The sequence below is a fragment of the Microcaecilia unicolor genome, chromosome 2 (assembly GCF_901765095.1).
Source record: "Microcaecilia unicolor chromosome 2, aMicUni1.1, whole genome shotgun sequence".
In the NCBI taxonomy this organism is placed as follows: domain Eukaryota; kingdom Metazoa; phylum Chordata; class Amphibia; order Gymnophiona; family Siphonopidae; genus Microcaecilia; species Microcaecilia unicolor.
This window is the reverse complement of record NC_044032.1, coordinates 522,389,128-522,533,306: the sequence shown is the minus strand read 5'-3', so window position 1 is coordinate 522,533,306 and position 144,179 is coordinate 522,389,128. Positions and strand designations below refer to the sequence as shown.

The following is a 144,179-nucleotide window of genomic DNA, read 5'->3' as shown; positions in this document are numbered from 1 at the left end:
AACAGACATGTTATGAGAATTAGGTGCTCAACATTCAGAGTTTCTATTTATTTACTTATTTATGACATACCCCACATTAAAAATGAACTAGGTTGAAACCTGGGAGCATTTAAAATCTTTTTTTTTTATGTGCCTAATTTCAACTTGTACAGAGAAGCAGAGATAAATTACAAACCCTTCAATTGTAACATGTAACTCTTTCAATCTCTTTAAAATTCAGGGAAGGATAGCAACACTTATAGGTAATCAACCACTCAAAATGTTGTAGGAGCAAAACAAGCACTATGTGTGTTGCTATATAGCAAAAGTATATGAAATTATACCTGGCACTAACAAATTCAGAAATGCAGACCTAAGCCTATTCCATCTTTCAGTGCAACGCCTATTGTTTGCTGAAGCTGTGACCTTGCATACAGACAAAGACTGCTGACAAAAATGCCGAGGTGCTAGAATAAAAAGGTCATTATCAGCATTGATATCATGGTCAGAACAGCCAAGGACTCTTTGAATTACTCTTGCAGATGGAGAGAGGCTGTGGCTTGCAAGTTGCACATTGTTTATGAAATCCCAGCTTTTTTTCAAGGTGACTGCTGCAGGGTGGTGCCAGTGAGACAATCAGTTGGCCCTTGAAGCCACAATATTTGGGGTAAACAAACTTGTGTGCATCACCCACCCCTCCCCCCCCCAGCCAGAATGTACATCATCAGCACAGCATGATTTCTGTATAAAAAGGCACTCTTATCTGATGGAAGGGCTACTGTGTTGACCTCCCGTAAATGAGCAGAGCTGTATTGGACCTGACTCACCATCTGAGGAACACACTGCCATCTAGAGGTCTGCATCAGGTTGGATGTTGGCCATGTACCTCTATATGTGTTGTGGGTTCAGGATGACTCTTTTACTTAGGAGTCTAGGTAGGGATTTATGTGCATTTACTCTAAGCTTTTTCTATAATAAGACTTCCAATTTCTTTATTCTTGCCTTCTTTGCACATTATCCTTGCTGCTCTTGTAAATAAATACACACTTTATTTTTACAATACTTGGTTGTGGAGTTAGTTCCTCTGTTCTTTAGGGCACAATGAGCTTGGATCTAAGGATAAGAGGGAACACATATGCTTCTGACACGTCAACCAGGGCTCCCATGCTAGCAATTCCTGCGCAGCAAAGGAGAGGAAGCCCATAGGAACTGAAGGGCCTTTCTCTCATTTCCAGCACTAAGAATTGGTAGTGCAGCTCTGTAAAAGAGCCCCTAAGGCTGATATCACCAGAGACCTATTTTTGTTAGATTTAGGCTATGTGTCAGTAGCCCAGTAACAGGGCCGCCGAGAGACTGGGCCGGGCCGGGCCGGGCCAGGCCCGGGCCCCCCCCCCCCCCGAGGTCGCCACCGCTCCCCCACCACCCGCCCCCCCTCCGCGCACCAGCGGGCCCCTGCATTGAAATCACAGTGCCTCTCACCTCCATGTGAAGGCACTGCAGGCAGCAGCAGATTGCCTCCCTCCTTCGGGCCTCCTTCCCTCCCTGTGTCCTGCCCTCATCTGACGTAACTTCCGTGAGGGCGGGACACAGAGAGGGAAGGAAGCCCGAAGGGAGGCGATCTCCTGCTGCCTGCAGCGCTTTCACACGGAGGTGAGAGGCGCTGTGATTTCAATGCAGGGGGCCCGGCCTGGTGGCAGACGGTTGACGACGGACAGTGCCAGTCTTAGCAACTGCAGGGAGCTGTGCAGACCAGTTCTCAGAGCCCACCCACCCCTTCCCAGTATACCCAAAATGACAGAAACCAAATTAGCATACAGATTCTGCATGCAGCACAATACCAGAAAAACAGAACATTGCTATACATTGCAAAATAAGACAGCAGATGTAAATTCTCAAATTGGACATATTCCAAACACTAAAATGAAAATAAAATGATTTTTTTTTCTACCTTTGTTGTCTTGTGACTGTATTTCAGATCATGTTGGTCCCAGTCTCTGATTCTGTTACTCTATCTACTCCCTTAACTCCACTTCCAGGGTTTCCTTTCCATTTATTTCTTTACTTTCTTCCTTTCTTCTTCATTTCTTGCCCTACATCCATAGGTAAAAGCTGGGTCCTCCGCGGACTTGACTGGAAGAGGTATAGAGTGGATCCAGCTTTTGCCTATTTTCTCCAGCCATGTGCAGTTTTTCTCCTCTTTCCCTTTCCCTCATCTCCGTCAGGATGCATCTCCTTCCTCTCTTTTCCCTCTCCTCCATCCATGTCCAGCATTTATCCTCTCTCTCCTCCCCTCCATCCATGTTCATCTCATGTCCTCTCTTCCCTCCCCTGCATCCATATCCAGCATTTCATCTCTCCCCTCTCCTCCATCCATATCCAGAATTTCTCCTCTCCCCTCCATACATGTGCATCTCCTTCCTGTCTTCCCTCACTTCCATGTCCAGCATTTCTCCTACCCTACCCTCCATCGCAGCTCTCCTTGCTCCCCTGCCCTCCCTACTCATCCCCAGTGATTCTCCTTTGCTCCCTGTCCTCCCTCCCTTCCCTCCCCCTCCATGTCCAGTGACTTGCCCCAACTTACCCCCCCTCCCCCCCTCCCCCAGTTCCCAGCCCCTCTGTGCCCTCAGGTTTCCAGCAAGTGTCATAAATAAGTAAATAAATAAGCAGATAAAAACTCTAAGTGTTGAGCACCTGATTCTCATAAATGATGTCTGTTTTAGTGACCCTTTACCAGGAGAAAAAAAATGTCTGCACGAATACAACACGTGCTAGGGAGTCCCTATAAACAGCCCCTCCAAATGACAAATTACTACAAAAAGTTGTTCCGTTATTATACTTCCTCTGTGTACATTCCTATGCTGCACAAGCCGGCACTTTTGAAAATATAAGTGAGAATAAATAAAAATGCTACCCACAAATGAAGAGAACGAGGGACAGCCCTTCCTTCCTTCCTTCCTTCCTTCCTTCCAGGCCAGCTGCCCTGCATTTAAAAAGTTGCAGCAGCGGCGAAAACGCAGGCTCGCCTCTTCTTTAAGCCCTTCCCCTTCTCTTTCAGCGTGCACTGATGCAATTTCCGGTTTCCACAAAGGCGGCACAGTGCACACTGAGAGAGAAGGGGAAGGGCTTAAAGAAGAGGCGAGCCTGCGTTTTCGCCGACGCTGCAACTTTTTAAATGCAGGGCGGCTGGAAAAAGAAGCTGAGTGCGTCGCAACGAGGAAGGGAGCGTCAGGAAGCGCCACAGGGCCCCAGGAGGTGCGAGGTCCTGATGACGGAGGGCGGGGTGGGACTCCGGCGCCGGGCCCCCCTGGAGGCCCGGGCCCGAGGAATTTTGTCCCCCCTGTTCCCCCCTCTCGGCGACCCTGCCAAGTAACACCCACAAAAAAATGTGTTATCTGTATGCACTCACTTAAATCTGTTCAAGATCACAAAAATCTGAATCCAATGTAGAAAAAGGCGGATACAAAGAAACACGATAAAGAAAATTTTACTAGGGTAACAAGACAGATGGGTCATTCCATGTCAATTCAACCAATGGTCTCCAACTCACCATTTCAGAAATTGATAATCTACCAGCTTAAAGACCAATATGGGAAAATTAGGTTCTTACCTTGGTAATTTTCTTTCCTTTAGTCATAGCAGATGAAGCCATTACGTATGGGTTGTGTCCATCAACCAGCATGGGGAGATAGAGAGCACTCAACTTTTCACAGTGCCTCATGGCCAGCCAGCTCCACTGCCTCTTCAGTATTTGAAGCTTCCAAAGCAGTATGGCAAACCGCAATGGGAATAACATGAACTTTCCTCACAGCGAACAATGGCCCCTTAACAAGGGCATGAACTCAAAAGGAGGGAATGAACACATCCTCCTGGAGGGAATAAACTCATCCTCCTTATTGTATAACTGGAGGGGATACATGCAACCTCCTGGAGGGAATAAACGCATCCTCCAAAACATAAACTGGAGGGAATGGACTCATCCTCCTATAAGTGAATATGAATCCTGAAGACTGTTTTCCAACTTTCTCCCAAGGAAGGAACTTCAGGAAACAAGAACAGAACCTGAAACAGATTCACAGCATACAGACAATCATACAGGGAGGGCTCATGGCTTCATCTGCTATGACTAAAGGAAAGAAATTTACCAAGGTAAGAACCTAATTTTCCCTTCCTTATCATCAAGCAGATGAAGCCATTACGTATTGTAAGGAATATGCCGAAAGGAAGATATGTAAGGAATATGCCGAAAGGAAGAGGGACCCCAGCTACCCACCGGAGAAAAGAGAGCCGGAGGGTAGGAGGGAAGACCCTAGGGATGCTCAGGTTTTGCCCAAAAGGGACATAAAGATGGGAAACTACAACTCCCAGAAGGCCACAGGAGAGCTCCGGGGGAGGAGAAGTAGGGTGCAGAACCAAGGAGCTCCAGAAGAGGGCCGCCAGGGAAAAGGAAAAGCTGATTCTCCCACCTGGTGGAGGAGGTGGTGGAACCGGTGGCAGGAGAAGGAAAAGCAGCCTAGCAGAGTTAATGAAGAAAAGTGTAATCAGCTGGAAAAGGGGTGGGGGGAGGAGAAAATGGACTGGGCTACTGAAGGAGAGGGGGAGAATGAACCAGAGGCGATGGAGCAAGAGGAGGCTGAGCTGGTCTTAGAGGAACCATGGAGCTCTTGGCTATGGCTCAGCCAGCACTGGAGGTATAGGGGAGAGGCCTGGGTCAAAGCGGGAGGAGGTCAGGAGAATAGAGACTGACCTAGAGGGAGGGACCCAAGGCTTTGAGCTCGCGCAAAGCCTAGCTCCATTGAACTGTGCTGAGAGAAGCCTGGCTGTACTTGGACTGTGTTTGAAACAGCCTAGCTCCATTGAACTGTGCTGAGAGAAGCCTGGCTGTAATTAGACTGTGTTAGAAACAGCCTGACTTTATTGAGCTGTGCTGAGAGAAGCCTGGCTGTACTGGGACTGTGTTTGAAACAGCCTAGCTCCATGGAACTGTGCTGAGAGAAGCCTGGCTGTAATTGGACTGTGTTAGAAACAGCCTAGCTCCATGGAACTGTGCTGAGAGAAGCCTGGCTGTAATTGGACTGTGTTAGAAACAGCCTGACTTTATTGAGCTGTGCTGAGAGAAGCCTGGCTGTACTTGGACTGTGTTTGAAACAGCCTAGCTCCATTGAACTGTGCTGAGAGAAGCCTGGCTGTAATTGGACTGTGTTAGAAACAGCCTGACTTTATTGAGCTGTGCTGAGAGAAGCCTGGCTGTACTGGGACTGTGTTTGAAACAGCCTAGCTCCATTGAACTGTGCTGAGAGAAGCCTGGCTGTAATTTGACTGTGTTAGAAACAGCCTGACTTCATTGAGCTGGGCTGAGAGAAGCCTGGCTGTTGTAACACTAGGGGGCGCTGTGCTTATGACAACACAAAAGCCACCAGACACAATATGCGGTATATCGCTTTTATTGGTGATACATATGTGAACACATACACCAAGATACTTACAGCACCTGCAATTCAGTCAGCATCTGGGAAGACCACCAGGGAAGCACTAGCTCTTCCTCAGAGATTACAGGGACATCACTGAACAAGGCGTCCCTTACGTTCAGGCAAGCTTCTAAAGCAAGTCCGGTGCTCTCGCCTCTTTTATAGTGTGAAACAGAGGTGCCTTTCCCAGACTTGCACAAGCTGGCATCCCTTAAACAACCAGCCTGTTTCCCATAACAGAGAATAACTCCCCCAGACTTGCACAGGTTGAAGGTGCCTTTCCCAGATGTGCTGGCATCCCTTAAACAACCACCATAACAGAGAATAACTCCCCCAGACCTGCACAGGTTGAAGGTGCCTTTCCCAGAGGTGCTGGCATCCCTTAAACAACCACCATAACAGAGAATAACTCCCCCAGACCTGCACAGGTTGAAGGTGCCTTTCCCAAAGGTGCTGGCATCCCTTAAACAACTAGCCTGTTTCCCATAACAGAGAATATCAACACATAATTACAGCCAAAACATTCCACTCATTCCATCCCCAGCTGACCTTCAATCCCATGTATTACATTCCACCCCTTGATATTCTCTGCTTATGAGGAGACAGAAGTATACATAGTATTATGGACCACCGTAGGTCGTTTCCAAATTTTACAAGTCAAAATACAATTCCAAATCACTAGCAGGATGCTAACTAATAGTACTACAAGTAAAGGATGAGTGATCCATTTTAGGAAAGCATCTGCACTAGGAGAATGTCCCAATAATGGATCCCACCAATTATGATGTAATTTACTTCGAATATTTTCCGCCACTATACGAACAGTGTGATTGTCAAATTGAGCATCTACTTGCATGACTCTTAAGGTGTGATTCACACCTTGAATATACTCATTAATAAGAGAGGATATATGCAACATGTGGGTCAACTTACTATAATTTACAGCTAAAATTGGCTCCGTAAAGAAGGTATAATTGTACTGTATGAAAGCAGAATTAAATAAATCCGGATATAATACATACTTTTGTCCTTTCCACCAAAATACTGATATACTAGTAAAACAGGAACTGACTCCTGACAGATCGGTCAGGAAGGTATTATTTGACAAAGTTGTGAAATTAGCAGTGGAAATACATAATGTCCGCGGACTAATTTCTACAAAGAACTCATAGTTGGCAGGGAAAACAGTAAATGTGCATTCCCCAAAACGTGGGGATAAGCAAGGTTCAAATTGTGGTGGCTGGAAAGGACAAATCATGCGATTTCCCTGCTCATTACACATATCCAATTTATATGTCTCATTATATACAGTTATATACTCCCCATTCAGATGCGGGGCCCAAAAGGTTACAATACCAGAAACATTCACTAATACTGGAGATATATAATACTTACATACTATATGAGTATGGACAATCTTATATGAAGATAAAACCCCTGTACAGAATCGATCAGTACAGACTGTACTCTCTGAATGTGGGAACAACCACTCATCAACCGGAATATATCCAGCGAAAAGGGTCTGCAACTGGGTATGCATCCCCAATTGTAGAGCCATCTGGACTCTGTCCCGCTGATGCAAAGCGTACAACGTCTGTAATGAACACCAAGTATAATTCAATGCTTTTGTCAAAGTAATGTCAGTATAATTTTCAAACTTAAAAGTTTGGGCTAATAAATTATTAATGTCTGCTATCGCAGGCACCATTAATTGTCCTGTTCCTGGAATGGCAGGTAACCAATTGGCTAAAATATTCAGTTCAGTATGCAAGTCCTTACCTAGATAGTGTAGTTTACTAAACAGAGTATCTGTATCTACAGTATTCAGAATTCCCAGTCCAGTTCCCGCACCCCCCAAAATAGTATCATACCATGCTCGCCGTATCCTAGTACAGCGAGGCAAGTGTGGAAATGTAACATTGTAAGTTAATACTGTCTTTCTATACTGCATAGACATATTTTTGCATGTAGTGGGAATGCGTGACAGTGGAGCAGGATTAGTCATATTACTAACAGCAAGCAACACATGCAAGAAGTCCATCCAGGGTGTAAAACGGTTTGCAATTGGTGTAGCATTAGTGAAAATCCATTCAGCAGTTCGATTCAAAGTAATATTTACTATAGAGCTGTTACAAGTTTGGAGGAACTGCATTTTGCGTGTCCGATTCCATAGTCTCCATATCTGGTCCCGGAATCCCATAGGCTGGATGCACATAACCCAGGACGTAGCATTATGGATAGTCACATTCACAAAACTGGATGAAACGACTACAAAGCGCTGTTCAGTTTTATGAAACACAGCTTGGGAAGCAGTTACGTTCAATACCGGACATGCAGTATGACATGTATAATTATCTTGCTGTAAGGTTGAGTTATTTTTGTTGCTCCACCAATAGTGGACACGCGAGGTCACTCCCAGCACCCGCTTGCCGGGAGTACGGGCATCGAGTTCCCAACCCAAACAGAGAAACAGTATGCCCTCGCTCAGTGACTCCCACAAAATCAGAAATTTGAGTAAAAGAGGAGGAATTGACAGGAATTATCAACAATAAGTGGCTTGCTCTCCGAGATGTCCACATTTTTGATGTGCCCAGCTTGCAATACCAGTCTCTTCTTCACCCCGATGAATAGTAGAATCATCTGTTCCAGTGATGACATTCGTGTGAATGGTAGCTAAGGAATCTGCTGTCTGATTAAAAATATGATCAGAGGTTATAGGGGAAACATGTGCATCAACATGATAGACATAGGCAGAAGTAGATTGCAGAAATTCACTAATTTCTTGCCATAACTGTGATCCCCAAACCAGTTTAGTATGAATATACCAATCATTCTGTTTCCATGTAGGTAACCAGGTTGTTCAACCATCCCTGTGGCAACCGTGTAAAAGTGTACTGCCTTCCCTGCCACGTAAATGCAAATTGCTCCCAAAATTCCTCTTTTAAGGCTATTGTAAAGAAGGCATTTGCTAAATTTATCACTACATACCATTTTCCTTTTCTATTTTGTATGTTCTCAATTAAAGTTACAATGTCGGGGACTGCAGCATGCAACGGGGGTGTAACCTTATTCAATTGACGGTAATCTACTGTCATCCGCCAGGATCCATCAGATTTCTTCACTGGCCATACTGGATTATTCCATTTGGTAGTAACTGGGACAATGACCCCTACCTCTTGTAATTCCTGTATTGTTCGCGTAATTTCTGCAATACCACCAGGAATCCGATATTGCTTTTGTGCAACTAATTGAGTGGCGGCTGGTATGGTGAGAGGCTCATCAACAATTTTTCCCAGTAATACTGCGTGAATATTATAAGTGGAAATATACTTCAAACGCCGGGGAACTGCGGGAGACGTTCCAAATTGCCAACTTCCCCCATCAATAGTAAGTTTTAAACCTCTCAGAATATCCATACCAATTATATATTCTGCCACTGGCGTAATCATTACAGCATACTTTTGGAGCTGTAAATCCCCAATGTGCATAGCCAATTGTGTTTCCACTGCAGGAATACTCTTCCCCCCTAGTCCTACAATATTACACTTTGGTCCTTTAAACTTAGAAGGGTTACCAGCTATAATCGTTGCTTCTGCTCCGGTATCTATCAAAGCTCGTACTTGTTGAAAATTTCCCGGACTCCATTGTATTACAACATCAATATAGGGACGCGGATCAATTTTTACATTGCATCCCCGTACTAGTCAATCCTCTCTAAACGGATTGGTTTCTGCTTTAGATGGGGGCAGAGTAGTAGTAGATGGAAGTGTCATTCTCTGCAGGAGAGTACGGACCTCATGATACAAATCTGAATAGTCCGGACCCTCCACAGGTGGGGCTGAAGGAAGTTTTTCTTTTCCCACTGTCCGGGTTTTCCGAACCGGTTTCATCCCTCTCTTATCCAATCCTAATTTTTTATATTGCTGCCATAACTCTCCAGTGGGAATTCCATCTATTTTCTCCCGAGCCACCCCCGCTTGTAGTAGAGCGGCAAACATATCCTTACGAGATACTCGCTCTACCTCTGAACCTTGCCCCTTCGGCCCTTCCCCATTTCTCTGCCCCTCATTATTTTTCCTATCTGTCAGCTTCAGACTCCAATCCCCCAAATCTCCTAATTGCTCGATTTTATCCATAATGCCCTCCAACGGGTTATCTGTTTCATTCATCAACAGAGTCAAAATAACTTGTTTATACATTGGAGGAGACCCTTTAATTACTTTGTTTCTAATTGCCGCTGACATAGGCACTTGGGTAAGTGTATCCATCTGTCCTGTGACAATACACACTTTCATTGCCTCTTCCTTTAATCGCTGGATACAATCTTTCAAAGTATACCAAGGCTTGTCATCCCCAGGCCAATCTGATTCTAAAGGGTACTTTCTACGACACCCTGTTCCCACTAACTCAATCAGAGTAGTAGCCTCTGACCCATTCCCATCAGGCATTGCTAAACTATGTTCCCGAAATGCACTTTGAATTATAGCATCTCGAGATAAAGGTATAAATTTCAAACAGTCCTCATTGTCCATCCGTATCCCCATTGCCCCAGTATCATGCAGCCTTACACACCAAGCAATAAGGGATTCATTTGGACGCTGCTGGAATTGCTGCATGATATTGAGAATTTCTTGTTGTGTATAGTCTTCTGCTAAATCCATGCGCACTGGCGCTGCCCCACCCAACTGTGCTCGTCGCCGAATTATCGGCTTCATTTCCGGAGCAGCACTTTCCTCACCCCCTGACTCACTCTCGGGTGTGGAAGACCAGATATCCCCATCCCACGTCTCAGGATCCCATCCATTAGGATTCTGTGTGGCAGTAGCCATCACCTTTGCAACCTTTACCTTACTCACACGCCCTCTCCTTTTCCGATACTTATACTGCGCTACTCGCACCGCCGCCCGCTCAGCAATTTGCTGGTACCCCGTACACTTATCCATCATCAATTTGCCCTGACACTGTGACATTACCAAGTTGCTTTTCAATGTCAGAATCTCAGCCTGTGATTCCAACAGCTTCTGTTGTAATAACAGATTCTGCTGGTGCATCAGGCGATATGCCGACAACAAAATCCACCCTCTCCGACCCACAGTTCTTAACTCTTTCCCTTTAACCACAGGGGCATTTTGTAAACATTTCAACACATCCTCACACATTCCCTCTCCTAAACATACCTCCCAATTCTCACTCAACCCCGTATCTGTCGCCCATTCTGTTGCCAATGCCTGATATGGGTATTTATCCCATCCAGGAATTGCAAACAGCTGCGGAAGCTGTGCCTGCACAGCCTCCTGATGAGATTTGCTCTTCTTCCCTTTCTTCAACATATTCACAAAACAATAAAACAATAAAACAAGTATATATTCACAAATGTAATCACCGTAACAACAATGCGATATCCTGCCGACTACGCCAAATTGTAACACTAGGGGGCGCTGTGCTTATGACAACACAAAAGCCACCAGACACAATATGCGGTATATCGCTTTTATTGGTGATACATATGTGAACACATACACCAAGATACTTACAGCACCTGCAATTCAGTCAGCATCTGGGAAGACCACCAGGGAAGCACTAGCTCTTCCTCAGAGATTACAGGGACATCACTGAACAAGGCGTCCCTTACGTTCAGGCAAGCTTCTAAAGCAAGTCCGGTGCTCTCGCCTCTTTTATAGTGTGAAACAGAGGTGCCTTTCCCAGACTTGCACAAGCTGGCATCCCTTAAACAACCAGCCTGTTTCCCATAACAGAGAATAACTCCCCCAGACTTGCACAGGTTGAAGGTGCCTTTCCCAGATGTGCTGGCATCCCTTAAACAACCACCATAACAGAGAATAACTCCCCCAGACCTGCACAGGTTGAAGGTGCCTTTCCCAGAGGTGCTGGCATCCCTTAAACAACCACCATAACAGAGAATAACTCCCCCAGACCTGCACAGGTTGAAGGTGCCTTTCCCAAAGGTGCTGGCATCCCTTAAACAACTAGCCTGTTTCCCATAACAGAGAATATCAACACATAATTACAGCCAAAACATTCCACTCATTCCATCCCCAGCTGACCTTCAATCCCATGTATTACAGCTGTACTTGGACTGTGTTTGAAACAGCCTAGCTCCATTGAACTGTGCTGAGAGAAGCCTGGCTGTAATTGGACTGTGTTAGAAACAGCCTGACTTTATTGAGCTGTGCTGAGAGAACCCTGGCTGTAATTGGACTGGGTTTAAAACAGCTGAGGAGCTGTTGAAGAAAAGGGGCTTGGGTTGCAAATCCCAAAAACAGGCCCAAGAAAGAAGAAGAAACACATAAAGAGGAAAACAGGGAGCTCGGTGCTGGTGGTGAGGAGGCTTCACGGACTTAGCCAGTAGGAGCATTGTTTACAAGTGGTGTCAGGAGTGGGATCTTGCTGCAGGACCTGTCGCTAGAGGAGGCTGTGACCCGACTGGACGAGAAGCCCCACGAGAGGGCCAACGCTGAGAAAGGCGCAGACCCATCTTGGGTTCCGGTAAGCGGGCCTGACTGGGGGAGGGGGGGGGAGGTGTTAGAGGGATCAGAGAAAGAGTCCAACTTAAGTGAGGTAATCGCACTTGGAGGTGGTTCTCTGTTGTTTTGTCCCTCCCCCAGGTGGCAGCGCCAGTGCCGTGATGGACCCCAAGGAGATCTTCGGGTGGATGACTCTCCAGTTCCAAAAACAGCAGGAGCTGACGGCCAAGATAGTCGAGGACTCGCTGATGGCGGCCCGGGATCAGCAGCAACCAGTACTCAACATGCTACAAGACTTTTTCCAGAGAGGGGCTAATGTTCCCCGTGAGGGGGAAACCGGAGCAAATGGACACGGGCCCGGAGGAAGCGGTGCGGTAGGACATGTCTCCATGAATTCACTTAACTGGGGGAAGTTGTCCGAGCAGGATAATGTGGACGATTTTTTGACAGCATTTGAGAGGGTGGCTGGGGCGGCTGGGTGGCCACAAGAGCAGTGGGCCATGAGATTGGTGCCTTCTCTATCCGGGGAGGCTTTGGCAGCCTTTAGGGATTTGTCTCCGGAAGAGGCTGCCAACTATAGAAGGTTGAAAGAAGCTATCAAGGACAGATATGGACTCAGTACACAAGCTTACAGACGTAAGTTTAGAGCCACCAAATGGGAAAAGGGGACCCCCCCTAAAGCGGTGGCAAATAAGCTAATGGATTTAGTGAAAAAATGGTTGGAGCCCGAGCGACACAACCTGCACGAGGTACTGCAAGAATTAGTAGTGGAGCAATTCCTCCAGGGTCTGCCCGACGAAATTAGGGCCGAATTAATAAAGAGGGGATGTAAGACGGTAGAAGGGGTGACATCGGGTTTGGAATGTTACCTGGAAGCCCAGCAGTGGGGGGGACCAGAGTGGGAGGGAGGCAGGACTCGGGCGTTAGAAAAAGGGGGCCCGAAAGTTTCCCTAATTAAGCCGGAGACCCCCGCAGGGAGTAAAAAGACCGAGATAGAAGCCGGCCCGAGTAGAAAGGCTATTCCTTTTGGGAGCAAGGGGTGTTTTAAGTGTGGTAAGGTAGGCCATTTCAAAAAGGATTGCCAGTGGCGGGAGGGGTGGATCTCTCAGGTAGAAAAAGGAGTTAGGCCCAGGTACCTTACTCAAGTTAAGGTGGAGGGAGTACCCATCACCGCTATGTTAGACTCTGGGGCCGACCAATCCATGATCTCCCGGAGGCTGTGGCAACAGATAAGAAAGAGGAGGGCCCCGGGCAGGGAGACCTATGATGGAGGGGTGTCTATCCAATGTATTCATGGGGCCAGGACCCGTTATGCACTCCAGCGGGTCAACTTACAGGGGCCCACCGGAGAGCTAGAGCTGGCCATGGCCGTTCTACCCAGATTGCCGCATGAGATGATTTTAGGGAGGGATTGGCCACCATTTATAGAGTGTATGGGGGAGAGAAAAGTGTTGGTCACTACCCGGGCCCAGGCTCACCGCGAGGTAGACGAAGAAACAGAGGGAATAGGGGGGGTTTTTCCTTTTCAGGGAGAGGTATTGGGCGAACCGGGCCGGGAAAAAAAAAGGAAAGCCGTGAAAAAAAAGGAGCAGAAGGGTAGAAGGGAGGCTCTTCAGCGGGCACAGAGGGAGAGTTACCTGCCGGTGGCCCCGGAAGAATTGAGGGAGCAGTTTCCCCAATTTCATAGGGAGCAGGCCACGGACCCTACCTTAGAGTATGCCTGGGAAAGGGCGCGCCAGGGAGAAGGCCAGGTAGTTCCGGGGTTCCTGATAGAAGGGAACATCCTATATAGAAGGGTGCCAAATTGGGAGCACGCGGGCGGAGGGAAACAGCTGGTGGTACCCCGAGCTTTTCATCCGCTGGTGGTAAGGCTGGCCCACGACCATCCTCTGAGCGGACATAAGGGCTCCCAGGCCACCCTGACCCAAATATTGGCGAGGTTTTATTGGCCGGGCTTATATGGGGAGGTGGAAAAATACTGCAAGTCCTGCCCCAGATGTCAGAAGGTATCAGACAGATTCCCTCCTAAAGCCCCATTAAAGCCGCTGCCACGGGTAGAACAACCGGTGAGGAGAATAGCCATGGATATTGTGGGGCCCGTAACAAGGTCACAGAGAGGGTATCTCTATGTAGTAGTAGTTATGGACATGGCCACCAGGTATCCATGGGCCCTGCCCTTAAGGAACATTTCGGCCAAGGGTATTGCCTGGGAACTCATAAAAATTTTTTGTGAGGTAGGTTTTCCCCAAGAAGTTTTGACAGACCGGGGTTCCAACTTTATGTCCCATACCTTAAGACAAGTATGGGAGGCCTTTGGGATAAAACATGTACGTACGGCAGCTTACCATCCCCAAACCAATGGGATGGTGGAACGCTTTAACAGGACCTTAAAGGGGATGCTAAAAAAAGCCTTGGGGGAGGATAGGACCGGGTGGGACCAACTTTTACCCTTTGTGCTCTATGCATACCGGGAGAAGGTGCAAGACTCCTTAGGAGTTTCACCGTATGAGTTAATGTTTGGCAGAAGACCCAGGGGTATATTAGATATCGTACAGGAACACTGGGTACCTCCGGAAACCAGCGAGCAGTCCGTGGGCGAATATTTGCAGGATCTAAGGGGCAGATTGGGTAGGATGCAGGAGTATGCCCAGGACCGTCTAGAACAGAGCCAAGAACAACAAAAGGGATATTACGATAGAGGGACTCGGGACAGGGAGTTTGCCGCCGGGTATAGGGTCCTCATCTTAATCTCGGAAGATCCCCATAGGTTCGCCTCTAGATGGAAAGGACCCTGGGTGGTGAAGAGGAGACTCGGTCCCCTCACGTATGAGGTGGCAAATGAGAGGGGTCGGGTCCAGACGTTTCACGTTAATCTTATGAAACCTTGGGTAGCGAGGGTAGGGTTTCAAACGCGGGGGGACGAAAAGGAAGGAGAGGAGTTAGGGCCTCAAATAAGAGAGATTTTCAAACCCTGCGAGCCCGGAGTTAACCCCCGGTTACCCCAGGGGCAACAAAAAGAGATAGGAAGGCTCTTAGAGCGCTTTAAAGATGTTTTGACAGCATGCCCGGGGAGTACCCACCTAGTAGAGCATGACATTGTAACTGAACGGGGTAAGATAGTAAGGCAAAGGCCCTATAGACTCTCACCAATGAAAAGGAGGGAAGTCATTAAACAAGTGCAGGAAATGTTGGACTTTGGGGTAATTGAGGAATCCCATAGTCCCTGGTCCAGCCTGGTGGTGTTAGTACCAAAACCTGAAGGGGAGTGGAGATTTTGTATTGATTTCCGTCAGCTTAATACTATCTCTCAAGCTGATGCCTATCCTATGCCTTATATTGAAGAGTTGGTAGACAGGTTGGGGTCAGCCCAGTATCTTACCACGTTAGATTTAACAAAAGGGTACTGGCAGATTCCCCTTTCCCCCGGAGCCCAAGCAAAGACCGCTTTTAGTACCCCTATAGGCTTGTACCAATTCAAAAGGCTGCCCTTTGGCCTAAATTCGGCGGCGGCGAGCTGCCAACGATTGCTGGACCAAGTCCTCAGACCACATCAGACATATGCCGCGGCCTATATGGATGATGTGGTAGTACACAGTGAGGACTGGAACAATCATTTGAAACAGGTAGGGGCAGTGCTGCAATCGTTTAGGGAGGCTGGACTTACCCTTAACCCGAAGAAATGTTACTTTGCCCAGTATAGGGTGAAGTATTTGGGGTATAATGTAGGCCGGGGGGAGGTGCGACCCTTACTGAATAAAGTTAAAAGCATCCAAGACTTTCCCCGACCCAATCGGAAAAAACAATTGCGTAGGTTCCTGGGTATGGTGGGGTATTACAGGAGATTCATCCCGCACTTTTCTGTAATGGCTACTCCCTTAACGGACATGTTGAGGGGTAAGAGCCCGGACCAGCTGAGGTGGGGGGAGGCGGAGTTGCGAGCGTTAGAGCAGATGCAGCAGGCCCTGTGCCATGAACCGGTGTTGAAGGCCGTGGATTTCGAAAAACCCTTTATCCTACAAATGGATGCGTCGGGGAGGGGGCTAGGGGCAGTGCTGTCTCAGGAACATGAAGGGGCAGAACATCCCGTGCTGTATCTAAGCCGTAAACTCCTACCTCATGAGAACCATTACTCCACCATAGAGAAGGAATGTTTAGCTATTAGGTGGGCAATACAAGAGTGTACGGTCTATCTCGAAGGGAGGCAATTTAAGCTAGTAACGGACCATGCCCCACTGAAGTGGCTAAATTTAATGAAAAATAACAATGGAAGGCTAATGCGGTGGTATTTAGCACTACAACCCTTCCAATACACAGTGGAGCATCGTCCGGGGAGATGTTTGGGAAATGTGGATGCCCTATCCCGGGTAGGCGAGGATAAGGAAGAAAAGGGGGAAGAATTGGGGAGTAAAAGCTTAAGGGAGGGGGTATGTAAGGAATATGCCGAAAGGAAGATATGTAAGGAATATGCCGAAAGGAAGAGGGACCCCAGCTACCCACCGGAGAAAAGAGAGCCAGAGGGTAGGAGGGAAGACCCTAGGGATGCTCAGGTTTTGCCCAAAAGGGACATAAAGATGGGAAACTACAACTCCCAGAAGGCCACAGGAGAGCTCCGGGGGAGGAGAAGTAGGGTGCAGAACCAAGGAGCTCCAGAAGAGGGCCGCCAGGGAAAAGGAAAAGCTGATTCTCCCACCTGGTGGAGGAGGTGGTGGAACCGGTGGCAGGAGAAGGAAAAGCAGCCTAGCAGAGTTAATGAAGAAAAGTGTAATCAGCTGGAAAAGGGGTGGGGGGAGGAGAAAATGGACTGGGCTACTGAAGGAGAGGGGGAGAATGAACCAGAGACGATGGAGCAAGAGGAGGCTGAGCTGGTCTTAGAGGAACCCATGGAGCTCTTGGCTATGGCTCAGCCAGCACTGGAGGTATAGGGGAGAGGCCTGGGTCAAAGCGGGAGGAGGTCAGGAGAATAGAGTCTGACCTAGAGGGAGGGACCCAAGGCTTTGAGCCCGCGCAAAGCCTAGCTCCATTGAACTGTGCTGAGAGAAGCCTGGCTGTACTTGGACTGTGTTTGAAACAGCCTGACTTTATTGAGCTGTGCTGAGAGAAGCCTGGCTGTACTTGGACTGTGTTTGAAACAGCCTAGCTCCATGGAACTGTGCTGAGAGAAGCCTGGCTGTAATTGGACTGTGTTAGAAACAGCCTGACTTTATTGAGCTGTGCTGAGAGAAGCCTGGCTGTACTGGGACTGTGTTTGAAACAGCCTAGCTCCATGGAACTGTGCTGAGAGAAGCCTGGCTGTAATTGGACTGTGTTTGAAACAGCCTGACTTTATTGAGCTGTGCTGAGAGAAGCCTGGCTGTACTTGGACTGTGTTTGAAACAGCCTGACTTTATTGAGCTGTGCTGAGAGAAGCCTGGCTGTACTTGGACTGTGTTTGAAACAGCCTGACTTTATTGAGCTGTGCTGAGAGAAGCCTGGCTGTAATTGGACTGTGTTAGAAACAGCCTGACTTTATTGAGCTGTGCTGAGAGAAGCCTGGCTGTACTGGGACTGTGTTTGAAACAGCCTAGCTCCATTGAACTGTGCTGAGAGAAGCCTGGCTGTAATTGGACTGTGTTAGAAACAGCCTGACTTCATTGAGCTGGGCTGAGAGAAGCCTGGCTGTAATTGGACTGTGTTAGAAACAGCCTGACTTTATTGAGCTGTGCTGAGAGAACCCTGGCTGTAATTGGACTGGGTTTAAAACAGCTGAGGAGCTGTTGAAGAAAAGGGGCTTGGGTTGCAAATCCCAAAAACAGGCCCAAGAAAGAAGAAGAAACACATAAAGAGGAAAACAGGGAGCTCGGTGCTGGTGGTGAGGAGGCTTCACGGACTTAGCCAGTAGGAGCATTGTTTACAGTATGGGATGTAACAAAGCAATCCCTATATAGGGTGGGAACAGGTCACACCACGCGCTAGCACTTGTGCTCCAAAACGCGCATCCCTCCTAGCAGCCACATCCAGCTTGTAATGTCAGGCAAAAGAGAGCTTACAAGCCCATGTTGCTGCACTGCATATCTCTTGACCAGCGAGTGCTCCAGTTTCAGCCCAAGAGGAAGAAATCACTCTGGTAGAATGCGCCTTAAAGGCTACAGGCGGAGACCGGCCGTCAAGCAGATAAGCTGAAAAGATAGTTTCTTTAAGCCAGCGGGCTATAGTGGCTTTAGACGCTGGAGACCCTCTGCGAGGACCTGATAGCAAAACAAACAGATGATCAGAGGTCCTGAAAGAGTTAGTAACTCACAGATACTGCAGCAGAGTCCTGCGCACGTCCAACAGGTGCAATTGCCCAAAAGATTCTGGAAACTCCTCCTCGACAAAGGAAGGCAAGAAAATAGGTTGGTTTAGGTGAAATGCTGAAACCACCTTAGGCATGAAGGAAGGCACGGTCCGAACCGTGACCCCAGACTCTGAAAACTGCAGAAAAGGGCTCTACAGGACAGTGCCTGGAGCGCTGACACCCATCTCGCCGAAGTAATAGCCACAAGAAAAAACGGCCTTTAGTGTCAAATCCTTCTCCGATGCTCGCCGAAGCGGCTCAAAAGGAGAAGCCTGCAGGGCCTTCAAAACTAGCCCCAGGTTCCAAGCTGGATAGGGTGCTCGCATGGAAGGCCGGAGCCGAAGCACCCCACTAAGAAACCGTGTCACATCTGGATGAGCAGCTAAAGACACACCTTCAACCTTACCATGAAGGGAGGCCAACGCTGCCACTTGCACCCGCAGGGAATTATAGGCCAAGCCTTTTTGTACACCATCCTGCAAAAAGTCTAGAATTGGCGAGACAGGTGTGATCGCTTTTGAAGCACACCAAGACTCAAACTGGCGCCAAATCCTGGCATAAGCCACGGAAGTGGAACGCTTGCGGGCCTGCAGGAGAGTGGAAATGACTGTGTTTGAATAGCCTTTCTCCCTCAATTGCGCCCTCTCAATCGCCATGCCATAAGACCAAAGCGGCAGGCGTCCTCCATGGCTACCGGGCCCTGTGACAACTGGTTCGGTACCAGAGGTAAAGGGAAGGGGAGCCTCCACTAGCATCTGTCGGAGGTCCGCATACCAAGGCCTCCTGGGCCAATCCGGGGCGATGAGGACCACTTCTCCTGGGTGCAGCCAAATCCGCAGGAGCACGCGCCCTATCAAGGGCCACGGAGGGAACACATATAGTAGGCCCGGAGGCAAGGGCTGAGTCAAGGCATCCAACCCTGCCGAGCGAGGATCTCTCCATCTGCTGAAGAAGCACGGGACTTTGGCATTTGAACTTGTCGCCATAAGATCCATCACGGGCTTGCCCCATTTGGCACATATCTGCAGGAATACTTCGTCTGCTAGTTCCCATTCTGCTGGATCAATCTGATGCCTGCTTAGATAATCGGCTTGCACGTTGCTCTGACCTGCAATGTGAGCTGCCGACAGAAACTGAAGATGCAGCTCGGCCCAGTGGCAAATCTGTTCAGCCTGCGCGGCCAGTGCTCTGCACTGAGTGCCGCCTTGTCGATTTATGTAGGCCACTGCTTTCGTGTTGTCCGACATCACTCTGACAGCCAATCCTTCCAGGGTCACTTGAAAGGCCAGAAGCGCCTGAAACATCGCTTTCAACTCCAGGCGGTTGATGGACCACTCCGACTCCTCGGGTGTCCATAGACCCTGGGCATGCTTCCCCTTGCAATGTGCACCCCAGCCCTTCAGGCTGGTATCTGTCACTACTAGACACCAATCGGGGAGCGCCAGTGGCATTCCTCGCCGCAGCATGCTGTCTGAGAGCCACCACTCCATGCTGAGTCGGGCCGCAGGGAGCCAAGAAAGTCTGCATTGATAATCCTGAGAAACTGGAGACCATCTTTGAAGTAGGGAATACTGTAGAGGTCTCAGGTGCGCTCTCGCCCAGGGAACCACTTCCAATGTGGCTGTCATCGATCCCAGCAGCTGGACAATGTCCCAAGCTCGTGGGCGGGGCATCCTCAGGAGCAGACGGACCTGATTCTGAAGCTTGCACCGCCTTAGCTCGGGTAGGTATACATAGCCTGAGTCTGTGTCTAACCTGGCCCCCAAATATTCTAGAGATTGCGAGGGGGGTCAGGTGACTTTTGGCCATATTGACGACCCAGCCTAGAGGTTGAAGTACTGAGACCACTCTGGCTATAGCTTGATAGCTCTCTGTTACAGAGTCTGCTCTGATGAGCCACTTGTCTAGGTACGGGTGAACCCTGATACCTTCTCGCCTGAGCAAAGCAGCTACTACCACCATTACCTTCGAAAAGGTTCGGGGAGCTGTGGCAAGGCCAAAAGGCAAGGCCCGGAACTGGAAATGTTTTCCCTACACTGCAAACCTCAGAAACGTCTGGTGCGGGGGCCAAATTGGTATGTGCAAGTAAGCTTCTTTCAGGTCTAGAGACGTGAGAAACTCTCCTGGCTGTACCGCAGCAATGACGGAGCGCAGGGTTTCCATGTGGAAATGCCGCACTCTCAGGGACTTGTTTAATTCTTTTAAGTCCAGAATAGGGCAAAAAGACCCACCTTTTCGCGGCACCACAAAGTAGATGGAGTATCGGCTGTAGCCGTGTTCGGCGGGAGGTACTGGGGACACAGCCCCTAACTGAATCAGACCTTGCAAAGTCTCCTCTACCGCCGCCCGTTTGGCGGCAGAACCGCATCGGGACTCCACAAACACGTCTCTTACTGGGGCGTTGAATTCTATTCTGTAGCCATCTCTGATCAGGTCCAGAACCCATTGATCTGAGGAAATATTGGCCCACTCCTCGGCAAAGAGGGAAAGACATCCTCCGATGACAGGAAGCGAGGAGGAGGCCGGCGCACCATCACTGAGAGGGTCACCCCTGAACTCCAGGCCTAGAGCCGGTGGCTGCGGAACGCTTGACCGAGCGAAAGGAGTTCCTCTGCTGAAAAGCGGGCATGAGAAGTGAACCCAGCAGAACGCCCCGGGCGGTACCTTCTAGCTTCACGGAAGCGAGGTCTATAAGAGGAGTGGACCGCCTGGCCCTTGGAGGAAGGCCTCCACCTATCTTCGGGCAAGCGCTGGGGTTTAGGGTCTCCCAGGCCTTTAACAATTTTTTTTCCAACTCCTCACCAAATAGAAGGCCTTGAAAGGGCAACTTCACCAACCTTTGCTTAGAGGCCATGTCCGCTGCCCAATGTCGTAGCCAAATAAGATGGCAAGCCGCCACTGCTACTGCCATTTGTTTAGCCAAAGCTCCGACAATATCATAAAGGGCATCAGCCAAAAAGGACAAGGCCGACTCCAGCCGCGGAGCCACATCCGAGAAGGGCTCCGCTCCATCTCCAGGCTGTTCCACTGCCTGTTGCAACCACGCCAGGCAGGCTCTAGCAGCATAACAACTGCATGCAGACGCCCGAACAGTAAGACCTGCAATTTCAAAGGACCGTTTAAGTGCTGCTTCCAGCCTACGGTCTTGTATATCCTTCAGGGCAACTCCTCCTTCCACAGGGAGGGTAGTTCTCTTTGTCGCCGCAGTGACTAGGGCATCTACTTTAGGCATTGCAAAGTGAGCCAAATGCTCCTCACGCAGAGGGTATAATTGCCCCATAGCCCTGGAAACTTTCAAAGGTCCCTCGGGGTCAGCCCACTGAGCAGAAATAAGCTCTTGGGTGGAGTCATGCAAAGGAAAGGCTCGAGCAGGCTTTTTGGTACTAGCCATCCTAGGATTCACAGAGGAGGCCGTGCCACTGTCAGGCTCTTCAATAGAAAGGACCTGTAGGGCATCTGAAATAAGCGCTGGCAGCTCATCACGGTGGAAAATCCTCACCGCGGAGGGATCATCCAGATCCTGTGGTAATTCTGCACCTGATTCTGGCTCCTCAGACCACGAAGGCCTGCCAGAACTCTCCGAATCCTCACAGCCCGACCACGGGGGGGGGGGGGAGGGAGAAAGGAGGTGCACCACAATCTGAAGGGGAATTAGCCCTTCTACACTTTTCTTTATGCCAATTATCAGGGAAAATAGCCTCAGCGGGCAGTCCCAGGCCAGAATCCACCAGGGGGGACAATAGAAGGGGCCTCAGACGACCCTTGAGGGAGAGCTCTTTTCAGCATGTATGCTTTATGCAGTAACTAGTAAAAATGGCCTATTTCTGGCGCTGATGAAATGGGCGCTAGTGGGCACGGGACTCCCTTCCCCTCCCCTTACGGTACCTGTTCCGTCGGCCCAGGAAAGAAAGAGCCCCCTCTTTCCTTCCGTAGTGGTGGCATCCTTGCTGCATCGTGTGGGAGTCTGGCTCTCGGCGTTTCAAAATGGCCGCCGAGAGTTGAAGTCTCGCGAGGCAGCTTGAACTCTCGGTGGCCATTTTCAAACGCCAAGAGCCGGACTCCCACACGATGCAGCAAGGAAGCCACCGCTACGGGAGGAAAGAGGGGGCTCTTTCTTTCCTGGGCCGACGGAACAGGTACCTCTAGACCACCAGGGAGACGCGCGTAAGGGGAGGGGAGGTGACGGGGGGGGGGGGGGGGGAGGGAGGTTGGTGAGGTTAAGCGTGTGCTACCGTGGGCGGGGCGGTAAGTTGTAAGGGGCGGGGCTATGTGGCGAAAGGGGCCGGGTTCATGTGCACGTCGGCAGCAGCTGGGATTTGTTGGAAGGAGAGGAGTAGGGAAACTACTGCTCCCCGTGTGTTAATTTGTTTTCGTGTTCCGCCCTCGACGTCATCACGTGTGACGCGAGGGCAGGGCATGAAGATGTTGTGGCTTCACCACCATGAAACCACGAACCGGTGTGTGAGTGACTTCAGTGACATCAGTGTCCTCAGAATGTTGAGGCTGCGTTTTATTATAGTAGATAACACAAAATCAGGGGATAAAAACTCGCCCTGGGCACCCAGATCCCTTCCGGGGCTAGCCGCTCCCTGAATAGCCTCAATTCGAGGTCCCCCCCCCCCCCCCGGGCTCAGGGCTCTCCGTCTCTACGGAGGCTGTGCCATGCGGAGAATTCAAAATGGTGTCTGCTGCCAGCTCTGAGCGGGAATAATCATCGCTCGCCATGCTCGGGCCGGCTCTTACACCTGTACAGCATGATTTACAGAGCCCCGCTGCTGATTTGCGCTTGCCACACCGGGAACAGCGCTTTACATTCTCTGCAGCCATTGCCGAAAACGGCGGGAAAATTCAAAATGGTGGTTTCGTGCCAAAAACGCCCCGATCGCGGGCCCACCCCGGAGGAGTTAGAAAACACTCTTACCTCACCGGACCAAGTATCACAGCTCCGGTCCCATAGAAGAATCAAAGGAAAACCTCTGTTCCAACTTTTTTTTTTTTTTTTTTTTAAAACGCTGTGAGGAAAGCAGAGGTAATAAGAACTCCGGAGGCTCAGATGAGTGGGAAAGGCAGGGAAAGGTGAACCAATGTGCCTGCATCCACTGAGTGGGAAAGGACAGGGAAAAGCAAGCTAATATGTCCACATCCACGGGGGCATGGGTAAGGCAGGGAAAGAGATAACCTATGTGCCTTCAAAGTGAAGCTGCTATAGCCTCTAACACCCCGGCTAACAACTGGCAAGCCAGGAGCCACCCACAGGCAGATTTTTGATGGAGCTCGAAGAAGCTGCAGCCACCCTGCTTGGGGAGATAGAGAATACTGAAGAGGCAGTGGAGCTGGCTGGCCATGAGGCACTGTGAAAAGGTGAGTGCTCTCTATCTCCCCCTGCTGGTTGATGGACACAACCCATACGTAATGGCTTCATCTGCTTGATGACAAGGAAATAAGATTTCAAACTGCTAAATTTCAGACTTCTGTCTTCAATGATTTTCAAGATATCAGCTTTTTATCCAACAGGGGGGTCAACATAGTTCACAGCCGACTGAAAGTTTAGGTATCTTTTAGGTCTTAATAACTCTGCCATCAAGTGTCCTAAAGCTGTGAAATTTGCACCACTTATTTAGACTTTTGTGAAAATTCATAAATTGTAACCCATTTTGAGCTGGGACACATGGTTTCTGATATTGTCAAAAATGGGACTGTATTCAGTCTCACGTAACAAAATGCCACCTTCAGCAAACCACTGTACCAAAGATATTAATGGAAAACGTTCATATTTTATCTGTTAGTAGCACTGGTTAAAATGAGCAATATTTGTTAATTTCATGCAGTTGTAAGCTATAGTTTTCCTGATATGCCTCAGTGAAAATAGTCATACTCAAGTCCACTTTGGAGGCAATTTTAATCATGTGGGACAGATAAAACAAAAACAAGCTTTACATCATATTAAAGCGCAAGAAAAATCCTTTCATTTGATGAGAGATTCATTTTGCTTCATTCAGGTCTTACATGCTAATCTTATATGCCAAAAGTCATCTCGTACAAATATACAAGACTCATAAAAGGTTGCAAGCAGCATGACCACATCACACCATTTTTGCAAAAACTTCACTGGCTATCAGTACAATACAGGGCTAAATTTAAAACTATCTGATCTTCAAGGCCCTTAAAGGAAATGGCCCCGAGTACCTGAAGAACTGGATGATCCTCTACACACCTCCAAAGACACTAAGGTCCTCTCAAGGACTATCACTAACCACACCCTCTCCAAAAGACATTACATGATGTGATACCTGCAAGCGAGCCTTCTCCAGAGTAGCCCCCACATTCTGGAATGCATTCCCTGAAAGGCTCTGCTTAACACAAGACTATCTCTACTTCAGGAAGCAAATGAAAGCTTGGCTCTTCAACTAGGCCTTTAATGGAAGAATTAACTGTTATAATAGCTCCCAGATAACCTGAGAACCTATACAAAAATAGGATTCATAAAATCTGATTGATGAACCAAAGCTTAATTAAGCGATTTATTATTCAAAAATCAAAAGTCATCCTTGCAAGAATGGATGTGTGTTCCGGCAGCTCTAAACTTGGAGCTTGCATATACACACACACGATTTCTATAAGATTCCACATATTTTACAGTTTCATTTAAGTGCCCTTAAGTTTTTCTCATTGGCCGATGGTCACCTGCCTGTCTGCTAGGGTTCTGTTAACAGAAGCTGAGACTTCTCACTCTCTTCCCCCCTCCCTAACTTCCTCTCTGTAGTATCTTTGTTCATAGTTTCCTGCTATCTCACAGATGTCCAGTTCCCACCTCCTGACCTTGCCTCATTAAAGTTTATTTCAGCTCTGGGGCCTGACTAAAGTTTCCCCTTCCTCCCCCTTCTCCTGTTCCTGGACGTCTTACAGAAAACATTTTGTTACAAAGGAGCTAGTTAGAGCCCGAGTTATACATTTACACTGTTATATGGAAACACAACACCTTCATTTATTTCCAACATTAACTAACTTGTTAGTCTCACTCGCACACACAAGGTGTGACACAGGCTGCACATACTGGTGCAGGAAATGTTTATCCACTCCTGCCGTAGATGAGATAATATTTAATCATCTACAACCTCATGTGCACCTTTCTTTAGTTACCTTATTTTCTAACTCTTCTTACTCTCTTACCTATCTATATGTTCCAGCTTTGTTTATACCCTAAACTGCCAATTAAAATGTTCTATTACATATTGTGTTGACATTGTAAGTAGTATACTATGCCATACTTTGTATTGTTATTTTAATGTTTTTACTGCTGTAATTGTCTATTGCTCATGTTTGACTTATTCTTATTATACACTGCCTGGAGTGCATTCCTTCAAAAAGAAAGTAAATAAATCCAAATAAATATGTGCATCATGAGTAACTGTAAAAATTCTAGTATTGGTTACTTAAATTAAATGAACTTGTTTTTATACAATCTAGAGGCAATGTTATGATATTTAGTCAAAATTTAACTCTTTTAAAACATAAATCAGACAAGCTTTCTGCTATAAAGCTCTCTCCCAGACACTCAAAATGTCCAAACTTTTGTTGTTTTAGTTGTACAGAGTTACAGGTCTATCTACAGACTTTCAATAACTTTTAAATAATTGCCAGGCTAGCTATTTAAAGTTTCTTTAAAGGTAAACCAATGTTCTAAACACAGAGTACATGGGTAAATATATTATTACTAGTATCTTTGCATTTGTTCTGGAAAATAGGTCAAGCCAACAAAGTTTCTAGGCAATGAGAGCTTGACAAATATGAAACTCTGACCACTGAGAATAACTGAAAACAGGTCATGTGACTACATTTTAGATTCCATACCGACTCTGTTCAATAGTGATTCCTTGTATATTTTAGAAATCAGTGCACTAAAGTTGCTTGACTGATCTCTGGACAATTTCTTAACAAATTTAGGGCTCCTTTTACAAAGTGCCGCTACCAATTAGTGCGCGGTGAATGGGCTTCTTCACATTCAGCACATTCTAATCAGTGCCGCTTTGTAAAGAGCACTTAATGTGATTTTGGGTCTTGTTCTGTTGGAATTCATTGTGAGGACGGTTTGTCACCAGAAAACTTACTGCAGGAAGGATGGTCTGTTGAATCTGTCATCTTTAACTGAGAATGAGAAGAATTTACATTTGCAAGAACCAGTGAACTAGAAGGCAAAGTTTAATCTTCAGATGCTACATTATGCTACTATCAAAAAAAGTTTACATGGACAAGTACGAATTCAGGCACAAGTTATGTGCTGATTCAGTTTCAGTTCATGCTACTGCAGTAAAGGGTGCTCTGAAAACTGTATCCATGGATCTTGCTAGGAAAATTTCTTGCAGCAGTAGATATTAACAAGAAATTAAACCTGGCCAGAAACTTTGTCCCCAGTGTTTAACATCAGCTTCTGCAGAAAGTTGTTCAATTGCCAGTGATACTGTATCAAAATATGAAGAAACCTTCAGTAAATTTGAATTCATGATATTAACACGAATCTAACTGCTCTTGGGTGCAGTCTGATGAAATCTGTAAAAGTAAGCAGACGAGATGGGGTTGGCCATGGCAAAAGAAAACTTGAGCGAACAAAAGCAATTTTGAACACAAAATTTGCTCACGCACTGAAGTTGAAACAGAGGATCTACAACCAGAGTCAGTATGAAACTGCACACAATGTTCTGATTTTGATGATAAAATTAAAAACATTTAGGATACAGTTGTTTAGTGCTCTACAAATAGGAAGATTCAGATAGTGACAATGGTACCTTCAAGCTGGACAATAGAGCAAACTGCTGAAGAATTTGGTGTTTTGAAACATATAGTTAAGACAGCTTGAAAGTTATGGAAAACTACTTGTTTCATGGCTGAGCCCAAATGCAGTAAAAGAACTGTCATCTGAACTGTTGCCTGAAGTGGCTGAATTTTATGAAGATGAATTTTTTCTAAATCTGTCCTAGAAAGACACTGTACAAGAATTGGTGCATTACTGTTGGTGCTAAAGAAGCTCATTCAGTGTGTTTGCCAGATTCACCAAAATGTCAAACTACTGTTGTCAACCATCAGTGAAGCAAAGTTAGACTACAAATTGCTGATGTCTTTAGTCGTATGTGATACAGAATCACAAAATTAAGATTCATTGATGCCAGAACTGGCAAGGCAAAGCCATTTTCCACAGTTACCGACTTCAAGTTGCACAGTGCTTCAACTTGGAAGAAGGTGATGAAATCTCATTCAACTAGTGGGGCCACACAGATCACACAACAATATTCACAAGAATCTGTTGAGAACGTGACATTTTCTGCAACCAAGTTGATGATCTCACTGTGCATCACTACATGGCTGCAGCTCAAGCTGCCTTTATCAAGAGCAGTAAAGAAAATTTGAAAGCAGACACAGCCTTAATTATGCTAGAGTTCTCTCAGAACTACTCATTTGCTGTCCAGGATTCTATTCAGGGGTTTTACTGGGAAAATGGGCAAAGCAACACTGCATCCTGTTGCTGTTTACCACATGTTGAATGAGGTCCTGGAATAGATTTCCATGTCTGTCATCAGTGATTGCATGCAGCACAATAGTGTATGTGTGTATGCATTCCAGAAGGCATTAATTCAACATCTGAAAGAGGTGCTGCCTAATATTACACACATTAAATACTTCAGTGATGGTGTTGCAGCTCAATACAAGAATTATAAGAACTTTATTAATCAAAGAGCAAGATAATATAAACCATTATAGCCAACAGGCTCATATCTATAGAAAACTCCACGAGTTATAAGAAGCCCATAGATTCAACCACCCCTTTTACCCCTTGGCTCCCCCTTGCAGCCCTCAGCCAGCTAAACGTGGATTGACAGTAAACAGGAAAAAGTAAACTGAGGATATAACCCATGATCAAAATGATACATCTCAATCAACATTAACCAATAGGTAAACAAGAGTCCAAGTATTGCTGAAGAGGTGAGCCCCACTCCAAGTACTTGTACTTGTGGATAACTTGCTTCCTATATGCTGTGAGCTTCTCCATCAGGAGTACAAATCTCTGTTGCAAGTCCAAGACTCAATGGATGGCGAGGTAGTGGATTTCCAGTCCTTCACAATAATACATTTCACTGCTAAGAGGCACATAAAAACAAATTTTTGTTGGTGCACCAGATAATCCCCCAACCCCCCCCCCCTCAAAAAAAAAAGCAGGGTAGCATTTTTTAAATGCACGTTAATAGTAAGCATGCGCTAAACATACTAGTGTGCCTTTGTAAAAGACCCCCTAAGTATTTGTGACTATCTCTGGGAACAGGTGACTAAAGCCACCAGAAACAAAAAAAAGAAATGAGGTTTTAATGAAGTCTGTTGCAGCAAACTATTTGTAATGCAACACGTCAAACCCCAACTTTTTACATGAAAAAATAAAATTACAGAAGTTCAAGCATGTAGCTTTTGTATACTGTTTATGGACCCATGACATGAAAAAAATAATCAACATTATCAACATTTTGGATCCGCTACTTTAGTTACCTTTTCCCTGAGAGTGTCACGTTTGATTCTGGTTGGAAAAAATGTTGAGGACTACTTAAATCAGTATTCTAAATAGTTTTTATATTACTATGTTTATAGTCCAGCAGCCTCAAGTTCTCATTTCTGTACTTCCAGTTAATGGCCCTCTATCATTCTAGGCCAGTGATTCTCAAATGTAGTAGTCCTCAAGATACATCCAATCAACTGAGTTTTCAGGATGTCCACAATGAATATGCATGAGTGTAAAAGTAGTGCGTGCAAGACTCACTCTTGCATACTCGTTGTGGCTATCCTGAAAACCCAGTTGGCTGGAAGTGTCCTGGCGACCAGTGATCTAAGCTAAAGCTCCATGAACCTTCAGAATAGCATACTGAATATTTCTCCCTTTATCTTACATTTAACCAGTCTGCATCTGGTGGGCCCAATATTTTAACTGAATGAGAGCAAAGCCTTAGTGAATCCAATTTGTAAGTCTAGCAAAAAAAAAAAACAAAAAAAAACCAGCACAAAAAGCAGAAAAACAATTGTTCATTCTTTTTAGACAAAAATATTTATTAAGTATATAATGTCTCATACCATTAAATAAAATGAAAATGACTTTAGCAAAACATACTTTGTGGAAACATTACAAAGAAGACTTATTTTAACCTGATGTCATACTTGAGGTACAACAGAGAATACATTACATTTAAGGCTTTTTATATTTAATTGATTCAATGATTGTATCAATCTAGAACATTTGCATCAGCTGCCCAGAAACTCAATAAAACAGTGGCATATAAATATTTTACCAATACTTCTGTTTATAATTACAAAATAAAGCCGTGCTTGAATTCTGAAAACACTGCTGGAAATCACTATGCAAGCAGCAACTAAGTTTTGATAAATTTATGCAGGTCATTACCATTTTGGGCAAGATTAATCAAGGATCAGAGATGGCTCAGAAAACTGAAATCACACAAAAAGAAATCGAAATATCAAGCAGTTTTGGACTTGTTAGGCCCATCTCATTAACAATATATGATATCACACTTCATACCTTAAAAAAGCAACAAAAATTAATATTGCAAGGGATCAAATGACAACCCTTGGTAATAAATGCAGTTTAGCATTATACATTAACCGAGGGATGAGAATTTAACAGTTTAAGTACAATGCATGCACATTGTTTTCATAGATATTAAATTAGAGACCAAGAAAACCTCAAAGTTTGGATTTGTATTGAAAAAGCCAATATTTACTGTACATTAAAAATTACTTCTCCCTTATTTGATCCCTGTAGTAAATGATGGATTTACATTTTTAGGCCTATAAAGAATAAATCGGGAATAACTCAGCCTAAAAAACCTGTTTGGTATTGTAACCCTGGGGGTTAAAATAATCTTGACTGGGCTCCTCCAGGAAAAAAAAATACAGGTTCTAAAGTGACATCACACTGGGACAGCAGCTGAGCAACTGGTTGCCTTGGCAACAGCTTGCTGGGCAGTTGGGAGGTAAGGCAACAGCTGAGCAGACATATGCTAGTTGTCTGTCTACAGCTCTAGAGAAAATCTGTTTAAAAAAACAGATTTGGGAGTGTTGTAAGGGCAATTGATGAGTGTGATGTGAGAGCCTAAGTTTAATTCTTTAAATTAAAAAAAGCCTGACGCGTTTTAAGGGCTTTTAGAGAGAGACTGAGCTGTTTGAGAGTTTGGTGAAACAAAAATGGATTGACCATAAATCCTACCAGGAAGTACATGTGGAGAGGAGCTGGTAACCAGGATTGGTTAATAAAGTGTCATTTTCATATATTCAGCACTAGTGCTGGCTGTAATAGTACACTAACATTCTATCAAATCTGATTGATTTGAGAAGAGGATTTAAAGGTGAAAAGCCTCATTGGAATTGTGGAAAACAATTCTTTAAAGGAGAATTGTTTGTAGCCTGTATTAAGGTGACAGTGTGCATACAAAGGGGTTGGAAGTGATATTGATATTAAGGAATTTTATGCTTCCAGCTGATTAAGGTAGAACCTCACACTCATTTTATTTTTAATTAACTGTGGGAGGGAAAGTATAGGGAAACCTGATCATTAATTTCTTTATATAGGTTAGCTAGCTAGGGACAAGCAATTATCCCTGATAGCTGTGAGTGGTGACATTTGCTAGGGCCATCAACTAGGTAGGGAGCAGGGTTTTGCCTTTTTGTGTTAATTAAGTCTAGTATAGTAGGTATCTGGAGTTCCTGATCCCTGACAGTTCCTTCTTTGGGAAGCATCACATGAATGCATGGTACCCACCAAAAGAAAGGAGAAGATAAAGCAAGAAAACAGGAAAAAAGGTATCCTTTACACCACAGAATGTGATTTGACTAAGGATTCTGCAGAGACTAAATTAGGAGAGAAAATAAACACATTATCTGACATTAGTTGCATCCTTTAGCTGGTAGAGTGATCCTGTGAAGAAGCAAAGATACGAATGTTATTAGTTACAGTGTTTATTTTTTTAAAAGGTTCACGGTTAATAGAAAAAGTTTGCACTGGGAAAAGAGAACATAGGAGCTTAAGTGACCAAGTGTTTTAAGTTTTATGCCTAAAGAGTAACTGATGAATGGGAAGGGGTAATACTAGCAGTTGGTGTGCAGGGTATAAATTATTGAGTTGTGGGTTGAAATCAATTGTGTTTAACAAAGTTAATGGTTTGAATTAAAAAAAAAAAAACCCCTTAAATCAATTCCATCTTGATAGTTTTATTTGTACCTCTTCTCTACTTCTGGGCGATACCCCCCGGTCCAGACTACATTTGCAACCTAACCCAGAAGTGGGGGAGGGGATTACAGTATATTGTGTCAGATTTCAGTAGTACTGAGAAAGAAAAAAAAACTTTCCTGCAGAATCAGTTCATATCTTAACACTCTTATTTCAGTGCATTATCCAACCTAATACCATCCATATAGCTTATCCAGCTCAAACCAGGGCAACTATGTAGTACTTTGGCCTTTGGAACACAAATTTAATTCTAACTAAACCTAAAACATATGTGTACAAATAAGCAAATGGAACATTTCATGAAATGTATCTTAATGCAGGGTTCAACAAGTCTCAGGTACCCAGAATTTCACGTCCCCGATCGTAATTTGTGTTTTGCATTTCCTGGAACCACAGCAGTTTGGCTCAGTGCATTTAAGCCATACAGTGCAGGAACTCACAGCTGGTCTCTTGTCCAGATGGAAGTTCCTGCACTATGGGTATCTTTTACTAAGGCATGCTCATGTTTTTAGTGCGCGCTAAAATTGTGGGCGCGCTAAATGTTAGAGACGCCCATAGGAATGCACAGGCGTCTCTAACGTTTAGCGCGCCCACAATTTTAGCACACGCCAAAACCATGAGCGGGCCTTAGTAAAAGACCCTCTATGTGACTCAAATGTACTACTGCAAACTGAGCAAAAACTATAGCCTCTTCAGCAGTGATAGAAGCAGCAGCAGCAGCTTACATCAAGGTGAAGAGAAACAGATGACAAGGTGTAGTCTGGGAGATACACTACATCCACTAGCTGCCTGGGGAAGAGGTATAGTTAGTTACCTTGATGGGAAATACATAAGGGGAGGGAGATGGGGTACCATAAGAGTGAGTGAGATGGGGTAGGACTATAATAATGCAAAAGAAGTAAAGGGGTGCTAACATACTGCTGAGAGCATATTTGGAGAAGGGAAGCTACTAGCTTCTACCAGTTATGTACAGTGGTACAGGAACCAGCCTTTGTCAATCAATCAGTTTCTAAAAGAGCTGCTGTATACCTCAGAGAGGATTCCCTGCACTGACTCATACTCAAACTTCAGTAGTGACAACATTTGGGTGGGGAAAGGCCTGGGGAAAAGAGAAACTTCAGCTGCTGGTTTGTAAGTTTTTGGGCTGGCTCCTAAACTGAAAGACAACTTCTTGAGGCTTGCCTTAATGTTAAATTGTTTCATTTGTAATTTAAGCAACATTTTATCTATGATATTTTGGTCTTCAAATAAGATCTAAAATAAAATCCAAACCTTTAACACAGCACTTCTGTGAAGTTTTAAACACATGAAAAACTCTACCCTAACCTTTGTCTAATATGCTATGCTATGAAAACCATTATATTCCTATCAGAGAACGTATCTAGCGAATAGGCTACTCTGAAAAGGAAAATGACATTCTTCCTTCATTAAACATATGAAAAGAGGCAAGTCCATTTTCACAAGTATATCCTACACTATAAAAATGGAACATTTATTCTATATTCAGAATTATTCCAGCAAATGTAAACTGTAAATTGTCCATTTAAGTAGTATTAATCCACATATAATTTATTTTATAAAAATACATTCTATACATTGCAATCTTCTTTGACATAAAATTAAACAATTTTTGGACTTTGACAAGTGTGTTGTAAACTTTAATTACATTCAAAATACAGCATTTTAAAAGATGAAAACTATATAAAGTTTTGGCAGCTGAGAGTTATTTCTGCCCATAGCAGGTTCTTATTATTGCAAAGGCTTTAGAGAGTTGCAGTTTTTTCCTACCAGGAGGAAAAAAAAGGTTTCCTACAATGAAATGTCTGTGTAAATGCATTACTGAGATGAACTATTCGACCTTGGCTTCCACTACAGCTTCTTTCCACAACTACACGAGGCATCTGAGCTAATTGAATTGGACTTTTTTCATCCTTCAAAGCCTGAGTAAGATTTAGCATCTGCAATGAAATAAAATTCAGAGATGAATCAAACTACTATGCCTTTGTGTAAAAAATCAAGCACAGAGGTGAGTCAGTGATAGTAATTTTATAATTAAGAACATAAATGTTGCCAAAGGTCCATCAAGCCCAGTATCCTGTTTCCAACAGTGGCTAATCCAGGTCACAAGTACCTGGCAAGGTCTCAGAATAGCATTTTACATGCTCAAAATAGGTTTTTTATATTTAATTTCTTTATTAATTTTCTTATAACATTCAAACATGAATTAGTTATCAGAAATAACTGAATTTTAACATATAGAAAAAAAATATAGCAAGTCACCAGGAAATTCTATAAAAACTTTTTGACCACAACATATGGATCCAAGATGAAAGTAAAATAAAATTCAGCAATTACATTCTATTATTAGAGCAGAGAGCATACCAACAATACAATCAGGCAGCAGCATTATTCTGGTTAGCTTCTACCGGGGGGTTTCTCATCCTTTCTTTACTTATTACAAATTTTTGAAGTTTCTTGGGGTCAGTGAATAGGAAATTATTATTTTCATAACTTATCAAACATTTACTAGGAAATTTAACAAAGAAGGTTGCCCCTAGGGCTACCACTCTTGGTTTAAACACCAAGAGCTCCTTCCTTCTCATTTGAGTTTCTTTAGACAAATCTGGAAATATATTTATCGTAGCACCCATGAAAACTTCTTTCATATGTTGAAAATATAATTTCAAAACGTTGATTTTGTCTAATTCAAAAACAAAAGAAACAAGCAGAGTTGCTCTTTCAGATTCCACTGATGTCTCTAGGATTTCGGTAATATTTAAATCCTCTCTAAGCATTTGAACATTTGTTCTCACATTTCTTTTTATATAATATGCTTTCGCAAGCGGTGGAAAATTGTCTTTTGTAAATCCCAGAATATCGTGAAAATATTTCTTTAAGAGTTCCATCGGGGTAATAAAAGTTGAACAAAATAGGTTTTTATAAAATTGCTCAAAGATATAGTCATAGTGAAAACAGCATGCCAACTTTTATACAATAATGTGTAGGCTTCCCCAATAAGCAGAGAATCAGGCATATATTTTATGCAATATCCACATATGTACAGATTTCTACCAGATATATATATATATATATATATATATATATATATATATATATATATATATACATATATACATACATACATACATACATACATACACATACATCAGAAGGGCCATACTGATGGTCCATCTTGCCCAGTATCCACTATAAAATTATTTGCTTGATACTTAGGATCTACTCTACAGGTATTCCATCTTATTTGTCAGACCTGACGACCTCTTATATGCCTGTACGCTCTTTATGGTCTGCTTCTCAGATTCAGTTGGTGGTTCTGTCTTTCCAAATAGTCTTGAAACAATACGAGCTAAGATGGCTAGTATAGCTGGTCCAGTTTTTTGGAATGCCATGCCTTTTTATCTGTGACTGGAGGGTTCTCTAGTAATGTTTAAGAAATTACTAGAAACTTCAAGATGCCTTTGGTGTGTAGCTTTGCTGGCTATAATTGCTTTTCTCCTGTGCTATTCGCTGATTTCTCGGTATGGACCAGGCTGCCTGTATTTGATGTGGCCTGTGAAATGAGAGATTTGAGGTGTGTATTAGTGTAATGAGTTATGTTAGGTTATAATTGGCTCTTTATATGTTATCTTTTTTTATTCTTTCCTGGATCTGGTAGACCTGTCTGATATATCTCAGAAATTGAGCAAACTGAAAAATGCACACTTATAGTGTGAGAGTGGTGCATTTCTCCTTCCTTCATTTGCAACTCGGACATTTCCGTGGGGCACACATTGGGAAGAGAGATGTGTGTTTTGGTAGGGTAGCAGGGGCTGTATTGGGGAGGGGGGGAGAGGAAGGGAAGACGTTGTGGAGAATGTAGGTGTACATTTGTGGGAATGCCTGGAGGATGGGTGACAGTGGTGGGGTGTATCAGGCAATATGTATGTCTTTTCTTTTTGCTGTTAACCCATTCTCTGCACCCCAGCTTCCTGTGCCCTTTATTTAAACATTGGGTTGGATCCTCCACTCTGACATGGCTTTTGGCTCCTGCCAGCAGACAGCACAAATCTTCGCTGCAGCTATGCCTTTATTTATTTTTTTCTGCCAGTGACAGGCCTCACAGATCTTCGCAGAGGCTGCAGCTTTTCCTGTTTTGCTTGCGATGGGACTAACTTCCTATCACCCCATTGAAATGTCACCCATTCTGAGCAGCAGTTTTGGCCCAGGCACTCACAAAAAGAGTGACGTTCATCAGCCTCTAATGTCCCTAGTCTCCTATCCAATTCAACCTGACCTTGCTCCCTTCTCGACTCCCATATTAAAAAAGATTTTCTGGTGTCGATTGGCCCTCCCACTCCCCAACATGACTGCCCACCCCTCCTTACCTAATCTGAACTTAAAAAAAAAAAAGTCACTAGTGTCTAGTGGGGACTTCCAGGCCCCTACTTAAACGAGGAAGGAGTGATGCCCTCTTGTTCCAGTCCCCGGCATCATCACCAAAATGATAGCACCTTGCCCTGTGTAGTGCATCTTGGCACGCACTGTGTGGGGTAGGCCTGCCATTTAAGGGATTGCCTTATATGAGAGACTGGTCCCGCCTGGTGCATCCCAGGATTCATCGTGTGAGGCAGGGCACTGTCATTTTGGAGATGATGGCCAGGGGGCAGGAGCGAGTGGGCATTGTTCTTGCCTTGTTTAAAGTAGGGGTATTGTAATTTTTTTTCTTTATGGAAAACACTAGACACCAGGGCAATGTTTTTAGGTCGGGAGAGAGGGAGGAAAGGAGGGGGTTGGTCATGTTGAGGGGAGAGGGTGGCTAGTGCCAGTCAAGTTGGTGAGTGGGAGGGCCACTAGACACCAAGGAAAATCTTCTTTTTTTTTTTTTAATATTGGTGGGAGAGGGGGAAGGAACAAGGTCAGGTTGAATCGGGCAGGAGGGGGCTGATCCTGTTGGGGGGAGGATGCTGGAGGGACATTATTTTAAACTTTGGTGGGGCAGACTGGAGATAGATGAGCCCCTGTGGTCAGCATTAGCCCCTGTACAGCACTGCGTGTGCCTTGTAGTGCTATAGAAATGATAAATAGTAGTAGTACACCACCTCAAACCTGACGGTAGATTTCTATTATTGAGCCTCCATGGTAGGCATCAGCACCCAGCCCTGCATTGCTGCAGGGTAGCTAATAGGCTCTTTAGTATGCATTTTAATATGCTGTGCACCGATGTCTACCGTGGGAGTAAACCTCAACGCAGAAATCCTTTAAACATTCAACGGCCATCAACAAGCAGGTAAACTGCTCGTTAACCACATGGTGCAGACTGCGGTAGTTTTCTGCATCATCCTCAATGAGGAGGTATGCTCCAAAAAAAAAAAAAAAAAATGGAGGAATGCATGTGTCTTGGATCTAAAACAACCATGGGGGTCAGATATTTGGCACAACCTAATATGGAGTAACCTTTACAGGTGACCCAGATTAAGTTATCCAGACATCTGTAAGCAGATTTGTAGCCAGTTTGTCTGTTTTAAGTTGAACCACTGAATATGTAGTTCTGAACTTAACTGATAAATTTCAAGTTTAATTAAAATTGCATTATCCATTTAATGTTAGGCCACATAATTTGGGCATGCAATTTAATTGCTTAGCGAGCCAATCAGTTCAGATAACTGGGTGCTAACAACTGTTGGCACTAATTGAAATTTATGCATTCATTTTTAGAGTCACTATTCTATAACAGTGGTTCTTAAACCAGTGTGTCCCCAAGAGGTGGGAGGTGTGTCACAAAAAAATTTGGTGTAGATGGCAAGCCTGTGTTTCCTTTGCATCCACCACTGCCTGGAAGCTGGGAAGACCAGCAATCGGGCACAGGCCCACCCACTTTGAATTCAGGCTCATCCAGCAGTGGTATAGCCAGTGCATTTTTTCTAGCAAAGAAGGTGCCGGTACTCAAATGTTAGGCCACCCTTTAGGGGTGGGGTGCTCACCCACCCCACAATAGCCAGGACCCTGCAACCTGTCAAAGAATCTATGACAAGGGTCTGAGCTCTTTCATTAAAAGTTGGGGTCCATGGGTCAATTTTAGCAGACAATGGAAAAGGTGCCGGTACTCAGTACCCCCAAGTACCCCCTCAGAAAAAGCCCTGGGTATAGCTGTGATGTGGCTGGTGGGGATTCCCAAGCCTCACCAACTGAAGCCTCTCAATATCTCCCCCTCCCTCCCCCCAGGTGATCAGGGGTCTCTTAACTACACACACACCCTGGTACCTTTTTAGTTCTTCACCAGCATCTAGTTGCTTTGTAGTATATGGCAGGGGAGGGACTTGATGTTGCTGTTACTGAGGTGACAGTAGAATTTTAATATATATTTTTGTTATATGACAAGTGAGAAATCTTGGACTGATCTGTTGCATATAGCTTTTTGATAAAGGGGTGGAACGACTTCCCTACGAGGAAAGTCTAAAGCAGCTAGGGCTCTTCAGCTTGGAGGAAAGACGACTGAAGGGAGATTTATCTTGTTGGGCAGACTGGATGGACCGTGCAGGTCTTTTTCTGCCGTCATCTACTATGTTACTATGTATCTGATTTTGGTGTTCCTTTTTTAAAAATGTATTTGTTTTATAATGTACACTACTCAGGTCATTCCTATGGGCGGTATATCAAATTTTTAATAAACTTGAAACTTCCAACAGAAGCCAATTCAGGTCACAACCTGGCAGAATCCCAAACAGTAGCAAAATTCCATGCAACCAATCCCAGGGATAGCAGTGGCTTTCCTCATTGCTATCTCAATAACCGGCTATGGACTTTTCCTCCAGGAATTGTAACAAGTTCCAAAGCTAGTAACGAGTTCCAAAATGCCTCCTGCCTTGGAGCAGCTTTTAGACAGGCTTTGTTATGAAAGCAAACAGGTGCAAAACTTAGATTAGGTAAATAAATGAAAAAGGAAAATAAAATTACTATGGTTTTCCAAAGAGATGGCTGACAAAATAAAGGCTAGCATTCACAAAGTACAAAGGATCACAATAGGAGAAACATAGAAAAGAATATCAGGTAAAGTTCAAAGAAACAAACAGAAATCAGAAAGATGAAATGAGGAAGGAAGCTAGCCAGAAATATAAAAGGAGGTGATAGGACTTTCTTTAGGTGTGTCAAGGAAAGGAGGAAATCCATAAGTAGGAATTCTCAAACTGAAAGATGATGAAGACTGACACAAGGGGAATGATGAGTAAAAAGCAGAAAAGCTAAACAAACACCTCATATTCACAAAAGAAAAACCATGAGCGAGGGGCCTAAATTTGTATTCAATTGGGAAAGATGCTTTTCCCCAAAGTAGCTAAAATGAAGCTGGGTCGTATTACAGGGTCCAACAGAACTCCAACATGAGGATGTGGTTCAGCAATTGAACAATTTAATGAAAGGCATCATACAGTACTTTGATCTTATGCCAGGTGAGACATCCTGGCCTATGATATGGGATAGGCTTAAAGTGACAATTAGAGGGGAGCTAATTATGTGCACCATGAACATTCCATGAAGCTGCCTGGGGGCCTGTGCCTCCATTTTGATTGGCTGTGCCTGGGACTGAAGCCTTGGATGACGTCATCCAGAGAGCCCAAGCAACAGCAGTGCGGGCCCGGCCCCAGGCAGCTTCATCGAACGTTCATCTAATATAATAATTTGCACTCCCAACGTTCCAATGTCTCTGGCTGCGTTCGTAACATTGGAACGCTGGGAGGAGCAGTTTCAGCCCTTCGCCACGCCCCCCCCCCCCCCCGAGATCGCCGCCCCTCCACCCCCCCAAGGTCGCCGCAGCCACTGCTCCACCCTCCACCCCCCGAGGTCGCCGCCGCTCCCCCCCTCCGTCCGACGTCAGCTGCCATTTCTGGCCACTGCTGCTTCTCCTGTTGAGCAGCAGCGGCCGGTACAAAAACAGCAACTTACCTGAAAAAATGCTTTAAAAAAGGAAGCGGGTCACCGCAGGCAGCCATCAGGCATTGGCTGACAGCTCTGCAGCCGCTCCTCCTCTCACGTCGCTGTACTCCTTCGGGGTTCTACTCCAGGGGCAGTGATGTGAGAGGTGAGAGGAAGAGTGGATTCAGAGCTGACAGCCGATGGCTGCCTGCGGTGCCCCGCTTCCTTTTTAACAGCATTTTTGCAGGTTTAATTTGGTTCTTTTGTTTTTGTACCGGCCGCTGCTGCTCAACAGGAGAAGCAGCAGTGGCCGGAAATGGCAGCTGAGCTGACTTCGGATGGAGGGAGGGAGTGGCGGCGACCTTAGGGGGGGGGGGGAGGGTGGAGGGGAGGAACGGTGGCACCCTGGGGTGGGGGTGGAGGGGTGAGCGGCTGCAACCTCGGGGGGGGGGGGGCATGGTGGCGAGGGCGGCATGGGAGGGGCCTGAGACCACGGAGGGGGTCCTGAGACCGGAGAGGGGGGGAGAGGGGAGGAGGGGGTCCTGAGACCAGAGGGGGGGGTCCAAAAACCTGAGAGGAGGGGAGAGGGGGACCAGAAAGGGAGGGGGAGGGGGTCCTGACACCACAGAGAGGGGGGGGAGGTATCTCTGTCACACACACACACTCTCTCTCACAGTCAGTGTCTCTCTCACTCTCATACACTGTTTACCACACACTCTATGTCTCACACTGTATCACATTCACTCTCTCTGTGTCACACAGTCACTCTCAAACACTCTCTCGATCTCATACACTCTCGCTCTCACAGAGAGTCTGTGTATCACACACATACTCTCTCACACTCTGTATGAAACACACTCTCTCACTCACTGTGGCTCAGATACACACTCTCATTCTCAGAGACACACTCTCTGTCACACACACATACTCACACATTCACTCCCTCTCTCTCACACAGTCACTCTCACACACACTCTCTCAAACATACACACTCCGAGGAAAACCTTGCTAGCGCCCGTTTCATTTGTGTCAGAAACGGGCCTTTTTTACTAGTACTAAAGAAAATGAAAAAGTTCTTATTGGTTTGGGACTGTTAGCTTCACTCTATTTTCCCTGAGAACGCATTTGGTGGTGAATACTTTGGAGAAATACTGAGGTTTTCTTGGGCTGGCTGGAGATTATATTTCCTTCTTTTTTCCTCTTTTTTAAAGGGGGTTTGAGGGTTAAAAGTTTGGTTGGCTAATGTTACCGTTAACAAATATTGAGAATATGTTCGGGGGAGGGGGAGAAAATTATAAAACAAAATTATGTCTTTTATGCTATATTATTAATCCATATATTGTATATATTAATACAAGCTAAACTGGATTGTTGACTGTACAGTTGTTGAATAAAAAAGGAATTAAAGATAAAGATTACAACATGGCAATCTGGAATAATTCTAATAGCCTAATAAACAAAAAAATACAATTGGCCCATCTGGCAAAAATCCAATATTTGGTTTCTTAGTTAACTTTAAAAATCCTTTACACAATTACAACATGTAAAAAACTTGCCTCACTATTTTTTCCTGATATCAACTATAACATACTCTGAAATGTTCAAAAGTAAATATATATTTGCAGTAATTAGTTATTAGAATCTTTTCTCAAAAAAAATGTTCTCTTCACATGTTGCTTCTCTTTTATATAAATCTTTTCAATTCAAGGAACTACAGTTTAGGTACCCAAAAAGTTTTCTCCTTCATTATGTAACTCAAAATTTTTCAATAAAAATAAATTTTAAAAAACTAAAGTGCTTCTTCCATAGGTTGATTTTATGTTAATTGTTTAGCATTACTGTGTGCACTGTAAGGAAGCCAAATACTACATGCTAAGCACACACACTAACACTTGAGCTCCAACAGACTTTTTTTTCTTGCATCTTTTATATAACAAATAATATATGAGAAGTAACCTTACCTGTCCTCTCATGACTGACATTTGATTTTCAAATGTGGCCTTATCAAATCCTTTATCAGTCTTCATTTACATAAAAAATTAAAGAATTTCAGTATTTAGAATACAAAATTAAAATACAAGTAAATTTCTAAGACAATCATATCAAAATTAGACACTTTCTAATTGTGAACTCCTGTTCTGCATATTCTGTCCATATTTTAAAATCCACCCCAATGTGCAACAAAGCCTCCTCCAAATAAACAAATCTATCTCCAAATCACTACATGAAGAAATCCCACAACTGATTCCTCAACCAGTTTACAAACATGCTTATGTCTCCATAGCCTTTAACAAGTAAGCTGAGTGTAGGAGAGAGTAAGTCAAATTAGCTGTTGGTTAAATAGAGGGGCATTTTCGAAAGAAACGTCCAAGTTGTGATTTGGACGTCTTTGCAAAACATCGAAATCTAGGGGTGAGGAAAACTGTATTTTCGAAACAAGATGGACGTCCATCTTTCGTTTCGAAAATACCATCAGAGACGTCCAAATTCCAAGGAGATCCTTAAATTTCAACGTCCCTAGACATGGAAATTTTTGACTTTCGCCGATTTTCGAAACCAAAGACGCCCATGTCAAAAACGTCCAAATGCAAGCCATTTGGACGTGGGAGGAGCCAGCATTTGTAGGGCAGTGGTTCCCCTGACATGCCAGGACACCAACTGGGCATCCTAGGGAGCACTGCAGTGGACTTCATAAAACGCTCCCAGGAACATAGCTCCCTTACCTTGTGTGCTGAGTCCCCCCAAAACTCCCCCACAACCCACTAACCACAACTGTACACCACTACCATAGCCCTTACGGGTGAAGGGGGGCACCTAGATGTGGGTACAGTGGGTTTGTGGTGGGTTTTGGAGGGCTCACTGTTTCCTCCACAAATTTAACAGGTAGCTGGGGGTATGGGCCTGGGTCCGCCTGTTTGAAGTGCACTGCAGTACCCACTAAAACTGCTCCTGAGACCTGCATGCATTGTCATGGACCTGAGTATGATATCTGAGGCTGGCATACAGGCTGGCACGAAATATTTTAGAAGTTTTTTTCTTAGGGTGGGAGGGGGTTAGTGACCACTGGGGGAGTAAGGGGAGGTCATCCCCGATTCCGTCTGGTGGTCATCTGGTCATTTCAGGCACCTTTTAATGCCTTATTCATTAAAAAAAAAAACACAGCCTGGTGAAAACATCCAAGTGTTCGTCAGGGACGTCCTTGCTTTTTTCGATTATGGGTCAAAGACATCCAAAGTGTTAGGCACGCCCAAGTCCCGCCATTGCTACGCCTCCGACATGCCCCCTTGAAATTTGGAAGTCTTTGAGATGGACTGCAGTTGGAGACGTCCAAAATCGGGTTTCGATTATATCAATTTGGACGTCTCTGGGAGATGGACGTCCATCTTCCGATTTATGTTGAAATATGGACGTTCTTCTCTTTCGAAAATGAGCCTGATTGTAACATAACAACAGTAAATGAAGACCAAATGGACAACTCAGTCTGCAAAGTAAATTAAGTGTTGGTAGATGCAACTGCCACTCTGTGAGGTTTTCTCCATACAATTGATCCATTTTGATATACTGTTTTTCTGTTTGTGTCTGCTTTATATGCTTATGTTTTCATCAGTTTTATTATTTTTTTCTACACCACCTCAAATTTTACTGAAGACGAGGCAACTAAAAATATCTTAAATAAAATAACCCCAGTCCGCACTACCTCCACAAAAACCAGCTGCACTATGAAAAGGTTTTAAAAAGTGATTTAAGAAATACTTTTTTTTAAACTCAAACTCTGAAAGCCAGATTTTCTTAAAGTATTTTTTTCATCTCCTTTTAAAACCTTTTCACAGTGCAACTGGTTTTGTGATATGTGTGTGGAGGGAGGTTTGCCAGCAGATGTGTATTTGACTAGTGTACAGGTATATATTGACTGAATAGGAATAGATATCTAGCATTAGTTAAACACTGGGTACACTGCAAGTCTTGGTTAATGCTTCTGGCAGCAATGACACTCATCACTAAGGAAAATATATGTAATTACATTATGCAAGCATCTTTATATAAATACCTATTATGTTCTGTTTGTTTGTTTGTACTTACTACATAAGAGGGTTCCCCCACAATATGCGCATGTATATGTGTGTTATGATTCTTTTTAAGTATTGTGTGTTATGATGTAATTTTTGGATTTTTAATTTGGATTTTTATAATTTATGCGCTATATTTGCAGTAATACCCCCTGAAGCAGCCCATTAGGGGGAGAAAGGAAGACCATGTGTCGGGTATTCTGTTCTACAATGGCAAAAAAAAACAAGTGTCTATCTTTATTGAATCACTTGCTTCTTTTTGCCATTGCAGAACAGTTATTTTCATCAATAAAGGACTTTTTAACTGCATATTGGGATCTGCTCTCTCTTCATCACCCATTATTTGTCAGGCAAACAAACTGTGTGTGGTCTTGGCATTCTCAAGAGGGCAACAATCTTGTACTCCCACCAACTTTTAACTACAGGGCTGGGTCAGATAGCATTAAGTGACTCTCTTCCATCTATGTTTGATCAAGTGGGTGAAATTATTTTGAAGGCTTTTTGTGGGTGTTTAGATTTTAGGGTTTAACACAATTTAGAAGCTGTTTGCTGGATGAACTAAATTAAAAACACAGTAATGACAGTACTATCAGATGCTAGTCAGATAGCCCTTCCAAATATTTTTATGCATATTAACAGAGTTACCAAATGACCCACTACAAGAATGCTTTGGATTTTATATTTATATCTCCATGCATTTTGATATTTGTAGTCTTTTTCTATAATATGACATGTACTGTAATATATTAGTATGATGGTGTCAGACATGTAGGACCAGTGCTTTTTTTGTGCCAGTATGCAACGGTACGGCGTACCGGCACCTTTTTTTTGCCCTGCACTTCCTCTCAGTCCCCCAGGGGCGTGGTGTGCTGGAGCCGCAGGGCCGGTCCGACATGATAAGCAAGGTAAGCATGGCAGGGGGGTGCCAACCTCTGGAGGGCGCCACCGCGCCATGCTTACCGCCACTTATCTGCCCGCCCTGGTGCCCTCTTCTCCCCCCAAGGATCCTTTTTATTTTAAATTTACCTAACCTCCGTCCGAGTCCAACCGCGTGGGCAGCAGCGTCACTGGAAGCGCTCCCCTCCCGAGTCCCGACGTCTCTAGCAGAAGCTTCCTTATTCGTTCATTCTCAGTGTCCGACACTGAGAATGAACAAATCAGGAAACTTCTGCTAGAGACGTCGGGACTCGGGAGGGAAGCACTTTCAGTGATGCTGCTGCCCATGCGGTCGGACTTGGAGGTCAGGTAAATTTAAAATAAAAGAAAAAGGATCCTTGTGGGGAGAAGATGGCGCCAGGGTAGGCAGGCAGGCAGTTGGACATGGGAGCGGGAGGGCAAAGGAGAAAGGACCATCTGGACATGGATGGCAGGGCTCAGGGAGAGAGGAGAATTGCTGGATAGGGATGAATGGAGGGGGCAGGGGACAGAGGAGCATGGATGGGAGGGCTCAGGGAGAGAGGGAAATTGCTAGATAGGAATGAATGGAGGGGGCAGGGGACAGAGGAGCATGGGAGGGCAGGGCTCAGGGAGAGAGGGGAATTGCTGGATGGGGATGAATGGAGGGGGCAGGGGACAGAAGAGCATGGGAGGGCAGGGCTCAGGGAGAGAGGGGAATTGCTGGATAGGGATGAATGGAGGGGGCAGGGGACAGATGGGTATGGATGGATATGGATGGGAGGACAGGGCTCAGGGAGAGAGGAGAAATTGCTGGACATAGAGGGGAGGGAAGAGAGATGAAGGAGATGAAATGAGGGAAAAGGAAGAGAGGAGAAAAACTGCACATGGATGGAGAAAATAGGCAGAAGCTGGATCCACTGGACAGTCAAGTCTGCGGAGGACCCAGCTTTTACTTATGGATATAGGGCAAGAAATGAAGAAGAAAGGCGGAAAGTAAAGAAATAAATGGAAAGGAAGCCCTGGAAACAGAGTTAAGAGGACAGATAGCAGCAGCAGAATCAGATACTCGGCCAGCATGATCAGAAAAACAAAGTCACCAGATAACAAAGGTAGAAAAAATCATTTTATTTTCATTTTAGTGGAAGGAAAGAGATGGGGGAAAGGAGTTGTTGATAAATTGTTGTTAATAGACCATGTTGATTAAAATGTTAACTATTAGTAACATAAAAAAGGAGGGTGGGGATAAAGTTAAAAGATTAATGAAGATGAGTATTATCGCACAATTATCGTACTTAGTGTATGTTGGTTGATTGTACTGATACTTACATTATGTAAACACCATTTTTGTGCTTCATTAATAAAAACTGTTGAAACCTTATTTTCATTTAGTGTTTGAAATATGTCCAATTTGAGAACTTACATCTGCTGTCTTATTTTGCACTGGGTATACTGGAGCTGTAACAGCTTACAGAAATTATTTATAATGAAAAAAATCATGTTATTTTGTTCTCCTATACTAGTATAATATTTTCAATGATGTCTGTTTATATGCGCCATAGCTGGTATAAGGGGTGTGGCTATCATACGGGTGGCGCCATATGTGGTGACCACGCCCATAATGAGTACCAGCACCTTTTTTTCTACAAAAAAAGCACTGTGTAGGACTGGTGTAAAACTTCCCTTCTTGAACTGGATTCACTAACTTGTCATTTCAGCATTAACAGCCTGCAGTTTATTTATTCCTAATCCTAAACTACTCACCTTAAATAGTTCATAAAGATCCTCACAAAGATCCTGCACAAAATTCATATCTGAGATACGAGGGAGAATCAAATCTCTGGTTTCCTGGGTAAAAGGAACTTTAGCTTGAGGAAGCCATGCCCAATGGAATGGATCTAGAAACAGAAATGTATAAATTCAAATGTTAGGTCTGTCAGGATCTTGAGTAACATCAATATTAAGCTTAATTCTTTAATCTTGGGCATAAAATTGTGTGCATAGCTATTGGATTACTGGCAGTTACATGTGTAAGTTAACTTGCAACCTACGGCCCAATCAACAATAACAACCAATAATAGGTAATAACTTGAATTAGAATAAAAACATAAGAATAGCCATACTGGGTCAGACCAATTGGCCATATAGCCTAGTATACTGCTTCCAACAATGGCCAAGTCAGGTCACAAGTACTAGACAGAATCCCAGATAGTAGCAAGATTCATGCTACAGATCCCAGGGACAAGTAGTGGCTTTCCTCATGTTTTATCTCAATAGCAGACTATGGACTTTTCCTCCAGGAAACTGTCTGAACCTTTTTTAAACCCAGATACACCAACTGCTGATACCACATCCTCTGGCAACGAATTTCAGAACTTAACTAATCACTGAGTGAAAAAAAATTATTTTATTTTTGTTACATTTGTACCCCGTGCTTTCCCATTCATGGCAATATTTCCTCCTGTTCGTTTTAAAAGTAGTACCACGTAACTTCCTTTAGTCTTTATACTTTTTGAAAGAGTGAAAAAAATAGCTTTACGTTTACCCATTCTATACCTCAGTATTCAGTACAGCTCTATTATATCCCCTTCAGCCATCTCTTTTCCAAGCTGAAGAGTCCTAACCTCTTAAGCCTTTCCTCATAAGAGAGAAGTTCCATTCCCTTTATTATTTTGGTCACCCTTTTTTTGAACCTTTTACAATTCTGCTATATCTTTTTAAAGATACGGCAACCAGAATTGCACACAATACTCAAAGGTGTGGTCACACCATGGAGCAATACAAAGACATTATAATATTCTTTGTCTTATTTTCTATTCCAAATATTATCTAGAATTCTGTTTGCCTTTTTGGCCACCACCACACACTGGACAGAACGTTTCAGCGTACTGTCCACGATGACACTTAGTTTTTTTTTCTTGGTTGCTGACTCCTAATATGAAACCTAGAATCAAATAACTATGATTTGGATTATTCTTCCCAATGTGCATCACTTTGCACTTTTCCACATTACATCTCATCTACCATTGGGATGCCCAGTCTTCCAGCAATTTTTCACAATCCACATGCATTTTAACAACTTTGAATAGTTTTGTGTCCTCTGCAAATGTAATCACCTCACTCATTCCCATTTCCAGATCATTAATAAACATTAAATAGCACAGGTCCCAGTACAGATCCCTGGGGCACGCCACTATTCACCCTTCTCCAATGAGAGAACTGGCCATTTAACCCTACCTTCTGTTTTCTATCCATCAACTAATTCCTAATCCACAACAGAACATTGGCTCTTATACCATGGGTTTTTAATTTTCTCAGGAGTTTCTCATAAGGGACTCTGTCAAACGCTTTCTGAAAATGTAGATACATTATATCAACCGGCTCACCTTTAGCCACATGTTTACGAATTCAAAGAAATAAAGCAAATTGGTGAGGCAAGACTTTCCTTGGATGAATCCATGTTGACTGTCCCATTAAGCCATGATTTTTTTTCTTTATAATAGCTTCCTCTATTTTGACCAGCACTGATGTCAGGCTTACCAGTCTGTGATTTCCTGGATCAACCCCTAGATCCCTTTTAAAAAATAGGCGTTACATTGGCCACCCTCGTACCTTCAGGTACTATGGATGATTTAAAAAAAAGTTTACAGAACACTACTACTACTATTTAGCATTTCTATAGCGCTACAAGGCGTACGCAGCGCTGTACAAACATAGAAGAAAGACAGTCCCTGCTCAAAGAGCTTACAATCTAATAGACAAAAAATAAATTAAGCAACTCAAATCAATTAATGTGAACGAGAAGGAAGAGAGGAGGGTAGGTGGAGGCGAGTGGTTACGAGTCAAAAGCAATGTTAAAGAGGTGGGCTTTCAGTCTAGATTTAAAGGTGGCCAAGGATGGGGCAAGACATAGGGGCTCAGGAAGTTTATTCCAGGCGTAGGGTGCAGCGAGACAGAAGGCGCGAAGTCTGGAGTTGGCAGTAGTGGAGAAGGGAACAGATAAGAAGGATTTATCCATGGAGCGGAGTGCACCGGAAGCGGTGTAGGGAAGGACGAGTGTGGAGAGATACTGGGGAGCAACAGAGTGAGTACATTTATAGGTTAGTAGAAGAAGTTTGAACAGGATGTGAAAACGGATAGGGAGCCAGTGAAGGGTCTTGAGGAGAGGGGTAGTATGAGTAAAGCGACCCTGGCGGAAGATGAGACGGGCAGCAGAGTTTTGAACCGACTGGAGATGGGAGAGGTGACTAAGTGGGAGGCAAGCAAGAAGCAGATTGCAGTAGTCTAAACGAGAGGTGATAAGGGTGTGGATGAGGGTTTTGGTAGAGTGCTCGGAAAGAAAGGGGCGGATTTTACGGATGTTGTAAAGAAAGAAACGACAGGTCTTGGCAACCTGCTGGATATGAGCAGAGAAGGAGAGAGAAGAGTCAAAAATGACCCCAAGGTTTTGAGCTGAGGAGACAGGGAGAATGAGAGAGCCATCAACAGAAATAGAAAACGGGGGGAGCGGGGAGGTGGGTTTGGGGGGGAAAATGAGAAGCTCAGTTTTGGTCATATTTAATTTCAGGTGGCGTTGAGACATCCAGACAGCAATGTCAGACAAGCACGCTGAAACTTTGGTTTGGATGCAAGGTGAGATATCAGGGGTAGAAAGGTAGATTTGGGAGTCATCAGCATAGAGATGGTAGGAAAAGCCATGGGATGAGATTAATGAACCAAGGGAAGAAGTGTAGATAGAAAAGAGGAGGGGACCAAGAACAGAACCCTGAGGTACGCCGACACTAACAGCAGATCTGTAATTTCATATCTGAGTTCCTTCAGTACCCTGTATACCATTCAGTCTAGGTAATTTATCATTCTTTAATTTGCCAGATTTGGCTCACTATATCTTCCAGGTTCACCGAGATTCCTTTTAGTTCTTCTGCATTATCACCCTTGAAAACCATCTCTGAATGAACATCATCTTCTGTAAAAACTGAGACAAATAACTTATTCAGCCTCTCTGCCATGGCCCTGTCCTCCCTGAGTACCCCTTTTACTCCTTGGTGATCTAACAGTCCCATGGATTCAATCACAGGCTTTCTGCTTCCAATATACCTGAAACCATTATTACTACGAATTTCTGCCTCCAAGGCAGGTTTTCTTTTGGCCTTCTTTATCAGTGCTCTGAATCTATCTTGCCAGTGTTTATGTTGCTTTTTGTTGACCTCATTCTGAAAGAAGTTCTTTTAACTTTAATAGCCTCTTTCATTTCTCCCTTTAACCATGCTGGCTGTCATTTGTTCCTCTTTCTATCTTTACTAATATGTGGTACACATCTGATCTGGGCTTCCAAAATGATATTTTTTAAACAACGTCAATGCCCGATTTAAAGTCCTAACCTTTGCAGCTGAGCTGTTTTCATTTTTATAACCATTTTCTTCATTTTATCAAAGAGCTACCCTTTTGAAAATTAAATGCTTAGTGACTGCACTCTAGTTTTTAAGTAAAATTTGCATGAAATTGCTGCTAATTGGCACTAATTTACAATTACACACTTAACTGCACTTAGCTATTATACTAGACACCTACAGCCCGATGATCAGAAGTCCCACGCTGTTCAAACAGAGCTCTAAAATTAGAGCCATAACAACATGAGGCAATAACACCCCTATGATCAAAGCTAATAGCATGCAAATTTAGGCATGCTATTACTTCTGCGGGAGGACTGTGCCTGGGCATGCACCCAAGGCACAATCCTCCTGCAGAAGTTGTTTGACAGGCCCGGGCTGTCAAAAAAAAGCCCAGACCTGCCAAACACCAATGCGATCTGGACGTCTGGTGGACCTCCAGCCCGCTCAACCACCACCCCCCAAGATAGAGGCCCTGGTAGTCTAGTGTCTCCCCGAAACCCTGCAAGAAACCTGACCCCCTCCCTGCAAGAGACCTGACCCCTAACCCTCCCCACCCCTTGACAGAAGAAACTCCCTTATATGGTAATGAAGCCCCACCCAGCACATCCCACGATGCACTGGACAGGACAGGGTGCTGCCATTTTGGAGGCGGCGCTGGAAGGAGCAGGGAGTGCTACTCCCTCCTCCATCATCTAAAGGTACCAGGGAGTGGGGTCTCTAGAGCAGTGTTTCCCAAGTCGGTCCTGGAGTACCCCCTTGCCAGTCAGGTTTTCAGGATATCCACAATAGATATGTATGAGATTGATTTGCATACACTGCTGTCATTGTATGCAAATCTCTCATGAATATTCATTTTGGATATCATGAAAACCTATCTGGCAAGGGGTACTCCAGGACTGGACTTGGGCAACACTGTTCTAAATCACTGTTGCCCAAGTCCAGTCCTGGAGTACCCCTTGCCAGATAGGTTTTCAGGATATCCACAATGAATATGCACGAACTTGATCTGCATGCATTGCCTCCATTATATGCAAATCTTTCATGCATATTCATTGTGGATATCCTGAAAACCTGACTGGCAAGGGGGTACTCCAGGACCGGACATGGGAAACACTGCTCTAGACCACCTGGGGGCACGCTAGACCACCAGATGGGGGCTGGAGGTCCACCGGACCTCCAACGCTCTCCTGTCAGGGGTTTGGAGATCGGGTCCCTTGTGGGGAGAGGGCTGTGGCTCTTCTGTTGGGGGGATGGGGGGCCTACTAGTATGCAGATTCATGTTGAACAGGGTTCCTCATTCCTCCCCAATGCTCTGTAAACCGTAAAGCCAGCTCTGAGCATGCATAGGATTTATGAACTAGTTTGGTACCCTGCCCGCTAAGCAATGGGGAGGAATACTAATGTTGAAAACTAGGGAAAAAAAACTGCAGTACTGGCTAGAGTAAATACGTAAACTAATACAAGGAAATAAGGCTTTAAACCTGACACCAAGTGTGACAGGTTTCTGAGGGCTTATTCTCTGTCATTTGAGCTATTGTGAATATCTTCTGAGCTAGAGGAATACTAATGTCCCTGTTTAGCATGCAGAGCTGGCAATCCTGGGATGTAATCAAACGTGGGAGGCTAGTTCAGCGCTAATGGCCTCTAGCGCCTGCATTTGCTTTGATCATCTGGGCACTAGTACATAAAAACTATAACCCATATCTACAAGGGGGTTATCCAAGTGGGAAGGGCACAAGGAGGGTATGCATAGAACTTGCGTGCTAATATTCTTGAATACTATCATTTACATGAACAGCAACATTTAATCACAGACATTTACACCAGCCATTGACAGTGTAATCGGCCACCCCTAAATGCTGACATGTAAGGCGAAGTTACTCACCTGCGATATGTATTTTGATGAGATTTTAATTATGTGAGAAGAATTTAATGTGTGTGTTGGAGAACAGCACAAACCTGCACTGTACACCTATATGCAATGCATGTACTACAGAGAGTTTATCTCCCCTACAAACCTGTTGTAACCTATCATTATCTTGTTTTTGTTACTTGCTCTGAAATCAAATGGTAAAAGCAAAATACAAGTGTCTGGAATTAAATTAATTTTGAACTGCAAATACCCGACAGAGTTTCTTGGCTTGGGAAGCCTACCATACATCACAGAGAAATAGTTACTTACCAACAAAGTATAAAAAAAATCAAAATTTTTGAAAGCAATGAAAAAACTAGCACACGAGAGACAAATTAAGGAATGTGTTTCCTTGTGGGGGTGGGGGGCGGATGCTCATTCTGTAAAGAAAAAAAAAAAAGGAACAACTGAAGATTTAAGTGACAAAATGTGTTCACTGCTCTCTGTGGAAAGCAACTCATTTCATGGTGTGCAGTTGTAGGGACCCTAGTCACATTTTCTCAGTGGGGACATTCAAGTTTTTCCTGGAAAACAGGTTCCTTATTGATACCATTAAATGTCATCATCCACCAGTGTGATTAGGCGATTTGCTTCATCAGAGAATCAGTTTCCCTTACTAGCACTCTGGTAATGTCTTTATGTCCCTAAAATGTTCACAAGACAGAAACTGTGTAGATTTTGTATCAAGTAAACATGAAAAGGAAGAAGTCACACTGAAACACACAAAAAAACCTCAACAAGTACTTACCCAACTTCTTAAGGAAAGGCTGTACTGATTAATGATTAATTTAACAACTCCTCCAAATAAAAGATAAATCATCCCAAAAATAGTTCTCTACCTCTAAAACTATTAAACAGTGGGCTTGGAAATACTTACAGGCCCTCCACTCATCAGGATGTTTAAATGGGAATGCCAGACCATTGTCAATAGCAGCAATTTTAATTATAGGCTCTTTACTACCAGTCCAGTCAGTACCCTGGAGGGTTAAAAAAAAAAAGTTCATTTTAGCAGGCAATCTATGAAATTTACACCGTTTATATGACAAAAACCATTTACCCTAACCCACTCCTAATAGCTACCAAAATCTCTAACTGAACCAAAAAAGGGATAAAGGCAGAAATGATATCCAAGTTAACTGGATCCATACATAAAACTTTCTATATGGCAAGCAGGAATATGTCACACAGGTAAACTGGCAATGTACCAAGGGCTGTCTGAGCAGTATGGACAAACTGAAAATACGAGGCACAAAAATTACTTCTCTCATTGGCAGCAGCAGCCGTGGAGGCGAAGTGGACAAGTCACAGAGCATACAACTATTTATTTATTTAGATTTTGCTCACACCTTTTTCAGTAGTAGCTCAAGGTGAGTTACATTCAGGTACACTGGAGATTTCTCTGTCCCAGGAGGGGTCACAATCTAAGTTTGTACCTGAGGCAATGGAGGGTTAAGTGACCTGCCCAAGATCACAATAGCTTGGTATGGTCCTAGCAATAACTAGTTAAGGGCTGTTTTCAAATACATACAGTACAAGATAAAACACCTAGTACAAAGAAAAGATAATCCTAGAAACAAGCCGCAAAGGGCTCTTTGGAAGGAAGGAATTTGGCTGTATATGGCAAACATATTAAAAGGGCAGATAAAAACCAAAGAATGACAATGGGATGCCAAATTAAGGTAACAGTGACTGATAAAGACATAATTCAATATTAGTCTGCAACCCTCCATTAAGGAGATAGATTGCAATTAAACAATAGGATGTCAGCACCCTGAAAATATAAACGTTGACATTTCCCTTCTAAGTTCAAACCTGGCAGGGTTTTTTGTAATATTATATTTACTGGACAACAAAATTAACAGCTTCAAATAGACAACCAAACATTGCAAACCACAATTTTGTTTTCCAGATATTGCCCCCCCCCACACACACTGAATCTGCAGTATTCGATTTCTATTATGTATTAAAAACAATGCTGTTAAAAATGGGGAAATACCTTGTTTGTTCTCCTGGCTGCGGTGTACCTCAGGTTTCCTCTTTATCCATAATTTTGTTCATTTTTTTTAAACACTTCACCGGGTAAATTACTCAAATTATTTTTCCTTTAACAACTCTGCATGATTTATTTGATCACAATTTTTGTTTCTCTAAAATCTCTAGCTGGTTGGCTAGGCATTTACTCAAATTAAATGCTGAAAAAACTATGCTTTGAGTGAAAGGAAAATCTTCCATTTTTCCTTCTCAAAATCCAATATTAGATGGTAAATCTAAAACGTCAACCAATAGTACGTAGTTTGGGGATCTGGCTTGACACCAATTCAACCAGTGATGTGATTGTCATATCAAACATCTGACTACATCTGCATCAAATTCAGTCCTATTTTTCTCTGAATGATATGCAAAAAGTTGTTCATGCTCTTGTTCTCTCCAAAATTGATCACTCTAGAAGGAGTAGCCTAATGGTTAGTGCAGCAGCCTGGGAACTGGGTTAAATTCCTACTGCAGCTCCTTGTGACTCTGGGCAAGTCACAACAAAATGAGTACCTGTATATAATATATAAACTGCTTTGATTGTAACCACAGAAACGATGTATATCAATTCCCATCCCCTTTCCCGTTCTACACAGTACTTTCCAAAAATTCCTTAATAAGGATTGGCTATTGCAGCAAGAGTACTTCTACTTAAATCGTAATATGACAGAATTACACTGCTCTTAAAATCTCTCCATTGGTTATCTCTGATTGCTAAAATGGAGTTTAAAATCCTATTTTTGGCTTTTAAAATACTGCACGGACTCGAGTCAGTTTATCAAGCTCCCATCTCTGGCTGTATTCAAATCTAGGCTAAAAGTCCACCTTTTTGAGGCTGCTTTTAACTCTTCTGTTCAGTACCCATGTCTGTAAGTAATAACCTTATCCCTTATTTGTCCTGTTTGTCTGTTTTGATTAGATTGTAAGCTCTGTCGAGCAGGGACTGTCTCTTACATATTTAGTGTACAGCACTGCATTGGTCTAGTAGCACTATAGAAACAATAAATAGTAGTAGTAGTAGTAGTATTAGTAATATATGTCATCATTGATTTCTCTGCAAACAAGTCATCGTCATATTTTGCTTCACATCAATAAGCTTGCCATACCCCGACCATCCACTCAGGCTTTCCTCCCCATTAAACTTTTTAATGTTGTAGCAGTTTCATTATATAATTCAAAGCCATCTGAACTAAAATGCAAATACAATTACTTGAGATTTCACAAATTACTGAAGTGCTGTTTATACAGAAAATATCTTTCCTCCTAGTATCAATTACCCATTCAGACATTTTTCTTGTTCACTCGCTATTGCTTTGAACTGCTATTTTTAATGTAACACCATGATCTTGTATAACATGCTTAGGCTTCATACTTCTTTCAGACTGAGCCATTCAGTGTACTTTTTTTATTATTTTAGATTATGTTTGCTGCTGGTTTTGGATTAATTACCCATTGCAAACTGTTCTGAGCTATTGGTGACATATAATATATAAGAAGGAAAAATTATGCCTTACCTACTGATAATTTTCTTTCCTTTAGTAGCAGCAGATGAATCCAAGAACTGGTGGGTTGTGTCCATCTACCAGCAGGTGGAGATCGAGGTTACAAAGCTGAAAGCAGTGATACCAGACAGCCAGCTCCTCCTTCACCTCAGTGCATGTCTCATCACCAAGCAGAATCAGACAAGAAACCAGGAAGCCTTCCTCACTAACCATACAAAACAGAAACTCGTCAGTCTGACTTAAGAGAAACCACAACTGCGATGGAGTCCTCTTCAGTGGTTTCTGTTCTCCTTCCTCTTCTTTTTTTTTTTTTTTTTTTGGAAACTAAAGACCAGGACAAGAACAGATAGGCAAAACAAGTGCAGCTGACAAATGGTGGGATCCTGGATTCATCTGCTGCTACTAAAGGAAAGAAAATTATCAGCAGGTAAGGCATAATTTTACCTTCCTTAGCGTATGCAGCAGATGAATCCCACCAAGAACTGGTGGGATGTACCAAAGCAATCTCTAAGTAGGGTGGGAAGTCGCCGCTCCCTGAAACATAACAGCCGCTGCAAAGGCAGCATCTGAATAATGAAAGCGCACCTGTTCTGCCCAAGAAGTAGATAGCAAACTCATGAAACAAGCCTGGAATGCCACTGGCGGGATGCAACCTTTCCAAAAAATTCACAAAGCATCTGCAATCCAATGAGAAAAAAATCAGATCAGACCAGAGGCTGCCGTCCCACAGCAAGAACCAGCGACAAAGACAGGAGCTGAATGCTGAAAAACATGCAACATCTGTGAATACCGGAGAGCCCTCTGAACATCCAGAAGACGAAGTGCCGTGCACTCCGCGTGAAAATCCCCCTCCCAAAAGGAGGTAAGAAAGAGGCTGAAAAAGAAAAGCCAAACCACAGCCGGAAAAGAAAGAAGGAACCGAAAGCAAGGACACTCCAGACCAAGAACACTGCTTGTAAGTTCCTAAGCAAAGCATTCTGCAAAGGAACAAAAGGAGTCCAAAGCAATGCTCGGTAGACAAGGAGCCCTAAGCTAGACTCTGAGAATACGAAAGAGGTTTCATGGAGAAGGTTGCAGAAGCGGAGGAGTAAAGCACTCTGCAAGAAATGCACCACCTCTGAGTGCAAGGCCAGGCCCTTCTGCAACCCATCCTGCAGAAAGAACTCAATTGTTGAGGAACAGACGCCTGCAATGAAGACCAAGCGTGGGCAGCAACCAGCCTCAAAAAATCCTCAACACCCGAGAATATGCGGTTGCAGTGGACCGTGGACCACATATAAGATCGCAACAGAACAGTAACCATAGCATCCAAAGAAATCTGTTCTTCAGAATCAGTCTCTGTGTGTGAGAGAGAGAGTGAATGTGCGAGTGTGTGTGTGTGTGTGTGTGTGTGACAGAGTGCGTGACTGGTTGCGAGTGTTTCTGTGAGACAGTATGTGTGCGAGAATGAGAGTGTGTGCGACTGCGTATCTGAGAGACAGTGAGTGTGAGAGAGAGAGAAAGTGTGTTTCACACAGATACAATGTGTGTGTGAGAGAGAGTGTGGGTGTGAGAGAGTATGTGTGCGATACACAGACTCTCTGTGAGCAGACACCCATGTCCAGTGATCCTCCTCTCTCCCCTGCCCCCCCCTCCAGCCACCCATGTCCAGCAACTCTTCTCTCTCCCCTGCCCCCCCTCCAGCCACCCATGTCCAGCGACCCTCCTCTCTGCCCTGGCCCCCCTCCAGCCACCCTCCTCTCTCCCCTGCCCCCCCTCCAGCCACCCATGTCCAGCGACTCTCCTCTCTCCCCTGCCCCCCCATCCAGTCCCCCATGTCCAGCGACCCTCCTCTCCCCTGCCCCCCCTCCAGCCACTCATGTCCAGTGACTCTCCTCTCTCCCCTGCCCCCCTCCAGCCACCCATGTCCAGTGACTCTCCTCTCTCCCCTGCCCCCCCTCCAGCCACCCATGTCCAGCGACTCTCCTCTCTCCCCTGCCTCCCCCTCCTGCCACCCAGGTTGTCCAGCGAATGCTTCGGGGTAGGCAGGAAAGATCCCCAGTCTTGCCTGCCTGCTGCCGGCGCTGACCCTCCCCCGTTGCCTGATCGCTCTTCAAAATAGCCGCCGAGACTTGAAGTAGAGGGGGGGAGCAGTGGCTGCGGTGACCTCGGGGGGGGGGAGAGGTGGAATGGTGGCGACCCTGGTGGGGTGAAGGGGGGAGTGTTGGCGACCTCGGGGTGGGGGGTGGAAGGGGGAGCGATGGTGACCTTGGGGAGGGGATGGAGGGGTGAGCGGTGGTGATTATATCAATTGGGCCGGGATACCAGTACAATTAAAATGGTTATGTGAGCTTTTTAAAAACTTGGATATGGCCTGTTCGAGTTCAGTGTACTCTTAGAGGGCATACAGGAGCACTACCTTTCCTTTCACATTCAAATCACATCCAGAGGTCCAAGTACTTCTAGAGGCATTCCAAATGATCTGTGAGGAACTGTCTTCATTAACCTAACACATTTAAAGTCACTAGACTGCTTCTAAAACATCTAGGAGTGCTAAATTAATTGAACATGACATCAAAGATTTGGTTCACTCATCAGATTTGTGCTTCAGGCACAGAGATGCAAGAAAAACTGTCTCTACCGGCCAAAGGATCATGCCTATATATGTCCTCTGACAAGGAATGTTTTAAGACATAGGGTGAAAGAGGCAGAAAACTGACTCAGCACGAAGAAGGAATAACTAGGATAGGTATAAACAGCACAAGAAGCAGCAGTAGTCTAGCACACTTTCACCAACGAAGAACATGGTGGAAATACATATGTGAAGCCATAAGCACATGCTCAAATTCTTGTGGAAGCATCAATACAGATCACCTGATCTATAAGATATGTTTCTATTTCCTGTCAGAAAAGAGTTGCAGATTATTCTTTTTGGCAGCTAAACAATGCATAGAAGGAAAAAAAGGAACCCCAAGCACATTAAAAAAAAAAAAATCCAGTATCTTTTTACCTTATCTGAATCTTCAGTGTCGTCATCCTGGTTTTCATATCTGATTAGCCAGTTATCATTGCCTCTGTCTGCCAAAAAATAATTTGCATATTTTTAAAAACATCTTAGGATTTTACATTTTATGCCAAAACACTCTAGTCCACTTGATTACTAGTCTTCAAATACTATTATTACTGCTGTTTATTTCTACAGCACTATTAGACAAAAGCAATGCCATACACAAACACATAAGAGACCATCCCTGCTCAACAGAGTTTACAATAGATAATCAGGACAAATAAGATACTAGGGAGTGTCATTTATTATGGGAATGATTACAATAACATGGGCATTAACAGGCAAATAATGTGTTAAGGGTCGTTTACTAAGCAGCATTATAGGCGCATTAATCATGTGCGTGCCTACAATATCCTTATAGGTGTCTAAGTGATTAGCACGCATGCTAAGTGTAGGCGCACTAAAAACAATAACACATCTTAGTAAACAGGGCCCTAAGATTTTAAAGCAGCCTCAAAAAACTGGGCTTTAAGCCTGGATTTGAATAGGGCCAGAGATGAAGCAAGTCAGGCTGGAATTTGTTCTGCTGATTGAGCATATCTGAACACAAAGACTACTCACTCAGTTAAAAAAAAAAAGTTTTAAAAAGTACAAATATCCTGAAAGTCAATTTACTTCCATAAATCTAAAGCACCACTTATCTTTTGTCCAAACATTTCCTCAATGATACAAAGGGAATATATATATACACATATATACCTGGAATCCACCACGTTCTTCATTGGTGAAAGTGTGCTAGACTACTGCTGCTTCTTGTGGTGTTTATACCTATCCTAGTTATTCCTTCTTTGTACTGAGTCAGTTTTCTGCCTCTTTCACCCTATGTCTTAAAACATTCCTTGTCACACTACAACAAAGCTGTAACATCAAAACAACAACATGTAGAAATGAGAAGATTTATGTATCAGAGCATAACAGTTGTTTCATCATTTTATGTTAGTGTAACTTATGAGCTGATATCCCTGTACTATCATTCACTGGCTAACAATTTCCCATTGTCAATTAGACTGGAATATATCTGCTGAGGCAGGCGCTTGCTGTGCCAAAACGCAGGACTGAATCATCTATTCAGTCTCGTTGATACTTTGGACTTTTGTTTGCCCTAGTTAGAATTACATTGCCTTTCCAACGGATCCTCTCTGCCTCCTACCAGCAATATGGTATCTAGTGCTACAGAATCTCTGCGCCCAGGACATCACTCCCGAGTATCTAACTGTGAGTAATCTATCTATCTCCAAATTGACACCAAAATGAATACAGTCAAAATACTCCTAGCAATCTACTCCCTTTCACAGACTCACCTATCACTATCCATCCCACTTACAGAAAATAATATCATACCCATCCTACAAAATCACCAAAGACTGATCAGACACTCCACACCTCATCAAACTGACAACCACCAACTTAAATTAAAGGATGATTATCTAAATACGGTCAATACCAACAAAACTGAAAGAAAGATCACAACACACACCATCCAAGGAACGGCAATTAACAAAAATCCACACATCATCAAACTTAACAGCCCCATACCAAAATATCCAAGTGGGCTACATTAATGCTAGGTCGGCAGTTAACAAAACAACAACATCAGATTGGATCAGATCAGAAAACCTCGATCTTATCTTCATTAATGAAACATGGATCCACGATCAAAAGGACCACATTATCCTTGAACTATGACCTCAAGGATACAAAATCACTCACTGGACCAGAATGGAAAAGAGAGGCGGAGGCATTCACTAATCTACCGAGCCCAATTCACCACCGAAACCATTGCTGAATCCATAACACCCCAACTTGAAATTGCCTCAATCAGAATCCATAATAAATCCCTGATCTATCATCTAAACTGCGTCCTGTTTTACGGACCGCCCAGTAACTGGAACGAAAGCCAGCCTATCTTCACGGACTTCATATCAAGTACTTGTGTAAACAACTCCAATTTACTAATACTAGGTGACATAAACCTTCACTTAGAAGACCCCAACTCCACCGATGCACGTGAATGCAAAGACTTCCTGCATGGATCTTAAACGGCCTTACATGCAACCTACCCACATCAAAGGACACACACTGGACCTCTTATCTCACAAACTGTCCACAGATCATAACCTATTAATAACAGAAATCATATGGACAGAAACACCTTGGACCGATCACTACAAAATGAACTTATCCCTAAACTGGCGTAAGAAGGGATTAAATTGTACACTAGAACATACAACTTACACTACGAGAGGGCAAATAGACCCAAAAGTATTCTGGCAACAGATATATGACAACGGATGGACAGCACGAACGGATTCCATACATTATCTCACTCACTGGGATGACAGATGCAGAAGTGTACTGAATGAAATAGCGCCCTTAAAGACAAGAATATCAAGAAGACATAACTCAATACCATGGTTCAATGACGAATTTAAAAAACTCAAAACACAATCCAGAAAACCTGAACGAGCATGGAAAAAAAACAAAAGATGAATGTACACTCAATGCATGGAAACAAATACATAGAAAATACAAATATGCAATAAGACAGACCAAAAGGTCCTACTACAAAACTAAAATAGGACCGGATTATAAAGATCAGAAGAAACTATTTCAACTCGTAAATAAGCTACTAGACACCACCCCTATCACCACAACCAACACAGACATTCCATCCGCAGACAAACTTGCCAGTTATTTTAACAAAAAAATAATAAAATTATGCAACTCACTTCCTCAGCACAACACCGTCATTGAAAACGTCAACAACGAACTGGATATAACCCGACGGATACCCAGCTGACCGTACCTAGTCTACATTTACTCTCCTCACCACTGAATCAGTTACACAAGCGACTCATAGGTTTAACAACACCCACTGCAAATTGGATATCTGTCCCAGCCATCTACTTAAATCCACCCACGACCACTTCATAGCAGACCTCACATCCCACCTAAACTTCATGTTACAACAAGGTCTCTTCCCAGAGGACTATGGCAACATCCTACTCACCCCAATGCCAAAAGAACATAAGAATATAAGCACCGCCATACTGGGAAAAGACCAAGGGTCCATCAAGCCCAGCATCCTGCCTCCGACAGTGGCCAATCCAGGCCTAAAGAACCCGGCAAAAACCCAAAAACAAAAATTTAAAATTAATAATGTTCAATGGACTTTTCCTTCAGGAATCTGTCCAAACCCCCTTTAAACTCAGCAATGCCAACTGCTGTCACTACATTTTCTGGCAACGAATTCCAGATCTAACTATGCGCTGAGTAAAGAAAAACTTTCTCCTATTTGTTTTAAATCTACCACATTCTAGCTTCATCTTATGTTCCCTGGTTCCAGCTTGTTCCAGTACTGCTACTGTGCTCTCCACTGCACTCACCTGCTCCTGCCACTCAACCTGCCTACTAGCCAATCACCTGACTGACTGACTACCACCCACCAGTCTTCATCCCAGCCCATCTTCCTACCAACTCATCACTCCCTGCCCAACTGCTCACCCTCACCTGCCTGTCTCCCAGCCCACCCACCTGCCCTGTGAACACCTCAGTCACTACTCATGGCCCCCATTCACATCCTATTCCTTGCCCTGTCCCTCCCTAATCTTTTCCCCCTCCCACCGCTGTATACCACACGATCTCACTACCCATCCCTGTCCTCTTCCGTCCTGCTCACTACTGCAATACCCTACCTACCCCTGTACTCCACCACCTCACCATCCCTACTGTCGTCCTCCTCCTTCCTAGCTCTCAACCTTCAACACCTCCTTCCTGCCATGAACCCTTCCCCTTTCCTCCTAAGCGCATCCCGTCTTCGTCGCCCTTCCTCACCCACCCTTCTCCGCACTCTCTTGCTCCTTCTCCTGCTATCCGCGGGTGACATCAATCCCAACCCAGGTCCCCCACACCTGTCCTCATCCTCATCTCATCTATGCAAACCTCCCCACGATTTCTCCAATCTCATCTCTATTCCCCTCCTCCCCCCCCTTCTCGTGCGCCCTGTGGAACGCCCACTCGATCTGCAACAAACTTCCCTTCACCCACGATCTCTTCATCTCCCATTCCCTTCAACTGCTCGCCCTAACTGAAACTTGGCTCACCTCTGACGACTCTGCCTCAATCGCAGCCCTATGCCACGGTGGTTATCTTTTCTCCCATTCGCCCCACCCAACTGGCCGCGGTGGCGGCGTCTGGCTACTACTTTCGCCCTCCTGCAGTTTTTAACCTCTCCACCTACCTCAGTCTCACTGCTTCTCATCCTTTGAAGTTCACTCCATCCATCTATTCCACCCACTGCCACTCAGAGTTGCAGTCATCTACCGCCCCCCTGATAAATCCCTCCCTTCCTTCCTTACTGACTTCGATGCCTGGCTCTCCGTTTTTCTTGAGCCCTCATCCCCATCCCTCATTCTTGGTGACTTTAACATTCACACTGATAACCCATCCGACTCTTATGTTTCTCAGTTCCTCACTCTTACCTCCTCCTTCAACCTCCAACTGAGCCCCACAACCCCTACTCACAAATCTGGCCACTGTCTTGATCTCGTCCTCTCTTCTACTTGCTCACCGTCCAATTTCTGCGTTTCAGCTCTTCCTATCTCTGACCACTACCTAATCACATTCACACTTCAGCACCCTCCCCCTCAATCTCGCCCAACACTAACTACTACATCCAGAAATCTCCAGGCTGTCGACCCCCCCCAACCTTATCCTCTAGTATCTCTGATCTCCTCCCTTCCATCATGTCCTCCAAATCTGTTGACATAGCTGTCTCCTCTTACAATGCCACTCTCTCCTCTGCTCTAGACACCCTTGCACCGTCCATCTCCCGTCCCACAAGGTGTACCAATCTCCAGTCCTGGCTGACCCCTTGCACCCGTTACTTTCGCTCCTGCGCCCATTTGGCTGAACGCCTCTAGAGGAAATCTCGCGCCCATACTGACTTCATTCACTTCAAATTCATGCTATCCTCCTTCCAATCATCCCTATTCCTCGCTAAACAGGACTATTACACCCAACTAACTAACTCCCTCAGCTCTAACCCACATCGTCCCTTCGCCACCCTCAATTCCCTCCTCAAAGTGCCCTCCGCTCCCACCCCCCCCCCCTCACTCTCTCCTCAATCTCTGGCCGACTACTTCCGTGACAAGGTCCAGAAGATCAACCTTGAATTCACCACCAAACCTTCTCCTCCTCTTCAGCCTATAACCCTCTCTCTCAACCAACCTCCTTCTCCTCTTTTCCTGCTATCACCGAAGAGGAAACCACCCATCTCCTCTCCATCTCGAAATCCACCACCTGTTCCTCAGACCCCATCCCCACCAACTTACTTATCACCATCACTCCTACTATCACCCCCACCATCTGTCATATCCTCAACCTCTCTCTCTCCACTGCAACTGTCCCGGACACCTTCAAGCATGCTATGGTCACACCACTCCTCAAAAAACCATCACTTGACACTACCTGTCCCTCCAACTACCGCCCCATTTCCCTCCTACCCTTCCTCTCCAAGATACTTGAACGCGCCATTCACAGCCGCTGCATTGATTTTCTCTCCACTCATGCCATCCTCGATCCGCTCCAATCCGGCTTTCGCCCCCTACACTCGACAGAAACGGCACTAAGGTCTGCAATGACCTGTTCCTCGCCAAATCCAAAGGTCACTACTCCATCCTCATCCTCCTCGACCTATCCGCCGCTTTCGACACTGTCAATCACAACCTACTTCTTGACACACTGTCCTCCTTTGGGTTCCAGGGCTCTGTCCTCTCCTGGTTCTCCTCCTATCTCTCCCATCGTACCTTCAGAGTACACTCTCATGGTTCGCCCTCCTCCCCTATCCCGCTCTCTGTTGGAGTTCCTCAAGGCTCTGTCCTTGGGCCCCTTCTTTTCTCAATCTACACCTCTTCCTTAGGCTCCCTGATCTCTTCTCATGGTTTCCACTATCATCTTTATGCTGACGACACCCAGCTTTATCTCTCCACACCAGAAATCACTGCGGAAACCCAGGCCAAGGTATCGGCCTGCTTATCCGACATTGCTGCCTGGATGTCCAACCGCCACCTGAAACTGAACATGGCCAAGACTGAACTTATTGTTTTCCCACCCAAACCCACTTCTCCTCTCCCTTCACTCTCTATCTCAGTTGATAACACCCTCATCGTCCTCGTCTCATCTGCCCGCAACCTCGGTGTCATCTTCGACTCCTCCCTCTCCTTCTCTGCGCATATCCAGCAGATAGCCAAGACCTGTCGCTTCTTCCTCTATAACATTAGCAAAATTCGCCCCTTCCTCTCCGAGCACACCACCCGAACTCTCATCCACTCTCTCATTACCTCTCGCCTTGACTACTGCAACCTACTCCTCACCGGCCTCCTACTTAGCCATCTATCCCCCCTTCAGTCCATTCAGAACTCTGCCGCACGTCTTATCTTCCGCCTTAACCGATATACTCATATCACCCCTCTCCTCAAGTCACTTCACTGGCTTCCGATCAGATACCGAATACAGTTCAAGCTTCTCCTACTCACCTACAAATGCACTCGATCTGCAGCCCCTCCTTACCTCTCTACCCTCATCTCCCCTTACGTCCCTACCCGTAACCTCCGCTCTCAAGACAAATCCCTCCTTTCAGTACCCTTCTCCACCACCGCCAACTCTAGGCTTCGCCCTTTCTGCCTCGCCTCACCCCATGCTTGGAACAAACTCCCTGAGCCCATACGCTGGGCCCCCTCCCTACCCATCTTCAAATCATTGCTCAAAGCCCACCTCTTCAATGTCGCCTTCGGCACCTAATCACGTCATCTCTTCTCAGGAAATCTCATCTACCCCAACTTGACATTTCGTCTTTTAGAGTGTAAGCTCTTCTGAGCAGGGACCGTCCTTATTCGTTAATTTGTACAGCGCTGCGTAACCCTTGTAGCGCTCTAGAAATGTTAAGTAGTAGTAGTAGTTCTATTATTGTTAGAAAGTGTAAACAAATGCTTCACATCTGTCCGCTCCATTCCACTCATTATTTTGTAGACTTCTATCATATCACCCCTCAGCCGCCTCTTCTCGAAGCTGAAGAGCCCTAACCGTCTTAGCCTTTCCTCATAAAGAAGTCCTCCTATCTCTTTTACCATTTTCGTCGCCCTTCTCTGCACCTTCTCCAATTCCTTTATATCTTTGTTGAGGTGCGGTGACCAGAGCTGAACACAATACTCAAGGTGCGGTCTCACCATGGAGCGATACAACGGCATTATAACATCCTTGTGTTTGTTTTCCATCCCTTTCCTAAAACTCAACATTCTGTGCGCCTTCTTAGCCGCCGCAGCACACTGAGCAGACGTTTTCAACGTCTTATCCACGAGGACTCCCAGATCCCTTTCTAGGTCTGTAACTCCTAACGCAGAACCTTGCATGACATAGCTGTAATTCGGGTTCCTCTTTCCCACATGCATCACTTTGCACTTGTCAACACTGAACTTCATCTGCCGTTTGGACGGCCAATCTCCTAGTCTCGCGAGGTCCTCCTGTAATCTTTCACACTCCTCCTGTGACTTGACGACCCTGAATAACTTTGTGTCATCTGCGAATTTAATTACCTCACTAGTTACTCCCATCTCTAGGTCATTTATAAATATATTAAAAAGCAGCGGTCCCAGCACAGACCCCTGCGGGACCCCACTAACTACCCTTCTCCATTGGGAATACTGACCATTCAACCCTACTCTCTGCTTCCTATCTTTCAACCAGCTCGTAATCCAGAATAATACCCTACCTCCGATCCCATGACTCTCCAGTTTCCTCTGGAGTCTTTCATGAGGCACTTTGTCAAACGCCTTCTGAAAATCCAGATACACAATATCCACCGGCTCCCCATTGTCCACGTTTGTTCACCCCCTCAAAAAAATGCAGTAGATTGGTGAGGCAAGACCTCCCTTCACTAAATCCGTGCTGACTTTGTCTCATGAGCCCATGTTTTTGTATGTGCTCTGTAATTTTATTCTTAATAATAGCCTCTACCATTTTGCCCAGCACCAACGTCAGACTCACCAGTCTACAATTTCCGGGATCTACTACTACTATTTAGCATTTCTATAGCGCTACAAGGCGTACGCAGCGCTGCACAAACATAGAAGAAAGACAGTCCCTGCTCAAAGAGCTTACAATCTAATAGACAAAAATAAATAAAGTAAGCAAATCAAATCAATTAATGTGAACGGGAAGGAAGAGAGGAGGGTAGGTGGAGGCGAGTGGTTACCTTTTTTAAATATCGGCGTTACATTGGCCACCCTCCAGTCTTCCGGTACCTCACCTTATTTTAGGGATAGATTGCATATTACTAGCAGTAACTCTACAAGTTCATTTTTCAGTTCTATTAATACTCTTGGATGAATACCATCCGGTCCTGGTGATTTAGTACTCTTCAGTTTGCAGAACTGACCCTCCAAGTTTACAGAGAATTTGTTTAGTTTCTCTGACTCGCCCGCTTCAAATACCCTTTCCGGCACCAATGTCCCTCCCAAATCCTCCTCGTTGAAGACAGAAGCAAAGAATTCATTTAACTTCTCTGCTACGGCTTTGTCTTCCCTGATCGCCCCTTTAACACCACTGTCGGCCAGTGGCCCAACCGATTCTTTAGCCGGCTTCCTGCTTTTGATGTATGTAAAAAAAAGTTTTACTATGTGTTTTCGCTTCTAATGCTAATTTTTTTTCAAAGTCCTTTTTCGCCCTCCTTATCTCCGCTTTGCATTTGGCTCGGCATTCCTTATGTTTTATCTTATTATTTTCAGTTGGCTCCCTTCTCCATTTTCTGAAGGATTGTTTTTTTGGCTCTAATGGCTTCCTTTACCTTATGTTTGGTCTTTTTTCCTCTTTTTCAAATGCACGGAATATATTTGTCCTGTACCACTAGGATGGTGTTTTTGAACAGTTTCCATGCGATTCAAGTTTTTTTACCCTGTGAGCTGCTCCTTTCAGTCTTTTTTTCAACGTTCTTCTCATTTTGTCGTAATCACCTTTTCTAAAGTTAAACGCTAGTGTATTTGATTTCTTAAGATCACTTACTTCAAAGCCAATATCAAAATTGATCATATTATGATCACTGTTATCAAGCGGGTCTCGCACCCTTACCCCTCACACCAGATCATGAGCTCCACTAATGACAAGTCTAGTATTTTCCTTCTCTCGTCGGCTCCTGAACCAGCTATTCCATGAAACTGTCCTTGATTTCATCAAGAAATTTTATCTCCCTAGCGTGTACCGATGTTACATTAACCCAGTCTATATCCGGACATCAAGAAAAACATAAATGATCTCACCAATTACCGCCCAGTGGCATCTATCCCACTAGTAACCAAACTGATGGAGGGCTTGGTGACCAAACAGCTTACTGACTACATGGACAAGTTCTCAATACTACACGACTCACAATCAGGATTCCGCCCCCACCACAGCATCGAAACTGTACTAGTCACTCCCCAGTCTAAATTCAAGCAGGAAATAGCTACCGGTAAAAGCATACTTCTCCTCAAATTTGACATGTCGAGTGCATTCAACATGGTAAACCACAATATATTACTAAGACTCCTTGGCCACTTCGGGATTCTTTTTTTGGAAAATAAGCTCTCAATACTGCCATCTTATTTTCCTTTGAAGAAAAAGTAATCAACAAGGTGGTGAAGAAATAAGGGTAGAAGAGACTGAAATTGTTACTGGTTCAGGAACAGGTAAACAATAGAGGAAAAGTATTCCTCTGACCACCAAAGGACAACTGGAGATCCACTGCCACCATAGTTTGACGGCAACAGAGTCTCACTCAATCCAGTTTGGGGGGAGGGGGGTGGAGTTGTACCACTCGATGACAATGAGGCCAGAGAAGAAGAGACATTACTCACAGTTTTAGGAGAGGGAATTTAACATGTTGCAGATGCAAATCCATTGGACCTCACGCCATACCAACTGCTCCTGATGATCCTCGCAGTCGACCTCCTTTACACTTCCTCATGTTTAAGGGCAAAGTTCCCTGTTCAAGTGTCTCTGAAGGGGTGTTCCCCTTTGATCACACTCTTTCGGGCACGCACCCATGGCTATGCACCCACATCCCACAGAAAAGCACAGAGTTTTATAGTGCAAAACACCCCCGGTGATGTTAGAGATCACTGCCTCCTGGAATGCCTGCTCACCGCTCAGCACTCTTCCCAACACTGTCGGTTCCAGCTTCCCGCAGAGGGGCGCACAGTTTTGTAGCACAAAAGGTCCCAGGTGATGTCAGGGATCACTGCCTCCCGGAATGCCTGCTCACTGCTCAGCACTCACTCTTCCCAACTCTGCCAGTTCCACTCAACCTCCTCTTACTGACTTACAAGTGCCTTCACTCTGCAATTCCTCATTACCTCTCCACTCTTCTCTCTCTCTACACTCGTCCCCAGGAACTCCAGAAACTGTTTCTTTTATCTTGCTGCACCTTACGTCTGCAATAGATTTCCTGAATCAATACATCAAGCTCCAGCTCTGGAAGTCTTCAAATCTAGGCTAAAAGCCCACCTTTTTGAGGCTGCTTTTAACTCCTAACTCCTATTCACTTGTTCAGTACCCATGTCTGCTTTATAATTCCCACCTTAAGTAATTCCCTTATCCCTTATTTGTCCTGTTTGTCTGTCTTGATTAGATTGTAAGTTCTGTTGAACAGGGACTGTCTCTTACAGGTTCAGTATACAGCGCTGCATACGTCTAGTGGCGCTATAGAAATTAGTAGTAGTGTAGGAGTAGACATCAGGAATGACACAAAGATCCCATGACACCAACAGAGGGACAAAGGGCACTAACAGCAGCAAGAAGACCTAAGTCATCATGAAATGAGTAAAGCAGCAAAAATGATGTATTAAAGGCCCCAAGAGAATGGGAGAGAGGAAAAGAAGCACCAACACTGGCAGAAGACTCCAAAGCACTAGAGGAGGGGAAAAGCACCACCAATACTGGCAGGTCTTATTTTATTTTCTATTAAGCTTCTCACTACGGATTCTGTCTGTGCAGCACCATAGAGCCTGACTTCCCCATGACAAAAAAACTCAAATCACTGCCTAGTCCCTCTGTACCTGACCCCCTCATATATTCTTTGCTTTCTCTCAATCTAAGCCTGGTAATTTTACTCCTTTTCCCTCTGTAGTTTATACTTCCTTTAAATCGAGCTTCTCTTCCACTGAAATAGAGAAATAAGGAAATGTGCTGGTCTCAGATTCATAACAGAACAGCCATGGGTTTTGGAACTGAGATTTGGAATGGGCTGTCTGGCTATTTGCCAAGCATTTTCAGCATAGTAGGTCAAGTGACTCCTGTTTCTTCTTGTCCCTTCCCAAAGTGACTCCACTTTATCTGTTAAGAACACATGGGATTGAACTCGTGACCCTCAAAAACAGAGGCTAGGGAATTACAGCTGAAGCCACAGGAGCTGTGCAGGCAAAGTAAATGCCAGTAAAAAGTTATTCTCTGGGCAAGAAAAAAAAGCACGACATGCCCCTAAAAGGGACCACTGGCCCAGCATGGGGTGTCCCTTTGACAAGGGAACAAATGATGGTCTAATAGGTTCCTCCAAGGGCTTGTCACTCTGCTGCCCAAAGGATAATTATTCACTGGCTTCTACCTTGACTATTCAGTGCCTTTGGCTTCAGCTACAAGTCTAACCTCTCCTCCCAAGGATGATGGGTATAATCTCCATTTAGCCCTCACACTAGCTAAGCAAACAAAGTGCTCTTTTCAAGGCCTCATAGACTATAATGGCTGCCAGACGAATAGATTTTTGGTTCAGTCTGTTTGCTGCATTTTACCATTTGGCAGAAAAATGAATACATAACCCTAGCAAATAGGTGTGAAAAGTCCTATCATATGTAAACTAGGGACAACAAATTATGGTTCAGCACGTGAAATACCTGTGTTTCGAATGACATAATCCAAGATAACCAATCTCTCGAACTGAGACTGAAGTTGTTTTCTGGTATTTTCAGGCAAAGGATCAGTTTCAAATTTCCTGAGCCAATAATCAGCTTCCTTGTATCCTTCAACAAACAGTTGGAAGGAGCCAACCTATAAAAAATACAATAACTGGTAAATAATATTTTTTTGATAGACAGACAACTAACAAAGCAAATCAAGTTTACCCAAGACCTGATGCTGATGCGTCTCACTTTTCTAAAGAATTTCAAAAGCAAGCAATATAAACATAGCATATACAAATATGTATGGAGGCCATGGAAATGGTTCTAGTAACCAGGAGTTGAGAAGTATAAATATGGATCTTTACCATAACAAAATAAATAAGGCAGCAAGTACTATCAAGACAACAATGAGGAGATGAGTTTAAATTTACAGATGCAAGTGACAACAAAATACTTACACACAAGACTGAGTATGAGGTTAAGAACACAAGCTTACTACTACTACTTATCATTTCTATAGCGCTACTAGACGTACGCAGCGCTGTACACTTGAACATGAAGAGACAGTCCCTGCTCGACAGAGCTTACAATCTAATTAGGACAGACAAACTGGACAAACAAGAGATAAGGGAATATTAAAATGAGGATGGTAAAATAAGGGTTCTGAACAAGTGAACAAGGGTTAGGAGTTAAAAGCAGCATCAAAAAGGTGGGCTTTTAGCTTAGATTTGAAGATGGTCAGAGATGGAGCTTGACGTACCGGCTCAGGAAGTCTATTCCAGGCATATGGTGCAGCAAGATAAAAGGAACGGAGTCTGGAGTTAGCAGTGGAGGAGAAGGGTGCAGATAAGAGAGATTTACCCAGTGTACGGAGTTCCCAGAGAGGAATGTAGGGAGAGATGAGAGTGGAGAGGTACTGAGGAGCTGCAGAGTGAATGCACTTATAGGTCAACAAGAGGAGTTTGAAATGTATGCGGAAACGAATAGGAAGCCAGTGAAGTGACTTGAGGAGAGGGCTAATATGAGCATAACGACCTTGGCGGAATATTAGTCGTGCAGCAGAATTTTGAACAGATTGAAGAGGAGAGATGGCTAAGTGGGAGACCTGTGAGAAGCAAGTTGCAATAGTCTAAGCGAGAGGTGATAAGAGCGTGGATGAGGGTTCTGGTAGTGTGCTCAGAAAGGAAAGGGCGAATTTTGCTGATATTATAGAGAAAGAAACGACAGGTTTTAGCAGTCTGTTGAATATGTGCAGAGAAGGAGAGGGAGGAGTCCAAGATGACCCCAAGGTTACGAGCTGATGAGACAGGAAGGATGAGAGTGTTATCCACAGAAATAGAGAATGGGGAGGAGGAGAGGTTGAACCTACACCAAAACGGCTGCCTGAAGCCGTGGTACCAAAATTATTCCACTCTTCATGCCATATCATTGCAATTTCTATCATCCAAATGTGCAACTCGAGTTGCACTAATAGCTAGTGGCAAGCAGAAAAAAATAGATTCAGCATTTGCAATGATAGGAAGAGGGAGACAAAGTCAAACCTTCCAATTCCAATCAAGATGGCGACAGCAGGAAATTTTAGATATCTCCTAGACTCAACCACGTCAGTCTGCTGCACTTAAGAATATGATGCATGAAAATACAAACATAAGAGAATTATAGGTGGAAGAGGACAACATCAAAGTGCCTCCCAGGAGCAACCTGTGCAATTACGTGTTGTAGTCCTGGAGGACGACATGGCCCAAATTCGTCTTCTTAGTGAGGCCACAGAGGTTTTGAAGCAAGAATTAGAGGAAGCAAGCAATCACAGTACAAATAACATTCGAATACTGGGGTTACCTGAGGGAGACGAGGGCCTCCATCTAATTGCTTTTATTGAAGGATTGATACTGCAATTATTATATGAAACTTTTACAAACCTCTCTGAGTTAGCACATAAGTATTGCCATACTTGGACAGACCAAAGGTCCATCAAGCCCAGCACACTGTTTCTAACAGTGGTCAATCCAGGTCACAAGTACCTGGCAAGACATTTTATGCTGCTTATCCCAGAAACAAGTGGATTTTTCCCAAATCCATTTTAATAATGGTCTATGGACTTTTCCTTTAGGAAAACATCAAAACGTTTTTAAAATCTAGCTAAGATAATCGCTTTTACTACATTCTCTGGCAATGAATTCCAGAGTTTAATTATACCTGGAGTTAAAAAAAAAATTCTCAGATTCATTTTAAATTTACTACTTTGTAGATTCATTGCGTGCCCCCTAGTCCTAGTATTTTTGGAAAGAGTAAACAAGTGATTCATTTCTATCTGTTCCACTCCACTCATTATTTTATAGACCTCTATCATATCTCCCCTCAGTTGTCTTTTCTTCAAGCTGAAGAGCCGCTTCAGCCTTTCCTCATAGGGAAGTCGTCCCATCCACTCTATCATTTTTGTCACCCTTCTCTGCACCTTTTCTAATTCCACAATATCTTTGAGATGAAGTGACCAAAACTGAACACAATATCCAAGGTGCGGTCGCACCATGGAGAAATACAAAGGCATTATAACATACTCATTTTTGTTTTCCATTCCTTTCCTAATAATACCTAACATTCTATTTGCTTTCTTAGCCACCGCAGAAAACTGAACAAGAGGTTTTCAATCAACGATGACATCTAGATCCCTTTTCCGTTCGGTGACTCCTAATGTGGAACCTTTCATTACGTAGCTATAATTTGGGTTCCTCTTTCCCACATGCATCACTTTTCACATTAAACATCATCAGCCATTTAGATGCCCAGTCTCCCAGTCTTATAAGGTCCCCTTGTAATTTTTCACAAACCTCTTGCAATTTAACAACTTTGAATAACTTTGTGTCATCAGCAAATTTAATTACCTCACTAGTTACTCCCATCTCTAGATCATTTATAAATATGTTAAAAAGCAGCGGTCAAAGCACAGACCCCCCGGGGAACCCCCACTATCTACCTTTCTCCATTGAGGATACTATTTAACCCTATGCACTGCTTTCTATCTTTTAACCAGTTTTTAAGCCACAATAGAACACTACCTCCTATCCCATGACTCTCCAATTTCCTCTGGAGTCTTTCATGAGGTACTTTGTCAAACGCCTTCTGAAAATCCAGACCAGCTCACCTTTATCCACATGTTTGTTCACCCCTTCAAAGAAATGTAATAGATTGGTGAGGCAAGATTTCCCTTTCCTAAATCCATGATGGCTTTGTCTCATTAATCCATGCTTTTGAATAGGCTCTGTAATTTTGTTCTTTATATTAGTCTCTACCATTTTGCACAGCACCAACGTCAGGCTCACCAGTCTATAATTTCCCGGATGTCCTCTGTAACCTTTCTTAAAAATCGGAATTACATTGGCCACCCTCCAGTCTTCAGGTACCATGCTTGATTTTAAAGATAAAATTACATATTACTAACAATAGTTCTGCAAGTTCATTTTTCAATTCTATCAGTACTCTGGGATGAATACCATCCACTCCAAGAGATTTGCTATTCTTCAATTTGTCGAATTGCGCCATTAAATCCTCCAGGTTTATAGAGATTTCATTTAGTTTCTTTGACTCGTCAGATATGCATACCATTTCTGGCACCGATATCTCTCCCAAATCTTCCTCTGTGAAGACCAATGCAAAGAATTCATATAATCTCTCCGCTATGGCTTTGTCTTCCCTAATTGCTACTTTTACCCCTCGGTCATCTAGCGGTCCAACCAATTCTTTTGCTGGATTTTTGCTTTTAATATACCTAAAAAAGTTTTTACTATATGTCTTTACCTCCAATGCAATCTTTTTTCAAAGTCCCTCTTTGCCTTCCTTAACAGCGCTTTGCATTTGACTTGCCATTCCTTATGCTGTTTCTTATTATTTTCAGTCGGTTCCTTCTTCCATTTTCTGAAGGATTTTCTTTTTGATCTAATAGCGTCCTTCACCTCACTTTTTAACCATGCCAACTGTCGTTTGGTCTTCCTTCCTCCTTTTTTAATACATGGAATATATTTGGCCTGGGCTTCCAGGATGGTATTTTTGAACAGCATCCAAGCCTGATGTAAATTTTTGGCCTTCGCAGCTTCTCTAAGATTTTTTTCACTGTTCTTCTCATTTTATCATAGTCTCCTTTTTGAAAGTTAAATGCTAATGTATTGGATTTCCTGTGTGTACTTACTCCAAAGCCAATATCAAATATGATCTTATTATAATCACTGTTATCAAGTGGCCCCAGCACCACTGCCTCATGCACCAGATCATGCGCTCCACTAAGGACTAGATCTAGAATGTTTCCTTCTCTTTTTGGCTCCTGTACCAACTGCTCCATAAAGCAGTCCTTGAATTTATCAAGGAATTTTGACTCCCTAGCATGCCCTGATGTTACATTTAGCCAGTCACTATTTGGGGTTATTGAAATCACCATTATTGTGTTGCCCAGTTTGTTAACCTCCATAATTTCTGATAACATTTCTACGTCCGTCTGTTCATCCTTTTCCCCTTTACATATGGAATTTCAATCCATAGGGATTCCAAGATGTATTTTGCATCCTGCAGAATGTTTAGTCTTATTTGACTGAAGGCCCTCCTTAACATACAATGCTACCTCTCCACCAATCTGATCCATCCTATCACTATGATATAATTGTACCCTGGTATGACAGTGTCCCACTGGTTATCCTCCTTCCACCAGGTCTCAGAAATGCCTGTTATACCTAATTTTTCATTTACTGCAATATAGTCCTTTCCCATCTTATTTCTTAGGCTTCTGGCATTTGCAAATAGACATTTCAAACTATGCTTGTTGTTACAGTGTTAATTTGCAATCTTTTGTCTGATTTTTATTGATCTACTATGGTCTCTTTTGCAACCTCAATATCGGGACACCACATCTTCCCTGTTTTGCTGATATCTTTGAAAGATAGCTTGTTCCAAACCATGCATTTTTCAATGACTGTCGGCCTTCCCCCAGGTTCTAGTTTAAAAGCTGCTCTCAGGTTCTACTTTAAAAGCTGCGCTATCTCCTTTTTAAATTCCGATGCCAGCAGCCTGGTCCCACCATGGTTAAGGTGGAGACAATCATTCCGGAATGAGCTCCTCCTTCCCCAGAATGTTGCTCAGTTCCTTATAAATCTAAAACCCTCCTCCCTGCACCATCGCTTCCATCTATGCATTGAGACTCCAGAGCTCTGCCTGTCTCTTGGGCCCTGAGCATGGAATGGGTAGCACTTTGGAAAATGCTACCCTAGAGGTTCTGGATATGAGCTTTCTACCTAAGAGCCTAAATTTGGCTTCCAAAACCTCACTCCCACATTTTCCTGTCATTGATACCCACATGTACCGTTGGAGCAAACTTGAGTTGGCCCTATGAACTTGGCCTCTTAGTTCTGGGTGGCTCCTCGGCGTACGGTGCTTGCAAAGACCACTTGCCCCACTACTCGTTATACTCTTCAGGTTTGGGATTGTATAGGACAAAATCGAGACTTTCAGTTATCAAAGTTTCCTCCTATTGTGGATAACCCTCTTCTTCTACCTGGTCAAAGCCCTGGCGTCTGATGCAGTTAGTTATCTGGGGGCAACTTTTTGATGACGCTGACTTAATACCTTTTGAAGAACTGGCTCATGACTATGAATTGCCGTCGAGTGATCAAATTATTTGCAGCTCATTTCTTAAATTTGAAATCTATTACATCTGTTGTCATGTGGGAGAACACTTTCCTGGAAGATTTAGGTGAAGGTTTTCATAATACTCATAAATTAACTTCAGTACTGTATCATTACCTTAAGGACAGACTGCCCCTTGATGTGTCCCAGAGCTAAATGGGAAACTGAGCTAGGTACTCAATATGAGTATCGTGAGGAAGACAATGGAAGAGGCATTGCCATGCTTGTCCTGAGATGTTAACTTTATTTATTTGTTGCATTTGTATCCCACATTTCCCACCTCTTTGCAGGCTCAATGTGGCTTACAATACATCATGAATAGTGAGAATACATGAGAAAGTATACATTTAGTAATAACAGAAGGATTTTGGGTAACATGATAATGATAAAACATAATAGTAATTTAGCAAGCAATCATAGTAAGAAATATTTGAGAATTATATAAGAATCTATATAAATAATTCTCACCTCCAATTCTGAAGCTCACAGTGTGGCAGGGAAACACTGAAGCCCTGTACTGTTGTAGCCTGTCAACACCACTCACTCTCACTCATACACCCGCCCTCAGCCATGCCCCCAGACACGCCCCATCCGGACATAATTCGCAACCCCAACATTCGAATGAAGCCCCCAAGTTCCACCCACTTCCATAAAGGGTTCGTAAGTTCATGTTGGTGAAGCCTCTCTACTCACCATGTCTTTTGGACACGCCCTTGCGTCAAGCGTGATGACGTCACGACCAAACTGCGTATATGTAACAGCTTCGTCGGCGAATCAGCAGCAGAGACCCTAACAATCTGTTGTGCGCATGCGTCGCCCCCCCTCCCAGGCGCCGACAAACACAACCGTTCACAGGCCTGGAACCTCCGACGGAACGAGAGGTACGGAAGTAACAGGTCAGGAGGAGGTGGAGCCAGGATGCAAGTGGCCAATCCGGGGCATTGGAGGCATGGCAACAGTTCCCAGGCCCCGCACCCGCAAGAGAAGCGCTATCCTTGCAGCGCCGCTACTCCAAACTGCACCACTGGCAACAGCGACGCACCGGCGCCGCCAAGATGGCCGGCGTTACAATCACGGCGATGACTGTGGTGTCGGAGCATCGGCCCAGCCAGCATGGCTGATGCTCCCCTTCACGGAGGTGGCGCCAAGCAGTGGGCAGGACGCGGCCAAGACGCGCACCAGGTGAGGACCACGACAGGTGCTCAATTAAAAAGAAGTTGGGTTATTCACATCTTCAGCTGCCTCAGAAGTGCACGCGCACCGTAAAAACTGTTCAACAGGCCCTCATAGCAGTCAGGGAAGCTGGGATTGAAGGCCTGGCAGTGCCTCTCTCCAGAGAACCTGTGAGACCCCACAGGTTCCACACTAAATGACTGAAACTGACCACAGGAAAGAGAATGAGGAGGCAAATCAGGTAGCAGTGATGATTCAGAAGCACACAGACCATCTCACACCTCAGACACCCAGGATTTGAAGGCACCCAAGGACAGCAGTGGAAGACCAATGTAGCAGTCACACACACAATGGAATGAATGGGGGCAGATGAACAGGGAATATTGATGGTAGAATGGAAAGGCAAGGAGTGTGTATGGAAGACTGAATGGAATGCTGCAAGCGTTTGGGGGAGGAATCACTGTTGGGGCTATGGTTCAGGAGACTGGGTTAGGTAACAGATCCTCTGGAGAAAAAACTGCCAATGTTTGGGTTCAATATGGGAGGGGAGGGGCAGGAGAAGTAGAGGAGATGGGGATACAGGGGAGAAGAACAAGACTATTGGCAGGACATGGAGGGAGGGAGGGGATGGACCCTGAAACTGGGAGGGAGGGGACGGGACGCCCCTGACACTGGGAGGAAGGGGTAAAAAAAAAAACCCTGGAACGGGGGGGGGGGGGGGGGGGGGGGGGGGGGGGCGACAACCCTGGAACAGGGGGGAGGGGCCCTGGCATACACTCTCAGACTCACACACACACACAGTCTCTCTCACAGACACACTCGCACCCAGTCTCTCTCTCTCTCACACACACACACACACACATTCACTCTCTCTGTCTCTCGCACAGTCACTCTCACACACACTCTCTCTGAAACATACACACTCCGAGGAAAACCTTGCTAGCGCCCGTTTCGTTCCTGTCAGAAACGGGCCTTTTTTACTAGTTATATAGAAAATGTGCATTTAGTAATGGCGAAAAAAATATGATAGTGGTTTGGCAGCAAATATTGTAAGTGCGGTTCTGGATATGTGTACAGGAGTTCATATTTGTTGATCCTTGTTGTATGCCTTGTTGAAGAGAAATGGGGTTAAATGAATATATCATTGGCACCTTACTACTGCCAGACTCCATGACATTTTTCCTGCTGTTTTGGCACTTTATTGGAGAAAATTTAGTGAGAGGAACTATGCAACATTTGGTGGATCTGTCTCAAGCATGCTTATTGGAAGACAGTGCAGTATAAGCTGCAATCTTAGTTGGGTCTTGAGATACCATACGACATGGGGATCTACTTGCTTAATAGACCAATTCTGGGAGCACGCTGGAAATCGGAGACTCTTCTACTTATCGATAAACGGACTATAAAACTTTAGTTTATAGATGACATGGAAAAGATCACAATACAACATAACTAGACCCTGGCTAAATGGGAGTGCATACGAGAACCCTTTCTTAGCTCATTGCTCATAGAATTTGCTTATGGACATTTACTGTTCATTTCTTTTATTGTATAGTCCAGTGGAGGAGAGAGGGTATTTGGAGAAAGGGAATTGAGGAACAAGTGGGAGGTATATATCTATATATCTCTCTCTATCTATATATAAAAATTAGGAGGTTTCTGTTTGGGCCTCTATGTTTGAGAAGCGATTTATTTAATATAGTGTATATTTTGCTTCTAATGTTCAATATATATTGCCTTTTCTTTGTAACACTGACTTCAGCTTCTAATAAAAACATCTCTAAATTTTTTTTAAAAATAAATATAACAATGTAAAAACTTCTATTTAGGACCTTTTTTTTACTAAACTGCACTAGCAATTCCCAGTGCAGCATTGCTGACAACGCCCATTCACATTGAATGGGCTTCATCAGCACTGCCGCGTGGGACTAACTAATGCGGTTTGGTAAAAGAGGTCCTTTTATGGAAAAATCATCTTTATGAAGAGGTCCAATAACCGATGAAAAATACAAATTTATGCAAACAGTAACAAAGTAACACCTCAGATTTTTAACTTCCCCCACCCATCATGACCCCTTCCAAAAACCAAATATGCCTTCCTCTCTCCTGAACATTTACAAAGCAGAATTCAAAATGCACAAAATCACAGCCACACAACAGATTCAAACACCAAGAACATACAAAAAGATTTTGTCAAATGCACTGCACGACCTTTTCGGCATGCTTAGGGGTCAAACTTGCAGAGCAAAACATCCTGCTTCTATTTACTATGTTAAAGAACCAAATCATCTCATATATTCTACTTTAATAACCTCTCAAAATTTAAAAATCCTGAGGATCTTACTGATCTAATTCATTTACGTCATTATATCCATTACCTTACTGGAATCCTCCACACCAGCAATATAAACATTGTCAGTCATTAGTGTTTCTGCTCTTAAAATGGTACTGCTGAGACCAGCTCTATAACTTTATCCATCATCTTATTTATACAATCCACTGAGACCTTTGATCATGATAGCATCAACCATAGAAATTTGTTTAAACCTATAGATATAAAATTATTTTGTTCCAAACTGACATCTCTGCAACTAACTTTTCAACATTTTACAACTTCAGAACGATAACTGTACAGTAGCTACTAAACTTGTTAAATTCAAGATGAAGAACTGTCTTCTATTACCTATTCTCATTTCCTAATGTTAATAGTCTTGAGAATCATAATATCCAAAAGGTATTGTATATTCATTCACTCACCACTGTATTGAAAGGAAGCTCACCTCAGAGATGCACACATCACCACAGTACTTTTAGTATTACTGATATCATTATTAGTCATTTAGTATAAAACAGAGACCACCACCAGAACTCCACTGTACCACATAGGAGAAGAAAAGGCAGAGACAGTCAAAAGGAGATAAGGATATCACAAGAGCCACACTATTGGGAACGAGCTTACTGATATGACATGACACCCACGTTTCTGGCATATGCCTGTATCAGAGATCCTTAATTCACTATGCCCAGAACTCTATCACACGTATAATCTATCAGCACATTAATGACTGTTCAGAGAGATGTGTAGGTCCCAAGAATGGCTATTTATTCCAACCTACCTTGACGGAATAAGCAGCTTCACTAAGACAAAGAATCACAACTGGCAATAATCTGTCAAGCTTCCTGAAGCTCTTATAAACGTTTGACAAATTATTGCCTGTTATGATTTTCTGTCTTATATGAAATGTATTATTCCACCATGGTAGGTGGAATGGATGATCAGTTATGAATGAGAAAAGCAGCAGAGCAGAAGTACTACTACTACTATTTAGAGTAAGGTTTGCATTTCGGCAAAACTGGCAACAAGTTTGATAAACATGTCTCTTGTTTAATTTTTTTTTTTTTGACGAGCTGGAGAAGGTAGTAGGAAACATCCTACTATATATTGACAAACACCACATTTACTACTAAACTTTCAAACAGCCTGATGATAAACAACCAGATGACAAAATTTAAATCCAACCTCAAAAATTCTACCCCCCTTTTTTTTTTCTTAAACAGGTTAGGTACTTCTGATGACATGAATCAAGTGGCTCAAAAAGGAGCCTCATCAGCTGGGTTAGTGGATGATGTTGAGGTCCCATGAAATAGTGGCAGGTTTGATGGGGAGTGTATTGTCAGAAGCAACCCTCATATAAAATGAACTAGAACAAACAGAGAGAGGCTTACCCTGTACACGGTGATTGTAAGTGCTAATTGCACCGAGGTGAACCTTTACAGAATTGTTTCTTATATCTGACTAAGACTTGCATCCTCATTTCTTGCTGCATGTTACCAAAAGCCAAGATACTTACCTGTAGCAGGTATTCTCCGAGGACAGCAGGCTGCACATTCTCACAAGTGGGTCGACGATCCAAGTCATCCGGGAACTGGTAGATAGCCAGCAAAGTCAAAACTTTCCAGAGCCTTCTGAGGCACGCGATGCGCCTCACTGCACATGCACGGAGTGCATTCCCACCAGCAGTGTCTCCGCCTCTCATCAGTTTAAAACAATTGCATAAAAATTAAACTACGAAGAAACAACTCCCAAGGAGAGGTGGGCGGGATTGTGAGAATGTGAAGCCTGCAGTCCTCAGAGAATATCTGCTACAGGTAAGTATCTTCGCTTTCTCCGAGGATAAGCAGGTTTACCATTCTCACAAGTAGAGAATCCCTAGCATCCAGGCTCACCCAAAACAACAACACTGGTCAATTGGGCCTCACAACGGCGAGGACATAACACAGACTAACCTAAAATACAACTAAATGAGGGCAGAGCCTGGAACAGAATAAAATGAGCCTAGGAGGGTAAAGTTGGATTCTAGACCTCAAACAGATTCTGCAACAGTGACTGCTCAAACCAACTGTCACATCAGGTATTTTAAGTGGGCTACTGACGCAGCCATGACTGTGACATGACCCTTTAAAGTCAGTCCAGCTTGGGCATAAGTGAAGAAAATGCAATCTGCTAGCCAACTGGAAATGGTGCGCTTACGAACGGCGACTCCCCTCCTGTTGGGATCAAAGGAAACAAACAACTGGGCGGACTGTCTGAAGGGCTTCGTCCACTCAGTGTAAAAGGCCAACGCTCTCTTGCAAGGCAAGCTGATTTCACCAGGGTGGGCATGGGGTCGGGGAAAAAATGTTGGCAAGACAATCGACTGGTTCAGATGGAACTCAGACACCACCTTCGAAGGGAACTTAGGGTGCGTGCGGAGAACTACTCTGTTGTGATGAAACTTAGTATAAGGTGCATCCACTACTAAGGCCTGAAGCTCACTGACCCTACGAGCTGAAGTTAACAGCCACCAAGAAAACGACCTTCCATGTCAAGTACTTCAGATGGCAGAAATTCAATGGCTCAAAAGGAGCTTTCATCAGCTGAGTGAGAAGGACATTGAGACCCCATGACATTGGTGGAAGTTTGACAGGGGGCTTTGACAAAATCAAACCTCTCATGAAGCAAACTAAATGTGGTATATAGGATAATACATTATCTAATTCAATTTGGTCATATAAAATATAGCGGTTCTGGAACCAACTGCTCACTAATTTGGAGAAATTATTACACAAATCAATTATACCTTCTGTTCTGGTCTCTTAAAATGTAATATCCTCTTAAAGCAGACACGTGCTAAAAGAACCAGAGAGTATAACCTTGGCATGTCAGCAAACATCACAGGTCTTATCTTTTTCTGAAGTTTACTTTTTTTGAATAAATGTAGCTAATTTACTCGTAGTTCATAGATTCTCAGAACTTACTGCCCCAAGGCAAAAGACTTTGTAGTTCTGAAAACTGTATTGGTGGGTGGAGGTGGAAATTTGTAGAGAAAGAAGCTTTATGGCAGAGGTAATGGAGTTGTCAGAGCTGGGATGCTGACTCGTGCAATATTTAGAGAGACAGAGAGAGATAAAAAGACATGTTCACTGCAGGAGAGGTCAAGAAGAACACCCACAAGACCAGCAGGGATGAGATAAAGGGACCAATAGGGAAAGAACAGGTTGCAGGGGTGGTCCATAGAGGGCAGTTCTTGATTGGAGAGAAAGGTCATACCCTGTTGACCCATCAGAATGAAGATAGTAGGAATAATCAGAAAATGACAGCAGGTAGACAAATGAATCAAGTTCGGCCGAGACAGAGAGGAGGTCTCTGCAGGATAACAGACCACTAAGCTTACACAAACACACAAGGGTGGCTATAGTATACATGAGATTACATTACACACAATGCATTGCTCACATATCATTGCATGAAGTGATTGCAGCACTAAAAAATCCTAAGTGAGAATAACATTAAAGAATCAGACACATTTTAGAGCTACTCTATAAAGACTAGTATAAGGCTGCCGGGGGCAGAACACCCTCTTCATCAGGTATTTTACTTGGGAAAGTGGACCTTTGTAGTCTCCTTTCTAGTGGTAGGTGTTCTCTCTTATCTCAAGTGTGTATAGTCGGCAAAAACTATATCTTGCAACACTGGACTCAGGATCATCCACCTACATTTAGGCAGTGGAGGAGTTCAGTTCATACATTAATGATGATTGAAGCTCATGATGCATGTCTGCTGATAAATGCTCTATGTATAAAACAAGTGCTACATTTGATGGCCAAAAAATGATTAACAAAATTTAAAAATCAATCCAGACTGCCTTTCTAATTAAAAAAAAATAGATGAGATGCTATTATTCTGTTTACATTTTTTTAGTTTTCAGTGTATTTTTTTAGCTTGTTGAAATAAGTGCAACTTACCTTAGGAGGTAGTCCTATACGATGAAATTTTCTTCCAAATGTTGGTACTTTTTCTAATGCATATTTTTTACCTCTTGATTTGGCACGGTCAATTGCACTGTAGTTGAATGTTTCACTGACAAGCCAGACAACCTTTAAAATACAAAGTCATAAGTTGAATGGCTTAATATGAGGTTTACTTCCCTGCAATTGTCTTTCTCTGATAGCAACAGATCAATAAGACACATTTATAAGTTACAGGACTGCATATACCAAAGGTGGCTTACTAGATAAGCCTTCAATATGCTGCAAGTATAGATGTCAGTTTTCCTCCAATTCCTTGTCAGAGGAGGAAGTGCAATAGATTGCTATGGTCATTTTTCATATACAAAAATGAACAATGATAGGTCTGTTTTCAAACCACTCAGTTCCATCAAAGGATAACTCTTTACATGAAGTTTTAGGTGACCCACATGTCCTCCCTTTGCATGAAAACAACAGGTTCAAAAGGTAAAATTATGTATCATACCTGATAATTTTCTTTCCATTAATCATAGCTGATCAATCCATAGACTGGTGGGTTGTGTCCATCTACCAGCAGGTGGAGATAGAGAGCAATCCTTTTGCCTCCCTATATGTGGTCATGTGCTGCCGGAAACTCCTCAGTATGTCGATATCCAAGCTCCATCCGCAGGACTCAGCACTTAGAGAATTACACCCACAAAGGGACACTCTGCCCAGCTCACCACCGCCGAAACGGGGGAGGGGAATTAACCCAGCTCATCCCCACACAAGTGGGGGAGGGGAATCCGTCCAGCTCATCCCCGCGGAGCGGGGGAGGGACACCACACCCGCCGATGCGGGGGGATTTGGCTTATTCTGCAACCGCGGGAGGAGCTGACTGACCCTAACACCGCCGAAGCGGGAGGGGTACAAAGCTGCCCTACAGCCGCACGAAGCGGGAGGGAGCGCCGGCAGAATTTAAGTCTCAATCCAGCCCCGTAAAACGGAGGGGAGAGGAATGCAGCATCTCACTGTAACACAAACTCGTCTCAACTCTTGAAGAATCCAATTGAAAAAACTTGAACACGAAGTCCTCCTGAACAGGAACTGAAGACTAAACCTGAACCTGAAATGCAACCAGAATATAAACAGTACAGATATCTGGGAGGGGCTATGGATTGATCAGCTATGATTAACGGAAAGAAAATTATCAGGTATGATACATCATTTTACCTTCCATATCATCATGCTGATCAATCCATAGACTGGTGGGATGTACCGAAGCAGTACTCACCCAGGGCGGGACATTGAAATCCCTGACCGCAACACTGAAGCTCCAAACCGGGCCTCCGCCCGAGCAGCCACAGTCAAGCGGTAATGTCTGGAGAAGGTATGGGCCGATGCCCAAGTTGCCGCCTTGCAAATCTCTTCCAAGGAGACGGACCCGGCCTCTGCCATCGAGGCCGCCTGAGCTCTAGTGGAGTGAGCCTTCAGCTGGATAGGCGGCACCTTCCCCGCAGCCACATAAGCCGCTGCAATGGCTTCCTTGACCCATCTTGCCACTGTAGGCTTAGCAGCCTGCAGACCCTTACGAGGACCTGCAAACAGGACAAACAGATGATCCGACTTCCGGAAATCATTGGTCACTTCCAAGTATCTGATGATGACTCGTCTCACATCCAGATATTTGAGAGCAGAGTATTCCTCTGGGTAGTCCTCCCTACGAAAGGAAGGGAGACAGAGCTGCTGATTCACATGGAAGCGAGAAACAATCTTGGGCAGGAAGGAAGGCACTGTGCGAATAGACACTCCTGCCTCAGTGAACTGCAGAAAGGGATCTCGACATGAAAGTGCCTGGAGCTCGCAAACTCTTCTGGCTGAAGTGATAGCCACCAAAAACACTGCTTTCAACGTCAGGTCTTTCAGAGATGCCCTCGACAAGGGTTCAAAAGGCGGCTTCTGCAAGGCTCTTAGCACCAGGTTGAGATTCCACGCAGGCACCACTGAGCGCAGAGGAGGGCGCAGGTGATTAACTCCCTTGAGAAAACGCACCACATCTGGCTGCGAAGCCAGGGAAGCACCCTTCAGGCGGCCCCTGAAGCAAGCCAGAGCCGCTACCTGGACTTTAAGAGAACTGAGCGACAGGCCTTTCTCCAGACCTTCTTGCAGGAACGCCAACACTGAAGAAATTGGAGCAGTGAAGGGAGAAAGTGAGCCTGCTTCACACCACACTGCAAAGGTACGCCAAACCCTGGCGTAAGCAGTAGAAGTAGAGTGCTTCCTCTCTCTCAGCATAGTGGCGATGACCTTGTCTGAGAAGCCCTTCTTCCTCAGACGCTGCCGCTCAATAGCCAGGCCGTAAGACCAAAGGGGGAGGGATCCTCCATCACCACGGGACCCTGATGCAACAGGCCCTGCTCCACTGGCAGCCGCAGAGGATCGTCCACTGAGAGCCTGATCAAGTCCGCATACCAGGGACGTCTGGGCCAGTCCGGACCCACCAGGATTATCCGGCCCGGATGCTTTGCCACCCGGTCTAGCACCCTGCCCAACATGGGCCAGGGCGGGAACACATAGAGAAGCTCCTGTGTCGGCCACTGTTGGAGAAGAGCATCTACTCCCAGGGATCGAGGGTCCCGTCCTCTGCTGAAAAAGTGCGGCACTTGGCAATTGGCCGATGACGCCATCAGATCTAGGCTTGGCTGGCCCCAGCGCTTCGTGATGTCCAAGAATGCCTGAACCGATAACTGCCACTCTCCGGGATCCAAGGTATGGCGACTGAGAAAGTCCGCCTTGACATTCATGACTCTGGCAATGTGGGCCGCCGACAGCTGTTCCAGGTTCGCTTCCGCCCACTGGCATAGATTCATGGCCTCCTTGGCTAGAGGGGCGCTCTTGGTACCTCCCTGGCGGTTGACATAGGCCACAGCCGTGGCATTGTCCGACAGGACCCGTACTGGCTTCAACGCCAGTACCGGGAGGAACTCCAAAAGCGCCAACCAAATGGCTCTTAGTTCCAGGAGGTTGACAGACCACTTTGCCTCTGCAGGAGACCAGAGCCCCTGCGCTGTCCTTCCCAAGCAGTGGGCTCCCCAGCCCGTCAAAGAGGCGTCCGTCCTGATGACAATCCACTCCGGGGTCACAAGAGACATTCCTGCAGACAACTTGTCTGTCTTCAGCCACCAGCTCAGCGCCTTGCGCACTGCTGGGTCCAAGGGAAGGTGCACAGCATAATCCTCCGACACCGGAGTCCAGCGCTGCAGCAGAGAGTGTTGTAGTGGTCTCATATGAGCCCTGGCCCAGGGCACTACTTCCATCGTGGCCGTCATAGAGCCCAACAGCTGCACATAGTCCCAAGCCCGAAGAGGAGAGGCTACTAGGAACTGGTCCACCTGAGCCTGAAGTTTGACAATCCGATTGTCCGGCAGGAACACTCTGCCCACTTGGGTGTCGAATCGAACTCCCAGATACTCCAGGGACTGAGTCGGGCGCAGCTGGCTTTTCTCCCAGTTGATGATCCACCCCAGGGAGCTCAAAAGAGCAATCACCCGGTCCACAGCTTTGCCGCACTCTGCATAAGAGGGGGCTCGGATCAACCAGTCGTCCAGATAAGGATGGACTTGTACTCCTTCCTTTCGCAGGAACGCCGCGATGACCACCATTACTTTGGAGAAGGTCCGCGGAGCAGTAGCCAACCCGAACGGGAGGGCTCTGAACTGGAAGTGTCGGCCCAGGACTGCAAAACGCAGAAAGCGTTGATGAGGAGGCCAGACGGGAATATGCAAGTACGCTTCCTTGATGTCCAAGGATGCCAGGAACTCCCCTGCCTTCACTGCCGCTATAACAGAGCGGAGAGTCTCCATGCAAAAGTGCCGAACTTTCAAGGCCCGATTGACCCCTTTGAGGACGAGGATAGGCCGTACAGAACCTCCTTTCTTTGGTACCACAAAGTAAATGGAGTAACGTCCCTTGCCAAGCTGATTTTCTGGCACCAGAACGACCGCACCCAGGCGGATCAGATTGTCCAAGGTCTGCTGCACTGCCACAGCTTTGACCGGAGACTTGCAGGGAGAGAGTACAAACCCTTCTCTTAAGGGTCGGCAGAACTCTAGCTTGTAGCAGTCTCTGATGACTTCCAGCACCCAAGCGTCTGAAGTTACCCTGGTCCACTCGCCCAGAAACGAGGACAGGCGTCCTCCAATCTGCACTGGGCCATGGACCAGGGCCCCGTCATTGGGTACGAGACCCTGGGGGAGGACCGGAGGGCGCACCTCCGGGACGGCGGTCTCTGTGAAAGGAATGCTGCTTGGGCGAGAAGTTCCTCTTGAAGGAAGAAGGGGCAGAGGAGCCCGACTTGCCCGGGCGGTACCGACGGGCTTCCTGAAACCGTCCTCTGGAGTTACCGGGGTGAGCACTGGCCCGAGCCCTGACCTCTGGTAACCTCTTGCCCTTAGACGTGCCGAGATCGGTCACAATTTTGTACAGCTCGACCCCAAAGAGCAGCTTGCCTTTAAAAGGCAACTTAGCCAGGCGGGACTTAGATGCGTGGTCAGCAGACCAATGCTTCAGCCAAAGCCACCGCCGCACAGAGACTGTCTGAGCCATACCTTTAGCCGAGGCTCGCAAGACATCATACAGTAAGTCTGCCAAATAAGCCAGGCCCGATTCCAGGGCCAGCCAATCAGCCCTCAAGGAAGGATCCGAGGGGGAAGCCCGCTGCACAATCGTCAGGCACGCCCTGGCCACATAGGAGCCGCAAACTGAGGCCTGCAAACTTAAAGCAGCCGCCTCGAAGGACGACCTTAAGGCCGCCTCCAATCTTCTGTCTTGGGCGTCCTTTAGGGCTGTGCCACCTTCCACCGGCAACGCCGTTTTCTTAGTCACCGCAGTGATTAAAGAATCCACGGTAGGCCAAAGAAAGGCCTCCCGTTCACTTTCAGGCAAAGGATAGACGTGGGACATAGTCCTAGCCACTTTGAGGCTCGCTTCCGGGACATCCCATTGAGCCGAAATCAATGTGTGCATGGCATCATGCACGTGGAAGGTTCTAGGCGGGCGCTTCGTCCCCAGCATAATGGCGGAGCCAACAGGGGCTGAGGGAGAGACGTCCTCCGGAGAGGAAATCTTCAAAATGCTCATGGCCTGCATTAACAGGTTGGGCAAGTCCTCTGAGCGAAAGATCCGCGCTGCAGAGGGGTCATCCGCTCCATCCGAGCGGGAATCCGTCTTCTCCAAGGAATCCCCAAAGGACCGTTGGGAGAACTCAGATACGCTGCCCTCATCTACATCAGAGGAGACAGAGTCCTCTAAGGCCTGGAAATCCACCCAAGGGCGTTTACTTCCGGGGGCCTCAACCCCTTTATCGGACAAGGGAGCAGGGGCAGCGTTTTGCATAAGGAAGGCCTGATGCAGCAGCAAAATAAACTCGGGGGAGAAACCCCCCAGACTGTGCACTTCAGCAGCCTGGGCCACAGCCCTAGACGCACCCTCAACCGGCGCTCGCAAGAGCGGGGGAGAAACATGCTGCGCATCCAAGATGGTGTCCGGCGCGACACTCCGCAAAGGAGCCGCGCGGGAAGAACGGTGCTTAACTTTAGCCGCTTTTTTGCCGTCGCCCAAATCAAGGGCGGCCATGGCATTAACGTCTCCCACCTCAAGGGCAGCCCAAGAAGAAGCCGTCCGAGCAGAGTGGCCGGCCAAGATGGCGGAGGCGAGCAGCGGGGGATGGGCGTTTATGGCGGGAAAAACCGGGACACTGACCGGCCTCCAAACTGACACCCGACAAGGGCAAATCAGACTTTAAGACCCCCGCATCCCCGCTAGAAACGCACACGCAGTCCGGGGAGCGATTCTTTGCGCCCTCGCCCTCCGACGCCATAGGCCACGTGGAGATCGATCGGGGAACCCCCTGCCCGCTACAAAAAGGTAAAAATTACCTGCTTCTCGCTCCGAGCTGTAATGAACCGGTGTCCCAGTGAGTAGCTGCAATAAACGTTTAAATAAACGTTGAAATAAACGCCCTTAAGGACATCCAACATTTTTTTTTTTTTTTTAACGGAGCCAGCGGGAGGGGGGAGAAAAGGAGGGACCTGGGACCACCAGGTTTGCACTTGCTCAAGAAGAGCCCTCAACCCCAGGTACTAAACAAAACCTAAAAATTAGGCTTGGAGACCTAGCCAGAGCTGCTGCTGTGTGTGACCACCACCTTCTGAGATAGAGAACATACTGAGGAGTTTCCGGCAGCACATGACCACATATAGGGAGGCAAAAGGATTGCTCTCTATCTCCACCTGCTGGTAGATGGACACAACCCACCAGTCTATGGATTGATCAGCATGATGATATGGAAAGTATTTTTTACTTGTGATTTAAAACGTTCAATTAAGACTATGCTTGAAAGTTTAATGCAAGTATTGCTTTCGCATATTAAAAAAAAATTCAGTGAACTAAAAAAAAAGTATGAATAATATAAAAACAGAAGCAAAGCAAAGTGGAGGAGTGGCCTAGTGGTTAGGGTGGTGGACTTTGGTCCTGGGGAACTGAGGAACTGAGTTCAATTCCCACTTCAGGCACAGGCAGCTCCTTGTGACTCTGGGCAAGTCACTTAACCCTCCATTGCCCCATGTAAGCCGCATTGAGCCTGCCATGAGTGGGAAAGCGCGGGGTACAAATGTAACAAAAACAAAACAAAGCGAAGGTCACTGTGGGCAAAAGCCTTGCGATCTGCTTGACCATGAATTAAATCAACAGAGATGATAGCATTTACAAGCTACCTATAACCTTGTATAAACTAATAATATAGTTATTGTGATGAAGTCCATAAACCAACACAATGGTTTCCACTTGTTCTTTTCTTCTTCTCCCTTAAAAACTACTAAGACTCCTCCCTGTCTACTGACTAAATCACTGGGACCTACATTTTGTAAATGTTAGGATGGCAAAAGAAGATAAAGTGGATAATCAACTATAAAATGATAAGAACTTATGAATGCTCAATGAAGCTGTCAATGTTAGAAATTGTAATAACATTGTTTGAAAGTGACTAACAATTGTCTCAAAAGCCATTAACAGAATTGGTTTTCAGAATATCCACCATGAAAACCTGTAAAGTACATTTGCACATGACAATTAATTTAAAATAAAAATTATGAATTTAGTCACACCTGTTAATTTCCTTTCCTTTAGTCCTGCAGCAGCACGATCCTGACATTTGGGTGTCTCTCTTTCCTACCAGCAGATGGAGGTAGAGAAACTGACTTCCCCGGTGACATCACTGGTATAAAGGGGCTCATGCTCCATGAAAAACTCCAGTATACCTCTGCCAAAGCAGCAGAAAGTCCCATAAACCACACCCAGGCACCATCAACCACTGCAGCTACAATAAACTCTACAACCAGGAACCTGATTCAAGTAACTTGATTTTTTTTTTTTTAAATAAACCACCACTAATCTCTACTGTAGCCTGCACAGCTACTTTATGTTAGAGATACAGAAATTACTGGAGTTTTCCCACAAAGCACCAACCATTATACTGGTGACGTCACTGGGGAAAGCAAAGATACTTACCTGTAGCAGGTATTCTCCGAGGACAACAGGCCTTATATTCTCACAAGTGGGCGACGCCGACCCGCATCGCCTGGTCCGACATATGACTAGCATAAGAAGAGCTTTATGAAGCACGAGACACGCTCCACCAAACATGCACAAGTGCCTTCCTGACTGCCACAAGAGCGCGGTCTCATTAGTTATACAGTACAGCAAAAAAAAGTAAAAATAAGAAAGGAGAGGTGGGAGGGACTGTGAAAATATAAGGTTTGCTGTCCACTGAGAATACCTGCTACAGTAAGTATCTTTGCTTTCTCTGAGGACAAGCAGGCCTATTTATTCTCACAAGTGGAAAATCCCTAGTATATCCAGGCTCACCGAAACCAACAAACACTGGTGAATTGGGCCTCGCAACGGCAAAGTCATAACTCAGATTAACCTGAAACTATATACAAACTGAGTGAGAGTGCAGCCTGGAACAGAATAAAATAGGCCTAGGGGGGGTGGAGCTGCCCAAACTGACTGTCGCGTCAGGTATCCTGCTCCAAGAAGTAATGAGATGTGAAATGAGTGGACTAAAGACTAGGGTTACCATATTTTGTCCTCTCAAAAAGAGGATACATGCCCCGTCCTGCCCACCCCTTTCGCATCCTTGCCCCTCCCGTCACCTCCCTTTACTATCTACTGCCCTGGTGGTCTAGTGACCTCTTCGGGGCAGGAAAGAGCCCCCTCTTTCCTGTCCGGAGCTCTGTCCTTGCCCTGCATCCTGTTGCTGTGACGGTCTTGGGATTCAAAATGGCCACCAAGAGTTGAAGTCTCACGAGGCTGCTTCAACTCTCGGTGGCCATTTTGAATCCCGAGACCGTCACAGCAACAAGATGCAGGGCAAGGGCAGTGCTCCGGGCAGGAAAGATGGGGCTCTTTCCTGCCCCGAAGAGGTCACTAGACCACCAGGGCAGAAGATAGTAAGTAAGGGAAGGGGAGGCTAGGATAGGCCCGCCGCCCGCCCGTTTGTCCAGAAATTCGGACAAATGGGCGGACTGGCAAAACCCGTCCGAACGCCTGGACATGGTAACCCTACTAAAGACCACATCACAGCCTTGCAAATTTCTTCAATACAGGCTGCCCTGAGAAGTTCCGAGAGAAGGACATTTCTCTGGTAAGTGAACACTATTTTGCTTTGTGAACTTAAAGATTGGGGTTTAAAGGAGGAATTGTAGGTTAGTGATAGGCAAAAAGCAAATTTTATCAACTAATCTCCATAGTCTTTTCCACTTAGTTTTAAAAACTTTGTACTACAGCATTAACAGATAGAATCTAGCAGGCACTTCCTTCCCTCACACAGTGTCCCGCCCTCGCGGAAACAGGAAATGCATCATCGCAGAAGGTGGGACACTGTGTGAGGGAAGGGAGAAGCTGGAGGCGAGCCCGCTGTGTTGTCCTCTTCACTGCTGTCACTGTGCCTGAAAGTAAAATAGTTAAACACGCGCAAGGGGGGGGAGGAATGGAGAGGAGGGCTGTCGATCGGGGACCTTAGGGCGGGAAGTAGCGGAGGGACCGTCCGAGAGCTGCCTGGCTGCAGCGCTGCTGCGCCAGGCAGCCCTGCGTTTGGGGGGCGCAGCAGCCAGGGGAAGGTCACAGTTGGGCTGGGGAGGCTTAGCCTCCCCAAGCTTCTTATATGGGGCGCCTATGAAAGTCTGTTCTCCCATCCCATCCATGTCCATCAATTCTCCTCTGCCCTGCCCTCCCTTTCCTCCCTCCTTCCCCTCTATGTCCTGCGATTCTCTCCTCCTGACATCATCTCGCCTCCAGTGTTCCCTTCCGCCTCATTGTTCCGCCCTCTGACATTACATTTTGACGCAAGGGCGGGGCAATGAGTGGGAATGGGTGTTACGAACCCAGGCATCCAGACGTAGAATGTTGGAGGTGCAAATTATTATATAGGATAAACTCCCAATACAGTATAATATGTAGCGAATAAAAACAGAGTTTTCCCTGGGAGCTGTCAATATGTCCACCTCCTAGTGTAGGCACATTGAGGCTCGCCATCCTCAGTTCTGTTTCCTGTTAAATACTTTTTTCTTCCTTTCGTCATTATCTTAATTATAATTACCCTTCCTACCTAATGAATATGCATCTTTCCAGAATATTCTGTTTCCTGTATGAATCAAATTCTATCATTTATTCCTTTACTAGTAAAAAAGGCCCATTTTGAAACGCTATGAAACGGGCGCTAGCAAGGTAAATTCCCACCCATCCTCCCTTCCTTCCCAAGTTCCATACCCCTCCCTCCCGTGTTCCATATCCCTCTCCCTCCCTTCCTTCCTTGCTGAGTTGCAGAACTCCCTCCCTCCCGAGTTGCAGACCCCCCTTCCTCCCAGTTCAAGGGCCCCACCCGAAGCACATCCACACACCCACCCACACATATGTCCCTCCCTCCCAGTTCAAGGGCCGTCAAGCCCCTCCCACCGCGTTGCAGACTACCCCCTTCCTCACATTCAAAACCCCCCCTCCGCTTTAATGTCCCCTGCACCCCCCTACCACGACCCTTTGTACACCACCCTTTCCTCCGAAATACCTCCCCTGAAGCCGTCGCGTACCTCTGCTGAGCTGACGGATCAAAGTTCTGTTCTCTCTCGACTGCGGGGCATGGCTTCATGATTGAGCATCTGTTGAAGTCTATGTGCGTGCGTCTGACCTTTTTTGAGATAAGGTTACCACAACTGAACGCAATACTCAAGGTGAAGTCACACCTTGGAGCAATAGAGAGGCATTATAGTATTTTTGGTCTTATTCCTAATAATTCTTAGCATCCTGTTTGCTTTTTCGGCCACCATCACACACTAAGCAGAAGATTTCAGCCTAGTATCTACGACGACACCTAGATCTTTTTCTAAGGTGCTGACCCCCAAGGTGGACCCTAGCATCAGGTAACTATGATTCAGATTATTCTTTCCAATGTGCATCACCTTTGCATTTGTCCACATTAAATTTCATCTGCCATTTGGATGCCCAGTCTTCCAATTTCCTAAGATCTTCCTGCAATATTTCACAGTCCGCATGTGTTTAAGTATATAAGTATTGCCACACTGGGACAGACCAAAGGTCCATCAAGCTCAGCATCCTATTGACTGGCAAGATCCCAAAAAAGCTCAATACATTTTATGATGCTTATCCTAGAAATAAGCAGTGGATTTTCCCAAGTCAATTTAATAATGGTCTATGGACTTTTCCTTTAGAAAGTTGGCCAGACCCTTTCTAAACCCCACTAAGCTAAATCACCTTTACCACATTCTCTGACAATGAATTCCAGAGTTTAATTACACGTTGAGGGACATCCTTAGTCTTCTGTGAGTGGAGTGACCCACTCTAGCCTCTACCTGCGGTGCAGATCCTCAAGAGACTTTTCCCTTTGTTTTGTTCTGCTCCACTCTGGTTTTGAGGGAGCTTGCCGTGGTTGTTCAGCAGCTCATCTGAGTGTACTGACAGAATGAACCCTTTTCTTAACCACTACCACTGTCAGCCAAGTATTGTCTGTCTTTGTCCTGCTAGGGCGGGCCCTTTGCCTATTCTATTGTGTTCTACTGTATGCCATATGTTTGCATTGCTTTGCTAATATTGAGATGCGCAGCTAGGCTGCTTACGTTTGATTTCCCTACACAGCTAGGCTGTTCTACTTTACCTTAATCTATGTTTTATATTTGCCTTGCTTCAGCTAGGTTAGACTGTATAGCTAGGCTGCTTGTTTTCCTTTCTGTGCCTTTTGGCTACCCTTTTAGCTTTGTGTTTTTTGCTACTAATAAAGCTGCCTCAGGTCATCTCCACTTGTGGTCCATAGTAACATAGTAGATGACGGCAGAAAAAGACCTGCACGGTCCATCCAGTCTGCCCAACAAGATAACTCATATTTGCTGCTTTTTGTGTATACCCTACTTTGATTTGTACCTGTGCTCTTCAGGGCACAGACCGTATAAGTCTGTCCAGCACTATCCTCACCTCCCAACCACCAGCCCTGCCTCCCAACCACCGGCTCTGGCACAGACTGTACAAGTCTGTCCAGCACTATCCCCGTCTCCCAACCACCAGTCCCGCTGCCCACCACCGGCTCTGGCACAGACAGTACAAGTCTGTCCAGCACTATCCCAGCCTCCCAACCACCAGCCCCGCCTCCCGATCTTGACTAAGCTCCTGAGGATCCATTCCTTCGGCACAGGATTCCTTTATGCTTATCCCACGCATGTTTGAATTCCGTTACCGTTTTCATTTCCACCACCTCCAGTTCTTGGAAGTACTCTTAGGTCTGAGGGTACTCGGTCTACCCAGAGGTGATTGAGCGATTCTCACATGGCCACCTCTGGGCCAAGGACTCACAAACGTCGCAGTCTGTTGGCTAGACTGTTTTTGCCCACCAGATAAGTGGCTCGTAGGTATATGCCTTGATGGCGAGCTCAATGCCACATCCGAACGGCCACCTGACACACAGGGTGTGATCCGGTGCCCCCCTGCTTATTGGTGTAATACATTGCAACCTGGTTGTCTGTTTGAATGAGATCAAATTTGTTGAAACAGCAGATCAGTAAAAGTCTTTAGAGCGTTCCAGATCACCCGCAGCTCCAGGAGATTGATCTGAAGATTTGTTTCCTGGGAGGACCAAACACCTTGAATGTGGAGCCCATCCACATGAGAACTGAGTCCCGTAAGTAAACGCTCATGAAGAGCTGGTAAGACCAGACACATGACACGAGCATAGAGGCCTGGAACATCTTCCTCCCAAAAGAATCCAAGGTCCTAGCTTCTCTGCCTGGGGGCACAAAGGCATAGTCTCTGGAACTCCTGGCTGTTTTGAGAGCGGATTCCACCACAATGGAATTGTGACGCAACTGAGGCTTATCAAAACCAGGTGTGCTGTGGATCTGGTACACGGTATTGATCTTCTTGGGCATGAAAGGGAGGAAAGAAGGTATTCCCAATTCCGAACGAGGACTTCCTGGAGTACCTCATGGAGAGGAAAAGCCACAGCCTACCTAGGAGAAGACGTGTAGTCCAGGACCTCGAGCATCTTGGCCTTGGGTTCGTCCTCCGCCTCCAAAGGAAATGGAATGGCCGTAGCCATTTCTTTGGCAAAAGAAGGGAATGAAGGGCTCTTCAGAGGATACTTTCTCCTTTCAGGTGGAGGGGAGGGTTCAGAGGAAATTCCGTAGGATTCTTCTGAGGAAAACTACCTTGGATCCTCCTTTGAATCCCATGAGTGCTCCTCCTTGGTGTCAGACAATATCTCCTGGTGGAAATGTTGAGACGGAGCCTGCCTCGAAGTGGAGGAGTCACGTCCTCAAGGATGGCATCAAGAAGCCGGCTCCTGCAGTGAAGCTTCCGCCACCGACATTGGAGTGCCGGCTTGGGTGGCAGTTGACAGCTGAGCCATATGCGGCATCGGTGTTGGAGGCTGCACGCAAGCACCCCGATGCCGATGCACACCGTTGCAAAAGGCCATCCATCAGCTCAGGGAGCAAGGCCCAGACGCGCTCATTGAGGGCCAACAACAGGAAAAGCTGGAGTGCCAGTTCAGGCGCAAATTGCAGAGCTGCCGGGGTCGATGCAGGAGCTGGGTCTTGGCTGCTGGGAGACTGATGCATCGGTACCTTCTGTATGGAGGGGGAGGGGGAGTGGTCAAGAGCAATCAATGCTAATGCTTCCTGGTCTTCACCCGAAGCTTGTCATCAAGGCTCCTCGGTGCTGAGGGCAAAACTAAATCCACACGTCAGCTCAGGGTCGGGTCTAACAATGGACGGTCCCAGGGGCCCTGCAGAGCAGGAGGCCTCAAGGCAGGTGTTGACCCACTCGATGCTTCATTGCTCCTAGTGTCAGAGGGTCTAAGCAGCAAAAACAAAAAACAATCTAAGAAATAAAGGAGGAGGAGTGGCCTAGTGGTTAGGGTGGTGGACTTTGGTCCTGGGGAACTGAGATCGATTCCCAGCACAGGCAGCTCCTTGCGACTCTGGGCAAGTCACTTAACCCTCCATTGCCTGCAGCATTGAGCCTGCCATGAGTGGGAAAAAGTGTGGGGTACAAATGTAACAAAAAAAAAAAATAAAAAAAGAGGAAAAAAAAGGGGGTTCCACAAGCGGGAATACAAAAGAAGACAAGAAAATTGTCGAAAGGCACAGACAAAGCTCTTTGGACCAAGTGAAGTGAAGACACGGTTAAAAAAAAAAAAAACCCACCCTCTTCTGCTCACCACAGTAGAAAAACAAAATTGAGGAGACCGTGCTCTCTTGGCAGGCGGGAAAGCACTCACGCGTGTGCAGTGGAACGTGTCTCGAGCTCCACAAAGCTCTACTTATGCAAGTCTTAAGTCCCTGACCAGGTGATGCGGGTCAGCATCACCCACTTGTGAGAATAAATAGGCTTGCTTGTACTCGGAGAAAGTTAGTTTCTCTACCTTCATCTGCTGGTAGAAAGGGGATACAGCGCAATCATTAGGATGGTTCAACTGGACACTAAGGAAGTAGTAGTTTGTAGGGAGTTTTTTGTTTTGGGTATTTTTTTTAACACCTTAGAATGAGATAATCCTGATTTGCTGACCTTCCAAGTTAACTTTGCATTTATACAAGGTAAAAGTCAGCAGACAAGTCAGGAGCGTACTAAGAGGCAACTTGATTAACTATGCCTCCGAGTTGATAATTGAGTGACCTTGCCATATGAACATATACAACTGACAGCTCAAATGTTTTACTAGATTAAGGTGGGGGGGGGGAGTTATCAATGTGTTTTACTGTTAAGATGGGTTACTTTATTGCAGTGGCGTAGCAAGGGCGGGGCGGTGGTCCGCCCCGGGTGTAAGAGCGAGGGGGGGTGTTCCACTCCCGCTGTGCCTGACCGAAAGGCTGCTGGCACTGAAGTCAGCTCCTTCAACAGCCCCCCCCCCTCCCCCCCCCCCCCGCTGCAGTTTAAAAATCTCTGAATCAGCGACGCAGCTCTAGCGTGCAGTGAACGCACCTCTGCCTGTAAAAGAAGCGGATCGCCTCGTCGGGCCTTCTCTCACTGTAAGGCCCGATGAGGCAATCCGCTTCTTTAACAGAGGCGTGTTCACTGCATGCTAGAGCTGCGCCGCTGATTCAGCGATTTTTAAACTGCAGCGCAGCCGGTCGGGTGGCAGAGAGAATGGGGCTGTTGAGGGAGCTGATGGTAGGCAGGTGGGGACTGGGTCGGGGGATGGGCTCAGATGGGAAAAGGGGACTGGGTCGGGGGGGGGGGGGAGTTTAGATGGGAGATGGGGGCTGGAGCTTGGGTGTGAGAAGGGGGCAGGAGGGAGACTGGGGCCATGCCTGGGACAGGGGCAGGTGGGATAATGGGTCTGGGGCTGAAAAGGAGGGCAGGTGAGAGAATGGGGCTGGAGCTGAAAAGGGGGGCCCCTAATGTAAGGCAGGTGGATTAAGGGGACTGGAACTGGGGGCTGAAAAGGAGGGTAGATGGGATAAGGGGGCTAGTACTGGAACTGGGGGCTGAAAATGGGACAGGGAGAAGTGGCTGGGGCTGAAGCTGGGGACTGGTGGGATAATGGGGCTAAAACTGGGGGCAGAGAGAGAGAGGGGACAGACCCTGGATGGATGGGAGAGGGAGGGCAGACGGTGGATCAAAGGGGCAGAGGGAGAGAGAGGGCAGACGGTGGTTGGAAGGGGCACAGCGCAGACAGATACTGGATGGTTGGGAGAGAGCGAAGACAGATACTGGATGGTAGGGAGAGAGCAAAGACAGATACTGGGTGGAAGGGAGACAGTGAAACGAAGATGAGGAAAGCAGAAACAAGAGACAACAAACTGTAAATAGTATTGTAGCTGTGTTAATAAATGTTTATAAACAGAACGTGGCAATAAGGTAATCTTTTTATTGGACTAATTTTAATACATTTTGACTAACTTTCGGAGAACAAAACCCCCTTCCTCAGGTCAGGATAGGATACTTTAACAGCAGTATACTGTATTGACCTGAGGAAGGAGGTTTTGGCCTCTGAAAGCTAAATGTATTAGTCCAATAAAAAGGTATTTTATTTTCTATATTTGCTTTATTTCTATTTGTTAATTTGTAAAGTAGTTATTGGTATTTGTTAGTTTTTTCAAATTTACATTTGCTATCTTTATATTTTGCACAGTACTAGGGGACATTTTCTGTTTCTGTATGTTGCATTGTATGCAGAATCTGTCATCTTGGGGGTTCAGTTTAATTTTTGTTTAAATAGAAAGTTTATGATTACTTATTCTATAGTGGATTAGGGTGTGTCTGTGAAAAAGACAGGGCTTTTGTTGGCATTGATTGTGCAGGATTGATGATCTGTACTATTCTATCTGGTTTCATTTTACAATAGGTGAATTGATGTTCTAGTGCTCACAGTTGTGTTTAAAGTGCTTTCCTTTTCCTTGTGTGACTCATAGAAATTACTGCCTATGGTATGGAAGAATTGCTCCATAGGTCCCAAGTGTTTTGTATTCTCGGTATGCCTAGTACAGGATTTTGGAGGGGGTGTTAAAAAATAACTGGCCCTGGGTGTCAGATACCCTAGCTACGCCACTGCTTTACTGTTAATACAAGTTATTAGTAAACAGATCTCATTACATAAAATAGCACTAGTTAGTGGTAAAATAACTCATTTTAATAGTAGCTCACATTGATAAATGTCCCTCTAATTTTAGTTGTCTTGGGAAAATTGCAATGGCAGAGATTAGGCAATCTGCTCTCTCAGATCATACCTCTCTAAGCGGAATTTGAACCTACCTTATACAGGACAGTCACTTTCAGAAATATTTGGGAATTAGAGGTTTTATTTTGTTACTAATGCTATACAAAAAGATGATCCCATTTTATTTAGGTACACAGCAAAAGCTTTATTAAGATGCGATATCAGGGGGGAGCTTGTCCACCAAGCCCGCCAACTGCCGCACATTGTTCCGCATGTGTATGCTCGTGTAGAGCTGGTAAGACTGGATTTTGGCCACGAGCATAGAAGAATGGTAGGCCTGCCTCCCAAAGGAGTCTAAGGTTCTAGAGTCCTTGCCCGGGGGCGCCGAAGCATGCTCCCTAGAACTCTTAGCCTTCTTTAGGGCCAAATCCACAACTTCAGAGTCGTGAGGCAACTGAGTGCACATCAGCTCGGGTCCCCATGGATCCGGTACTGGGACTCGATCTTCTTGGGAATGTGGGGATTACTTAGTGGCTTGGTCCAGTTCGCAAGCAATGTCTTTTTTAGGACATGATGCATGGGTACTGTGGACGCTTCCTTAGGTGGAGAAGGATAGTCCAGGAGCTCAAACATTTCAGCCCTGGACTCGTCCTCCACAACCACCGGGAAGGTGATGGCCGTAGACATCTCCCGGACAAAGGCCGCAAAAGACAGACTCTCGGGAGGAGAAAGCTGCCTTTCAGGGGAGGGAGTGGGATCAGAAGGAAGGCCATCAGACTCCTCGTCAGAGAAATATCTGATGTCCTCCTCCTCCTCCCACGAGGCCTCACCATCGGCATCAGACACAAGTTCACGGACCTGTGTCTGAAGCCGTGCCCGGCTCGACTCCGTGGAACCACGGCCACGGTGTGAGCGTCGAGAGGTAGACTCCCTCGCCCGCACCGGCAAAGCTCCCTCCGCCGACGTCGTTGGGGAGCCTTCCTGGGAGGCGACCGCAGTCGGTCGAAGACCTCACCCCGGGCAAGGGGCCAGCCGGCGCCTCACTCGACGGTACCGGTGGCGCAAGCACCCCCGGTACCGGAGGGGAAGGGCGCAACAGCTCTCCCAAGATCTCTGGGAGAACGGCCCGGAGACTCTCGTGCAGAGCGGCTGTGGAGAAAGACATGGAAGCCAATGCAGGTGTCGATGTCAGAGTCTGTTCTGGGCGTGGAGGCCGTTCCGGGCTGTCCAAGGTGGAGCGCATCGACACCTCCTGAACAGAGGATGAGCGGTCCTCCCGGTGCCGATGCCTACTGGGTGCCGACTCCCTCGGCGACCCAGAGCTCTCGGTACCGACACAGGAAGGGGACCGGTGTCGATGCTTCTTTGACTTTTTCAAACGAAGCATGTCACCGGAGCTTCCCGGTACCGACGAGGAGGACGTAGAATCCAGCCGTCGCTTCCTCGGGGCCGAGGCCGAAGAAGGTCGGTCTCGGGGGGGCTGTACCGCAGGAGCCCTCAGGGTAGGGGGAGACCCACCCGAAGGCTCACCGCCACCAGCAGGGGAATGGACAGCCCTCACCTGCACTCCAGTCGAAGCACCACCGTCCGACGACATCAGCACTAGTGGAGGACCCGGTACCGCCGACGCAGCCTTCCGATGTCTCGGCCCCGACGCAGAGGGTCGATGCCTCGATGCACTCGCGGCCGAGGACGGAGGTCTTGACACCGTCGACGCACTCGATACTCCCGGTGCCGATGCCGACGAAGAGCCCGAGAACAAAACGTTCCACTGGGCCAATCTCGCTACTTGAGTCCTTTTCTGTAAAAGGGTGCAAAGACTACAGGCCTGTGGGCGGTGCCCAGCCCCTAGACACTGAAGACACGACGCGTGCCTGTCAGTGAGCGAGATTACCCGGGCGCACTGGGTGCACTTCTTGAAGCCGCTGGGAGACTTCGATGACATGGGCGGAAAAATCACGCCGGCAAAATCAAAACTCGTAATTGCGGTAAGGCACCAAAAAGAGGGGGAGAAAAAAATTCGACCCGAGGCCTCAAAAGGGCCTACCCCGAAAACGAAAGAAAACTTAACGGGGCAAAAACTGGAAATAGAGGAAGGGGAAAAAGACCGAACAGGCCTTCTTCCGAAATCCTTTTTTTTTTTTTTTTTTTTTTAGTGAAAAGTCAAAAAAGACGCGCGAGGTCAACTTAAGGGGCGCGAACGGCGTAAACGCGACCGTACCGAGCGCGGACAAAAGAAGACTAATGAACACGAGCCGGTTCGGGCGGGAAGACGGCCGCGCATGCGCGGTGCGCATCGGCGCGCAAGGACTAGCAAAGGCCTTTGCTAGTAAAGTGTTCCGATTGGAGGGGCTGCCGTGGACGTCACCCATCAGTGAGAACAAGCAGCCTGCTTGTCCTCGGAGAAACTAAAATTAAACTGACACCCAGGAGGCCAGATTCCGCATACAATACAACACCGCAGAAACAGTGATGAATGTCCCCTAGTACTGTCAAAATACAAAGATAGATGTAAATTTGAAAAACTGACAAATACCAATCACCACTTTACAAATTAACAAATAGAAATTAAAAAAAACCCCAGAAAATAAGATAATACCATTTTATTGGACTAATACATTTTTCAATTATCTTTCAGAGGCCAAAACCCCCTTCCGAAGGTCAGTACAATATACTGCTGTTGTGGTCCTGTCCTGACCTAAGGATGGAGGTTTTGGTCTCTGAAAGTTAGTTGAAAATGCATTAAAATTAGTCCAACAAAAAGATCACCTTATTTTCATTTTCTATTTCTCACCACAGCTACAATACTACTTTATTCTAAAGCAAATAAATAAATCAAATCTTTTTTTCTACCTTTGTCAACTCTGATTTCTGCTTTCCTCGTCTTCTCTTCACTCTCTCCCTTCCATCCAGCGTCTGCTCTCTCTCTCCCTTTCATCCAGTGTCTGTCTGCTTTCTCTGCCCTTTCCATCCAGTCTGCCCTCTCCCCCTTTCCATATGGTGCCTACCAACTTTCTCTGCCACTTCCATCCACCGCCTGCCTTTTCCTTCCCTTCTATACAGCATGTGCCTCCTCTCTCGTTTTTACATGAGGCATTCCAGCATCTCCCCCTCTCTCCATCTTTATTTCTCCACTCTGTTCCCCATCCATACCCATCTTCTGCCTATCTCCTATCTGACTTTTTACTCTCCATATCCACTGTCATTCCCTCTCTCCTATTCCATAATCTCCCATCTGTGTCTCTGTCCCTATTCCCCCACGTTCAGCATTTGCTCTCTGTGTCTCCATCCCTTCCCATGTTCCTCACCCTTCTTTCTCCCTCTCTCCTGCACTCCAAACCCAGGGCCAGTATCTCTCTCCCCTTCTTCATAGTACTGCATCTTGTTCTCCCTCTCCCCTGATCCAGCTTTTTCCCAGTCTCCTCTCCCTCATACATCCCACCTTTCTTCCCCTCCCCCTCTTGCTTCCCTTTGATCTGGTATCACTCTCACTCTTTTCTCCACCCCCTTTTCCCATTCCCGTCATTGCTTTCCTTCCTCTCTCCACCGCCCTTTCCCCTTAGGTCTGGCATCGCTCTCTCCACCCCCTCTTCCCCTTAGATGTGGCATCACATCACATCCTCCTCTATCCCCCTTTCCCTATGGTCTGGCTGGCATCGCTCTCCCTCCTTCCTCCTCCGCCCCCCCCCCCCCGATTAGTGCTGTATCGCTCTCCCCCTCCTCACTCCACGCTCGTCTGCTCCTGCATGCCTCCAAGCTTCCAGGCCTGCCAGCAGCATCTCAGCTATGAAAGTGCTGCCTTCAGCCTGCCCTGGAAGCCTCCTCTATACAGAAAATGCTTCCGGGGCTGGCTGAAGGCAGCGCTTACATTGCTGATGCTGCCGGAAGCCTCGAAGTTTAAAGACCTGCAGAGTGGGGCAGGAGTGAAGTGAGGAGAGGGAGAGTGATACTGCACTAGTCGGGGGGGACGGGACACCCATGCAGCACCGCACCAGTCGGGGGTGGGGGTGAAGATGGCAGCACCGCACCCATCGGGGGGGGGGGGGGGGGAGGAAGGCGTCCATGGCAGCACCTCCTCACGACCTGCACCCGGGGCAGGCCGCCCCCACCGTTCCCGCCCTCAGTATGCCACTACCTGGAGGCTTTAAATGCCCTCATCAGGAGAGAAGATTTAGTCATTCGTTCTCTCTCTTTGTGCAAAGCCTCAAGTCCACACTACAAAACCCTCATAGTGAAGTGTTATAGCATTATTTTGTAAAGGCCACTGAAAGCACTGCTGGAGGAAGCCAATCAAGCCTTGATTGCCCTTATCCCGAAACCTGGGAAAGATGCTTTTGGTCTCACTGAGCCATTTCTTTATTAAATGTTGACATAAAAATTATGGCCAGCGTGTTGGCCCTTTGGTTGGCTAACATTTTATCTTCTTTAATCAGGGATGACCAAGTGGGGTTTGTGAGAAACAGACAAGTCTTGTATTATATAATGTCAGAAAGACATTAGCTGCCTGGGAAGCACTACATGAATTAATCACATAGAGGCCCTTATAGTCTGTGATGCAGAAAAGGTGTTTGACCAAGTGTCGTGGCCCTTCCTGTTTCACATGTTGGGATTTTGGGAGTTTTGTAGCATTTTTTGAAGCTGCTTTGCAAGCCTTGTATAGTGCTTCATGGTACATTTATTAGTTAATGGTGGTCTCCAAAAGCTTTTCTATTCATAAGGATACACGACAGGGTTGCCCTCTATCCCCCCCCCCCCCCCCTACACACACACATACACATTTCTTAAACAATTTCTTCAATGAATTAGACAAACACCAACAAGAAAAGGGGTCTGACTTGGGTCTATAGAGGTCAAAATCCTAGCTTTTGCAGACAATATTTAACCGCTTCTCATGAATTCCAAGGCATCACTGACAGCAGTTTTTGTCTGAATTTTCAAATTTTGGTGGATATGCGGGTTTGAAACGGAATTATTCAAAAAGTGGCCCTTCCGATAAATTTAGATCTTGGAATGAAGGCCCCAGCAAAATGAACATCCACCTTCAATTACACATTAAAGAAACTTTTTCTGTGAACTGATGATCATGGAGCATTACAGGGCAGGGTGGACTAACCCGATTAGATGGCACAAATATAGTAAAGTGTGGGAAACACTTTGGCTGCCTCACAGAGCTCAAAGCTGGTTGTTGAACAATTAACAATGCAAGTTCCTAACTATTCTGTGGAACCTGGGGGTTGGGGGGGGGGGGGGGGTTAACCATGGTTTTCAGGACTTGGCGTAAGGACTCCCACCAAGTTTAGAACAGGTTGTTTCTTATGGACCTTGGACTGGGTTGAGTGGTTAGGATTTATTTGTATTAGTGAAAATTATCATGTTTTTGGAATTGTTTGGAATTGTCTTGCCACTAATAAAAAAATACTCAAAAAAAACCACAAACACTTCCCCATTAATTCTTCTAGTATTCATGAGAACAGCTTAATACTAGCTACTACTACTACTTACTACCCAAAAGATAATACAAAGCAAGGATTTTTCTAAGGAAACAAGTTTCAGAACTGGGGCTGGGAGGGTAGTGACAGGTGTTCCAGAAGTGATAGACTCTAGGAGTCAACACATGGAAATATTTAGTTTAATTTTAAGGACATAAGTACATAAGTGTTGCCATACTGGGACAGATCAAAGGTCCATCAAGCTCAGCATCCTGTTTCCAACAGTGGCCAACCCAGGTTGCAAATACCTGCCAAGATCCCAAAACAGTACATTTTATGCTGCTTATCCTAGAAATAAACAATGGATTTTCCCCAAGTCCATTTTAATAATGGTCTATGGACTTTTCCTTTAGGAAGCCATCCAAACTGTTTTTAAAGCCCGCTAAGCTAACTGCTTTTACCACATTCTCTGGCAACGAATTCCAGAGTTTAATTACACGTTGAGTGAAGAAATTTAGATTTTCAACAAAAGGGTGGTGGATACAGGAAACAGCCTCCAAGTGGAGATGGCAAAAAAGTAACAATTGAAGAATGCATGTGAAAAATAGAGGTTCCTTAATTAGATGGATGTAAAGATAATGCCTGTGCTAAATGCAAAGACCACATGTGCCTAGCCGTCTTTACCTAAAGGACATTATCGACTTTTCTATGTTCAACAATGTAAATGTGAAGGTTTTCTCTCACCTTAGTTTTAGGCACTATTTCTAGGCCCAGCTTGCTGTCTACAAGAGATGCACCAGCCTCAGAAAGATACCCTTGATTGGGAACTAAACAGCCACGGCCAAAGCAGCATGGACAACAGATCTTGTGGAAATATTTAGTCCATTTTGGGTTTAAATGACCATAAGGCTCTTCAGATTTTGGCTTAAACACTCCAATTACTTTCTGAACAAAGAAATAAAAGTTAAAATTAAAATAATGTTTATATTCTTAAGCTTAAAATAATATTTTTACTTATATATAAATTACAATTCAAATAGAGTATGGATAAAATGTTAACTATTAAGCAATTGTTTTTAAAGTTCACATATATGGGTCACATTAATTCACTATGTGCTATCTCAGAGGAGCAGCACCTCTCTCTCTTTCTCTATAACAGCTGTTCTCAACCAATGTATGTCACCAAGAGGTGGGAAAGTGTCACCTTTGTTTTCCTTAACAACCACCTGTGCCTGCAGGCTGAGGAAAGTAAGGATCTATTACTGCTTCCTCATTAACTCCAATGATAACTGCTTCCACCAGCCAGAAATGGAAATGTTGCAGTGTTCTATGTTTCTGAGTAGCATGTTTGCATGGCTTTGGGTTATTTTACTCAGGGGCCAATGCAGAAAGTCTAGCCGCATGGCTATCTCAAGCTGTACACAAACATTAATGGCCAATCAATGCACAGAGGGATTGAGTGAAAATGTTAACTCACATGGAAGACTTGGTCACACATTGCATTAAAATGTATGGTAATAAGGCCATTAAATATTCTGGGCACAAAAAGAAATAGTGGCTTTAGCTGTGTGGACAACATAATAAATTCTTTTGTCAGGTCTGGGGTAATGTAGAAAGATTAGCAGAGAAGATTTAGCTGCCAGTTTTGTCTTCTCCTGAAACCTGAAGAAGTGTCTGCAAGTTTAAAAGACTGATGGCAGGTAACAGAGCTTTGGCACATATCAGAACAAAAACAACTGTCAGCACACATCAGCACCTGTTCTTCTGTTCATAAATATTGTATGTGCAAGAAATTTTGCAAGGCTGATACTTATGTGCAGAAGAACAGGCGTCGTGTCCCGACACACTTGTTCCAACATGCACACAAGAAGCTGTACTCACCACAAAACCTTTGTGCACATGCTTAGGGCAGACTCCCCCAATTTGCACACAAGTTCTGCACACATAAACATTTGTATATACTTAGTTTGCTGCTCATGGTAGAAGCAGACATCCGCGCTCTATTCATGGCTTTCTGCAATGGCCTCTGTATCTGACAGTGTCTGTTTTGTATGACAAGCTGTAGGGAGAAACAGCTTAGCTACATGCTCTGCATAGACTCCAGAGTGGGTAAAGGTTTCTTGATACTGACAATAAGTTCAGGGTGACTTTACCTACCATTCAATCCTGTATCAAAAAACCATATGCAAAGCATTAGTCCCAGTTATCACACAGCCTAAAGCCAAAAATTTAACAATTCTTAAAACAAAAGTAAATTCTGTTTATGTTTAAATCATTTTTATTAAAGATAAACAAAGGTTTGATTGTTGTATACATTCTTCTATCAACATTGTCATCCAGTTTTCAACGTCCATTGTGTATTGTGTTTCAATTGGTCACCAGTAAAAGAACAATCCAAATACAATTTACAAGTCATGCAACTTTTTTTTTCACCCAATACAGACCCCACCCCCCCACCCTTCCCCGATGAATAGTGGCAAGCTTGCTCCCAAGGATAACATGAAGGATTAACCATTAGAATCTCAACATAGCAGATACACTAGAAAGAAGAGGAAGACCTGCACTCTGATAGCCCTCCCCAATTAACCCCAATGCTCCACCACGCTGTCTGTTCTACATTCTATTCTCTGCCTTTCCCGTTTTATGGAACACAGATCAAAAATGCCACATTCTTCCTGACTATGCAAAAGCGTAGCATAAACTTTGTACACTGAAACATAAGGAATCAGAAACATCCTCAAACATTTACATCACTGTTCCCCCCCCCCCCCCCGCCCAATCCTGATTCTTACACTGTAACATTGTAATTAAACAGACAAAAAATAATAATAATAATAAAAATTCTCTCCATGCTTCAAAGACGATTTAAGCTAAAACTACGTGCCCTGGGTGCTAGTACCTGGATATATAGTTCCCATATCTCCAGAAAAGCTTTCCTCCTTTTTGGGGAGGATCCCACCGCCCTCCGCTCTAATAGTAACAGGTCATGCAGCTTGTTCTTCCAGTGCCAATATTCAGGAGGATCTTCGGATACCCACGCATTCATAATAAGCTTCTTCCCCATGATACTAGCTTTCCTAATAAACTGTCGTGCCCCCCTGGTATGCATAGCGAACACTTCATATTTATCCAATAAGATACCCAAGGGGGAAAGTAGAATTCTCCCCTGTAATACAGTCTCCAAAAAGTTGATCACCCGACCCCCAAAACTTTTTATCATGTGGTACTCCCATAGATAGTGAAATAGCGTGCCCTCCTTCTGCCCACACTTAGTACACAAAGTCCAGCTGTAAGTTAGGGCGTTGAAGATCTTGGGCCCAATGCTGAAGGATATGCCCGGTTGCTTTGCCTTCGTAGTGCTCCCCCAACACCCTATGCAGCCCTGACACCGACAGACGTTCCCCAGGCACAGCTCAGAAGAATTCTCGAATATGACTACCTTGGCCACTCCCCAGCTTTCCAGGCTCCAGAGAGCGGCCATAATGCGCTAGCTGGTAATAGGCAAATTGGTAACATGCGTTAATACCCACCCCCAGGGCTCCCAAGCCCAGCAACTGTCCCCTTACCCCTAGGACATGTTCTAATCTAGTGATCCTCAACTCCGCCCATCTACGAAACACTTTGTTCTCTGACCCCGTTTAAATAAGGGGTTCTCTTGTAGCGGCATTAGATCTGATACATCCGCTGCTAGGCCCCATAACCTATTCAGTTCACCCCACATCTCTCTTAGAGGTCTCAATAATATACTATCCTTAACCCATGTTGGTAATATTTTCTTCGGGCTTTGTAGTAAAAAGTATAGGTGATATGGCCGGAAAAATTCCTCCTCTAGCCTACGTGGAGTAAAGTCCTGTCTATCTAAGAGCCAGTTCCCCCAAGTGACGCAGTAAGCTTGCTTGATTATAACAGCGGAGGTCAGGTACCCCCATTCCTCCCTCTCGCCAGGGCCCCATTAGCAGTTTTAAGGGGAGCCTAGGCTTCAAGTCCCTCCAAATGAACTTCTGAATGTGTTTATAGATCTTGTTTAAATCGCTGCTTTTTAATCTCAGCAGGAGCACCTGGAACAAGTATAGCTACCTAGGGAATTCTACCATCCTGTAGAGATGGATTCGCCCATGTAAGTGGTAACATCTCCCACTTATCCAATCGTCCCTTCAGGGCCTCTATCATTCTGTCTATATTTGAATGATAAAGATCGGCTGTCCTCAGAGTAATCTGCACTCCCAAGTATTTGAGTGACCCTGACACCCACTGGAGTGGAAATACACCGCCCCACTGCCGCCTCACTTCTAAGTTCGTTGCCATCGCCAAAGACTTAAAGTAATTTATTTTAAGACGAGCAAAATCACCATATTCCTGAAACAGCTCTAGCAATGCCTCTAGTGATCTTTTGGGCTGAGTGATATGCACCAATATGTCATCTGTGAAAGCAGATACCTTAAACTCTGAAGAACCCCATGTGACTCCATCTATCTCCGGGTGTTCCTGAATCTCCCTAATTAGTCCAATGTGGTGACAAATAACAAAGGCGACAGGGGGCAGCCCTGTCTTGTACCTCTCCTGATCGGGAATAATGATGAGCGTTCCCCATTGATCCACAAATATGCCTGTGGATTGGTATAGAGCGCTCCCACTGCATCTCTAAAGGTTCCCTCTATCCCCATCTGCTTTAACATGAACCCCCAAACCACTCTGTCAAAGGCCTTCTCTGCGTCAAAACTAACAACCAGAGAAGGCCTTCACTGCACCTCTACAGACTCCAGGGAGGCCAACAGAGCCCTAATATTACTGGCCACTGTTCTACCTTTAACGAATCCAACCTGGGGAAGCACTATCAATTCTGGCAGTAACCTTGCCAAACGGTTCGCCAAAATCTTTGCATAAAGTTTTATGTCGCAGTTCAGTAAAGAAATTGGTCTGTAGGATCCTACGGCTTCCTTCTCCTTTCCAGGCTTCAACAGCACTATTATCTTGGCTACATTTAGGGAGCCTGGCATTTCTCCAGTAGTTGCCATGTCATTATATAATTTAAGCAACAGGGGTACCACCTGTTCCCTCAACAATTTATAATAGGCCATGCTAAATCCATCTGGACCTGGCGCTTTATGTATGTTACTCTGTTGGAGTGCTACCAATAGTTCGCCCTCCACTATGGGACCATTCAGCGCTTCCCTTTGTGCCTCTGATATTCTTGGCAATTTTTGATTGATCAAATACATCTCGCTATCCTCCACTATATCTGTAGGTTTCTCATATAGCGCCTGGTAATATTCCCTAAATCTCTCAACAATACTGCCTATCTCCCGGAGAAGCTGACCCTTACCGTCCCTCACCTGCAATATCCCTTCTGCGCCAACCTACCCAACATCGCCCCTGCTTTATTCCCATATAAAAACAGTTGGTGCTTATAATACACATGTGAATTTTGTGCCTGTTGATGCAGGAGTTCATTTAACTCCCTCTGTGCGGTCAAGAGAATTTTTGAGTCTCTGTTGTCACCTTCCCTAACCTCTGCCGCTGAGTGCGCACTTCATTTTCTAAACAAAGAATTTGTCTCTTATTTTCTGGGCTCGTGCCCTATAGGCAATTACTTCCCCCCTCATGACAGCCTTGGCTGTTTCCCAGTAAAGGCCCACTTGCTGCCTATACTCCCGGTTGTGAGTTTCAAAGGCTTGCCATTTTTTGCAAATATAGGGCTTAAAGTGGGGGTCCCTACAGAGTTCAAAGGGGAATCTCCACCCTCCTTTCCTATTCCCAGTCCCCAGGGTTTGCAACTGCACCCATATCATTGCGTGATCTGATATTTCACATGGGCCTATCTCTGCCGCGGGTACATTAGAAAAAAGGTTCCGTGGTATAAATAAATAGTCGATGTGTGACTGCATTAGGTGGGCTTGGGAGGTATGAGTGTAGTCCCCCTCTGCGCGGGGTGTAGCACCCTCCACACATCAATCAAATTTAACGCTGAGCAGAGGAAAGGCACGCCCCTCGCTGCACTCCCCGGGAGCCACATTTATCAATCCTAGGGTCAGACACCATGTTAAAATCCCCCCCTAATACAATCTTGCACCCTTGGTAAGGGCTTAACAAATCTATTAACTTTTGATAGAATTTCTGGTCATAAACGTTAGGCGCGTATATATTACAAAAGATATAAGTTACGGCACCCCACTCTGCTTCTACCAGCACTATCCTCCCTTCTGCACCCCTCCTAACTGCCTTTATGTGCATATGCAGGCCTTTATGAAATAACATCAGGACCCCTCTTTTTTTCCCCACTGCTGGCACTCCTATTGCCCTTTCCACCCAGCCTGTCTGGAATTTCCCATGCTCCAACTCCGTCAAATGGGTCTCCTGGAGGAACGCGATGTCTGCTTTATGCCTGCAAGACCTTTGTTCTCTTAATGGGCAATGAGACCCCCCCCCCCCACCACGTTCCATGAAATAATTTAAGTGTACCCTATCCCTACAATGAGATATGAAGTAAAGAATGATTGTTACCTGAATGTAAGGGAGTATCCCCCAGCCCCTGGACACCCCCCCTTTTCCTCTTTTTCCTTCCTTTCTTAGCCACCCAATGCATCTTCCGAGCATCCACATGTTGCAAGAGAGAAAGAAAAAACAAAAAACCCCGTCCCCGTCCTCCCCACCTCCCCTTCTCCAGAATTTACTCCCATATCGCCCAAATTGTTCTCGCTAGAGAACTGGTCACGTCTTCACTCCGCTCTGGCCCTCCCCTGCACCCTTATCAATAGCCTTAAGCATTTGCCTCGCCCCAGACATTAATTCTCCCCTATATTAACTAATACTACAACCACATATTAACCAGAAGTCCAACCTCCACCACCACTTGGGTAACCTTGGGTTTTTACCCAGTTTTACCTTCCTTTCTTAAATGTTCTTGTTAACAAGACCTCAGTCCCTTTCTTTCACTGCTGAAGGAAAAGCACCACCAGAGCTTCTCTTGTATCCCTGCTGATCCATCTGTGCTGGTCCCTTTCCTCAAGCTGGTCTAGCAGGATAAGGAATTTATTTTTAAAAAATATGCTATACCGAAACTAAAAGGGAAAAATACTTTACCGGTTTTATACAACATTGATATGATTGATTAATCTGGAACCAAATCCTCATATTATTACATGAAGGCTGACTTACATCTGTGTCTACAGTACCTTTGGTGCACAACTAAGTTATAAATATAACTCAAGATTTTTTTTTGTTACATTTGTATCCCACATTTCCCACATATTTGCAGGCTCAATGTGGCTTACATAGTACCGTAAAGGCGATCGCCAATACCGGTATGAACAAATACAGTGATGTTGTGGTAGGATAAAGGTTCATGTGTAATAGACAGTTAGGGAATCGTAGCGAGGAAGAGTTATTTTATGTCCATTACGATCTTTAGTTTCGTTGTGATGCAGGGTTCAGGCATTTAAGTTGGGTCGGTAGGGTATGCCTTTTTGAACAGGCTAGTTTTTAGTGATTTCCGGTAATGCGTTCCACAGTTGTGTGCTAATGTAGGAAAAACTGGACGCATATGTTGATTTGTATTTGAGTCCTTTACATCTTGGGAAGTGAAGATTTAGGTATGTTCTTGCTGATTCGGATGTGTTTCTTGTTGGTAGGTTGATCAGGTCAATCATATATCCATATAAGGCTTCTTAGATGAGCCTGCTCATGCATTCAGCTCTCGGATGATATGCCAGTTGACCTTGAGCTCAACAGCCCATCGCAGCACAGCTTGGGCAGTGAAATGGCTTCCATTCTCCATACATTGTAATTAGGTTAGTTAGCGCTTCCAGTGTTCTTCTGGTCAAAGGTGACTGAAGAAAATATTGCAACTAGATCTGAAGAGTATCCACAACTGCTAGAGCATTGCTTCTTTTTGTTGTCTGTTAGTGGAGACCTAATATAGTCAAGTAGCCTAGTGGTTAGCGTGCTGGGCTTGACATCTAGGGGAAATGGGTTCCAATCCAACTGCTGCTCTTTGTGATCTTCGGCAAATCACATAACCTTCCATTGCTTCAGGTACAAAGTTAGGCTGTAATTCCTCCATGGACAGGGAAATACCCATTGTCCCTGAATGTAACTCATCTTGAGCTACTACTGAAAAGGTGCGAGCAAACTCCAGATAAATAATATTCTTTCCCAGATTTCATTTGGTTGAGTGCCAAGCTTTATGTTTTAAACTGAATGCATCTAAGACCCAAGTTTTGTCCAGATAAATAATATTCTTTCCCAGATTTCATTTGGTTGAGTGCCAAGCTTTATGTTTTAAACTGAATGCATCTAAGACCCAAGTTTTGTCCAGTGAAGCTAAGAGGCATATTTTCAAAGCACTTAGCCTTCCAATGTTCCATAGAAACCTATGGAACTTTGGAAGGATAAGTGCTTTGAAAATATGCCTCTTTAAGTCACTAAAAGTTCCACGTTCTATGGCTTTTGATAATATTGATGTTGAGATTGAGTGGAGGAGTGGAGGAGTGGCCTAGTGGTTAGAGTGGTGGACTTTGGTCCTGGGGAACTAAGGAACTGAGTTTGATTCCCACTTCAGGCACAGGCAGCTCCTTGTGACTCTGGGCAAGTCACTTAACCCTCCATTGCCCCAGGTACAAATAAGTACCTGTATACAATATGCAAGCCGCATTGAGCCTGCCATGAGTGGGGAAAGCGCAGGGTACAAATGTAACAAAAAAAAATTTTTTTTGACTATTAGGTCTCATATCAAAAGCGTAGTTTGAAATGAGGTTTTTTTAATTGAAACTTTTAAGACATCTTAAATGCTTATTATCAGATTTTAATTACCAGACAGTACTGCAAGCTATGTTTTTTTGTATTTTGGATTACTATAACTGTATTTAAGCATCTCAAAATTAGACGTGTCTTTTGCAAACTGCACAGAACGCTGCAGCACGACTGTTACATGGAATGTCAAAGAATGATCATATTTCACCCGTATTGGTGGACTGTTTTAAGCACTGTTAATTTTTAAAGCTTTGTACAGTGACGCTCCCCTTGCACTGGCTTCCTCAATGAGGATCTCTCAACCTGAACATTCCTTGAGAACCACTGATAAGATGTTTTTAGATGTTCCGACCTTCAGACAGATGAGACTTGATAATGTATCCATCTTCCATTGTGTATGTTGGAGCCAGACTATGGGATATACCATCAAATTTACAGGGTCCACAGCCTCTCCTACAGTTTATGAAACATTTGAAAAATTGTTTGAGCAAGCCTTTAATTTTCACAGTCATAATGTGTTTAGGATTGCAGTTTTTGTTTACAGGTATTTTATGTTTTTTGGTGTGAGGATGTTATAATGCCGTTATATCGCTCCATGGTGCGAACGCACCTTGAGTATTGTGTTCAATTCTGGTCGCCGCATCTCAAGAAAGATATAGTGGAACTGGAAAATGTGCAGCGAAGGGCGACTAAAATGATAGCGGGGATGAGACGACTTCCCTGTGAAGAAAGACTAAGGAGGCTAGGGCTTTTCAGCTTGGAGAAGAGACGGCTGAGGGGAGACATGATAGAGGTATATAAAATAATGAGTGTTGTGGAACAGTGGATGTGAAGCGTCTGTTCACGCTTTCCAAAAATACTAGGACTAGGGGGCATGCGATGAAACTACAGTGTAGTAAATTTAAAACAAATTGGAGAAAAATTTTCTTCACCCAACGCGTAATTAAACTCTGGAATTCGTTGCCGGAGAACGTGGTGAAGGCGGTTAGCTTGGCAGAGTTTAAAAAGGGGTTAGACGGTTTCCTAAAGGACAAGTCCATAAACCACTACTAAATGGACTTGGGAAAAATCCACAATTCCAGGAATAACATGTATAGAATGTTTGTACGTTTGGGAAGCTTGCCAGGTGCCCTTGGCCTGGATTGGCCGCTGTCGTGGATAGAATGCTGGGCTTGATGGACCCTTGGTCTTTTCCCAGTGTGGCATTACTTATGTACTTATGGTCTTTGTTGTGTCATTTTGATGTTCTGTATGTTTTTATATTGTACCCCGCTTAGATTGGTAGGATAAGCAGGTAATACATTTTTTAAATAAGCTGCATACTATTAAATGAGAGATAGAGCAGTTTTTTATTTTAACTAATAAGCCATTAGCACAGTGGCCTACTAGTTAGAAAATTTGGTTTGTATTTAGTGAAAGAAATTCAATAAAAAATAGCCATTTTCTTCCTATTAATAGATATTTGAAGTTTTCAAAAAATTAAAAGCACTCACCCCCTTAGTATCTTTGACAAAGTAACTTCCACTTGAACCCTGTGAGATTCTCTCTGGGAAAACACCACATTCAAGAGCCTGTTCTGCTCTCTGTATAATTTCAGCAAACTCTGGGTCATCCAAAATGAAGTTAATCTCCCCAGTGCCACCAACACTTCCTGAAACAAAAAGAGCAAGCATCAGTCTAAGAGCATCTGGTACAGAAGCTTAACATATCCAAAATGTGTATACATCTAGCTAAAAGAAAGAACGGGAACTTTGATTTCTCTACAGACTAGTACAGAAGTAGTTTCACATGATTCTCTCTTTTGTTTCACTGTTGTGATCTCTTCCCTAGGTGCTAATTTTCTACACTGTCTTGTAAAAGAATTCAAACCTTTGTATCTTTTCACATTCTGCTGCCCAAAAGATTTTTTATTTTTTATTTATTGCATTTGTATCCCACATTTTCCCACCTATTTGCAGTCTCAATGTGGCTTACAGAGTTTGTTATGACCAAAATTTGTTATTACCAAAATTAAGATCAAATTCAAAAACATATTGAGGTAACAGCAGTTGGAAAGTGTAGAGTATGTTGGATAGATAAGTGAACCAAAGAACAATTACAATACTACTGAAAAAATAAGAATAAGAAACCTAAACGTTCTGATTGCATAAGCAATCATACCCCTTGACTCACGTCGGTGGTAGGAAAAATAACGGAGTCGCTGCTGAAAGACAGGATAGTTAACTTTCTAGAAGCCAATGGGTTACAGGACCCAAGGTAACATGGCTTTACCAAAGGAAAATCCTGCCAAATGAATATAATTGATGGGTGACCAAAGAATTGGATGAAGGGCATGTGCTAGAAGTAATCTACTTGGACTTCAGCAAAGCCTTTCATATGGTGCCCCACAGAAGACTCTTGAATAAGCTGAAAGGGCTGAACTGGATAGGAAACTGGTTAACTGACAGGTGGCAGAGGGTGGTGGTAAACAGAATCCGCTCGGAGGAAAGGAAGGTGAGCAGTGAAGTTCCTCAGGGGTCAGTGCTGGGGCTTATTCTGTTTAATATATTTGTGAGAGATATTGCTGAAGGGTTGGAAGGAAAGGTTTACCTTTTTGCGGATGACATGAAGATAGCCAATAGAGTGGATATCCTTGAGGGAGTAGAAACAATGAGAAGAGATCTCCAAAAGTTAGAAGAATGGTCGAGTGTCTGGCATTTCAAATTTAAATGCCAGACGTGGAACATGGAGTAAAACAACTTGAGATGGCTATCCATTTTTCAGCTGCTCTGAACAACGCTCTACCGCGTTAATAGAAAATCACGTGTTGAAGACAAAGAGGGCAACCTGGTTCATTTTGATGAATAATAAAAGGTTTTAAGTTGTTGAGGAGTGCAAGTTCGATGTTCTGCAGCCAACCAAGAAGGAATATAGAGATTTTCAGGAAAGAGAATCTTTGGTTTTAAACATTTGTTGAAATATATGTGAGGATATGACAGCTTAAAAAATTCAAAAATCTGAAAGGCGTTGACAGGATTTGAGAATTGAAGAGCATGGAAACGTAACAAACTGATGGATTTATTGGAATGAAGGAACTTTCTGAAGCTATGCCCACTTGATAACTTAGGGCAGTAATTAGTTGGGTGGGGTAATAGAACTTGAACCTCACCATCTGGTAATGTATTTAACCTGTTTGGTTAGGATAAGATTATTGTTAATAATGTAAAATGAACGTGATGCGATAAGAGGAGTCCTCAATGTGTATAAGTGAGTTAATTAATTCATGCTGACAGGATTGTGCTTATTCAGTAAGCAGGAAGGAAATGTTAGTTAACTGAGGTTTTCAATAAACTGATTGATAACTGAAAAAGATTTCTGGAGCACAATTTAATAAATGAGATTTAAAATTTAATGCCAAGAAGTGCAGAGTGATGCATTTGGGGTGAAGAAATCCAAAAGAGAGATACCGAATAGGAGGGGAGAGATTAGTAAGCTTGACTCAGGAGAGAGACCTTGGGGTGTTGGTGTCGGAGAATATGAAGGTGAAGAAACAATGTGACAAGGAGACAGCCATAGCCAGAAGGATGTTAGGATGCATAGAGAGGGGTATAACCAGCAGAAGGAGATGCTGATGCCCCTTTTCTACAAGTCACTGGTGAGGCCCAACCTGGAGTATTGTGTTCAGTTTTGGAGGCCGTATCTTGCTAAAGATATAAAAAGACTGGAAGTGGTGCAAAGAAAAGATACAAAAATGGTATGGGATCTGCACTGCAAACCATACGAGAAAAGGAGAAACAGGGGTGACATGATACAGACATTCAAATATTTGAAAGGTATTAATCTGCAAATGAACTTTTTCAGGAGACGGGAAGGTGGTAGAATTAGAGGAAATAAATTGAGGTTGAAGGGGGGCAGACTCAGGACTAATGTCAGGAAGTATTTTTTCACGGAGAGGGTGGTAGATAGTGGAATTCAAACATGCGTGGGATAAACACAAAGGAATCCTATTTAGAAGGAATGGATCTACGGAATCTTAGCAGAGATTGGGTGGCAACGCCGGTAATTACTACTACTACTTTTTAGCATTTCTATAGCGCTACAAGGCGTACGCAGCGCTGCACAAACATAGAAGAAAGACAGTCCCTGCTCAAAGAGCTTACAATCTAATAGACAAAAAATAAATAAATAAAGTAAGCAAATCAAATCAATTAATGTGAACGGGAAGGAAGAGAGGAGGGTAGGTGGAGGCGAGTGGTTACAAGTGGTTACGAGTCAGAAGCAATGTTAAAGAGGTGGGCTTTCAGTCTACATTTAAAGGTGGCCAAGGATGGGGCAAGACATAGGGGCTCAGGAAGTTTATTCCAGGCGTAGGGTGCAGCGAGACAGAAGGCGCGAAGTCTGGAGTTGGCAGTAGTGGAGAAGGGAACAGATAAGAAGGATTTATCCATGGAGCGGAGTGCACGGGAAGGGGTGTAGGGAAGGACGAGTGTGGAGAGATACTGGGGAGCAGCAGAGTGAGTACATTTACAGGTTAGTAGAAGAAGTTTGAACAGGATGCGAAAACGGATAGGGAGCCAGTGAAGGGTCTTGAGGAGAGGGGTAGTATGAGTAAAGCGACCCTGGCGGAAGACGAGACGACAGCAGAGTTTTGAACCGACTGGAGAGGGGAGAGGTGACTAAGTGGGAGGCCAGCAAGAAGCAGATTGCAGTAGTCTAAACGAGAGGTGACAAGGGTGTGGATGAGGGTTTTGGGAAGCAAAACTGGTGCTGGGCAGACTTCTACGGTCTAAACCCTGATCGTAACCGGATAGGAATTGGCTGGAGTGTAAATTTTAAGAGGCTTTGACGTTAGCTTCACAACTTTTAGTACAAGAACAATGCTGGGAAGATTTTTACGGTCTGTGCCCTGAGAAAGGCAAGGAGAAATCTAACTCAGGTATACATATAAAGTATCACATGCCATCTAAAATGAGTTTATCGTGTTAGGCAGACTGGATGGACCATTCAGGTCTTTATCTGCCATCATTTACTAAGTTACTATGTTACTATGACTCAATACATTATGGAAACTCCTTTAGTACGAACAGCAGCTATGATTCATTTAGTACAATTATCTCAATAGGATGGAGTAGTTTTTGCCTATTCTTGGCACAATAGCTCAAGCACTTTAAATTTGGTGTGGAATTGTCTGTAGACTGCAGTCTTCAGATCTTGCAGCAAACTTTATATTGGATTCAGGTGGGCCTTTGACTGGACTATTCAAAAGGTACTCAATCTCTTTTTGCTGATCCACTTCATTGTTGCTTTTTTATTAGCGATTACTGCATTGCAGAAAGATAAGTACATAAGTACCGCCATACTGGGAAAAGACCAAAGGTCCATCAAGCCCAGCATCCTGTCTCTGACAGTAGCCAATCCAGGCTTCAAGAACCCGGCAACCCCCCCCCCAAAAAAAAAAAAAACCAAAAAAAAAAAACCTTAATTCTTAATAATGTTCAATGGACTTTTCCCTCAGGAATCTGTCCAAACCCCCTTTAAATTCCGTAAGGCCAGCTGCTGTCACTACATTTTCCAGCAACAAGTTCCAGAGTCTAACTACAAGCTGAGTAAAGAAAAACTTTCTCCTATTTGTTTAAAATCTACCATATTCTAACTTCATCTTGTGTCCCCTGGTTTTGTTGTTGTTTGAAAGTGTAAACAAATGCTTCACATCTGTCCGCTCTATTCTGCTCATTATCTTGTAGACTTCTATCATATCACTCCTCAGCCGCCTTTTCTCCAAGCTGAAGAGCCCTAACCTTCTCAGCCTTTCCTCATAGGGAAGTTGTTCCATTCCCTTTATCATTTTCGTCGCCCTTCTCTGCACCTTCTCTAATTCCTTTATATCTTTTTTGAGATGCAGTGACCAGAATTGGACACAATATTCTAGGTGTGGTCGCACCATGGAGCGATACAACAGCATTATAATGTCCTCGTGTTTGTTTTCCATCCCTTTCCTAATAATACTCAACATTCTGTGCGCTCTCTTAGCCGCCGCAGCACACTGAGCAGAAGTTTTTAACGTCTTATCAATGATGACTCCCAGACCCCTTTCTAGGTCTGTGACTCCTAACGCGGAACCAATCTCCCCACACCAATCACCCCAGGTCTACAGCGGACTGTTTCCTTTGCACCATCCATCTTTTCCCTCAGTTTTCAAAAGCCTCCCTGTCCCTGCTGCTGCAAAGCATTCTTGCAAGGACTACCACCACCATGTTTTTCTGTAGGGATGGTGATAGCAGGATGATATGCTTAGCATAGAACAAACACAGCACATCACTTAACAGAAACTAAAATCCTCTCCCATATGCATGCAGTGTCCTTTTATTGTTTCTTGAAAACCATATATAGCATATCACATAGCTTTTATTTTGAGGGAGATTTCCTCTTACCACCCTCCTGTTCAGGCATCACAGTATTTTATTTATTTGGATTTATTTACCGCCTTTTTACAGTAAGAAAAGATCCAACATGAGCAGTAGGCAATTAGAGCAGTAAAAATATTCGAACAACAATACAAAGTATGGCATGGTATACTGCTTGCAATGACAACACAATATGTACCAGAACATTATAATTGGTAGTGAGGGGTAAGGCAAAGTTATAACCTATAGATGAGTAAGAAAGTAGGAAGAATTAGAAAGTAATGTGATTGATTTGAAGAAAGTTGCACGTAAGGTCAGAGAGATGGTTAAATATTATCTCAGCTAGGGTAGGAGTAAATAAACATGTCCCGCTGCAGTATGTGCAGCCCGAGTCAATCCTTGTGTGTGTGAGTGAGACTAACAAGTTAGTTACTTCTTCCGTTAGTCTTGGTTGAAGAGCCAAGCTTTCACCTGCTTCCTGAAGTAGAGGTAGTCTTGTGCTAAGCAGAGCCTTTCAGGCAATGCATTCCAGAGTGTGGGGGCTACTCCAGAGAAGGCTCACTTGGAGAGGGTGTGGTTAGAGGAAGTCCTTGGGAGGACCTTAGTGTCCTTGGCGGTGTGTGGAGGATCATCCTATTCTTCAGATACTCGGGGCCATTTCCTTTCAGGGCCTTGAAGATCAGTTTTAAATTTAGCCCTGTATTATACTGGTAGCCAATTAAGTTTTTGCAAAAATGGTGTAATGTGGTCACGTCGCTTGCTGCTGCGTTCTGAATCAACTGGAGCTGCTGCAGGCCCTTTGTAGTCAGACCATTGTATAGTGCATTGCAGTAATCCAGTCTTGATGTTACCATGGCATGCACAACTAGGATAAGATTTACCTTCCCAATGTAAGGAGAGAGCAGCTGTCGCAAATAATAGAAGCAGCTCTTGAAGGTTGCTTGGATTTGGGGAATCAGAGTAAGTGTTGAATCTAACTGTATTCCAAGGTTCCTGACTTGTGATTTGACGGGGAGTTCATACTTCCCAAAAGGGATTTTGATGTCAGGTATGTATCCACTTATGTTAGGGAGCCAGAGAAGCTCGGTTTTACTTGGGTTCAGGCAAAGTTTGTTGTTTAGCCCATTCTTGAATTGATGTTAGACAAGTGATCAGTTTATTCAAGGCTGTAGGTAAGTCAGGTTCAGTGAGTATGAGTAGCTGCACATCATCCGCATAGATGTAGAACTGAGTGTCCATTGACTGAATCAGCTCAGCTAGTGGTTTGAGGTAGATATTGAACAGAAAAGGTGACAATATCAATCCTTGTGGTACCCCGCAGGTCAGTGTCCATGGTGGTGAGTTGCTGCCAATTATTATGGATTGTTGCCTGTCTGATAGATAGGATCTGAACCAGGCAAGTACTGTTCCATTGATAACTGTTTCTATCAGTCATGCTAGCAAGATATCATGATCCACAGTGTCAAAAGCTGCTGAGAAATCTAGCAGTACTAACATCAAGGCAAATCCCTTGTCTCGGTTTCTGGGAAGATCATCTAGCAGGGATACGAGCAGGGCCGGTCTTAGGCCGAGGCGACCGATGCGACCACACAGGGCCTCGCGCTCAAAGGGGCCCTGTGGCCCGCCTCAACTCCGCCTCCTTCCATCCTGCTCCAGAGCGTATAGGAGGCTTGGGGAGGCTAAGCCTCCCCAGCCCAACCATGACCTTCCCCTGGCTGCGTTGCCCAGGCAGCTCTCCGACTGTCTCTCCTTCCTTCCCACCCTCAGCTGCCCAACCGGCAGCCCTCCTCCTCTCCGTCCCTTCCTCCTCCCCCCTCCCTTGTGAGTGTGTTTAACCCTTTTACTTTCTGTGGCAGTGACATCAGTGACGAAGAAGGCACTGCGGGCTCGCCTCTAGGCTCCAGCTTCTCTCTTCCCTCTTCACACAGTCCCGCCTTCTGCGATGATGCATTTCCTGTTTCTGTGAGGGCGGGACACTGTGTGAAGAGGAAAGGGAGAAGCTGGAGGCGAGCCTGCAGTTCCTTCTTCGCCATTGACGTTGCTGCCACGGAGAGTAAAAGGGTTAAATGCGCAGGGTGGGGGCAGGAAGGAACAGAGAGGAGGGCTGTCGGGGAGCTGAGGGAGGGCAGGGAGAATCGCTGGACATCGATGGGAGGGGAGGGCAGGGGTACAGAACAGATCGCTGGACATGGAGCGGAGAGGAGGGGAGGGCAAGGGGAGAAAAGAGATCGCTGGACAGGAGAGGAGGGGAGGGCAGGGAAGAGAGGAGAATTGCTGGACATGAATGGAGGGGGCAGGGGAGAGAGGAAATTTGCTGGAGATGGATAGAGGAGAGGGCAGGGGAGAATGGAGAGTTGCTGTACATGGATGGATGGATGGAGGGGAGGGCAAGGGGAGAGAGGAGAATTGCGGGACATGGATGGATGGAGGGGGCAGGGAAGAGAGGAAATTTACTGGAGATGGATGAGGAAAGGGCAGGGGAGAATGGAGAGTTGCTGGACATGGATGGATGGATGGGAGGGCAGTGAAGAGAGGAGAATTGCTGGACAAGGATGGAAGGGGCAGGGGAGAGAGAAGATTTGCTGGAGATGGATGGAGGAGAGGGCAGAGGAGAATGGAGAGTTCCTGGACATGGATGGAGAGGAGGGCAGGGGAGAGAGGAAATTTGCTGGATATGGATGGATGGAGGAGAGGGCAAGGGAGAATGGAGAGTTGTTGGACACGGATGGATGGTGGGGAAGTCAGGAAGGAGATGCACATGGACAGAGGGTAGGGAAGAGAGGAGAAATGCTGGACATGGATGGAGTGGAGGGCAGGGAAGAGAGGAGAAATGTTGGACAAGGATGAAGGGAAGGAAAGACAAAGGAAGAAGATGCACACGGATGGAGTGGAATGGAGAGAGGACAAATGCTGGACACGGATGGAGGGAAGGGAAGACAGGGGAAGTAGATGCACATGGATGGAGGGGAGGGGAAGGGACTGAGGAGAAATGCTGGATATGGATGGAGGGAAAATTGCTGAATTTAAGGGCTGGATCGGAACACTTTGAGGGCAGATGTTGAAACTGAAGAAAGGATAGGGACAGGGCTACAGATGGTAGACAGTATGCATAAGGACACAGGAGGATGGTGGACATGGTGAGTGAAAAAATATCAAATGGAAAGCAGACACTGCATAAAACAGAAGACACTGTGACCAAAGCTAATAGAAAAACTAAATGCTCAGACAGCAAAGGTAAAAAAAGTATTGTATTCAGAATTTATGAATTGGAATATGTCAGCTTTTGGAAATGTGCATCTGTGATATTTTGCACGTAAGTTTCAATTTTTCTAGTATTGCTGCATGCTGAGTCTGACTTCTTGAGGTAACTTTCCAGTTCAGTGTTTTGTTTTCATATCTGTTGTGTCATGTGTTTTTCATATGTTATCAAGGTTTAGTATTCTGAGTGTGTAGTATTTGCAGCCCTTTTTGTTTTTTTTTTTCATTAGGTAGTGTATTGGTGTTTTAGAGCCCGGTGTAATTATAGTGCTGCCTTTCCACGCATAAGGTTGTAGCTCGTCCTGTCCTTGGAATTATTTATTTATTTAATACATTTGTATCCTGCGCTTTCCCACACAGGGCAGGTTCAATGCGGCTTACAAAGTAAATATAATTATAAACACTGTTTCGTCACATTGAGATCCTCAGATACTATCACTGCAAGATCCCTCTCCCTGTCTGTGCATATCACCCTCTCACTGCCAGCACATATGTCTCCCTTGGATTTCTACTCCTTAAGTGCATCACTTTGCACTTCTTTGCATTGAATTTTAATTGCCAAACATTAGACATTTTTCTAACTTCTGCAGATCCTTTTTCATGTTTTCCACTCCCTCTGGAGTGTCCATTCTGTTACAAATCTTGGTTTTATCCACAAAAAGGCAGACCTTACCTTCTAAACCTTTGGCAATGTCACTCACATATATATTGAACAGAATCAGCCCCAGCACCGATCCTTGAGGCACTGCACTACTCACCTTTCCTTCCTCCGAGTGAATTCCATTAACCAACATCCTCTGGCATCTGTCCGTCAACCAGTCCCTAATCCAGTTCACCACTTTGGGTCCTAACTTCAGCCTCTCAAGTTTATTCAAGCGTATCCTATGAGGAACCGTGTCAAAGGCTTTGACAAAATCTAAGTGGATTACATCTAGCGCACATACTTGATCCAATTCTCTGGTCACCCAGTCAAAGAATTCAATCAGATTCGTTTGGCACAATTTACCTTTGGTAAAACCATGTTGTCTTGGATCTTGTAATCTATTGGCTTCCAGGACGTTCATTATCCTTTCCTTCAGCATCACTTCCATTACTTTTCCAATAACCGAAGTGGGGCTTACCGGTCTGTAGTTTCCAGCTTCTTCTCTGTCATCACTTTTGTGAAGAGGGACCATATCCGCTCTTCTCCAATCCCAAGGAACCTCCCCCGTCTCCAAGGATTTAGTAAACAAATCTTTAAAAGGACCCACCAGAACCTCTCAGTATCCTGGTGGATCCCGTTCGGTCCTATGGCTTTGTCCACCTTCAATTTTTCAAGTTATTCATAAATACTTTCTTCCGTGAACGGTGCTATAGTCACTCCATTCCCATATGTACCTTTGCCAGTCAATCATGGTCCTTCTCCAGGATTTTCTTCCGTGAACACAGAACAGAAGTATTTGTTTAGCACGTTTGCTTTTTCCTCATCATTCTCCACACAGTAGTTCACAGCATCTTTCAGTCTCACAATTCCATTTTTAGTCTTCCTCTTTTCACTATTATACCTGAAAAAATTCTTGTCACCCCTCCTTACATTTCTAGCCATTTGTTCTTCCGTTTGCGCTTTCGCCAGGCATATCTCTCTCTTGGCTTCTTTCAGTTTCATCCGGTATTCCTCTCTGTGTTGTTCTTGAGTTTTTCTGTATTTCATGAACAGCAACTCCAGTGGTAGGAGGCGGGGCTAGTGTTGGGCAGACTTCTATGGTCTGTGCCCTGAAAATGGCAGATACAAATCAAGGTCAGGTATACACATAAAGTAGCACATATGAGTTTATCTTGTTGGATGGACTGTACAGGTCCTCCTCTGCCGTCATCCACTACGTTACTATCAGGCTTATTTTCGAAAGTGATCGCCGGCCATTTCCCGACATAAATTGGGAGATGGCCGGTGATCTCTCAAAAGCAGCGAAATCGGTATAATCGAAAGCGGCTTTTTTGACAGCATCGCCGCTTTTCCGTCGCCTCACCGGCGAAAGTTCAAGGGGGCGTGTCGGCGGCGTAGCGAAGGCGGGACATGGGCAGGCATGGGAATGGCTACCAGATGGCCGGCTTTCGCGGATAATGGAAAAAAAAAGTGGAGTTAAGGAGTATTTCGCCGGGTTTACTTGGTCCTTTTATTTTCACGACCAGCCTCAAAAAGGTGCCCCAACTGACCAGATGACCACCGGAGGGAATGGGGGATGACCTCCCCATAGTCCCCCAGTGGTCACCAACCCCCTCCCACATAAAAAAATAAAAATAAAAACCTTTTTTTACCAGCCTGTATGCCAGCCTCAAATGTCATGTCATACCCAGCTCCCTGACAGCAGTATGCAAGTCCCTGGAGCAGTTTTTAATGGGTGCAGTGCATTCAGGCAGGCAGACCCAGGTCCAGCCCCCCCCCCCTACCTGTTACACTTGTGGTGGTAAATGTTAAGCCCTCCACCCCCCCCCCAAAACCTACTGTACCCACATGTAGGTGTCCCCCTTCACCCATAAGGGCTATGGTAATGGTGTAGAGTTGTGGGGAGTGGGTTTGGGGGGGGGATTTGGGGGGCTCAGCACCCAAGGTAAGGGAGCTATGCACCTGGGAGCTTTCTTTGTATTTTTTTTTTTTAATTTTTAGAAGTGCCCCCTAGGGTGCCCGGTTGGTGTCCTGGCATGTCAGGGGGACCAGTGCACTACAAATGCTAGCTCCTCCCATGACCAAATGCCTTGGATTTCACCGGGCCCGAGAATTTAATTAGAAAATGATCTGACCATGATAGGGGTGTTATTTCAATACTGTTATCCCAGAATTCTGGGATATCCACCCCTTTGTAGAATACCAGGTCTAGTATGTGACCCTTTTCGTGGGTTGGAGAATTGATCACCTGTGTAAATCCTAGTACTGTCATCGTGTCAAAGACAGCTGTGGTGGTATCTGGGGTTTTGATGTGTAGATTGAAGTCTCCCATGATCACCAGCCAAGGGTAATTCAGGGTCACTCGAGTAATCAGATCTAGGAGTTCTTGTACAGATAATGTGTTGTTACAAGGTGCTCTGTAAATCATGAGCAGCTAGATTGGCTCCTCCTCTTCAAGTTGGATTAAAAGAGATTCTGATCCATGTAGCTAGGGGATGGATATTCTGCGCAGTTTGATTGTGTCCCAAATCAATACTGCTACCCCTCCACCCTGTCTTCCTGGTCTTGGTTGATGTAACCTTTCTCAGCAGTTTCTTTAAGCCATGGTTATTGACTTTGGAGGGATGACCTGACGTGGCATTTTGGTGTTACAAAACTGTTCCCACTTTACAGTGGCCAACACTGCACCTAAAGACATTCAAAACACACTGAAATGTTCTTATAGCCTTTCCATAATCTAAGTAACAACTATCCTAGAGTCCTCTGCTTCAATGGCAAACTATTTCATACAAGAGAAATAGCTTGGTTCTTCATCCAGGAATACTGAAATCAGTCTAACTACAGTACAGTCTCAATTATCCGATTGAAACAGGACTGACATGTTGTCGGATAAGTGAAAAGTCAGATAAGGAAAACATTGCATAAACCCCTCAAACAATGCATAATCAAAGGCAGAGATTTCCTGATTTTCAAAAATTGTTCTAAAACAAAGATTTTTTAATAGAAATAAATGCGATGTCACCAGGAGGGGGGGGAGGAGGGGGGTGTTTGTCCTATATGCCGAATGGTTGGATTAGCAAAGATCTGATAATCGAGACTATACTGTATTGTGCTTGGCTAGATACAAGTGAATTCTGTTTAACTTGCATCTCGTACAGACAATTTTGAATAGGAGCTAATTTAGAGTTTCCTATGAGAAAGAGTGTAATGGTCTTATCTAATTTTCTTTCCTTGCAATCTACCGGACCAGTCCAGATGTGCGAATTATGCCTCTCTACCATAGGAAGCACTCTGTCCTATGAAAAGGCACTGTGTAGCCTGTCCCTCTTCAAATATTTTCTGTAACAAATCTAATAAATTACCACCAAAAATAGAAACATGACAGCAGAAAAAGTCCAAATGGCCCATACAGTCTGCCCATTCACAGTAACCATTAACTCCTCCATTTCCTAAGGGATTCCACATGCATGTCCCATGCTTTCTTAAATTCTGACAAAGTCCTCATCTCCACGACCTCCACCGGGAGGCTATTCCACGTATCCACCACCCTTTCCGTGAAAGAGTATTTTCTTATATTTCTCCTATGCCTATTTCCTTTTAACTTCATCCTATGCCCTCTCATTTCCGAGTTTTCCTTCATTTGAAAAAGGCTCACCACCTGTACATTAGTGACACTGAGGTATTTAAATGTCTCTATCGTATTCCCCTCTCTCCCAGTATATACATGTTGAGGTTCATAAGCCTGTCTCTATATGTTTTATGACAGAGAACGCTTACTAGTTTTGTAGCCATCCTCTGGACTGACTCTATCCTGTTTATATCTTTTTGTAGGTACAGTTTCCAGAATTGCACATAGTACTCTAAATGAGGCCTCACCAGAGACATATACAAGGGCACTATCACCTCTTTTTTCCTGCTGGTCATCCCTCTCCTTATGCACCCAAGCATCCTTCTGGCTTTGACCATCAATTTACTACCTGTTTGACCACCTTAAGGTGATCAGACACAATCACCCCCCAAGTCCCGCTCTTCTTTTGTACACAGAAGCACTTCACCCCCTATATTGTACCGTTCCCTTGGATTCTTGTAACCCAAGTGCATGACTCTGCATTTCTTAGCATTAAATCTTAGCTGCCAATTATTGGACCATTCGTCAAGCTTTGCAGGATCCTTCCTCATGCCATCTGAACCCTCCAGGGTGTCCACCATATTACAGAGTTTAGTATCATCCGCAAACAGACAAACCTTACCAGACAGTCTTTCCAAAATATCAGTCACAAAGATATTAAAAAGAGCCGGCCAGAGGACTGATCCCTGCGGTACACCGATAACATCCCTTTCCTCAGAGCAAGCTCCATTTACCACTACCCTCTGTCTCCTCCCATTTAATCAGTTTTTAACTCGGGCAGTCACTTTAGGTCCCATACCGAGGGCATTCAGTTTATCAGTTGCCTGTGCAGAACTGTTTCAAAGGCTTTGCAAAAAATCCAAGTACACCACATCTAGCTCCTCTCCCATGAGCAACTGTTTGGTCACCCAGTCAATCAATCAGGTATGTCCTACATGACCTGCCTCTAGTGAAGCCCATGCTGCCTCGGGTCCTGCAGTCCATTCGTTTTGAAAAACCTCACAATCCTCCGCTTTAGAAGCGTTTCCATTAGTTTACTCACTGAGGTCAGACTGTCTGCAATTCTCAACCTCCTTCTTACTTCTGCTCCTGTCTAGTCATCCGGGACCTCTCCACTCTATGGAAACACTAAAGAGGTCAGACAGTGGAGCAGCCAGAACTTCTCCGAGTTTCTTGAGTACCCTTGGATGTATCCTATCAGTCCCCATCGTTTTGTTTACTTTTAGGTTATCTAGCTCTGCATATACACAGTCTTCTGAGAATCGGTCCTGGTCTACCATACATCTATCTTCATTAGCATTTTTTTCTGCAGTCCTACCCCCTGCATTTCATCCGTAAACACAGAACAGGAATAATTGTTTAGCAGTTCAGCTTTACTCTTATCAGCTTCTACATATTCCTCCACCTCAGCCTTGAGCCTCAAAATGCTATTTTGGCACTTCCTCCTGTCACTTACATATGAAAAATGTCTTGTCCCCCAATTTTACCATATTGGCTAAGTACATAAGTATTGACATACTGGGACAGACCAAAGGTCCATCAAGCTCAGCATCCTGTTTCTAACAATGGCCAATCCAGGTCACAAATACCTGGCAAGATCCCCAAAAAAGCTCAATACATTTTATGCTGCTTATCCCAGAAATAAGCAGTGGATTTTCCCCAAGTCCATTTTAACAATAGTCTATGGTCTTTTCCTTTAGGAAGCCATCCAAACTTTTTTTAAACTCCACTAAGCTAACCGCCTGTACCACATTCTCACAATGCGCACACAAGTCCAAGTACAAAATATAGTTATCAGCACCCAGAGTGGCATGTATATAAATCTGTGTATGTGTAGGAATACTATTCTGCACATAAATATTTTTATCACAAAAATTTTATGCATAGGATATCACTCAGCATATGTGCAGCTGTGTATACACATGCAACTCCGGGTGCCGATTTGTGCATAAGACACAGCTGTTGCTAGTGCAGAACTATGGGGCAATGCTCAAAACTCCGGCACTGTACTAAATAGCCCTGAGAAATACCACTGAATCAGCACAAAACTCCTCCCTAATGCTCCATTTTAATGAGATGCAAATATAGGCATGCTCATAGCATTCAGCATTCGGGAGTTCAGCAGAAGGCCAGTGTCTGGTGCATGCACTGAAGAGCTATTTATTAAGCACAGCTCTTAAGCACATGCCCAGAACACCAGAGGGGGAGGCGGGAAGGAGGCGGCATCAGAAAGTTAAGTAGTTCCAAGTGCCACGTCTGCCAGATTTCAGCTGCCCCAGAATCAGTTTACTGACACCGAAAATCTAGATAAGAGAGCAACTATTGCAGAATGGACAATAAAAAGAGCCCTTCTGGCCTTGGCATCTCTCTTGCCTCCTCATGCGATGCAACAGAAGTTGGAAAGCAGCTTTAGGTGCATATGCATCTAGAACACTCTTCAATTTGGGGGTCGATGCAGAAAGTCACGCAGTGCAAGGCTTCTAATGCAAACTTTTTGCAAAATATTATCATGGAGATGCAATAGTCAATGAGAAGTGTTATAAAGTGTGTGCTGTCAGAAAAAATAACGCACACTGCAACAGTAACCCAAAGTTCATTGTTATTTGCTTCCGTGAGCAGTAATTGCTTCACAAACTGACAGGGAGACACTTTCAAAAAAATCTGCTATCATGCCATTGGTCACCTCCACAACCCCCCTTCCCCACGATGACCACCGATCCTCCAAACTTTGATCCCCCCCAAAATTGCCCCAAGGTCTAGCGATATCCTTAAACCTTGCAAAAAACTGATCCCACCCTCCCAAGACGCTTAATCCCTCACCTTCTCTGACACCCAAAAGAACCTCTCCCTTCCCAGATTTCCCAGTATACCTTCAAGAAAAGACAGGAGCAATACCTGCTCACTCTTTTGAAAATAGCAGTGCCTGTGCTCACACAGTGCATCCTGGAATGCACCACACAGGACCAATCTGCCAAATAAGCAAATCTTTCCCTTATTTGGTAATTTCCTCCCAGACTACCAGACTGATCAAGTATGGTGTGTCCCTGGATGCATCATATGGGGTCAGGAATTACCATTTTCCAATATTTATTTGGATTTACCGCTTTTTTAAGGAATTCACTCAAGGTGGTGTACAGTAAGAATAAATCAAACATTAACAATAGACAATTACAGCAGTAAAAATATTAACAAAACAATACAAAGTATTGCATTGTATAACATTGTGGTATGGAAGTAGGAGAAAGGGGTATCCAGGGGAGGGTGTCTTAGGTACCACTAGATACCAGGGTTTTTGGTGGGGGGGTGTCAAGGGATCAGGAGGTCATCTTGGGAGACTGAGGGAATCAGAGGTCATAGGGAGCCCAGGGAGAGTTGCTGGGTTTAGGGATGCCACTAGACGCTAGGGCAGTGATGGCGAACCTTTCAGAGACAGAGTGCCCAAACAGCAACCCAAAATCTAATTATTTATGCAAAGTGCCAACAGGGCAATTTAACCTGAATAACGGGTGCTCGTACTCATTATGGGAGGGGTCACCACATATGACTCCACCCCTATGATAGACACCCCTTACACCAGCCATGGCACATATAAACAGACATCATTGAAAATATTATACTAGTATAGGAGAAAAAATAACATGATTTTTTTTCATTATAAATCATTTCTGTAAGCTGTTACAGCTCCAGTATACCCAGGGCAAAATAAGACAGCAGATGTAAATTCTCAAATTGGACATAATACAAACACTAAAATGAAAATAAAATGATTTTTCTACCTTTGGTGTCTGGCGATTTTGTTTTTCTATCCATATTGGTCCTAGTCTCTGATTCTGCTGCTCTCTATCTGTTCGCTTAACTCCGTTTCCAGGGCTTCCTTTCCATTTATTTCTTTACTTTCCTCCTTTCTTCTTCATTTCTTGCCCTCCACCCATGTCCAGCCACCCTCCTCTCCCCTCCAGCCACCCATGTCCAGCCACCCTCCTCTCCCCCCTGCCCTCCAGCCACCCTCCTCTCGCCCTGCCCTCCCCTCCAGCCACCCATGTCCAGTCACCCTCCTCTCCCCCCTGCCCTCCCAGCACCAGGCAGGCCTCCCTCCCACCAAGCACCAGGCCTCCCTCCCAGGCCTCCCACCCAGCACCAAGCCGGCCTCCCACTCAGCATCCAGCATTAGGCCTCCCACCCACCATCCCTTCTCCCTCCCACCCACCCAGCATCAGATATCCCTCCCTCCCTCCCAGCATCAGGCCGGCCTCCCTCCCACCCAGCACCAGGCTGCCCGCCCGCCCTCCCTCCAAGCACCAGGGCCCCCCTCCTCCGAAATTTAAAAGGCATACCTGGTCGGGGTTAAGGCGGCGTCGGCAGCAAAAAGTGTGTTGTTTGCTCGGCGCGCCTTCGGCCTTCCCTTCTGTCTCTCAAGCTCTGGTCCCGCCCTTGTGGAAACAGGAAATGAGGGCGGGACCAGAGCTTGAGAGACAGAAGGGAAGACCAAAGGCGTGCCGATCAAACAACACACTTTTCGCTGCTGCTGCTGCTGACGACGCCTTAACCCCTACCAGGTATGCTTTTTAAATTTCGGAGGAGGGAGAGCCCTGATGCTCGGAGGGCCGGCGGGCGGGCAGCCTGGTGCTAGGTGGGAGGGACGGCGGACGGACCAGCGACAGCGTGCATGCCAACGCGTGCCATAGGTTCGCCATCACTGCGCTAGGGTAATTTGTTTGGAGGGGATTAGGGGGATCCACTAGACACCATGACCATATGTTCAGTTTTTTAGGGTGGTTGGGAGGAATGGGGTGGGGAGAGTCAGTGGATCAGGAATAGGGCTATTAACTTTTTTTTACCCCAAAGCAACTGCTGCAGAAGGATGAGTTTTCTACACCTCCTCAAACCTGGCGGTAAATTTCTCACCTTGTATACAGAGGGGCCTATGCAGAAAGCATTACCACTGGTTTTACCATGGATGTTACTGTCTGAGGAATACCAAAATGATTTTAGTGCGAGTGTGTTAACTCACGTAGAAACCATTACTGCACATCACATTAAACTGTATGGTAATATGGTCACTAATTCCACAGCTATACATAAAAAAAAAAAAAAAAAAAGAAGTGTTTCTGGCGTGCACTGGCAACTTTTTGCCAGGTCCAGGGTACTGTAGAAACATTGGTTGAGAGGACTGGGTGTCTAGCAGCACCCCTCCTCTCAGTTCAACCCACACAACCTGCCTCAGATTGCTTTCTGAAACGGTCCCAGCAGTTCCCCCTCCTGACCGAAAAGTGACATTTAGCAATGAGCTGTGAATTATTGCTTAAATTTTAATGCAGCAGTGATTTGCATGCTCATCGATTACAGCATGCCACGGTATTTTTGTAGTGCCAATTTCATGACAGAGTGCAAACTCTACTGCTACACTTTCTGCATAGCCCCCCAGAAAATTTTGATATGTTCTCTGCATGGGGGGGGGGGGGGGGGTAGCTAATAACCTCAGTACTATTCATTTTAATATGTTCTACACTAATGTCTACCACACAAGTCAAGCTCCAGTGCTGAACCCTTTTCTGAATTGTGTGCAAGTGCACGCAAACCTGTGGCTAACTGCATGCTTCTGCCCACAGCAGCTTTCTGCATCGGCTTCTTACTTATTTTTGGGGTCCAGGACTAGGCTTATCTGCATACTATTTGGTTCCTCTACTGGGGAGCAAAACTTTGGCCTTACTCTTGCAATAGAATTCCTGCGCTTTCAGGCCCCCTAGGAGGCGTGAAGAGAGAGCTTACCTATAGAGGTAGAAGTCTCCCTGTCAGAGGAGGAACTGAGTCTGGCTCGCCGGCTCCTGCCGCCTCTCAGAAGGGGAGAGGATTCCCCTTCCCGGGACAGCAGTGGCTCGTCTTCTTCTGACTTCTCGTCCCTGCACAACCTCACCGCTCCGCCAGGGACCGTCCGACCGCCCTGAGGCACTGCAGAACCGAAGAGCTTCTCCTCCGCTAACGCCACGTCCTCCTCCTGCCGCCGTTCTTCAAGTCCCTCCCCGCAGGGCGGCTGCGGCCCAAGTGCTTCCACGACCCCGCCACCGACAACCTGCAACTCCTCCATAGACTCCGGAAGACAGACAGGGTGGGAAGGAAGGAAAGACTGGACACCAAAAGTCAGCAGCAGCAAAAACCGGCGGGTCGTACAGCAGCAACCGCTGTCCCTTCGAGTTTCATGGCTTCCGAGTCCTTTCCCCCGATTGTAACGGTCGGTGGCAGAACGCTACTGCTCACGAGCCTGGACGCTCTTCACACTTCCGCGCCCACGGACCAGCCAGCGTCCCACTTCATGCGAGCAGAGCCCCGCTGCAACCGGTTCTCGCCCTGCTGAACATGCGCAGAGGGACGCGCAAACCCACTGCCGAAGGGGCGGGTTCAGGCTTACCTGGATGGTTGTCATTAGCTCACACCCTCAAACTCCATCTGTAAAGTGAGAGGCACAAAGTCCGTCTTTTTCTGGTTACTGTACGCGCGTATCCCAAAAGCGACCAGGCTGCACTGTTTAAAGTTTCAGGAAAACACTAGCAACAAAACTAAAGTAGAGTAGAGGAGGAGGAAGGTTTCCAAAAAAGAGAAGTGGATCATTTTCGATATGAGGTGCTTTAGACGTTTTTGCACTAAAGGTCCAGAATTCGAATAGCACACACTACATACAGCTATGTCTATTTTTCTCCCGAAAATGGCCAGTTATTCACTTTCAATCCTGTAAACAGCTTAAGGCAAGTTCTGTTTTATAAATATGTGAAATGATTTGCATTCAGATCAAGTTTTCTTGTGCCTATTCCCAGACGTTTGTTCCGGTATCTTTTATAATTAGTGATCCACTTGGAACTGTGTGTGTAGCTCATTGCGGAATAGAAGCCTTTAATGAAATGCAATTTTTTTTGTGCTCTGTGTGTTTATCTTTTTCAATTCAAATCAATTCTTGTCTTCCACTAATAGCCCCTTTCTAAGGTTCAGTGTGGTTTACATGCTAGGTAAGACAAAAGCAAATTGTGGTAGGGTGAGCTATGAGAAACATTAGAGACCATTAGATTAATGCATGAGAATAAAAACATTAAGGAAAGGATAATGGGCATTCGTACTACTACTTATCACTTCTATAGCGCTACAAGGCATACACCGTACACCATACATGAAAAGACAGTCCCTGCTCAAAGAGCTCACAATCTAAATAGGGCAGACAAACAGAACAACTAAGAGGTAAGGGAATAAAAGAGGTGGGGATAAGAGGGTACAGGGCAAGTGAGTAGTGATTAGGAGTCAAAAGCAGTGATAAAGAGGTGGGCTTTTAGCCTGGATTTGAAAACGGCCAAAGATGGGGCTACACATACAAGCTCGGGAAGTCTATTCCAGGCGTGAGGTGCAGTGAGATAAATACTACTACTTAACATTTCTAGAGCGCTACTAGGGTTACGCAGCGCTGTACAGTTTAACAAAGAGGGACAGTCCCTGCTCAAAGGAGCTTACAATCTAAAGGACGAAATGTCAAGTTGGGCAGTCTAGATTTCATTAATAGAGGTATAGTGGTTAGGTGCCGAAGGCGACAGTGAAGAGGTGGGCATTGAGCAAGGATTTGAAGATGGGCAGGGAGGGGGCCTGGCGTATGGGGTCAGGGAGTTTATTCCAGGCATGGGGTGAGGCGAGGCAGAATGGGCGGAGCCTGGAGTTGGCGGTGGTGGAGAAGGGTACTGAAAGGAGGGATTTGTCTTGAAAGCGGAGGTTACGGGTAGGAACGTAAGGGGAGATGAGGGTAGAGAGGTAAGGAGGGGCTGCAGATCGAGTGCATTTGTAGGTTAGTAGGAGAAGCTTGAACTGTATGCGGTACTTGATCGGGAGCCAGTGAAGGGACTTCAAGAGAGGGGTGATATGAGTATATCAGTCCAGGCGGAAGATAAGACGTGCAGCAGAGTTCTGAACGGACTGAAGGGGGGATAGATGGCTAAGTGGGAGGCCAGTGAGGAGTAGGTTGCATTAGTCAAGGCGAGAGGTAATGAGAGAGTGGATGAGAGTTCGGGTGGTGTGCTCAGAGAGGAAAGTGCAAATTTTACTAATGTTATAGAAGAAGAAGTGACAGGTCTTGGTTATCTGCTGGATATGCGCAGAGAAGGAGAGGGAGGAATCGACGATGACTCCGAGGTTGCGGGCAGATGAGACGGGGACGATGAGGGTGCCATCAACTGAGACAGAGAGTGGAGGGAGAGGAGAAGTGGGTTTGGGTGGGAAGACAATAAGCTCGGTCTTGGCCATGTTCAGTTTCAGGTGGCGGTTGGACATCCAGGCAGCAATGTCGGATAAGCAGGCCGATACTCTGGCCTGGGTTTCCGCAGTGATGTCTGGTGTGGAGAGATAAAGCTGGGTGTCATCAGCATAAAGATGATATTGGAAGCCATGAGATGAGATCAGGGAGCCCAGGGAAGATGTGTAGGTTGAAAAAAGAAGGGGTCCAAGGACAGATCCCTGAGGAACTCCAACAGAGAGCGGGATGGGGGTGGAGGAAGAACCATGAGAATGTACTCTGAAGGTACGTGGGAGAGATAAGAGGAGAACCAGGAGAGGACAGAGCCCTGGAACCCAAATGAGGACAGTGTGGCAAGAAGTAAATTGTGATTGACAGTGTCAAAAGCGGCGGATAGGTCGAGGAGGATGAGGATGGAGTAGTGACCTTTGGATTTGGCAAGGGACAGGTCATTGCAGACTTTAGATAGTGCAGTTTCTGTCGAGTGTAAGGGGCGAAAGCCAGATTGAAGTGGACAGCGGATGGCATGAGAGGAAAGAAAATCAAGGCAACGGCTGTGAACGGCGCGTTCAAGTATCTTGGAAAGGAAGGGTAGGAGGGAAATGGGGCGGTAGTTGGAGGGACAGGTAGGGTCAAGTGATCATTTTTTGAGGAGTGGTGTGACAACAGCATGCTTGAAGGTGTCAGGGCCAGTTGCAGTGGAGAGAGAGAGGTTAAGGATATGACAGATGGGGGGGGGGGTGACAGTAGGAGAGATGGTGTTAAGTAAGTTGGAACAGAGTCTGGAATTAGCAGTAGAGGAGAAGGGGACAGACGAGAGATTTATCCACAGAACGGAGTACCCGAGGGGGGGCATAGGGCAGGGGTGTAGCCAGATACCCAACTTTGGGTGGGCCTGGACCCAAGATGGGTGGGCAGAAGAACCCCTCCCTGTCCCACAGGTGATTTGGTCTCTGATTGTCTCACCTGCATGCCATCTGCTATTTACAAGGTATGCAGGAGGGACAGTTGTTGGGAGTTTTCAGCTGGTGAGGCAAGGGAATCCCTGCCAGCCACACCATAGGTGTGCTGCTACTGGGTGGGCCTGGGCCCACCCAGGCCCACCCTTGGCTACGCCACTGGCGTAGGGAGAGACAAGGGTGGAGAGGTACTGGGGAGCGATAGAGTGAATGCACTTATAGGTCAGTAAGAGAAGTTTGAATTGAATGCGGAAATGGATAGGGAGCCAGTGAAGTTACTTGAGGAGAGGGCTAATGTGGCGGAAAATGAGTCGCGCAGCAGACAATACTAGGAGGTAGAAGTCATGATGGATTATTATGAAGCAGTCTTTGGGAAGAGAAAGGTTTTTAGCCTCTTCCTGAAGTTCAGGTAGCTATTTTCTGTTTTGATGGGACTAGGTAACAAGTTCCATATTTTGACTCCAAGAACAGGGAATAGAGAGCTGAAAATCTTCTGATTTCAAATTGTCTTTTGGAACAGTGATGCTAGCATCAGTTGTTGTTTCAGTCTTTTAGACTGGACCAGACATAGTAAAGCAGTCTTAGCAGTTCAGAGGTGAAGCCCTGTAGGATCTGTAAAACAAAACAAGCAGCTTTGAACCTGAGCCTTTACATAAGTACATACAGTGGTGGAAATAAGTATTTGATCCCTTGCTGATTTTGTAAGTTTGCCCACTGACAAAGACATGAGCAGCCCATAATTGAAGGGTAGGTTATTGGTAACAGTGAGAGATAGCACATCACAAATTAAATCCGGAAACTCACATTGTGGAAAGTATATGAATTTATTTGCATTCTGCAGAGGGAAATAAGTATTTAATCCCTCTGGCAAACAAGACCTAATACTTGGTGGCAAAACCCTTGTTGGCAAGCACAGCGGTCAGACGTCTTCTGTAGTTGATGATGAGGTTTGCACACATGTCAGGAGGAATTTTGGTCCACTCCTCTTTGCAGATCATCTCTAAATCATTAAGAGTTCTGGGCTGTCGCTTGGCAACTCGCAGCTTCAGCTCCCTCCTTAAGTTTTCAATGGGATTAAGGTCTGGTGACTGGCTAGGCCACTCCATGACCCTAATGTGCTTCTTCCTGAGCCACTCCTTTGTTGCCTTGGCTGTATGTTTTGGGTCATTGTCGTGCTGGAAGACCCAGCCACGACCCATTTTTAAGGCCCTGGCGGAGGGAAGGAGGTTGTCACTCAGAATTGTACGGTACATGGCCCCATCCATTCTCCCATTGATGCGGTGAAGTAGTCCTGTGCCCTTAGCAGAGAAACACCCCCAAAACATAACATTTCCACCTCCATGCTTGACAGTGGGGACGGTGTTCTTTGGGTCATAGGCAGCATTTCTCTTCCTCCAAACACGGCGAGTTGAGTTCATGCCAAAGAGCTCAATTTTTGTCTCATCTGACCACAGCACCTTCTCCCAATCACTCTCGGCATCATCCAGGTGTTCACTGGCAAACTTCAGATGGGCCGTCACATGTGCCTTCCGGAGCAGGGGGACCTTGCGGGCACTGCAGGATTGCAATCCGTTATGTCGTAATGTGTTACCAATGGTTTTCGTGGTGACAGTGGTCCCAGCTGCCTTGAGATCATTGACAAGTTCCCCCCTTGTAGTTGTAGGCTGATTTCTAACCTTCCTCATGATCAAGGATACCCCACGAGGTGAGATTTTGCGTGGAGCCCCAGATCTTTGTCGATTGACAGTCATTTTGTACTTCTTCCATTTTCTTACTATGGCACCAACAGTTGTCTCCTTCTCGCCCAGCGTCTTACTGATGGTTTTGTAGCCCATTCCAGCCTTGTGCAGGTGTATGATCTTGTCCCTGACATCCTTAGACAGCTCCTTGCTCTTGGCCATTTTGTAGAGGTTAGAGTCTGACTGATTCACTGAGTCTGTGGACAGGTGTCTTTCATACAGGTGACCATTGCCGACAGCTGTCTGTCATGCAGGTAACGAGTTGATTTGGAGCATCTACCTGGTCTGTAGGGGCCAGATCTCTTACTGGTTGGTGGGGGATCAAATACTTATTTCCCTCTGCAGAATGCAAATAAATTCATATACTTTCCACAATGTGATTTTCCGGATTTAATTTGTGATGTGCTATCTCTCACTGTTACCAATAACCTACCCTTCAATTATGGGCTGCTCATGTCTTTGTCAGTGGGCAAACTTACAAAATCAGCAAGTGATCAAATACTTATTTCCACCACTGTAAGTATTGCCATACTGGGAAAGACCAAAGGTCCATCAAGCCCAGCATCCTGTTTCCAACAGTGGCCAATCCAGGTCACAAATACCTGGCAAGATCCCAAAAAAAGTACAAAACATTTTATACTGCTTATCCCAGAAATAGTGGATTTTCCCCAAGTTCATTTAATAATGGTCTGTGGACTTTTCCTTTAGGAAACCGTCCAAACCTTTTTTAAACTCTGCTAAGCTAACCGCCTTTACCACATTCTCTGGCAACGAATTCCAGAGTTTAATTACACGTTGAGTGAAGAAACATTTTCTCTGATTCATTTTAAATTTACTACATTGTAGCTTCATCGCATGCCCCCTAGTCCTAGTATTTTTGGAAAGTGTAAACAGACGCTTCACATCTACCCGTTCAACTCCACTCATTATTTTATCGACCTCTATCATATCTCCCCTCAGCTGCCTTTTCTCCAAGCTGAAGAGCCCTAGCCACTTTAGCCTTTCCTCATAGGGAAGTCGTCCAATCCCCTTTACCATTTTCGTCGCCCTTCTCTGCACCTTTTCTAATTCCACTATGAGGCTCATTTTCAAAGCACTTAGCCTCCCAAAGTTCCATAGAAACCTATGGAACTTAGCCTCCCAAAGTGCTTTGAAAATATGCCTCTTTATCTTCTTTGAGATGCGGCGTCCAGAATTGAACACAATATTCGAGGTGCGGTCGCACCATGGAGCGATACAAAGGCATTATAACAGCCTCATTTTTGTTTTCCATTCCTTTCCTAATAATACCTAACATTCTATTTGCTTTCTTAGCCGCAGCAGCACACTGAGCAGAAGGTTTCAATGTATCATCAACGACGACACCTAGATCCATTTCTTGGCCCATGACTCCTAACGTGGAAACTTGCATGACGTAGCTATAATTCGGGTTCCTCTTTCCTACATTCATCACTTTGTACTTGCTCACATTAAACGCTGACTTTCTGCTATTGGAAGCCAGTGCAGTTTGTTTACATAAATTGAAACACTATTATATATAGTCAATCTGTATATTAGTCTAGCAGCTGTGTTCTGTATGATTTGCACTTTTTTCTGATATTGACAATACCAAGAAATAGAACATTACAGTAATCCGAGTGAGGTAGGACTAACATTTGGACTAGTAGCGCGAAGGCTTGTTGGTCGATGAATGATCTGACTAGACATAGCTGTTTCATTTTAAATAGTGTTTTCTTCCATAGCTGGTTAATATGGGAAGCGAAGGTGAGTGAAGAAAGCAAGACCCCTAGTACTTTGGTTTCAGATTCCACTGTAAAGATTTGACCATTGATCAAATATATTGATGATGGGACCTCAACTCCCTGATTTCGGAACCACAGGACCTTGTTTTTTTGTGCATTCAATTTCAGTTTATTGGTCAGGGCCCAGATGCTGACAGCAGTTGTACTATTGACTACAGACTGAGTTGGTTCTATGTTTGATGCTGTCACTGGTAAGAAAAGCAGGATGTCATCCACATAGGATAACAGTAGTTCATCAAGTCCCAGGTGTATTGAGGCAAAGAATAGCATAAAGAGATTGAACAAGATAGGTGAGAGGGGAGATCCCTGCAGTTAGGAGACCAGAAGTTGGAAAATTGGTTGTTTTGCCTGACAGAATAACTTTGATTTGAAAGGAATTTGATGAACCATTTGAACACAGTCCCAGTTATTCCTAGGCGTTCGAGTAGTAATGTGTGGTCAACCGTAATGAACACCGCTGATATATCGAATTGGAGAAGAATTACTTGGTTGCCTTTGCATAGATGTTGTTTGACATGTAGTTAGAAAAATTTACCGCCGCTCTGTAAAAGGGCCCCACAGTGAGACAAAATAACAGAATTCAGTAACATCTTGGGAGCAAGTCAATAGATATGTCCGAAACATTTAACAAAGATGAGATTACCATATATAGCCAACTGGGAATTTAAAAGTCTGCCCTTTAATGATACCACATGTTCAGAAATCATAGCTGTAAGTATAGGCAGTTATTCATACATTATCACATGCACACACCAAAATAGGCATCCATACATACATTTGCAAAAGTAAACAACAACAACTTGTACAGAGTACATCCAAAACTTAGGGCCTCTTATCAAGTCATGTGGCAATGCCAATGGAGCCCATTCAAAGTGATTGGGCCTGGAAGCCCATTACTGCATTGGGAGCTGCTAGTGAAGCTTGATAAAAAAAGGCCCTTAATTTTTATTTCCTCATTTCCATTTTCCAAAATTTATTATTATTATTATTAGCATTTGTATAGCGCTACCAGACGCACGCAGCGCTGAACACCTGATACAAAGAGACAGTCTCTGCTCAAAAGAGCTTACAATCTAAATAATACAAACAAGACAGTTACGGGTGAGGGAGTAATGGGAGCTCTAGAAGGACCCAAAGCAGTCCAAAACAAGTAAAGTCGGAAACAACACAATTTATACCTAATTGTTCAACCACTCTTAGATTTCGCTTTTGGATTTAAAAAGCAATACCATGTGCATGTAAGGAATGAACCATCAAATGCCCCACATATGTAATACTTTGTAGCAATAGTAAAACACTAATAGAATATTCACATAGCAGGCAGCCAACAGATTTATTTTTCATTGAAATAATTAACTTTGCATAAACTTGGCAGCTAATAGTGTGCTGCTTGCTATTTTGCATTTTTGCAGTATATTGTTGGCCTGCATTATAAAATCGTACTTGCAAATATTTTTCTGCCATAGCTTTAATTACCGAAAACACGTTATTTCATACAGGATCTTGGCTTACTTTAAAGGCAAAAAGTTCACACAAGCCAAAAAACTATATCAGAAGATCTATCTGACACAATATAATGTGTGTTTTTCAATGTCACATGCACAGATACACTGGAAGAGAAAAACACTTACGGGCATATTTTCAAAGCACTTAGCCTTCCAAAATTCCATAGAAACCTATGGAACTTTGGAAGGCTAAGTGCTTTGAAAATATGCCTATTAGGCACTCACCACAAAGTGGAGAAAAAAGCCTCAGTAAAGCCACCCAGCCAACCAAAGTTATAAGGCATAGGCACGGCTCACAATCACAGGACTGGAAAAAAACTCACTTCAACAGGATACTCAAAGTATTTCACAACATCTAGCAGAGCATCAAAACACATGTATATCCCACAGGAAATCAAAAATACAGTTACCATTTAAACGGCTTCTAACCATGCTAGTCACACATTATACTTCACTTATCTTCTCATCCACTGTAGAATATAACCTGCATGTCCACAAATCCAAATACCCAACAGGAATTCCCTGTTTTCCCAAAGCTGTGTCATGTCCACTGTATATGAAGCTCAAAAGTGTAACTGAAAAACAAACGCTACCAACATATTTAAATAAAGCACCACCTACTTTTGCAGAGGGCAACCAACCTTGATCAATGTCACTATCATTACATCATTAAGACTGCCCTCTAAAAAAAGGTGAACCATTCAACCCGAACATTCAATCCGTTGGGTTCCACAGAGCTAATGAAAAAAATCTATTTCTGTTCTGATTGTTGCAAACAGCAACCAAAATCCTCTCTCCACTGGGAACGTTCCAAATGTTCCAACACAATGCATTACAGCATATCAAACTGATGATTTTGTGACTCACAATGTGAAACCAGAGGAGCTTCCCGTTTGCATAGCTTAAGACAGGAGCGATGTTCCATCAGCCTCGTCTTTAAACTCCTGGTAGTTTGTCCTATATATATCAAATCACAAGGGCACCGAATCAAATAGATAACCCCTGTGGATTCACAGTACATAAATGATTTAAGGACACATTTCTTTCCAGTTTTTGAATGAACAAATTCACTATTTTCCAGCATGATGTGGCATACCGAACAGTGGCCACATATCTTATTACCAATTGTTTTCTGAGGTTTTTTTTTAAGGACCATACATCATTAAGGCTTAACAAGTCACCCAAATTGCACCCCCTCTGATAAGAAAACAAAATCTTTGCTTGTTCGAAGGTTGTATGTACTTTGAGCAGTTCAAAGTGTCTCCTAACCACCTTGCATCCATTTAAATAGCCCATAAATTGTTTCAGCATTTGTGCAGTTCCATTCCAAATAAAGAAGACGTAATCTAAAAAGCATTTCCAATAATGCATATATTGAAAAACTCTAGATGGATACACCCACTGTTCCTCATATGCCGCCACAAACAGGTTAGCCATAGTGGGGGCAAACGTAGCCCATCGCTATACCAGATACTTGTTTATAATACCTGCTGTCAAAAATAAAGAAATTAGAACTCATGGCTACCTTCAATTGAACCAAAAAGTCCGATGGTACTACATGAGGATGAGGATGTTCTGCTACCTCCCAAATAACATCTAAAGCCTCATTTTGAGGTATACTGGTGTATAGAGAACATAGACTGCCCCAACTTGACATTTCGTCCTTTAGATTGTAAGCTCCTTTGAGCATGGACTGTCCTTCTTTGTTAAACTGTACAGCGCTGCGTAACCCTAGTAGCGCTCTAGAAATGTTAAGTAGTAGTAGTATAGAGAACATACGTCAAAAGATAGTAATGTCCATTCAGATGAAAAATTATCTTCCATTACTTGTAAAATTTGCAAAAAATGAGTTGTATCCTTCAAATATGATTTCACTGAGGCAAGACAAGGTTGCACATGTTTATCAATGTATTTACACAAACGTTCCAAAAGGGAATCTCTGGTGAAATGATAGGACATCCAGGAGGATGTTCTACACTTTTATGATTCTTAGGGAGTAAGTAAAAAACGGGAACGTTATGTTTGTCAAAATTCAAAAATTTTAAATTCCAGATCTGTCAAAAAGCCTTGAAGATTACCTTCTCTTGTAATTTCCAAAATGTTACCGGCTACGTGGGGAGAAGGGTCCATAGAGAGCTCCAAATAATTCACCACATTACTTAATTGTGAATTTACTTCTAACATATAGTCTTTTTTTATCCCAGACAACCACAGCACCCCCTTTGTCAGCCCTATGAGTCACAATGATAGAGTCTTCATGCAAGGCTTTAATAGTTTATCTTTCCAACTGTGTGATGTTAAACC

At 44.9% G+C, this 144,179-nt stretch overlaps 1 protein-coding gene across 2 annotated transcripts; it reads right to left on the bottom strand.

Moving 5' to 3' along the window:
- Nucleotides 1-32,115: 32,115 nt before the first annotated feature.
- Nucleotides 32,116-134,042, bottom strand: PI4K2B (phosphatidylinositol 4-kinase type 2 beta). 2 transcript variants are annotated; one of them, XM_030191247.1, is made up of 10 exons: nt 133,380-134,042; nt 115,192-115,349; nt 105,695-105,895; nt 83,321-83,452; nt 70,190-70,343; nt 58,215-58,282; nt 52,570-52,669; nt 46,152-46,285; nt 41,388-41,447; nt 32,116-33,476 (listed from the first exon to the last, which is right to left on the bottom strand). In XM_030191247.1, the coding sequence occupies exons 1-10, from the start codon at nt 133,693-133,695 to the stop codon at nt 33,303-33,305; spliced, it is 1,497 nt and encodes a 498-aa protein (XP_030047107.1). In that variant the 5' UTR covers nt 133,696-134,042; the 3' UTR covers nt 32,116-33,302. The 2 variants fall into 2 exon arrangements, with proteins under 2 accessions (XP_030047107.1, XP_030047108.1); XM_030191248.1 differs by lacking the exon at nt 105,695-105,895.
- Nucleotides 134,043-144,179: the final 10,137 nt, after the last annotated feature.

Bases quoted from the DNA above. Each gene is read 5' to 3' on its own strand.
- PI4K2B (XM_030191247.1), bottom strand. From the start codon at position 133,695: ATGGAGGAGTTGCAGGTTGTCGGTGGCGGGGTCGTGGAAGCACTTGGG. The intron at 105,896-115,191 runs GTGAGTGCTTTT...TTCTTTGTTCAG, and splicing joins TTGTCAAAGATACTAAGGGG to AAAGTAATTGGAGTGTTTAA. The intron at 70,344-83,320 runs GTAAGTTGCACT...TATTTTTTATAG, and splicing joins GTATAGGACTACCTCCTAAG to GTTGGCTCCTTCCAACTGTT.